This window comes from Saccostrea echinata, unplaced genomic scaffold, assembly GCF_033153115.1.
Source record: "Saccostrea echinata isolate AGI-Se365-2 ecotype Australia unplaced genomic scaffold, CSIRO_AGI_Sech_v1 ptg000022l, whole genome shotgun sequence".
NCBI lineage: Eukaryota > Metazoa > Mollusca > Bivalvia > Ostreida > Ostreidae > Saccostrea > Saccostrea echinata.
The window spans coordinates 15313693-15435855 of record NW_026889771.1 but is presented as its reverse complement, the minus strand read 5'-3'; the positions used below and the strand labels follow the sequence as shown (position 1 = coordinate 15435855).

General features: G+C 33.6%; 11 protein-coding genes across 12 annotated transcripts; 7 read left to right on the top strand and 4 right to left on the bottom strand.

The window, feature by feature from the left end:
• Positions 1–4541: 4541 nt before the first annotated feature.
• LOC133190528 (maltase-glucoamylase-like) lies at positions 4542–29459 on the bottom strand. The gene is made up of 31 exons (XM_061326205.1): positions 28744–29459; positions 28080–28228; positions 27482–27656; positions 23909–24005; positions 23400–23512; positions 22510–22635; positions 22182–22313; positions 20321–20455; positions 20073–20192; positions 19717–19840; positions 18626–18776; positions 18021–18154; positions 17893–17927; positions 17668–17784; positions 16930–17078; positions 16589–16673; positions 15680–15736; positions 15303–15430; positions 13821–13909; positions 13553–13602; positions 12831–12980; positions 12401–12465; positions 11816–12119; positions 11583–11734; positions 10641–10815; positions 10457–10553; positions 10185–10297; positions 9972–10097; positions 9681–9812; positions 9376–9510; positions 4542–9106 (listed from the first exon to the last, which is right to left on the bottom strand). Exons 1-31 carry the CDS (start codon positions 29203–29205, stop codon positions 4985–4987), a joined length of 8199 nt encoding a protein of 2732 aa, XP_061182189.1. The 5' UTR covers positions 29206–29459; the 3' UTR covers positions 4542–4984.
• Positions 29460–34262: 4803 nt separating this feature from the next.
• LOC133190989 (RING finger protein 207-like) lies at positions 34263–35120 on the top strand (the record flags this gene model as incomplete). Its single annotated transcript, XM_061326658.1, has 1 exon — positions 34263–35120. A coding segment is annotated over exon 1 (858 nt), but the record flags the coding sequence as incomplete, so codon positions are not given.
• On the top strand, positions 35086–36048 carry LOC133190527 (uncharacterized). Its single transcript, XM_061326203.1, has one exon. It carries the CDS (start codon positions 35133–35135, stop codon positions 35997–35999), a length of 867 nt encoding a protein of 288 aa, XP_061182187.1. The 5' UTR covers positions 35086–35132; the 3' UTR covers positions 36000–36048.
• A 15647-nt stretch (positions 36049–51695) lies between these two features.
• Positions 51696–67315, bottom strand: LOC133190525 (cell cycle checkpoint protein RAD17-like). Its single transcript, XM_061326201.1, has 17 exons — positions 67180–67315; positions 66662–66871; positions 66435–66512; positions 65428–65590; positions 64970–65103; positions 64469–64521; positions 64160–64285; positions 63827–63896; positions 63604–63715; positions 63133–63321; positions 62408–62496; positions 61698–61844; positions 61239–61388; positions 61009–61048; positions 59812–59892; positions 59104–59155; positions 51696–52076 (listed from the first exon to the last, which is right to left on the bottom strand). The coding sequence occupies exons 1-17, from the start codon at positions 67300–67302 to the stop codon at positions 51893–51895; spliced, it is 2001 nt and encodes a 666-aa protein (XP_061182185.1). The 5' UTR covers positions 67303–67315; the 3' UTR covers positions 51696–51892.
• LOC133190526 (tripartite motif-containing protein 2-like) lies at positions 54164–55957 on the top strand. The gene has a single exon (XM_061326202.1). The coding sequence runs from the start codon at positions 54164–54166 to the stop codon at positions 55877–55879; it is 1716 nt and encodes a 571-aa protein (XP_061182186.1). The 3' UTR covers positions 55880–55957.
• Positions 67316–72005: 4690 nt separating the features above from the next.
• Positions 72006–73282, top strand: LOC133190960 (transmembrane protein 69-like). 2 transcript variants are annotated; one of them, XM_061326638.1, is made up of 2 exons: positions 72006–72088; positions 72317–73282. In XM_061326638.1, exon 2 carries the CDS (start codon positions 72321–72323, stop codon positions 73128–73130), a length of 810 nt encoding a protein of 269 aa, XP_061182622.1. In that variant the 5' UTR covers positions 72006–72088; positions 72317–72320; the 3' UTR covers positions 73131–73282. The 2 variants fall into 2 exon arrangements, with proteins under 2 accessions (XP_061182622.1, XP_061182623.1); XM_061326639.1 differs by having other exon boundaries at positions 72049–72092.
• A 1369-nt stretch (positions 73283–74651) lies between these two features.
• LOC133190524 (sterol carrier protein 2-like) lies at positions 74652–79276 on the bottom strand. The gene is made up of 4 exons (XM_061326200.1): positions 79158–79276; positions 77709–77936; positions 76670–77446; positions 74652–76345 (listed from the first exon to the last, which is right to left on the bottom strand). The coding sequence occupies exons 1-4, from the start codon at positions 79273–79275 to the stop codon at positions 76179–76181; spliced, it is 1290 nt and encodes a 429-aa protein (XP_061182184.1). The 5' UTR covers position 79276; the 3' UTR covers positions 74652–76178.
• Positions 79277–85108: 5832 nt separating this feature from the next.
• Positions 85109–92161, top strand: LOC133190523 (hydroxysteroid dehydrogenase-like protein 2). The gene is made up of 8 exons (XM_061326199.1): positions 85109–85208; positions 88670–88833; positions 89623–89836; positions 90287–90390; positions 90589–90690; positions 91020–91220; positions 91365–91574; positions 91732–92161. Exons 1-8 carry the CDS (start codon positions 85192–85194, stop codon positions 91974–91976), a joined length of 1257 nt encoding a protein of 418 aa, XP_061182183.1. The 5' UTR covers positions 85109–85191; the 3' UTR covers positions 91977–92161.
• An 840-nt stretch (positions 92162–93001) lies between these two features.
• On the bottom strand, positions 93002–97403 carry LOC133190522 (phosphatidylinositol-glycan biosynthesis class W protein-like). Its single transcript, XM_061326198.1, has 6 exons — positions 96816–97403; positions 96389–96524; positions 95932–96182; positions 94445–94586; positions 94051–94147; positions 93002–93214 (listed from the first exon to the last, which is right to left on the bottom strand). The coding sequence occupies exons 1-6, from the start codon at positions 97379–97381 to the stop codon at positions 93006–93008; spliced, it is 1401 nt and encodes a 466-aa protein (XP_061182182.1). The 5' UTR covers positions 97382–97403; the 3' UTR covers positions 93002–93005.
• Positions 97404–97476: 73 nt separating this feature from the next.
• On the top strand, positions 97477–102464 carry LOC133190959 (required for excision 1-B domain-containing protein-like). Its single transcript, XM_061326637.1, has 4 exons — positions 97477–97587; positions 100493–100697; positions 101352–101440; positions 101975–102464. The coding sequence occupies exons 1-4, from the start codon at positions 97481–97483 to the stop codon at positions 102090–102092; spliced, it is 519 nt and encodes a 172-aa protein (XP_061182621.1). The 5' UTR covers positions 97477–97480; the 3' UTR covers positions 102093–102464.
• Positions 102465–103878: 1414 nt separating this feature from the next.
• LOC133190521 (probable histone deacetylase 1-B) lies at positions 103879–109865 on the top strand. The gene is made up of 16 exons (XM_061326196.1): positions 103879–103950; positions 104764–104876; positions 104961–105078; positions 105457–105531; positions 105869–106007; positions 106201–106342; positions 106697–106789; positions 107002–107110; positions 107517–107657; positions 107975–108083; positions 108204–108262; positions 108374–108448; positions 108926–109072; positions 109154–109229; positions 109349–109380; positions 109567–109865. Exons 1-16 carry the CDS (start codon positions 103902–103904, stop codon positions 109653–109655), a joined length of 1566 nt encoding a protein of 521 aa, XP_061182180.1. The 5' UTR covers positions 103879–103901; the 3' UTR covers positions 109656–109865.
• The last annotated feature ends 12298 nt before the right edge of the window (positions 109866–122163 follow it).

Here is a 122163-nt window from a genome sequence, read left to right as displayed (position 1 = left end):
AAGATATCAATTAATGAAAATTCTTGCATAATTCAAAGAAAAATATACAAAAATAAATAAATATAAATAAATATATATTGTAGATGTTTTGTTTATCTAAACTTGTTTTAGAAGAAGTGTACAACAGCATATATAGACATTAAAATGTAGCACACAGTTCCTTTAAGTATTGAAACTCTTAAACTCCAGGGAAAAAGACAATGAAGTTCAAACTACGTTGCGAATGTCCTTAAACAGAGAAAGAAAAACGCTTCACCACCCTTCGGGTTTTTTTTAAGTAGATGGTGAAAGCGCTATCCAATGATTTTGGATGATAAAAATATCCTCCAAAACGGAGGCCGCCTAGACCTGTTCATGGCAATATGGTTTAGATCTTTGAAAGCATTTCAGAAGTGCGTATAGAGTTGAACATTTAAAGACATGGATTTGCATGCAAACGTTGGTAAATGTCTCTCGTTTGGACTAGGAATTTTACTGTGATATACTAGTATTCAAGACATGCATATATATATTTTTTTTATTCTTAATATATCATTCACACGACCTTTGACGTTCAGAAGAGTTATTGTGCCGTTCGTGTGAGAAATCACGTGTGCACAAGTTATTTCGTTCGCACGATTTATTTAGTCGTTCGAACGAGATATTACATAACGACATATTTTCTCATTTGCATAATATAACATCTTGAATACAGAAAAATATTACGAGAATATAAATTGCGAAATTGAATGTCCTTTAATATCTATCTTGATGAAAAGTTTGAATACGAAATCATTAAAATAACAAACAAACAAACAAACAAAATCATAAGTGAAAGAAAAAATGAAAACGAGCAAATGAAGGAAAATAGACATAGAGAAAAACATAAATTGTTTTAAAAAACCCAAAAAGAAAACATGAAAGGGATTAAGTTCCTCCGAGAATTTTCCCCTCATATCTAAATGCCACCACTTGCCATTTAAGACGTGGACTCGGCACTTACGGCCTTTGAGCAGTGTGGGACCTTTTTTGTGCCAGTACTACTGCGACAAGGGACCTCAGTTTATAGGGTCTCATCCGAAGGATCGCTCTTCACGTCCCACAGTTAGATTCGAACCCGCGATGTAAGGATCATCTCCCTACCGCGTGACTAGAGCAAACGCTCTACCCAACTTGCGCCATGGGGGTGACTGTTTTAATGAAAAAAAAAGCTGTGCATAATATTCATTCTCACTTTCATGGAAACATTGCATGCAGATATGTACATCGTCGCAAGCCACGGGTTTTGTGTCCATTCTATTTCCTGTGGAAATAGAATGGACACAAAACCCGTGGCTTGCGACGATGTCAGATGTAAAGGACACGTACTATAAACAATAATATGAATTGTGTTATTTATTCATTTGCTTGTATGTCTTGAATAAAACAAACTGTTTTTGTGGTAATGCATGAATTTATGAAAGCAAATTGCCAGCTATAATAGAAAACAGAAGGTTACAAACACGACAAATTTTATTGTTCGCACGATATATATTTGTTTGCATATTTGCATAATTTTTTTGTCTAATTTTAATTTTTGGGCAGGTTGAAATAAAAATGAACAGAAATGAATAATTATTTCGTGCGATCGGCAAAATACATCGCGCTAACGAGATAATAAGTCGTACTAGCAACATTCTGTTTTCAGATTAAGAAGTAAATAAATTAATATTTGCATGTACTAAATATAGCACCGTAAAATTTGAACCAAAGCTGTTTTCTTATTTTTCTTTTTTTTGAATTAAAACTTGCATCACATTATTGCATCTCTTTCAAACGCACATTGTTCTGGTGTCCCGATAGGGCCATTTTAAAGTAAAGTTTTGATGGATTGATAATGAGTGATTAGGTCATAAATTCTGTAATTCTATTCTAAAATATTTCGCTAAAAAGAATAATTTTTACCCATTTTAATGAGTCCTAGTCGTTTGATTTATTTGACGAAACTTCGGAGGCGAGCCAAGTTAAGAAAGTCTTTTTATATTGACGCTAATAAGATCACCACCGGAACCATTGGTGTTGTGATGTGGAAGTCTTCCAGTTTTTTTGTGAGGTTGGACCCTCGATCCACAATTTAACAAGTTTGGAAAAAGATGTTTTATTAATTATTATTATCGTTATTGTTTAAATGTTACTTTTTAATGAAAATCATGCACAGAAATTGAAGGAAGGAACCGATAAAATTACGACAGAAGTACATATGTAGAGAAACGGTGTTTTGATCATAGAATAACGCCTTAATCGCTTGATTTAATCTAATTTCTTGTTCGATTCAAACTCAATTTCGTAAAACTACAACTTGATTTTTTTTGCGCCTAACACAGTTAAAGTAATGTCAAGGTCAAAGGGTCAAAGTGGTTGGTATCCAAAGGAAGGTCTTGTCACAAGGATTACATATGTGAGGTATGAAAGCCCTAGCACCAACCATTCAAAAGTTATGGCCAAGGTTAAAGTTTTTCAAAAGAAGGTCAAACTCCTATGTCAAAGTCAAAGGGGTTGATATCCAAAGGAAGGTGATGTCACAAGGATAACATATGTGAGGTATGAAAGCCCTAGCATCAACCATTCAAAAGTTATGGCCAAGGTTAAAGTTTTTCCAAGGTAGGTCAAACTCGGAGGTCAAGGTCAACAGGTCAAAGTGGTTGGTATCCAAAGGAAGGTCTTGTCACAAAAATTACATACGTGAAGTATGAAAGCCCTAGCTCCAACCATTTAAAAGTTATGCCAAGGTTAAAGTTTTTCAAAAGTAGGTCAAACTCCTAGGTCAAGGTCAAAGGGTCAAAGAGATTGATATCCAGAGGAAGGTCTTATCACAAGGGATACACATGTGAAGTTTGAAACCCCAAGCACCAACTGTGCAAAAGTTATGGCCAAGGTTAAAGATTTATTTTCAAAAGTAGGTCAAAATCCAAGGTCAAGGTCAAAAGGTCAAAGTTGTTGATATCCAAAGGAAGGCCTTGTCACAAAGAATACACATGTGAAGTTTGAAACCCCAAGCATCAACTGTTCAGAAGTTATGGCCAAGGTTAAAGTCTCATAAAATTTTGCAAAAGTGGGTCAAACTCCAAGGTCAAAAGGTCAAATATGATGGTACCCAAAGAAAGGTCTTGTCACAAGGAATACACATGTGAAATATGAAAGTCATAGCTCCAACCAATCAAAAGTTATGGGCAAGGTTAAAGTTGACAACAGACAGACAGACAAACAGATAAACAGACAGACAGGACAAAAACAATATACCCCCAGGATCTTTCGATCCAGGGGCATAAAAACACACCATATGTAAATTGAGAGGAGGGGGGGGCTCCTTTTTATTTTTAGCTACAGCAATTAAATCTTTATTTAGTGAAGAAAGGCATTAAGTAGCATTCCTCTTCTCTGTTTAGTAAACATAAATATATATGGATGGATACCTTGTCATTTTTGAAGTTTATGTGTCAACAAATTCCTGAGCTAGCGATTAATTTTTCAGTGGGTATAGGTTCCTTTTATTAGGAATATTTCTTGATCCACCGTGAGTATACATTTATATTGTCAGTAAATAAAATACCTATTCACTCAGCCGCTACCGCATGTAGTTTTAGAATAAAGATACACTCTAGGTTCATGTATGTCTACACTGCTACATTTATATTGTCAGTAAATAAAATACCTATTCACTCAGCCGCTACCGCATGTAGTTTTAGAATAAACATACACTCTAGGTTCATGTATGTCTACACTGCATGGACTTGTAATAAGATGTTCATGAAAAACTCAAGGCAAAGTAAACTGTCCAGAAGGGGACGACGAGAATGTGGTCTGTTGGGACTCTTCCACCAACCATATGCATACATTTGTATGTTATGCATAGGAAAGACTGCAATTTGACAGCCACCTTGTGGATGGACAGTTAACCCTTGACTGCATTTACCACCTCTACTTTACCTTTGGTTTTGAGTACACATCCTCGACCAACTGCTATTTAAAAAGGAGGGCTGAAAATTTATCCCAGGAATAATGCCCAGCATTTCTGAAATTTTAAAAAAAATCATTTTGTCTAACGTGGCCTATAGGTCAAATGGGACAGGTGCAAAATGATATGCAGACAATAATCAACCTTTTATTTCAATTAGGGACAACTTATTTTTAAAAATGCTGTCTACACTCTAAGTTCTTTTAAAAGAAGAAAAAAAAAGTTTTTTGAATGTGAAATACTATTAATGAGTCGCGTTTTCTACAGTTTTAAATGTATACATGTACATTTAAGCATTGTTTCTAATTTGACATATAGGTCAAATGGGACATGTGCAGAATGATTGATTAGTGTATGCTTGATTATTCATTATCATAAATGCATATCTCGCTGAAAGTGGAACCTACATGTCTTAAAAGTTACTGTAGCTTTGCTCTCAGAAAAGTGAAGACTTTTGAAGATTACATATGTAGGTATAGTCTTAGTCTGTTTTGGACGACGGAGCGGAAAAAGAGATGGTAGCATTTAATTTAATATTTTAAAAATATTTATTGTACCCATATTTTGATTGGTTGGTTACAATTAATTGTACAGTGTGTATTATAAATTAACAATCAGCTGTTTTCATATGTCCAATGCTATACTCAATCAGCCATGACACTAGAAATCAAATTGAGTACTCCACAGTCAAATTATAAATTTTTCGAGAATAAAAATTAGCTAATAATTTTCCGGATAGTAAATGAATTTAATATTCCTTTGAATTTTAAGCACAACTAGAGCGGCTGACAGATAAAATGTGACATCTACTGCTAAGAAAATATACATTCATTAAAGATTAATATACATGTACTAACTAACATGCATCAAAGATTAATTTCGACACTCCACAAGAATTTACATCCTTTGGAGGGAAGGAAACAACTGTAATGTTTTGAATACATGAAATCTTAAAAAGCTTTAAAAAGCCTGTGTATACAGTACGTACAGTATAATGGAAATATCTAACAATCATGATAGTTGAATATATATATCGTCTTTTATACTTATTGATGAATTGATATGTAAAGTATTGTGTGGTTTCCTAAATTCAAAATCTGTGTCTGTATTGTTAATTTTGACACTATATATCTGACGTTTCATTCCATAAACAACAATACTGCCAATTTTTATATTAGACACTGTATCGTTGTGGCTTTGGACTTTCAAGGTAAAATATGTGTTATTAAACGTAAACGTAGAAAGGTAAATTTGACCTCTCTCCACAGTATTTATTGACTCTCCATCGTCAAGGAAAAGCGATCCTTCAGCATCCCCATTTTTGTCCGGAACTACGATTATTTCCATCAGATTGAGTCTGCTGACTTTTGTATTTACGCCTGGATGCTGTGTTGGTATGATGCTGCCTCCGAGTACAAAGACAGGAATTTCATCTCGTGGGGCGGATACGGTCAAGATTTCTTTGCCTTGCTGACTAACAAGTTCACCGGTTTTAAAGTCAAACCACCGACCCTCTGGAAAATACACTTCCACTTCGATTTTACCTGTACTAAGTACAGGAGATACCATTATTGCTGATCCCCACATGAACTGTGTATCGATGCTGCGTGATTTTAGATCTTGTGGGAAATTCTGCATCAGGGATCGAATGACTGTACCGCCATTGGTGTGCACCTCGTAAAATAAAGTATATAGATAAGGCAGAAGCGAATACCTTAAATTTAAAACTCTTCTCGAGGAATCAGCAATTGCCGGACCAAATATTGCAGGATCTTGATCTTTCATATTAATTGTATTGTGATTTCTAGAAAAGGTGTAAAATGCTCCTAGCTGCATCCATCTTTCACAGAGTTCTGCCGAAGGATGTCCAAAAAATCCACAAATGTCAGAGCCAATGTATGGAATGCCGAAAAGGTTGAACTCCAGTATTCCAATAATAGAATCGTGAACATCAGGCCACTTGCTATCATTGTCCCCTAACCAGTGACCAGCATATTTTCCACTTGACGGATAAGTAGACCGAGAGATAACAATTCCTCTTTTCGTTTGATTTTTAGATTCTCGGAGTCCATACAGGGTAGGCTCAGTTTCGCTCCAACCGTATAAACTATGAACATCGTAATGGTTGTAAGCACCGTCATTTTGTAAAGCTACCATGCACAGTGTTTTGTCTGACAAACGTGGTCCAAAGACCCCTCTTGGTTTGTAAGGTGGGTCATCTAAGGCCGAATGGGGACACTTCAGTGACCAATATGGTTTATCTTTTTCTGGCCAGTTGAACGGCCTTTCTTCGTTTGTTCCAAAGTTTGCCGGCTCATTCATGTCAATCCATAACCCATCAAAAGGTAATTTATTGTGGTGCTCAACTATTAATTTTTTCCAATATTCCCTTGTTTCGTTCTTAAGAAAATCTGGGAAGACAACTTTACCTTTCGGCCACACATATCCAAGCATATCGGTTCCATTTCGTGAATCATTAAAATAAGGCCATTTTATGAATAAGCTTCCATTCTTGCCCAGTTCATAAGGATTGTAATTGGTTTCGTTACTAATAAGAGCAGGATCAAGAATGATGATAAAATGTATGTCCTTACTATCTAACTCTTTGACATACCCAGAAAGATTTTTAAAATTCACTTCATCCACTGTAAAGTCTTTTCTCTCGTCCATATGGTCTATGTCTGCATACTGTACATCCAAGGGAATTCTGTTATCAATCATTCTTTTAGTGGCTGCCTTCAAATTGTCCAAATTGTTATAGCCATATCGGCTTAACTGAAATCCTAATGCCCAGTAAGGTGGCAGATATGGTCGACCTATGAGTTCAGTGTACTGCTGTATGACATTTTCTGGTGTTGGGCCCATAAAGATATAAAAATCAAGAATACCACCGACTGTCCTGTAGGTTATTGACGGGCGAGGACTAAACACTACCTCCATGGCGTTGCTGTTCAGTAGAAGTACTCCATTTGAATTTCCTTGGTCATCTTCAACGCACATATAAAATGGATGAACTCCATATAAATTCGCATAATCCCCCCAGTTTACACCATTATCGCGGGAAAACATGGGCCACTTTTTGAAATTCATATTGTGCTTGAAAGTGAAATGACGATTTTCGCCAAAGCCGTACACATATTCAGAGGGAAGTATTGTTACTAGCTGGAGGAACTGGTCTGCAAAGGTAAACCCTCCAATTGAGGTATCGAATATTGTCTTGTTTGTGTCTTGTCTTATCACTTTGAAGTAAAACATAGAACTGTTAGTATTTGCATACTCTATTCTATATTTTTTATTTTTTTTAGGCGATTCATTTAATTTATTTAAGTGAACGGGCACTTCGTATCTACTGGATGATGGATCGTCGAATTTTAACTGTACAATGCTTTCCGATATTTCATGAATACTTAATTTAATTTTATGTAAGTCGCCCTCAAACATAGAAGATTGACTTCTCCATCGCAGATTTATAGTTTTGTTACCTTCGATACTTTCGAAAGCATAACCATACTTATTGTTATCTATAAAACATGCAGGAACAGAGATTTTATTTTCTGCTTTTTGCCATATGCAGCCCCTTTTTTCACACGTTAACTTATTTAGATTTTCGTCACCAGATACATCAGGCAAACAATCAACACGAGACGCTTCATCTTCAGTCGGTTTAAGTTCCTCTCTAAACTCAATGACAAAATCTTCTTTAAGAGTTCTTCGCAAGTTTTTTACAATTTTCATGGTATCCCCTTCGACGTTAAAGTGCGAATTTATCCCTTGTACGTAAGCATACTTAATTTTCTCGTTTAATCCCAAAATTATCACAGTCTCTACAGTCAAGTTTTGAACAAGTGCATTATTCTTTTTTTGAACAGTCATGCCCAAAATATCGTTACTGTATTGAAATTTAGTATGATAGTAACTGGAACTTTTCAAAGTATCAATACTTTCTCCGTCATCCCAGAACAGTTCACCATTTGCCGTTTGACGTCTTCCATCGTCGTCCAAGGCTACTACAAGTGTAAAAGGTGTCAGGCGACTGTCTTTGGTTGTCAGTGCCGGATCTTGTCGTGGAATGATACATCCACCCCTAACATGAAGAGAAATTTTAGAATCTCCATCAACATCCAGACTGAGCCTCTGTCCTCCTAAATAATGTTTACCTGTGTAAAAATCATACCAAGTGCCAGGAGGTAAATAAAGAGACAGAGTCGTTTGATCTTCATAAAGAATGGGAGAAATTAGAAGTCCTGGACCCCAGAGAAATTGCGAATCTATGTCGTATGTCATCTTGTCTCTTGGAAACTCATGATGAAGAGGCCTCATAACAGTTCCGCCTTTAGTATGTGATTTGTAAAACAAAGTATACAAATAAGGAAGAAGGGAATACCGAGTTTCGAGTGCTACTCGCGATGCTTCAGCGACGTCTTCACCCAAGTAGGCCGGATCTTGTGGTATGTATCCAATTCCATTATGGTTTCTGCTAAAAGTATAAAATGCCCCCAACTGCATCCATCTTTTGCAAAGCTGTGAAGTAGAATTACCAAAAAATCCACATATGTCTGCCCCAATGTAAGGTATACCAAATAAATTAAATTCCAAACTTCCAATAATGGACAGATGCACGTCTGGCCATACTGCAGAATTATCACCAAGCCAATGACCTGCGTACTTTCCACTACCGGGAAATGTAGAACGCGATATAACGATTCCTCGTTTATTGGTAGCTTGTCTGAGACCCCTTAAAGTTGTGGGTGTCTGACTCCATCCATACAAACTGTGAACGTCATAGTGATTGTACTCTTCTGCATTGCCCTGTTTAGCTACCATACATATTGTTTTGTCTGATATTCTGATTTTCTTATCAACTTTATCATATACAAATGCCGCCATAGTTCTGTAAGGGGGATCCTCTAAATCTTCTCCTTCTTTACACTTTAAACTCCAATACGGTCGAGCTCCATCTGGCCAGTTCCAGGGTTTTTCCTCATTGGTCCCAAAGTTGGCTGGCTCATTCATATCGATCCAAAGACCATCAAATGTCAAATTGTTGTGATGGTTCTTTACGAGTTCTTCCCAAACCCGTTGTGTTTCATTCTTGAAGAAATCTGGAAATATGACTTTTCCTTCTGGCCAAACCTTAATCAAAGAAACATATATCATTTATTCTGGCCAAAATTATATTATATCATTAATTGCCAAATCGATGTCATTAGTATAGTATTAGAGGGTATAAAATCGTTCAAAAAAGATGTATTTATTGTTATCAGATATTTGTGTAAAGTCATGAGTGTTTTTTAAAGATTGGTATTTATATCCAAAACTGAGATGACCTACTAAGATTTACTCTCAAAATTATACATATATGAATTCCATCACATGACAGTTTAATAAGCATATGTACGTACGTATCCTAGTAATGCTCCTGAATCACTGCTGTCAAGAGGAATGCTGTAATTTTTAGGCCACATAATGCTTCCCCTGGCAGCTTTCATTTTTTCGTATGGTTCGTAACCAGAAACATTGCTTATCAACGTAGGATCCTATTGAATATAAAATATACGAGAGAAATAAATCCATTTTTAAACAGGTTTCACTTTTAGTTTTAGTAGTACTTAAAATGTAATTTCCATACTTAAAAATATTTAATGCTCCCTAACAAATAGTGAAATTTGTTTAACCTTAAATTGGTCTTTTAAAGAAATAAGATTACCAAAATAATAATGGTTTTCATTCCTTGTTGTTGAAGATTTTTGAAGTAGGCATTAAGTCCGGGGAATCGTTTGTGATCTATTGTAAAGTCCATCTGCTTGTACATATGGTCAATATCTGCATATTGTACATCCTAGATAAAAGTTAACACCATTAGTGCAAAATATCTTTCCATTGCTTGAGTTTTCATTAACTTACGGATAAAGAAAGCTAACGAGATTTCGGATGAAGGGACACACCCTATTAAAAAAACAACAACAACAAAAATACAAAAAAACCGATGACGTCATACATGTGGTATATTGGCCTTTCTTGTTCTGTTTACAGCCTCTTGCATTTTTTCTATTGTGTTGTAACCATAACGACACAACTGAAAACCAAGGGACCAGTATGGTGGTAAATACGGCTTTCCGATTGCCTGAAATTGTACATGTAATGATTACTTTACAATTCAATACAACTCAAACATACATGTGTATCACAATTAACCAGTTTTTTTCAGTACCGTATGATATTGCTGAACAACATTTTCTGGTTCTGGTCCCATGAAAACGTAAAAATCAAGAATCCCTCCAATTGTTCTGTAGATCAACATAGGAAGAGGTGTAAAGGCGTAATCTAAAATAAAATAATAAGAATGTTGGAAAGAAAAAATAATACAGAGAAGTTTTTTGTTGTTTGCAATTTATGTCAGAAGAATGTTAAGTTAGAAAGAAAGTAGCAAAAATATGATTAAAAAAATTGCTTCTAATTACTGGTACATATTTTGTGTCTGACCTTGTGCGTTACTGTTAAGTAGAAGAACTCCGTGAGCTTGGCCATCTTCCTCCATACACATGTAGAATGGATGGACGCCATAGTGATTATTAAAATTCTGTATTTTAAACAATTATCATGTTAGAATGCTTTATTTTTAGATGGGTTGGAACAGTCAAGATGATATAAAAAATGAATTCCGAACCTGGTTCCCAGTTCCCTCGTCTCTGGAAAACATTGGCCACTGTTTCCAGTTTACGTCATGGCGAAATTTCCCATGAACATTTTCACCAAATCCGTACACATTCCTTGAGGGTAGTTTTGTTGCAATTTGAAGGAACTGATTTTCAAATGTTAATCCACCTACACCCGTATCCCAGCTGAAATGTCAAATTATCTTTAAACTCTATCATAGAAAAGAAGGCGTTGGAATATACAATAGGACTGCAATACCTAATTTCATGTAAATTAGTTGAATCTGATTCGTCAATGAACAAGTGTTTGAAAACTATTACCAAAACCACGCCCCCAGCATGATAGAAATTAGCAACAGTCAACATTCTTTGTATGTCACTCTTTCTTTTCATCATATATAAAATATTGACCAAATTACTTCAATGAACTTTTTCTCCAAGGTCATAAAATTGAATCACAATTTCTGCTTTATCTGCGGAAAGAAAATTACGCAAATTTTCTGGATTGTCATTGCATATCCTCGATATTTGTGTAAAATTATGAGTGTTTTTTATAGATTGTAACCGCGCACATAGCGTAAAGTAATCCCATGTGGAAAACCGAATCTCATCAAAGTTACATCGTTTTCGCAAACTTGAAATTCAAAAAAAGTTTTTGGGTCAGCTCTTGTGCGATGAGTCAATCTGACCTTTGCAATGAATTGCAAGGTAAGGGGAACTGTGGTTATGGCATCATCAGGTTTTTACCGGAACAATGGTGCAAATGGGGTTTAAAGCAAGCACCTTAAAGCATTTTTCCTTTCAGTTCGATTTTTGTCCCAATATTCAACTGAAGATATATCTCTGGAAATTACTTACAATTTCAAACCCACACTTAACATTCTGTTACTCTAAAACGACCTTAAGCACAAAGAAAATGAAATGCTATTAACCGATTTCTGTAACATACTTACATGACTGCTCGCGAACTTCGTCGTATTATTTGAAAAGCGAAGGTGTCATTATTTGTTATTATCAATTCGTATCTTGGTTCGTCACTGTGTTTATGAGGAAATATCTCCATATTTAATGGAACTGTGTATCTATCCTTTGACGGAACATCAAGCTAACAAAAAAGACGTATGCTTGTGTTAGTATACATAAAGTCAACATGCTGAAATTGTACAAGGATGATAAAAGCATGTACCTTAAAACGGAACACTGAGTCTCCATAATGCTCTATCTCAAAGACAAGGTCGTCTATAGGGTCCTTGAATGGGGGACTTCCTTTCCTTTTTAAGGGTACATGCCATCCGTAATCTGTCTTATTGACAGGCCCTGAGATGCTATATCCATAGTCAGCCATGGGAAAGAAACAGTCAGGGGCCTCCGAAGGGGTGGTGCTATAAGTACAGTTTCTTTGCTCACATTTCTCCTTGGTTAACTTTTCATGCTTTCCTAGACGCTCTGGGAAGCAGTCTATTCTAAGGAGATCATCATAGCTTCCACTCCTGAAACGGAATCAGATTCACCACATTCATAGCAAAATCAAATGAATTATCAATACATCAAAATCAATTTACAGAAGAACTTACTCACAAGAACTCGGACATTAGGCATAAAAACAAATTTTACTACATATATATGATTTTAAACTTCATCTTATTTGAAGAAAATCCTCGTCTACAAGTTTTCCACCCAAAACTCTTTAAAGCATGAACCAATGCACTGGTCAAATCAATTAGTAATTTTTTCTTAAGTTTGCTATTGGTTTATTAGAATTATTACTTACATCCATTTTATGTCAAATTCCTCTGAAAGTGGATGAGACAAGTTATATATAGTAAGGATGTGTCCCTGAAAGTTGAACGCATTATTAAATCATTGCAAAATCAGTTGTGGTCGATTACTGTATCATAAATATTAGGACACTTGATGTTTGCTTAAGTTCTTTTGCTTTCTTTATGTCATTCTTTGTCTATAAATACTTTTCTGTAAATCGTCTTTATGTCATTGTGAATGCATTATTTGTTAGTGTCCTACTTGAAGAGAAGAATATCAACGTTTGTTTTCCAGGTGTGTTTTTTTTAATTGCAAATTGAGATATTGAAATATTGAGATTGAGATATTGTCATGCTTATTAAAGTTTATTGCTATCAAAGAAAGGTATGAAATTTCTGAGAGAATATGCACAAAATTTCCATTTAAACAATGTACTATACCATTTTGGTGAAGTTTGTCAACTGTTGTGTGCTATCCTTTAGAACCAGAGTAACGTCCCCTTGAACTCCCCAGATTTCTATTTTGTCAATAATTACACCGTCCTCAATGGCTTTGGGATTCCCTTCTTCCACCCTATACTTCAGTTCTGACTATAAAAAAAACAAAATAGAAAAAAAAATTGGATACTTATAAATCAATTCACTTTTTCTCTGATACTCTGTAAAAAATTAACACAGACAAAATGTACGAAACGAATAATACGTACATTAATTTCATTTTTAAACCCCTCCCCCCCCCAAAAAAATTTTATGAATGAAATTACCGTTTGACTGAAGTTTTCAGAGATGAAAGCGGACCTGATAAGAATCTTGATTGACTTGTGTATTAATATGCTTATTAGATCTGTAGAGGTAGCTGCAAACACATCCTCTATAGTAATTATTTTTATTTAATTTTCATACCTTCAATCCTCATTTAAAAAAAAATTAAATATTGCAAGAAAAGTCACTGTGTGCATTTGTAACACACACGTTTTCGCCATATATAAACTTTATCTTATGCCCATTTTTACAGATAAGATAAACATTCCGGAGCCAATATAAGGGTGACAGCATGGCAAATTTTAAGTTTGTTTAAGCCATTGGAAGTGGGAATAGGTAGTGATATTTACTTTTAAGGAGATAGTGTTTCCTTTATACTAGTATATATCGCGCGTTTTTACCTGTTCAACAGCCATCGAAGCCAGCAAGAAGTTGTTGTTTTCAATAGTTTCTGGAAAAAAAAATCCAACTTGATATTTTCAGCACTTCAAACACTCCATTAAACTATGTTCTGTGCCAAAAAGTAAACGAATTCTGAACCTTTAAGCAGAAAATGTTTAAACCAAGCTTAAGATTCGTTAACAAAGGATTAGCAAAATTTCTTTTATGATAATTTTTTTATCGATTAAATATATTTTAAATTTAATTTGAGGACAACATTGTATATACCTATGGAGACACCGTCATCCCAAAATAAGCTCCCTCTTGTCCTCCCCTCTTCATCCAGCGCTACTAATAATGTCAAGGGATTCTTTCGACTGAAATTGAAATATTTTGTAAATGTTTTGAATAATGTAATTGTCTTCATATTTGAATATAAAATGCTTTATAACATTTTGAAAATGGCGGGTGGATGGGCGGCTGTCAAAAGGGTACAATATTTTTTTCCCGGATTACTCCTATAGTTTTCGAAAGGAACTTTTTTGTTTTGCAGATCAATTGTACATATATCAGAGAAAGGCATAGTACTTGGATTTTGATTTTTGATTATTTAATATCAGAAATTACCAGCTGTTGAACTTACTCATATTTGGTTGCAAAATATTGCTTATAGGATACATCATTTTCCCGGATATCTCCTCCACAGTTTTCAAGATCAAAACTTATATATATATATATATATATATATATATATATATATATATATATATATATATATATATATATATCAGAGATGTGCTTATTGCTTGGAGTTTGATTTTTGATTATTTATGAGAAAAATACCAACTGTTAAACTTTTTTGCAAAATATTGCATAAACGATACATCTTTTGTCCAGATAACTCTTCATACAGTCTTCAAGATGGGAACTTTATTTATTTTGCAGTTCAATGGTCCATATATCAGAGATGTGCATGTTACTTGGAGTTTGAATTTTGATTATATTTGAGAAAAACACCAGCTGTTGAACTTAGTCATTTCTATGCAAAATATGCTAATAGTATAACTGACTTTGTTGGGATGTCACCTCCTGCAGTTTTCAGAATTGAAAGTTTTCATAATTAATGTAAGAAATACACTACTATTCACATAAAAGAAAACCCGGTTTGCTATCACAATGACATTTCCACTTGTTATATATCAAACTGCTTCTAGGAAAATTCTTAAGAATTTTATTTAAAGAATTTTTTCAATCTTAATGGATTTGATATCACATGTTTAAAAGTTGAAATTGTAATAAAACCACCGCTCTTCTTCCTTTTCATATTGCTTTTACATGCACAGTACATCTCAGTTCAAGCTGCGACATGCTTAATGTTACTTCGAAAAAAAGGACAAGAAAAAAAAACAAAAGACTTCATTACTAAATGATTCTTGAGTTTATTAATCTGAGATCCATCTTTTCCTTTCTTTTGATTGTACTTTCAAATAGATAATCAGTTTTACTGATTGACTACACTCTTTCTTTTTTCTTAAAGGGTTTTCATCACACTTAAAAATTAAATAGAGTTATATTTTAATTATATATTATCATTGTTTTACCGTTTATTAGGTTGAAAACAGTTGTAATAAGGTGACAATATTCTTTCTATGATGACAATCTATCTAGACAACCATGATACCTGATTCCTTCACTAAGCATCTATAGTTTCCACACCTTTAAAGGGTACATAGAGATTCATGATATCGAGATTTTGTTATAATAGTTTACCTTTCTGTAGTAGTTGTTGAAGGAGTTTGTTGAGGAATTATGGATCCACCCCTTACATTCAACAGGATTTTAGAGTCCAGCTGTATATTTTGCGTGAAATTTCTACCAGTACTCTGGGTGGGATTTCCCTGAATAAAAATGGTAAACAGAAAGAAAATATCAACATTGCGTACCACAGCACTCATTCTTTCTTTTTCGAACATTAAAATCTACAAATGATTTTGAATTGGATATAATTATGTTTAATATATAATCATTTTGCATATCTTTTTTTGACAAAAGGCACAGTTTTTAGTTTCTGTCAATGGAAAATATCTATTACCTAGGAATCTGACCAAGAAATCATTGGAAAGTTTATTTTCAGAACAGTTACTTACAGAGTAATAGTCGTACCATTTTCCATCAGGAAGGTAATACGTGATTGTAGAGGTATTCTGGTGAAACGAAATACAGTTAATTAAAGAGAAAAATCTTTTTAATATCTCTCTTCAATCCAATGAAAAGGGCGAAGATAATGAACAGTGATCGATTTAAAAACATATAAACAATACATTCTGTGAATAGGACATAAACCACGGACCCCTGGAAATTCAAGAGGTTGCATCAGGTGCCTATGAGGAGTTAACATCCCCTGTCAACCGGTCACACCTGTCGTGAGCCCAATGTATTGATCAGGTAGACGGAAAAATCATTAGTAAAATTTAGTACAAGAACAAAAGCCCAACAATTGAAATATGTCAGTCAAAATGCTACCCAATGATAGGCTGAACTTGTTAATAAGGTCATTATAACAACCATAGAATTTACGAAATGCTGACTTTAAACGAGGTCAAATAAAGTGGAAAACGTTACCACCATATGCAGGTGATGGTGGAATATTACTACATAAATAAGGGGTTATCTAAGTTGTCATACAGTTTACAGTTTGTTAGTTGTCCCTTATCATCTATAGTCAGTAAAACATCCAAATATGAATCAGACTTTATGGTGTCTTTTATTTCGAGTTCACTGGGATATACCAAGATGACGAATGAAAGTAACTGTTGTTAATAGATAAAACGTCGTCGATATTTTTGAATGTCGAGTTGAAGACCACAGCAAGTGTTTTCTTCTTCTCATGAAGTTTTATAAAGTAAATTTTGCTTCATAGGAATAAAAAAAAAGGTCGGCTAATAAAGGAGCACAATTAGTACCCATATGGATTCCAACAGATTGTTAAAAGATCTGGTCTCCAACTAATACATAGATGTCAATGAATAGCCGATTCTAACTAAAAGTGACTGTACCTGATAGAGTATAGGAGATATCAAAAGAGAGCTACCCCATAGGAACTGCTCTGAGATTTCCAAGGTATATTTATCATTTGTAAATCTGTAAAAGGAAATTAAGTTTATTTTTTTTTGTTCAGAAGTAAAGTTTACAAATTGCATGCAAAGTTAAGACAGGTCAAGTAGTGGTTTTTGCTATATAGGATGTGGTGGAAATTTAGTTTCTAATGATGGATATTTTATGAATATAGATTCATCGTGACATAGTTAAATATTTAAAAATCAAAAGAATAAAAGTGTCTTAAAATTAAAATCAAGGAAATTTTTAGAAAAAATCGTCCAAGTCATTTCTAACATACTCGTGATGAAGAGGCCGCACAACTGTATTTCCATGCGCATGAGCAAAGTAGAATAATGTGTACAGGTATGGTAGGAGATGATAGCGAGTCTCCAGGGCCTCGCGAGAAGCTTTAGTCACGTGCTCACCTAGGACAGCCGGATCTTGCTCCTAAAGTAAAATTATTAATGGTATGACATTTTCAAAGGAATCAAAATAATTGAAAATTCAGTTATTGAACAACATAGATTAGTCTTTGTTTGAAACATTTGTTTAAGTACTAGAATATATCTATAAAAGCATTTAAAATTGTCTCTTGAATATATTGAAGCTAAGGAAAAAAGTAAACTCAACTGGTCTTTTTGAAGAAAAAAAAACTCAACGAAAGAAAAGTAATATCAAAGAACGCTTCAATGCTTTCTTATTTTTTTCTTGTTTATTAAAATTTAAATGAAATATAAATAGTGTTCAGATCATATACAAAATAATACCGGCATTTTTTTTCAGTGGTCATGTGTATATGAAGAGAGGAATAGAAAAGGAAAAAGGAACTGTGAATTTTAGTATTTTTATACAATGAACAGGTTATTCGGTCGGAACGGCTTGCGGTTAACCAACTGACAATTAAGTATTCAATTGCCATCCCTATAATAAACATAACTTTAATCAAATAGATTAGGATTGTTCTAACTTTGTAACTACAAATGGCATTTCCTATTTGCATGAAGATTGCAGGGTTTATAAATGATATTTCACATACAATGTTGTCTTTTCCATTGTGGTTGCGAGAAAAAGGATAAAAAGCACCAAGCTGCATCCATCTGAGACAGAGTTCTCCCGTTGTGTTACCAAAGAAGCCACAAATATCTGCTCCAATCTGTAAACAACAATATAGAGTTTACAATAAATGTAATTACGCAACACGCTTGCAAGTGTGCAGGGATTTTTGTAAATGTGTACGAGAGAGAGAGAGAGAGAGACTTACATATGGTATTCCAAACAAATTGAATTCCAACATTCCTACAAAATAAAAAAAGAAAGGAAATGAAGGCAAATAAAAGTACAAAACTAATTTTGTTGTTTGATATTGTCATGAGATTAGGAGTTGAATACCTATAATTGAGTTCCGCATAGACAGCCAGGAGCTATCATTATCCCCTAACCAATGCCCCCCGTATTTGCCGCTACCCGGATAAGTGGACCTAGTAATCACCACACTACGCTCACCCGTGGCCTCACGGATAGCACTGGAATAGGATCATTTCATAATGAATACATGTAAATAAATCTAGAGAACAAATGTATCTCATACAACTGTAAACATGATGATCAAAATTACTTGAAATATATAATTTAATTTCCACTTCTGAAACCATTGTAAAAAGATGTTTATCCAGAAGCCTACGGTTGGCTTTTAAAGTTGTTTACAAAAACAAATTGTATGTTATAATTGTTGGAAGTCAACAACGATGAAATCTCTTTTAAGTTACTTTTAATAATCACATTATTGATTCCTTTAAAATTATTGTTGTTGTTTAGAAATAATTGAACCGAATTATTTTTTTTCCCTATATACATGTACATTGATGATTCTAGTAACTAAATAAACAAATCGTGTACAAACTGAGTGCAATGCAAAATTGACAATTTTCTTCCCTATATAATTGATGGTGATGATGATGTAAAAGAGAAGAATGAAGTTTTTGAGGGATTCTTACTCCAGAGTGGGTTTAGTTTGGCTCCACCCATACAAACTGTGCACGTTGTAGTGCAGAAGTTCATTATGTTCGCCCTGTCTTGAAGTCATACAGATAGTCTTGTCAGAAAGACGAATTTCCTTGTCATCGCGGTCATGTACAAAAGCTGCCTCTACAAAAAGTACGAAATGGGAATTCTCACATTGGCAAAAAGTATGACTGATGGAATACAGCTTTTTAAAAAGCCTTCCTTTTTATTATTGTTATTTATACATATATAAATACCCACAAAAATTGTTTGCCTTTAAATGTATCCTTCTTCATTTCTGGGTAAGTAGTAACTAACGAATAAGCTAGTTTTTAAATAGTTATTCTTTAATTTACATAAATATACGAGTACATTTTCAAATTGAACATAAAATTCTCAGGGAAATGAATGACTAATGGACCTCTTATGTTAGTATTTCATACAATGATTACCAATCTGCAATTAAAATAAAATGAATCATGGATTCTATTCAAAAAGGGTTTGGGAAACAAGATTTTCGTGTTTTAAAAAATATTTTAAATCGTAGGCCCTCCTTGATAAAAATGAAATTCAAAAAGCTTATTGCACATCTTCAGGACACCATTAATCATATTCTAAAAGATGATTTGGCTACTGCGTGTAAAGTAAGAGGATTTCTGGGAAACGGACTTTTGTAGGAAGACGCCCTTTTCGGTCCCCATCTATTGCACATTCAAAGGACACCACAAATCATATTCCAAAAAAGATGATTTGGTTACCGCGAAAAATGAAGTAGAACGTCAGAGAAAGAGGAAAATGAGAATTCCTAAACCTCATTGTACATTTATAGGACACCAACAATCATTATCTAAAAGATGAATTGGTTACTGCTTAAAATGTAAGAGTAGTTTGAGGAAGAAGATTTATAATAGTGTGTCAGCAGAATTATAACAAGCTATTTAGACTTTCTTTAAAAAGTGCAGTTTAATAATTAATGTTTACAGCTTTCGGTTCTGCACATTCAACAAAAGTTATGAATAAACTTCAGTATTCTAAGACGCATCACAATGCCGGTATGTTGTCGATAAAAACATAAATCACTCACTGGTTCGGTAGGGCGGATCCTCCAGGGGCGAGTCTGGACAATGAAGACTCCAGGGTGTTGTGTTAGGAGGATAGTTCCATGGTTTTTCTTCATTGGTTCCAAAATTAGCGGGTTCATTCATATCCTAAAATAGGAAGATAAAACTTTGGTTTTGCCAAGTCCTCAGAATCCAAATCGTCACATCATACAAATTAATTTGTCTTTAAAAAAAATCTGCTATTTATATAAAATGATAACTATGGTTCAGATGAAAAGTCTACTACTAGTATTTTGGGAAAACAAACATAGGAAAAATTATGCCTCTATAAGTGTTTGTGTTTTTCCCCGATTCAAAGTAAAATACCAGTATGTCTTACAATCCATAAGCCATCCATAACTAGTTTATTTTGCCGGTGACCCTGTATGAGTTCTTTCCACACATTCTGAGTAGCAGGCTTAAAAAAATCGGGGAACACAGCTTTTCCATTTGGCCACACCTAAATATCATTTACAAGATTATTTGGATAATCGAATGGAAAAAAAAATTACAACGAACAATAAATATATATAATGAATTGTCTTTTTCCTGCTTTTAGGATTTTGCTTGAGAGGATAGAATACTTACGTAGCCCAATAACGCCCCTGTAGGATCCTTGTATTTTTCGTCTCCAGGCGCGTCACGCCACATTACCCCGCCACTTACGTCACTCAGTTTTTTGTATGGTTCATATAGAGGATCCGTACTTAATAAGGCCGGGTCCTTATTGAGAAAACACATTTATAAAACAAACTTTTTAATGTTTACTGCAGACATATAAAATCAATGTCGAAGGAAATGTTATGGTCATCGTTGGAAGTCTAATCAATTACAATGATCATTTACAAGCTTAAAGGACTTATCGCATGTTTCTGAATTATTTAACATTAAAAGCGTAAAACGTTCCTTAGGACCACATTTTATAAATTTTGTGTTTTTACTGAGGATAAACCGCAGTAATTAACCAATTATTGACTCAAATGAAAACCCCTGAATTAAAAATCTAAGTTAATTAGATACCGATCACGTGACCCTGTGACGTCAAAGGCGACAATGGCTGAACATCTCCTAACGTTAATCTTACTAAAATATACGCGATACAACCTGAATTTTCTGCGTTATGGACGACCAAATTACCGATTTTATCGATATGATATTTGATATCCGACCTTATATTTTAGAATTGTCAGCAACAAATAATCTGAAAAATCCGTTAACAGTGTAAAAATAACAGCGACGATAGCGAGGGAGACGCGGCAAAGACGAAGAACTCGCCATCACAATACAACTTGATTTGTCATCATGTCACGTATAAACTTATTTGATTCACAAATTTAGTATTATATAACTTTGTTATTCTACGTTTTTAACATATATTTAATTTATGCAAGTATGCCTTCATATGTTTTGTAAAGATCGATGGCAGTCTTGAAAAATAATTTTCCGATCACGAAACATTGCCGTAATCAGACCTACAGATTCTAAATGCTTGGAATAAAAAACGAAAATATCTCAAACGCTTTATACCTTAGAACTAGTTAATGTTTCTATAGTAATTGAAAATCACGTTAGGAATCAATTTTTTCAGCATTTTTCGTAATTAAGCTGAATTTGTCGTTGATAACTCCGTAAATAGTGTGCAACTTCTCATCTCATGATCACTGAATTGTCGCCTATGACGTCAGAGCAGTATTTCGCCGAAATCCGACTGAAATATGCATATTGCCGTATTTGAATTTCAACTCTCAATATCTCTTAAAATACGCTTTCAACAACGTATTGTGTATTCAGAATTTTAATAAACAAGGTTGTAGATACTATTTTTCATAAAATTAAGATTTTTGAAAAATCATGCGATAATTCCTTTAATGTACAATACTCATTCAAAGACCTCTCTAAATTCATGGCCTTGTTGTTAGAATTGCTTTTGATAAAATAATAAATTTCAGACTCTTGTCATAAAAAAATACAATTTGACCCAGTTCACATATACCTGCTTTGCGCAAAGTGTTTTCGGCTTGTTTCGAAGACAAAAAAATAGATTTACCTTTAGAAAGTAGTGGATCTCTTACATGTGTCCTAGATCATGCTTTATCTTGAAACTTTTTTTAGATACGTAGTAAATGTCGTATTTTGTAAATATTTAGAACGAACTTTTACTTTCAAGTCTCTTAAGACTGAAGGCTTTTTATTAGTTTATTTTGATTTTTCTCGGCGCCACTAAAGAATCAATTATAAATGTACAGTTTTGCATCAAAGCAATATTACAATAATTACATTGTTTTAAAATAAAATGAAAAATTTATGTGAAGACCATTTTTTTAGTTAAAACATAAAAGGGAAACTCTCTACCTTGCATTTTTTATGTACATATTATATACAATGTTAACTTCAAGGTGGTTGATGAATCCTGTATTCGCTTCTGTGAATATTTAAATGTTTTACTCACTAATATGATTATCGTTCGCATTCCTTCACTCCTTAATTCATCAAAATACTCCTTTAGTCCCTTGAAGTTTACCGGGTCAATTGTGAAATCTTTTTGTTCATCCATGTGGTCTATATCAGCATACTGCACATCCTGTGAAATCAAACTTACCATTTTATAAAATTTCACTGCACTTTTATGTGTGCAAGATTTGCATCACTGGAATGATATATTCCTCAAAACTGAATTTTAGACTGAAATCTCATTGTTTGTTTTCGTCATTTTTTTTTTTACAATATCAGCGGTTGTATTACAGAAAAGTACAAACATCTAACGATGCAAACCTTACCAAAGGAATACTAGCATTCCTAGTTCTCTCAACCGCCTTCTTCATGGTTTCCAAGTTATTATATCCGTACCTACAGAGCTGGAAACCCAAGGACCAATAGGGAGGGAGGAACGGACGCCCTATTGCCTACAATACAGAAAATCATGAAGAATCTTCACTGCAGAATCTTATTTAAAGATTTTGTAGTTGACAATTTAATTTATTTGAAAGTTTTTACATGTAATTGCAGCTATCCTCCCCTCTAATTGTTTAATTTCATGCATATACATGTAAACATTAATGGAGTGCACGGTGATGTGTAAATAAATCTTGTGTTGTATTATACTATTTGATAAAACTTGTGATTAATATGCAAAATCTTATTATTCATATTCGTAAACTTGGGATTCGTTTGCTAAATATTGTGATTTATATTTGATAGTTGTCATTCATATTCAATAACTTGTGATTTAGATGCGAAATCTTGTGATTTAGATGCTATTTATATTTGAAAACTTGTTATTTTGTACGTTATGCAAAAACTTGTTATTCATCATTATAGGAATAACAAGATCAGGGCAAATAAATCACAAGACTATCAATATGAATCAAGTTTTTGCATATAAATAACAAGTTGTTTTTTTTTAAAACAAATATCAACTTTTCGTATATAACTCACATTTCGCATATAAATAAATTTACGAACGTGAATAACAGTCATTGAATATAAATCAAAGATTCAGAATCTGAATCAGAAGTTTTCAAACATGAATATCAATTTTTCGAATACGAATAACAAGTTTTATCAAATATATAATACAAGATTTGCATAGTATTATTTTACACGCCAAAGTGTACTGTGTCGATAATTTATTGAATTCCACGTTAAAAAAAAGATGACAAGTTCTAACCTTTGTATACTGTTGAATGACATTTTCAGGTTTAGGTCCCAGAAAGACATAGAAATCTAGAACTCCTCCAATAGTTCTGTATGTCAGCATCGGTAAAGGTGTAAATGCATAATCTGAAAATTTATTCAATAAAAAAAAAACACTTAGAAGGGTGACCCTTAGAAGCACTGATAATAATCTTACAATGCTCCAATACAAACATTTGATTTGTGATTTTGTTTCAGAAAATACAAACATTTGATTTATGGTTTGTTTCAGAAAATACAAACATTTTATTTATGGTTTTTATTTTTCAGAAAATTCAAACTTTTCTGTTATAGTTTTTTTTTTGTTGTTGCAGTAAACACAAACAATTCATGTTTTTTTTGTTTTTTGTTTTTTTTTTGTTTTGTTTTTTTTTTAAATTTGTTTAATAATGATGAGGCTGCAGAAAAGAATGTTGCTGAATATTGTAATTAACGTTTACATGAGTATTAAAGGGAAATCATTTATATATATATTAATTATACCCTGAGCATTGCTGTTAAGCAGTAAGACTCCGTGTGTATTTCCATCTTCCTCCACGCAGGTGTAGAAAGGGTGGACCCCGTATAAATTAAAATGATGCTAAAATTATATGAAATGTATTAATATTTCATTTGACCACAAAGAATTTTTATTATCCCTAAACTTGGGGGAAAAAACAATGTTAGTAAATGGTCCCGATGATTATAATTTTGATAATCGATTAATGAAAATATTATTAAAAGCAAATTATTCCTATGATTTCTTGATTAATTTTTCTCTTAATGTACGTAAATTCTTAATAATAATTTAATGACACAGATACATCAAAAGTTCATTTTAGAAATCACTATAGAATTTTTTACCAATTTATTCTTCATTAAAGAATGAAAAAAATATAAGATACTTGAAATTAATCGATTATAGTGTATCCGATTATTCCGATAATCGATTATGGGGAAAAATCTCCGATTGCCCATCACTAATAATAACTGATTTTCTCCCTTTAATATCTATTCTGTTTTTTTTTCTTTTACATTTGTAATTCCGTTCGTAAAATGCTTGTTTGTGTGCGCTTTTCTTGAAAATGACTATCAGATATTGAAAAGGAGCTGAACATGAATTTAAAATCTGAAACACCTCCTGGAATTTTTTCAAGTTTGGATAAAGTGAAAATAAGTTATTATCAAATGATTCACATGTAATGCCTTGATATATCCTTTAAGCATATATGGGTTGTTGCTTTTTAAACTATTTCTGTCCTCTGGGTCAATTGTCGTTGGCTACTTCTGATATTTCTATCCTGAATGCTGCAACACTTATACTCAGTGACCAGTGCCAAAATTATAGCATAATATGCCTGCTGTTAAAAGTTTATACGATTTTTCTATTCATTTGTCTTCCCAGATGAAAATAATTCATGATGTACCTATGCTATAATATCAGTAAGAACAGAAACTTGGTGATAGTCCATATTCAAAATTTCTTTTTTGTAAAATCGTAGTTTTGTTTTATAAAGGTGGTTATTAATGTAAATTTGATAATAGGGTTTCCCTTTGTTTACACATTTTAGAATGTACATGTACTGCCCGAAGAGATGTCAGTGTGTGTCATGTGCTATTTTTCGTGGTTACTTTTATTAGCGATTGAATAATTTAAAAATTTAAATTTCTTCCACGATTATTAATTTTCGAGACTGAAGAAACATGCTGTATGAAATAAAATAATTAAAGGATTTGCTGCAAGAAATTTTTGCCATTTCAAGTAAGAGAAGGTCGCAAACTCGCGGATGTTTCCCGCATGAGAATAAGATTTATTATACAGTATTTTTATTTGACACTATATGTCCAAAAGAACACCAGGAACGTTTATTTTGTGTTCATGGCGTTTGGTTACAAAATCGTTAACTGACTGTCATCATGTGTCACGACAGAAGAAATTTTGCTGTCCGATTTGGAACAATTTGTTTCAAGTTTTTTCCCCCTAAATAATTTCAAGGCAAAATTTAACAGTGACAAAGCTAATACTCTGCACTTTATGATTCTGGACTTTGACTTTGATAACAGTGTTAAGAAAAGTTTTTCTTCAAAACTTTTATATTGTTTCCTTTCCTGATTTATTTCTTATCGCAGTGTGTCTGAATGCAATCAGATAACACTTGTGAAAAAAATATCCAGGTAACTATCCTGGACCACTTTATGGCACTTAGTCTGAGTGCACGCAAACTACATAAGTCTTATATAAATATTGCATGTAGTTGAGTGTAACATTGAAAATGTTCACCCCAATCAAGAAAACTATTGTCAACCGAGGCGCAGCAATGGTTTTCTTGGGGTGAAAATTTTCAACGTTACACTCAACTACTAGTGCATGAAATATTTATTATATTATACTGAATGTATCATACAAATACAAATTACAGTGAACCTTGCGCGCAAAATTTCTGTGCAGTCAATTTTTTTTGGGGGGGGGGGGGATATCACCCGTCGTCGAGCAATGTTGACTGTTGCTACACTGGAGGGCGTGGCTTCATTATTCAGCGGGTAATAGTATACAGTTAAAGTATATCATTGAGGGAGTTAGCAAGATTCCAGTTCCCCAAGGCCAGGACTATTTCCCGAGGCGAAGCCGAGGGAAATAGTCCTGGTCGAGGGGAACTGGAATCTTGCTAACTCCCGCAGTGATATACTTTTAACTGTTTTATTATACCGATACAAACATAAAATTTAGAGGATTCAGATAGCGTGATTTCATAGCAGGATTTAGCTCACTGAACTAACACACGGGGATTAGTCCATTCACAAATCATACCTATGTAAAAGTAAAACCTAGAGGATTACGGATAACCAGGAATTAGCTTTTTAGGCAGGGATTAGCTCACTTGACTAACGCACGGGGATTAGTCCACTCATAACGATTTCTAGGGAATTAGTCACATCTAACGATCTAATGTTATATAGGGAAAATATCAGTAGAGGTATAATTGCTTTTTAACAAATGTTTCTCGACGAATCTGATTCAACTAATTTACATGAAAGTATAATATTATAAAATACACAGGTAAAATCTTTGATAAGATCAAAGACTTGATAGTCGTTAACTTGTAAGAATACCTTTGGTAATATATTGATTATATCCTTATAATCAATATATATATATATATATATATATTTTGATTTACACGAGGTGAAAAGACGGAGAAAAAAGCGGTTTGGTTCAAATTTCTTTGACTTTGAAATAATTTAATATTAAAAATTATTGTGCATTACTTTAAGTAAGTATTTGCCTCTAAATGTACCATCCTTCGTATCTGGGTAATAAGCGAAGAAACCACGTACAATGTACAAAAATATATATATGTATCAAATTAACATAAAATGCTCAGGTGAGCATGTGGCCCATGGGCATTTAATGTAAGTATTCATAAAATAATTTCATTACTAGTCTGAGATTAAAAAAAAATTAATGAGGCATAAATTCTATCTAAAAAGGGGTTTTGGAAAGAATGTTTTATGTAAAAAAAAGTTTTGAGAATCAGGTTTTTGTAGAGTAACGTCGTTTCAATCCCAATTTGCCCTTAGGATAAAAATGAAAACTACATATCATCAATCACATTTCGAGGAGGAAAATTGTAAGACAGAGACAGACAGTGATAACAAAAATATACACAAATCCTCTATTAAAAATGCGGGTATAACCAAATGTTCTCCACTGTTACTGTCTTGTATTGTAAGTATTGTGATTTTTTTCCGCGGTGATGTTGATACACTATTATAGAAATACATCATATTATTGAAAGCACCAAAATAAAGATGGCATTTTTTAAAAATACGGTTATATGTTTTTTTTTCTCTCTCCAAAGATTCTATAGTACTTGGAATACCGAGAAAAAAATGCATTAATTAAAAAATGTAATGTAATCAGTAATGAGATTTTAGTTTCTGAGGATTATATTTGATTTCTTAGGGATTATTGTTAATATTCTTTTGAAAAAATGAAAATCAGAGAGAGAGAGAGAGAGAGAGAGAGAGAGAGAGAGAGAGAGAAGAAAGGGTGGGGAAGAGAAAGAGGGAGCTTACTATTCCTGGTGTTCCTTGGTCACGTGAAAACATTGGCCACTGTTGGTTGCTCATGTTATGTTTAAATGACTGATGGACATTCTCTCCAAATCCGTACACGTTAAAGCTGGGAAGACGTGTAGAGAATTGAAGGAACTGGTCAGTTAGACTTAAGCCGCCAACCGATGTGTCTAATCTGCAACAAAGAATCATAGAATTTACGTACAATTGCACGTGTACTTCGATATACATTGAGAGCATCTATATGTCTGTTCCCGATTGAATTTTTACAGCTTCTGCCGCCCGGATTTTATTTTGCGAGATGGACTGAGGGGAATTCCTAAAAATAACAAAAATTTAAAGTCTGTAAATTAGGAGTTGCATCTCTTTCACTTGTTGAAAAGTGCTGAGCTTATAGTTACGTCTGTTATTATTATGAACATTAATCTACCTTGGTACACTTACCTATACGTTTTTGATAGATTGAAATGTTTCCATCTGCGATGTATTACATTGAAATTTAAATGAAATTTATTGACCACTACATGTATATGGTTTTACCTAGTAAATATCACAATATCTATTGTTCATGATAAAATACTACTATGTAAATACATACAGCACTGCGCCTGTGGACTTTCTGATCAACTTGAAAGCAAATTTTTCTTTGTCCACAATTTTGAATTCGTATTTGGGATTCTTGGCTCTCTTCGGTGGGGTACTGATGTGGAGGGGGACTTCGTACCGGTTTGTTTTGGCATCATCAAACTAGAAAATAAAAAAGTTTCAATCTGTACTTTTACTTCTTTCAATAAATAAGTTGGGATGATGAGCTTTTATCATGCAAATATAAAAACAAATTTTTGATTTTATAAACTTATAGGTATTCATTTCTTTATTTATTAATGGGCGGTAATAGTTTTCAGATCTATTCCTTGTTAATTTTTATAAAGGTTAAATTAACCGTGTCCAAATTATCACTGATTTCCTATAGATTTTCAAATTGAATTGGGATGAGTTGTGAAGATAAGGAACAAATTCATTATCCAAATATATTTCTTTCATAAATTGATTATGAAAAAAGCAAATAGCAATAAAATTATCTTGGAGATCATAAACATATTTTTCAATTGATCGGCAAAATCAACAGAGCAATCCACTTTAGTAAATATTATCTAAAATTTTTACTAACACTTTTTGAAAAATTAAAAAATGCATAAATGTCTTAAAAAATCTTATTTTGTTTTCAAATATATATGAAAGAACATATAGAAATATGATACCTTTATTCTCAATAAATCGTCTCCATGCTCTTCTACCTCGACAATAGGCTCCACAAAATCGAGACTTCTTCCATTAAATGGACTTTTCCCTCTTTTCCTTAAATAAAAAATGGACTTGTATGCAGTCACCGACTCCTGCACAATAGAATAACCATAATCCGAATTAGCAGGATACACGCAACTCGTAGTCGACTGTTCTTGTACAAAAACACAATTCCTCTGTTCGCATTTTTCCTTAGTAAGCTTAACAAAGTTTCCTTGAGCTTCTGGTAAGCAGTCGATTCGTTGATGCAGTTCGGAGGGAATGGCGGGTACCGGTGCCTGAGTAGGGGATATGATGGGTCCATCCTTTCGTTTATCCGGTTTCTGGATGAGGTAGACGATAGGCGTGATGATACAGGCGAGGACAACGATAATAAGGAACGTTATCCCCACCCTTTCCTTGCTGCATCGTTTTGCCATTCGCCGGCAGGAAATAGGCACCCCTATCTATCTTGATCTGCCCCAGTATTTGTAAATGCACGAGTGTGTCCTTACCCTAAGGTTTATTTGTTTAACTGATATAATACCAACACAGGAATTTGTAGCCTTATCAATCGCTTGACACCTCTTCTACTGTTATCCGCTCATCGTTGTATTATATTTGATATCACAAAAGAACTACGCTGCAAAATTCATACAAATAATTTATTTTTATCATATCACACAATGGATACGTGCATGCATATGCGTCTAAATCCGTGAATGAAACTCCTATCTACGAAGTAAACATGCATTTTTCTAAAGTCGGTCGAGCATAAAATAGTAAACAGAATCCGGAATATTAAATAAGACATTCCCCTTCCGACGTCCGGTTTCACAAAGTCTTATGGTTTTATAGAAGTTACTAGAACACTTTCCTTGGATCTGCTAATAGTGGAGATCGAAGAAATACAAATCAGATATGATTGAATATTACAGTATTACATGTACCTTTATCCAGAGACATGCATTTTAATGGGTCTACCCTTGTCTGCATTTTTTTTTTGGGGGGGGGGGTCTATAATTCACATATGATAAAGAAAATAAGTTCAAATTTTCATCTTCTTTCATATTAGGAATTTCAAATTTCACTATTATGGCGAAAAAAAATTTTCAACAGGGTTTTAATTTGCAGAACCGGTTCATTTTATAATCATTTGAGTGTCATCATTCTAGCTGCCCCGATACAACCCGTCAAAGAGGCTGGTGGTTGGACACAATGGTAGAAGACAACTATGCAATAACTCCTGTTGAGATTATACAATGCAACATTTAGTTCAATTTTACGTAAGATTTATTATCATTTTGAAACAAAAATTACATTAATTGTAATTTTTTATGTTGAATTAATAAGCACACGAAAGGCGAGATATTTCCATTTTACTCATGCATTCATGAATGTCACCAAGGGTACACTTTTTTCTTGAATTACCATAGACTTTTACTGTTATTTTCATGTTACGACACGGTGGTAGATAATACAATGTCTGTATTTAGTTTTTTTTTACTCTAATCACTATAGGTTCCGGAATTAGTATTGAATTGTATTTTGTTTGATAAGAAACAAATTTATTAGATTCTGGTGCCAAAATATTTTTAAGGTAAAAAATCTGTTACATCACAACGTTGAAACTCAGAAAAAAAGTTTAAACCCCACAAGGAGTATCGAACTAGAAAACACGACCATGAATAATAAATCACATTAAGGTAACATGTGCACAGGTGTCAGGAAGTCAAACCTCATATTTACCGGCAATACCATTTTATTACCATGTTTGCTCGATATTGCATGGTTTCCCCCAAATATGCCTCTTGTGTAAATATCTTTGTTGTGTTGACAAAATTCTGTCTGTTCAAACTGTCTGATGACTGGATAAAGTTCTCTAGATTTTACTGTTTGTAATACAAAATCGATTTTAACATAACAATACGAATACCGCTCATAATGTAAGTTGCAAGATATCTATTACGTAATGAACGATAAGTTTATTCTTTTATATACGTCCTTCTCTTTTTCTTTAAATTTCTATCAGGTTATCGTGCAGTCGGCATTCAAGAAGTAATCCTAGCATTCATCTAAAAATGACAGGAAGTTTGATAGAATTATAAATATTCATTAAAAGGAGGTGAATTATTATAGCATATCTAAAAAGAAAATCAGCTTCTAGACAGTCTCCATATGCAATACGTGTATTTTATATGCAAAAAAATAAATACAAAAAGCAAAAAAGGAGCAAAAAGGAAAACAAAACAAAACAAAAAACAAACAAACAAACAAACAAAACAAAAGACAAACAAACAAACAAACAAAACAGAAAAACAAAACAACCAACCAAAAAAAAAAAAAAACAACAAACAAATAAACAAACAAAACAACCCCACCCCCAAATCAAATAGACTAACAAACAAACAGAACACAGTTAAGAAAACAAAACAAAAACCGATCCATGACAGTTACTAATTGTGTTTAAAAGAAGGTTTATTTGGACTTAGGAGAATATATAATAAATATATATATATCATATTGGATGCAGCAAAAATGTACTGGGACTGTCACTAGTTCAAAGACCACCTTTTAATTTTTAAATAGATGTTATACATATCTATATGATTTGGGATCTACATTTTTTTCTTTGTTATTTTTTTTTTGTTTGATTTATGCTATCTCAAGTATTAAACATTTCACTTCATGAAGAAGTCATGTGGCATTGCAACTATTACAACATTTTTTTTAATGTCGGTTATCTTTCGACTGACAGGTAGAGCAACAAGGTTAAGTACATAACTAAATTCAATTATTGTACGTAAGACTGCAGAACAAAGATCTGATAAAAAGCAATGTTTACACTAATAAAGAAAATTACAACTCTGGTGGCACGAATTTTTAGATTTGTTTCATCCTTATGAAACATATATACATAGAAATTAAACCTACTAAATTAAATTAGGGTTATGTAAAGAAAACGAGAATTACTAAAAACGAAAATAATGTATCTATTATGAGAACCGGGGATTGTTGATTGATAATGTTACCTGCAAAATTGAATCTAAGTACATGTGGAACACTATGCTCCAGAGATGAAAGGTATGCGAGTCATTCATTTAAGGTATTTAGAACAACCCTTTCAAACTAGTCAAGCCCAGCTACAGAGAAAGGAATTTGGTGTTTAGGTCACTTGATGTAAACAAACCTTTTTTTGCAAAAATCCCGAAAATTAATGTTTGTGTAAGTAAAATGAATAAGTATATTATAAGTTTATTTTTATGATTTTTCAGTAATGTGATAAAATTTGTACAGATTTATCAGGGGAACGACAAAACATGAGAATGTTGAGAACAGAAAATATACAATTTTTTAATATTACAAGGAATTTGATATTCGCATCATTTACAACCAAGCTCAAAAATTTATATCAATTCAGGGGTCCATTTTTTAAAAAGTTTACAGCAAATTTAATGAAATTAAGTGAACAAAAATTATCCAAATTCAACATTGCACTTGTGGTAATTAAATTTTGTCATTCTGGACTCCGTTTTATAAAAGAAATTACGACAACTATAAAATTTTTTAGCCGGTTTCAACATCTTACTTCTAGATATCCAACAACTTTCTCGTCCAAAAATATCTTTAAAAATAAGATTTGATACCTTTTTAAATCAAATTAAGGTGCTGGAGGAGATAAATCGCAAAATATAGTTGTTTTGGTGCTAGTTGTAATTCCATTTTAATAAACAGAACTTCGACTTATCGGTATAATCAATAGCAAGGCTTCTGAAAATGAAATTATCTGCCTTAACAAAAGTTAAAGAATAAAATGTGAAGATAGCGAACAGTACTAGTTATCAAACACAAAAGTACAACCTATGAGCGGAGCAAACAAGGGCCCTTTAAAACATCAGGGGAGGGATTAGGTGCCATGCAGGAGTAAGCATCTGTCGACTGGTCACACCCGCAATGTGCGTTTGTCATGATCAGGTAAACGGAGGAGTCCGTAAACAATTAAGTATGAAAATGATGGCCTAGACGCCAGTCAACAATCGACCCATAGATTGTCATTGTATCGATCAAAGAATTTGCGAAATGTTTATTTTTTTTAATAAAGTTTAGCTGTTAGTGTGACATCAATGACTTTTTCTAATAAAAAATCCAAATGTGGTAGATTAGTTGTGTCTTTCATTTTGAGTTCAATGGGCTATGTTGTGAAAGCTTCAGACACTCGCAGCGATTGTTCAATTTTGTATTGTACCTTTGCTTCTCTAATACATGTATATATGTACCTTTGTTTATTAACTTGCATATATTTAAGAGGGAGAAAAATGCACTGCAATTTATACTCTACAATATCTCTAATACAAGAAAACCATTTGTAAATCTACTTCCCCGCTGAAGGATACAACGCATTGCAGAGAATCATACAGCGATCTTAATTCAAAGTAAATTCTGGATATTCCCAGGAAATTCGACATGAAAATATCTATCATGGGATAGGATTACATGTAAAACGAGAAAAATCACTGAACCCTATTTAAAACTAGTGGTATACTGTGAGCACTGAGCTCACAAAATGATACCCCGCCTCCCATATGTTAATAATAGCAAAGTCCATGTTTTTGCTATGGGATATCCGAAATAAGTTTCAGATCAAAAAGTAAAATAGGAAGTGCACAAAGTATCATTTAATGTTATTCAGTGGTATAGGAGATAGGTACCCCTCAATGTTATAGACAAAATGGCAGTGTCTATGTTTTGCTATTTGAAACCCAAAATATGTGTCCGATTAAAAAGTAAAATAGGAGGTGCACAATGGCACTATGTAACAAAGATTCTGTGAAAGTATCATTAAATTTTACTCAGTGGTATAAGAGGAGTTGCGGATGTGTACCCCAAAGCATAAAAGGCGGACGGACTATATATCCCCGGTTTTTTAAGCGAGGGGTATTACAAGACTAGTGTTAATGAACATAATGTTCTTATTGTTTCAAATACTTTTCGAATTCTTTTAGGAATGATATTTTCAAATTTAGATATTTTATGGAGTTCCTTTATGTCTCTTAAAATTTACTTTTACATTTTATGAAACGTTAAGTTAGTTTCACATTTTGCAATTCCTTGATTCACCAGAACACATTTTGTAAAACAATATCCGTAGACATATATTAAAGATATAACCAGTTTTCACCTTGATACATGTACATCTGCTCAGTTTCCTATTGTACTACACCATACAAATACTCAACACTTCATCAAGGAAGAGGGTTGTTGTACAAACCCATTAATTCTGTTGAATCATATCCCTTTTCCAATTATGTTTTCCAGTCCTAGTTTTTGATGACCGGATGACATAAATACTTTATAAACAGGTCCTGGATAGAGAAAAAAGCATTATATGACCTACTTAGAATTTTATATTGTATAAAAAATCGGGAACAGGAATTATTTGCATCATATAAATCTATGATTTAGACAAATTTGTTTTCGATGATGATTGTTTCAGATGATGGCTCTTTTACAACGAAATGAACTAGGCACTGCGCAGCATTTTCTAGAATGTGACAAAAAAGACTGCGAAAAGAACTGTGAATACTACTGCAACCATTGCTGTCAACGGCTGTGTAGGCCATGCAGAGATGAACATAAGAAGACTTCGAAATATAAGAAGCATGAGGTAGTTCTTTATCAACAACGAATACGATCATTTCGTGTGGAGAAATGTAGGATCCATCCCACAAAAGATAAAGACATGCTCTGCGAGGAATGCCAAGTCCAACTGTGTTCCAAATGTGCAACACAAAAAGATCACCGAGGACATACCTTTATTGATTTGGAGACAATGTATACCACGACATACGCTCGTTGCCGAGAAGAAATTTCAAAAATTCAGCAGTACTTTCTGCCAACGTCAAGAGAAATTCAGAGAGACATAAATGAAGATTCGAGAAAAATAAAGAAGATTATGGACAGTATAAGAACTTCGGTAAAGGTTGATTCTGACGGTCTTAAAAGCCTGGTAGATAGATTGGCGTCCAAAAATATTCAGCGAGTAAACAACAGAGAAAAATCACTGATGGAAAATTTAAAATCCCAAGAAAAGAAGATCACTGGATATATCTCTTATCTTACAGATCTTGACAAAGAGCTCCAAAAATATTTGTCCCAAACAAAACCTCCAACATTTACATCCTCAATATCTGAGAAGCTAAAAATCCAATCCATATCTGAAATACCACGACTAGCAACACCAGTTTTTACTGCTGCCCAATACAACAAAGATAATGTCGCTCAATTACTTGGTAAAATAGACATATCCAATTCTGAGGCAGAAAACAGACATATTAAGCCCTCAGAGACTACCACTTCAACACTTACAATGGCTACAATGAACCTGAGGAGTGAAGACCAACTTAATAAGTACGATAATAAACACATAATGTCTCTCTCCTCCTCAGTGAGCAAGATTAGGAAGTTTGAAGTGCCATGCATTGTCAGTTCATTTCACATGTCGCTGGATAAATCCGGCAGACTCTGGGTCAGTGACAATGAAGGCTTTATTATCCAAACAGATTTACAGGGGAATCGGCTGAAGAAAATACCAGCTGGTGTAGGATACCCAGGGTTCCACACCGTCTCGGAGGAAGAGGATCTTATTTTTACAGTCAAAGACAAAACTGTCATTAACAAGGTAACAGTGGATGATACTATCAGTCAATTTTTCATTAAAACAGGAGACTGGAAACCAGTCAGCATATACTCCTCCCACATTAATGGAGACTTACTAGTAGGGATGCTGAAAGACAGAGAAACTAAAATCACCAGGTATAGTAAAACAGGTAAAGAAATACAAAACATTAAAAAGGATAAAGATGGACAAAACATGTATAGTGAACCACACTACATAACGGAGAACATCAATGGAGATATCTGTGTATCGGACTACGATAAAAAGGCAGTAGTGGTGGTGAATAAATCAGGGCAACACAGGTTCTCCTACAGGGGCCAGAAGGCTAGGATCTGGCCTGCTGGAATCTGTACAGATGTTCTCAGTCACATCTTGGTGTGTGATAGTATGAGTAACACTGTTCACCTCCTTAGTCAGGACGGTCAATTCTTGTCTCTCCTACTTACACCACAACAAGCGATAACGAATCCACGCAGTGTGTGTGTTGATGACGAGAACAATTTTTATGTTGGACAATGGAACACGAACACAGTGACAGTATTCAAGTATCTCCAGTAAATCTAATTCTGTCAGTTCAAAACTTTCTAAGATTCGGAATAAGCATGTATGAAAGGAAATTTCAAGATTGGATATGATATGATATATATTATTTAATAATCGTATGTTTAGTAATAGACGTGACTGAATTATAAAAGGCATCCAGTGTGATCTCATTATTTAAATGAATACAAATTGTTTAAAATATGCTAAGCAAATTTGTCCAACCTTGATCAACATGTAACTTTCGTAATACAATGTTTGTTTCTCCCAAATCTAATTCAAGGTTCGATTATTTGGATTTGCTATTATCGAAGCCTTCAGGATAATTTTCAAACATTGTTTTTTTTTCATCTAACTTTAAAAAAAATCATTCTTCAGCATATCTTTGGAAGAGAAGTGCCATGAAGGAGTAAGCATCGACTTATCACACCGACTGTGTGCCATTCGTCATTATCAGGCAAATGGAGAAATCTTTGGACAATCAGTATGAAAATAATGGCCTAACATTTGTATGAAAGATTGTCAACATTTGACCTACGACAGGTTGTATTTGCAAACAAGGTCATTTTATCGAACATAGTTGATGTTACCATTGCATCATCAACTTATTTCTCAAAGCCTGACCCTTTAAAAAAGAATTTATACATACTGAAAACAGCGTCAACTTATTTGTTAGTGACTTACCTCTTTTTTTTTCTTTTTTTACAAATTGTTCATACATACTTTAAACGTAAAAATATTGAAGACGATGAAATTTTGTCTTGATAACTGTATACAGGTAAATTATCGCCCCTTTCGCCCGTCTCACAGGTGGGCGAATTTTAAACGGGGCGAATTCAAAGAACACAGTATAATTTCTTAAACAGAACTGTGACTGGGCGAATTTAAAACGGGGCAAAATTGTTTGCAAGGGTAAAAGGGCGAAAATAACACGGGGCGAAAATAACCCTAAATACAGTATATTGACGATTTAGTTATTAGAATAATTATACTCTTCAGTATCAAATTAACTTGGAGATATAAACCCCTAATACAGGTGATAATGGTATATTGCTACATAAATAAGGTAAGTTTAAAAAAAAATGACGTCATATCTATCAAATATTTTAGTTGTTAGTCGCCATCATTGCCTTTCTCTAGTAAACATCCAAATATGACACTGTAAGACTCTGTGGTGTCTTATTTCGAGTATGGAATGTATAGAGTCGTCGATCTTATCAATGGAAATGAATTGTCGATATACCAATATCTAAATGTCGAATGCATATTTATTTGGCTGAAATAAAAAAAAACAAGAGAAAAAGATGTTTTTATTTCAAAATTTTTGTCCTTGTTTCATAAACATGTACATCGCAGTTGATTGTTTGTTTATTTACTAGTAACTAACTTCGCTTTCGAGAATTTTTCATTCATATTGAGACGCCACCACTTGCCGCTGGAAATTTAGACCTTACTCGGCACCCAGGGTCATTAAACAGTGACGGATTTTTTTTTGCCAGCACCTACAGCGACACGGGACCTCTGTTTGTACGGCCTCATCCAAAGTACCGGTCTCTACGTCCCTCAGTTGGATTCGAACCTGCAACATAAGGATCAACTGCTAACACAGCGATTCTAAAGCAGACGTTTTATAAACCACTGCCATCCTTACGTCGCAGGTTCGAATCCCACTGCAGGACGTGGAAACCAGTCCTTTGGATGAGTCCGTATAAAACGAGGTCCCGTGTCGCAGTAGGTGCTGGCACGAAAAAAGATCCCCCACTACCCAATGGCCTTGAGTGCCGAGTAAAGGTCTAAAGAGCTAAGCCCAAGAAGGGTAAAAAAACGGCCTCATGACATTTTGATAACAGATAGTGTAGACTTTATGGAACTTTTTGTCTTTTTCTTCTTGATATCTATTTACTTTTTCTTGAAAAAGTTGCAGTATGGCATTGTTTCACTAGAAAATTGCTACAGGGAATTTCAAAGGGCTTTAAAAATTACCATTACCTATACTAAAGTGTTAGAAAACAACTAAAAGATCTTATAATGATAGTTTATATGAGAAATGTTTTATTTTAATGAAAATATATAATTATATTAATTACAATGGGCAAAAGGGTTAAAAATGAGGTAATTCGGATGTTTTTAGGGTATTAGCACACATTTACCCCACAAAAATTTTATCAAAATTAGGAACTTCTTGATGTTATTTTTAATCTGAACCCTTAATAAATTTGGGACAGGGCTGTGCTCTATATAAAATTTGATAAAAAAAAAATGTGATATATTTAAACAAATTCCTGTATCTCATCTACATGTAGTTTGGAGTCCTAGATCTCAAGAATACAAGTTCAGAACTCCAAGACTTTTTTCCACTTTGATAAACTACAATACTTAGACTTTTAAGCAAAAAATATTTAGTCAAAACTTCAGTTTAATTTTGACCATTTTACAGGGCATATTTAGACCCTTTGTGGACTTAGCTCTTTGCATTCCTCCACCGGCAAGTGGTGGCATCTCCATATAAGTGAAAAGAGGGACTTTAAACAAAAAGCAAACAAATATAACCAATGCGCCACGCGGGCGACCATCGGAGTTGAGTAGGGTGTTATTGAGCTGTATTTCTCGATTTGTGACATTAATTTCTCCTTGAACTTCCTAAATACAGATATATTCAGTATAGTAACTATAATTTATAAATAATTAATGAAGTTTTAAAGATTAAACAAGCATAATGTAATGATAATATGATTTTATCAAGCAAATTAATACAATTACAATTGACCATTCCCGTTTGTTGGTTCAAAAATAAAGTACACATGTCCACTTAACAGGCGGAAACACATAAGTGCTTATTTTATCAATTATAAATTTACATTAATTTTATTTTAAAGTATGTCTTTGATAAATAAGTTCTTATTTCCTATTTGTGTGAATGTTGTTTTGTTCCGTTTTTAAATGTAGAATAAGTTAATATTCTAAACCTCATAAAGAGAATTTCATTACTTCCTTACATTTGACCCTCTCTAAAAAGCAAGGCATTCTATTACCGAATAAGGATCACCATATTTTAATTACAAAATCAAAATTCTCTACATGATTTTAAAAATGTTTCTTGTAATTATGTAATACAACCGTAAAAATAAAATTAGTACACATTTTAATTTTTTTTTTTCAAGAAGAAAGAAAATAGGGGCTAGGAAAAGAGAAAATGCAAAGAGACAACACAATTGCTGGATTATTCATCATAATAATAGTACAGTTCTGAACATCGCCACAGCATCTCTGTAATTTCGTCCTAACTTTAGGAGGATAAAAATCTTGTCCTGAGATCGTCATTAGTTTGTTGTGATGCTTATTATTATCATTCTTATTATTATTTTTTTTTTGAGTATGTCTGCATATGTATATTTTTTATCTTAAAATTTTGTCACAGATGAAAATGTACCATTGGACATTTAGACAATGACTGAATATTTTCACTACCAAACCCTACATTTCTGTTCTCAATTGATGAGTTGTCATAATTGCTTCAATCTGTCAGATCTATTTATTAAAAATAGTGCTTTGAGTGACTTAATTATTGATTATTTAGAAATATAATCTTTAACTCTACTTGCAAATCAAATAACTCATGTCATATGTTACTCAAGTTTGTCAATTTTCAGTCAAGACTATATAAATACAAAGGTGGCTTTATTTTATTACCGATAGTCCACCCCAGTGGATGCACAAGCATCTAGCGGGGATGTGATAATATTGATCAATTTTCAATCAAATATGTAAAGCTGGTGCTTTTTATTTGCGTTTCCTGACAATATATTTGAGATTTGAAAAATTTTCCTACATAATATGAATAACTATATTAATGATGAACTTTGATTTGTAGGAAAGTAGTACTAACTACATATTACTTTGTAAATTCAGAATAATATTTTGATCATTTTCAATTATACTTAACTGTTGATTTTCAGAACACAAGGAACGGATTATCTTAAATCTTTCACATCGATCGTAAATTCGCTTGTTTTGCCGCGATTTACGATCGATATTAAATATTTTATAATTTTAAGATTAAAACATAAAAATATACTGATGTCATCATTTAAATAAATAACTTTTTTCATTTAATGTTAAAAGACTTTTTAGCTGCAGAAATCTCCTAAAGGATAATAACTCCTCGTATATGTGTATAAAGTTTAAACAATATTTTATTATAAATTACAGTGGTTAGAGCGTCTGCTCTAGAGTCGCGAAGTAAGGAGTTGATCCTTACGTCGCGGGTTCGAATCCCACTGTGGGACGTGGAGACCGATCCTTCGGATGAGACCATATAAACCGAGGTCCCGTGTCGCAATAAGTGCTGGCACGAAAAAGATCCCTCACTGCTCAATGGCCGTAAGTACCGAGTATACTGTATAGGACAAAATTTGCAGCTCTCCACTGGCAAGTGGTGGCGTCTCCATATGAGTGAAAAATTCTCGAGAGGGACGTTAAACAACATACAAACAAACAAACAAACAAAAACATAAAAGGATTGGACAACAGGCATTGCCTATATTTAAGTCCTCGTACATGTATATATGTTGCTTGACCATTAAAAGTCTATCTCCCCGCAATAGGTTGTTTTACGTTTGGACCCTTTATAAAAAAAAATTGAGTCAGGGTTCCTTCCTAGGAAAAATTCCTAGATCCACCCCAGTAATCAATAACAATCCTGCAATTTTCATCTTTCTTTATCAGTAATTCATCTCATTCAAAATTGTACGAGGAATTAGGGTGGGGTCTTTTACAAACAATTGGAGGAAGGTTCAAAATTTAATATTATTTCATTAAATTATAAATGGCTATTCGCTTCAATATCATGCTTTATTTGAACCTTATCGCCCATCAAATCATTCCTATAGCCTTAGAATCAATGTTGCACAGTTCGGAATTCCTCACCTTAAAACTACATGTACATATTATATGGAAAGTTTTCTTCCATCAACAGTTAAACAGTAATTAAAAATAACTTGCCAGATTATTTTATAGAAATGCATATATTGGGCATATTTTTCCCTTCATCGAAACTATAAAATTTTAGACGAACTTAAATACATCAATAATTGTCATTTGACCGGCGAATTGATATACAAGTAAACATTTTTAAAGTCACCATGAAATTAAAATCGTCGTGAACACTTGCCATTAACCTTTTACAGTGCTTTATAAATATAGAAAAGACTAATAACCAAAAGATTAGAAGTATATTTGGATTTATATTTCGGATATACATAGGGCTCATGGCGGGTGTGACAGGTCAACAGGGGATACTTACTCCTCCTAGGCACCTGATATCACCTCTGGAATTTCCAGGGGTCCGTGTTTTATGCCCTCTTCACATATTTGTATTGTTTATAGATTTTTTTTTTAGATCAATCACTGTTCGTTATCTTCACCTTTTACAATGTGCATGTAATCGAGTTTTTAATCATGTGACAGAATTACATTTTCTAGTTTTTTGAAATAGTCTAAAATACTTCATGACATTTCATTTTCACCTTCAATGACTAAATAAATTTGGATAAGTATAAAATGCGGATTGCTAAGAACACTTTTTAGTTTCGACGTCTAAACGATGTGAAGGCTACAACCTATTTGCCTACATGGAATATACGCCACTACCTGCAATGTTTATCAGAAACGCCAGTGAGTGAACACGAGTTGTATTGTTGAATTTGCTTACCATTATTTTTCGCTTGTTCAAAATATACTTGTTCTAGAGATGGTCCTTTTTAAACAATCCAAAATATAATTGATTGTTACCATATCTCTGAACTTGAATTATTACTACATGTAAAATGGTATTCCGGATCATGGACTTAATATTAATATTTAAATATTTAATGTAGTACAGCAACAAAACGTTCTATTTAAACACTGTCACATACATGTTCAGGAGTAGCCAGAATGGAAGTGAAGTGTACTCAGAGAACGGCGGGGGTGGGGGTTAGGTTCCAACTTTCACAATCAAAATTTATTAATACATTACCAAATTACATGACTTAACTACGTTACAACAAAAAGTGGGGTGGGGTGGGGGTGGGAATCACCCTTTCAATCAACATTTTCAACAGTAAAATAAGAGGGGGGACCACTTGACCCTCCTAAACTACGTGCCTGAGTTTTACCAAATGTTTCATTCATTTTCTTGCAAAATAAAAACCATGCCATTTACCTTTTGTTTGGTTCAAGTTTGGTTCATGTTCAAGTTCAATTTATTCACCCAAACCAAAATATTGGTACATGGGGTTCATTAATAACATATATACATTATATACAATCTGGTCAGAGGTACATATACAAAACAAAAAACATAACAGATGATTGAAAAAGAAAATAAATAAATAAGAGAGGGGAAAATATATCAAGGAGACAGCATCATAAATTTTTAAGATAAAAAAGGACATAGTAATATTTATTGTTTTCACACAAAGTTAATATTTCTATGGAAACTTATTGTACATATAGTTTAGGCTAAGTATTTAAACGATAAATTGGTATCATATGCTCTTTTTTCAACGTCCAAGAACACGCATACTAAATGTTAATTATTAACAAAAATATCGTATTATAAATCAAATACTAGTAGATCATAACATTCAACGATGTGTTTGAATTTTAATTTCTCAAATATCCTTTTTAAAAAAAATTTCTAAGTATTAAAGAACAATTACAAATTATGAATGATTTATTGGAATTTGACAATGATTTCATAAAGGATTTCAAATTTTATTATACAGTCATAATATAAAATTCAAATCGAAACAGTATGGCCCAAAAATAATTCGAAACACGAATATTTGTTGAATGGTAATAAAATTTCGTTCTTCGAATCTCTCCCTCTCTCTCTCCTAGTTGTTTGTATGTTTTTGTTTTTTTGAAAAGTGATGTGAACGCAGCTACGCGCCTGATGTTTGCAACTTTTGTCAATATATTTCCAAACTGGTACTTCTCTGTATTTCCTCCTCTTTTCTTGTTAATTTTTCTTCAGTGATTGTTTAATGCCTCGACCTTAATGTAGGGCCTGCAAACCAATCTCATTCACTTTTGTGAATAGAATTATGTATGAATAAACTTTTTTGATTAATGGTTTTTTAATATATTTTTTGTTTTCCAAAAATGCGTAAACGTGAAAGAAAAACATTTCTCTGAACGAAAGTTATAATGCAAAAACCAAGTAATTTGCGGGAAATACATTCTTAAGAAAAATATATAATGCATGCACTCCCTGGCTTTACTGTTAAAAAAAATATAAAATATCTATATACTACTTATATATACTGCTATGTTTATTGTTTAGTGGATATATATAAAATTTTATACAATTTGCTAATATCATAAGCAAAAACATCAAACTCGGCATCAAGGTCAGGACGATATGTAACTGGAATCGGAACTTTCACTTTCGAACAGAAATTTGAAAGTCCCTGTTACTATTTTTAGATAGTCAGTGGCCGAGCGAACTATTTTTAGATTGTGTATTTTCCAAGAATAGTTGTATAAGTCAATGTTGTGAATTGCTGTAAGGGCCATTCGGAGGTGAATCTGCTCAAAGTAAGTATAATTTAGAATACTTGTACTTAGTATTACAGTTATACTTCAACAAATTTTGAACACGTTGAATGTAAATGAACAACTACGGTATTATAAACCATTAATGTGTTATAAAAGTAATGGATTTTATGTTTCTTAGTAAGGACAAATTCAAAGTTTAAATAAACAACTACAAGTAGTTTCATTATGTCATAAATCATGTGTTAATGAAGTGTGTTAATGAAAGTAATAAAAACAACATTTGTGTATATATTTACTTATCTTCAATCTTATATAAAAATATCTTTATTGTAAAGTAGAGGTGTTTTATATAAGGCTGAGCTGGGAGCATACACCATGTAGCAAAATATGATATGTGGGATCTTCCGATTATATTTTGAAAATGGTTTCTTTTAATATTAAAAAGTTGAATAAATTTAATTTACTAGGTACACACAGGTAACTACAAATTTAATATTAGACTGTGTCAGGTACAGGTTTATAAGTTCCTGATTGTGCATATACAGCCCCAAGTCATTAAATATGACAGATGTATATGCATAATCAAGATTTATGTCTGCTCTTAGTAAGAGTGCATTCTCATTAAGAAGTGGACAGCCCACGTCCAGTTGTAGGCCATTCCTGCATATTCATTTAGCCTGTGATCTTTTGTCATGTAGCGTATACTGTATGTACTAGCCAAAAAATATAGCAACTTTCTGATGTTAAATAATTTTGTTGGATTAATTTCTCCCAGACATGATAGTAACAAAATAGAATCCAAACCAAACTTAATTATACGTCTATAGTTAGTAGATTACTAAAATGTTTTATTTATGTTATGACTAAATTGTGATATGTTTTTATATTTATCTTTTCTTTTATTTCAGTAAAAAAAATAATGCAACATCATAAATATTGTGACGAAAAATCAGGGGAAATGAAATACACCTCCCCTGATCAAAAAACGTTTATGGAAGAAGTTCTTGAAGGCGTTGACCTCAAATTCGATTTGATGTGTTTTGGTTGCTGTGTAGCCTTTTTGCAAAACGATCGGGGATACATTTGTCGAGAAAAACAGTTTGAAAATGTTTCCTACCAGGGAGCATCTAAGGACGATGAAATAATAACCGAAGCTGAATTAAAAATGCCCTCTAAACCAAGAAAACACCCGCAGATTCAAATTGAATCTTTGGAAGAAGACAAAATTGGTCTTAAGAAAGCAGCCCGAGCTGTCGAGAATGGTAGAACCTATCAGGCTTATCACAATGGTACGGGGGGTATGGGCGTCTGTCAAAGTGGAATTTCACGCATGGAGAGTGTTGATATACGCAAAGCAACTTCCGAGGAAGTGGCCAATCTAATGCTGAGCTACGAGGACGCAACTCTAGTTGAAATTCATAGAAGGCAAAACAGCATCGATTCACTTAGTGGAGGAGTTGTAAAAGGTTATTTGGGAATAAAAAATTACACAAGCAAGCCATTGGGTAAAGGAGACATAAGACACTATTTCCCGCCTAAACAAGAACCATCAGGACAGGAAGGAACGAACGAGCAATAAAACAGAGAACCAATACCGGATATGAAGCTAATGGACGTAAGGCTGAGCATACCCTCGCAAGACAGCACAATACTGTTACGAACAATTAGCCAGCAAATGACGTCACATTACTTCCGTTAAGCACAAACTCACCAACGCACTCACTAACGCGTTACTATACCTCCCTTCAATCATGCCAACTTCGTTGCGAGGAGATAACGAAACTGCATGTTTGATTCTAGAATATTATTTGTACTTTAATTAATTGAATAATAACGAATTTACTTACCTTATCTTGGTAATTTGCAAATTATTTTCTTTAAAAACATTCTGATTGTACACAAAAGTACTCTGAAGGTCATCTTAAAAAGATGCTTAAGTTTCTGATTGACAATATCTATGTAGTGTTTGGAGATAAGGTCTTCCAACAATCTATCGGAATTTCCATGTGTACCAATTGCACCCCGCTATTTGCAGACCTGTTTTTGTATTCATATGAAGCAAAATTTATTCAAGAACTTATACAAGAGAAGGAAAAAAAAACACTTGCTGTGGAACTTGACATTAAGATATAATAATTTCGACGATGTATTATCAATTAAGAATAGTTACTTCCATTCATATGTCGACTCGATATATATATATTTGTAGATACCACATAGTCTGACACATCTGTTTCATATTTGGATATGTTACTAGAAAAAAGACGCCATGCAGTGGTAACCTAACAACAAACTTTATGATAAACATGATGTCTAACTTTTCTATTGTCAACTTCCCTTACTTATGTAGCAATATACCCATATCACACCTGCATAGGGGGTTTATGACAGTCTCCCAGTTGATTCGATACGCAAAAGCATGCTCCACGTACAAAAAATTTCTAAAACAAGGCAAGCTATTGACAAACAAGTTGATGAAAGAAGAATATCAACAGTCTCGCTTAAAGTCATCATTTCACAAGTTCTATGGTCGATACAATGACCTTGTCAGCAAATACAATCTATCATTAAGTTGAATGCTGACTGACGTTTTTCATACTAATTGTTACGCCATTATTTACATACTGAATTGTCTACGGATTTTTCTGTTCCCCCGATTATGTCAAGAAGCACACGGTGGGTGTGACTGGTCGACAAGGGATGCTTACTCTTTCATAGCACTTGATCCCACTTCTGATGTTTTTTTGAGGTCCGTGGTTGCTCTGCACCCGATTTGTATTGTTTCAATCGACTTTTGAGCTTGATTACTGTTCGTAATCACCATACAAGTATATCATTGACTCTATGCTAGCGTATTTCAGTTATTGTATAATTGAGTATGTATTGTACTAGCATAGCTCAATCATCATCTGAGTTGTACATATGTCAATAAATCAGAAACACAACTGAAATTGTTAGTTTTTTTTTAAATAAGAAAATAATCACGAAGGACTGAGACATATAGGTACTGTAATAGACATGGAAACTCTCCCTCTCTCTCTCTCTCTGGGGCTGGATAATTTTTCTTTTCAAACCAATTCATTCTGTTTATTTTGACACCGATTTACACCTCTTTTGATCAAAAACTGTTTCTGGATCAGAGGCATTAATCTATTGAATGTGATTTGGTTGCTGTGTCGCCTTTTGGAAAAAGATCGGGCATATATTTGCCAAAAAAAGGGTTTGAGATTGATTCCTACCAGAGTGCATCTATGGGAGACATAACCGAGGTGGAACTTTAAATGCCTTCTAAGACAGGCAAACATTATCAGATCTAAACAGACCCACTAGGAGAAGATCAATGTGGTCTTAAATAAGTAGCAAATCAGTTGAAAATGGTAGAACCTACCAGGCTTATCACAGTAGTACGGTTAGTCATGGGTGTTAGTCATAATGCAATTTTACGCAGGGGAAGTGTTGATATACGCAAAGCAACATCCGAGGAAGTAATAAATCTAATGCTGAGCTACGAAGACGCAACCGTTTTTGGAATTGATAGAAGGCAAAACAGCATCAATTTACTAAGTGGTGGAGTTGTAAAAGGTTAATTGGGAATAAAAAAAATTACTAGGGATGGCAATACCCGGTTAACTGATTAATCGGTCGGAACGATGGTAATCGGTTAGAAAATTCGTACTCGTTTAGTCGGAAAAAATAAATATAGGTAACTTTGAGAGCAATTTAAAAAAAAATCATTTTAAAAAGGAAACGTCTGCCTAAAAAGTTGATAACTTTACAAATCTTATTACCAAGCTAAATTGGGGGTAATTATGGCTCTCCGGATTGAGAGGGTAATTGGTCAGTTTGGGAAGTCTGTATACTGTTTTTAAAATCATCATGCCGTTACCCCGACTGTCCCGTAATTCTTTGATGATAATGAATAACTCACCGTTGAGTACTGTGAATTAGTATAATGTCTATCTTTTGCCGTTATCTATTAAATTATATTAGAGGCATTGTTTTGTTTGTTTGTTTATTGTTCAACGTCCCTCTCGAGAATTTTTCACTCATATGGAGATGCCACCACTTGCCGGCGGAGAGCTACAAAATTTTGACCAATACTCGGCACTCAAGGCCATTGAGCAGTGAGGGATCTTTTTCGTGCCAGCACCTACTGCGACACGGGACCTCGGTTTATACGGTCTCATCCGAAGGACCTGTCTCCACGTCCCACAGTGGGATTCGAACCCGCGACATAAGGATCAACTCCTTACTCCGCGACTCTAGAGCCAACGCTCTAATCACTGCGCCACGCGGGCGACAGAAGTATTGTAAATTAAGTGGAAGTTCAAGCATAGTTTTGATTATGGTGACAATGCAGAATGATCTTGTGTGACATCTATACTGGAAAATCTTTGTCTGATTTCTGAGGCAAGGTTCATGGTTTTCTTATTTTTTCTTGTCTTTTGAAATTGAAGAAAAATACATGTACATGTAGTTTCCTAATGAAGAAAATAAACAGAAAGTTTCGAACTTCTAACTTCCTTTTTAGTCTTCTTGTGTATACCCTTACCAAAAATATTGCCTTCCTGCAAACATTTGCTGAAAGTCTGCAGCAAACATTGCTGCAAGCTTGCTGCAATGAAGCTTAAGAAACAATGACAGCCTATACAAAGCATTTTTGTTTGCAGCAAGTATGCAGCAACTTGCAGCAAACCATTTTACCATGCATATGAGGTTTGCTGCAAGTCAGCAGCAAATTGGATTTTCCAAATATGGAAACCTTGCTGCATACTCGCCGCAAACATTGCTGCAAGCTTGCAGCAGACATTGCTGCAAGCTTGCGGCAAACATTGCTGCAAGCTTGCAGCAAACATTGCTGCAAACATACCTGCTAACTTGCGGCAAGCAATATAGTTATTGTTTTTGGCACATTTCTGTGTACAAGCAGCAAGTTCGCAGAAAGCCTTTGTCCTGACCTTAATCTGTTAAGAGAAAATCCACCACATGTGTCATGCCAAGAAATCTCGTCCATTTTTCCACAGCGATGGAGTCAATAAAAGTGTAATTGATGCAACTCACTCATATTCCCCTAACGCTGGCGAGACAATTAACGGCAGCAGATTTGAGGGGGTGGATCCTAAGTTTTCCGTTTTCTTAGTCAAAGAAAAATAAACTTCTACCCTAGGAAGTAGCCTCCTATGCCCTGAAAAAAAAATAGTTCCTGTCAAAAACCTTTATTTATTTACAAAATATGTAAAATGCACTAGACACAGGTACCAAAATTGTAAAAATAGACTGGAAGGAAATTAAAAAAAAAATTCAAAAGGAAAAAATAATAATTTTATATGTATGGAACTACAATTGACTAAGTTCATTTTCATTGGTCAATTACCGCTATGATACCTTAATAAGGCGCGAGACTTCCACAACAACCAAGTTCATCGTGCCCGATGTTAATTTATACTAGGAAAAAAATATTTTGATATATAAACACTGAAAAATTTGAAAGGCGTCTATTTTTTATTGAACAATTAATTAGTTCACTACAATTTATTTCACTTTCTTTTTCTTCTTTTTTTTTTTTTTTTTTTTACTTTTTTAACCGCATATGATTTGCATGGAAAATCGCCCCCCCCCCCTTTAAAAAAAAAACAACAGGAAAAAAGGTGCAAAGGCTTCTAAATAGTAAGTATTCTAGCTTTAATTTCAAACCAGTAAAACTTAAGATCCTTCCCTCAAAACTGCTGACATTAATTGCCGCGCACACATCTCCCATTGGGAAAATTCACAGATTAACGCTAATTCCGCTTTTATTGAGTTCGCTCTAAAACTAGAATGCGTACCTTTTCTTGGCATGCTGAAATAATGCAAGTTTCTGAAGTGTTGATAGTCTCTCTTTTTGTTCCTAGACAATGTTCATGCACAAACTATTCTTAATTTTAACGTAATATAATTTTATTGACACGTTTTTGACATTTAAGAACCTTTGCACATGACTTTATAATTAAAATTTTACAGTTAATACCAATTTATTTGAAAACATAAAAACATTTATAATAGTTGATTTACAACCTTTAATACATTAAAGAAACATACAAATGTGATATTAAAATAAGGATTAAAATTCATAAATAGATTAAGATTTGACCTAGCATGTACATCAGTTACTTAAACCCGCTTTAAAGAGATAATTATTTCATATTAAAATAAAACAAAATCAGATCTTACCACTTAGATGTTGTTTATGCCAATGTACACCTATATCCAGAATTATGCTTTTGTAATCGTTCAAAATGGTATATATTCCTAACAAAATGAAACATCTACAACTTCAATTCAAACATTTCAAAATGGCGAATTCTGTGTTGACCCCAGTACAGTCTGCATTTCATTGGCTGAATTGACTTGTTTACTGTTCTTGCGAACTTCCTGCAAACATTCAATTTATTAAATATTTTCTGCGAACTTGCTGTGAACAATTAACAGACTGGCGTGTATGTTTCTTACAATGTTCCTGCAAACATGTCGAGTTTCTGCGAATTTGCTGCAAGCTTACAGCAATTGCTGCAATGTTTGCCGCAAGATCGCAGCTAGTGGCAATCATCTGCAAACAAGAAAATTTTCTTCCTGCGAACAATTTTGTTTGCTGCAGACTTGCTGCAGGTCTGCAGCATAACAGTTTGGTAAGGGTATGAATAGATTTACTTGGGAAAAAATGTGTATTTGGATACAACTAACCTATTATAATAGGTCGTAACGTCTTGCGATTAACTGATTAGCAATTCTGTCATCCCTAAAAATTACACAAGCAAACCACTGGGTAAAGGAGACATTAGACACTATTTCCCATCTAAACAAGAACCAACAGGACAGGAAGAAGTGAACGAGCAATAGAAGAGAGAACCAATATCAGATATGAAGCTAATGGACATGGAGGTAAACAAGGGAACCTCAACACTGAGTATACCCTCGCAAGACAGCACAATACTGTTAGAAAAAAGTCAGCAAATGATGTCACATTACTTCTGTTAATCACAAACTCACTCTCAAGCGAGTAACTTTCCCCCTCCAACCATGCCAACTTCATTGCAAGTAGATACATTGTAATGAAATTGCATATCTGATATTTTATATGTATTTTTAAAAATTTAAAAATAAATTGAATAAAAACGAATTTGATAATGTATTGAAGATACGCTATTGTTTTAGTTGTTCTACATTTGAGTATGCACTATACTGACAAAGACTATACATCATCAGCCGAGTGTTGTACGTATGTCAATAAATTAGATACACAACTCACCAATAAAATTCTCTATATTTTGATGCCTATGCAAACCTCTCCTATCAAAAACTATTTCTGGAAAAAATCACAGAGGTATAAATCTTCAATTCGATTTGAAGTGCTTTGGTTGCTGTGTCGCCTTTTTGGGAAAAGGTCTAGGATACATTTGTCAAGAAAAAAGAGTTTGAGAACGATTCCTACCATAGTGCATTCAAGGGAGACATGACCGAGGCAGATCTTAAAATGCCTTTTAAGCCATACAAACATCCTCAGATCCAAATAGAGCAATTTGGAGAAGATAAATTTGGTCTTACAAAAGTTGCAAGAGCAGTTCAATATGGAAGAACTTATCGATCAGGCTTATCACAATGGTACGAGAGGTATGGGCGTAAGTCACAATGCAATCTTACGCATGTTGTTTTATATTTGATGTGGCTTTGGGTATGTATTGTACTAGCATAAAGAAAACATCATCAAATGAGTATTGTGCATATATCTATAACACAACTGCAATTGTTCTTTTTTTAGAATTAAAACTTAATTACAAAGAAAGATTAATAAACTTACAAGTACTAAATTAGAGATGGGAAAACTCTATTTCTCTTTCGGATACGGACTAGTTCTATTTTTGTTTTCAATCCAGTTTATTTTGGTAGGTGAACTACAGTATTAAGTTTTTACTAAGGAAAATGATCTAAAAACGGTCTCCTCTGAAACTCATTGAAAGAAATCTGCAGGAGAGGACTGCACATTCATCCATGTTTGAAATAGTAATTTTAAGAACAACTTATGAAGCCTTGTTGCTAGTTTCTGGGAATTTAAAAAACTACTTAACCTTTTTTTCCAAAAGTATATATTCTGTAACCATAAATCTTACTTATAACATTTAATTTCAACAAGATGAAAATGTTACTTTCTGCTTTATTTCAAAATGTACAAAAAATCTAATAATCCTAACTGATTTGTTCAATCTGAGTTTAATTAATGCAAACAACTTGAATAACACATTGCATGTACTGAAAGATTGTATGTGATGTCTCACATGCAAAATTTCAACCCATATAACTGAAAAAGTTTGAAAAATTGTTTATTAGAATGCTAATTAATCATCAAACTCTGTAATTTCATAATCCTCCTCCTCTTCCTCAGGTTCTGTAACAACTTTTGATTGGCTGCTAGTAATCTTGTCATCTTCTTCCCTCATAGACCATGTGTTCCCTACAGAAGCCTCATTCTCTTGCGAGTTGTTATCTAACCCTAGGTCTTTCTCATCTAGCTTCTCTGACCTGTAAAATTTGGAATAATTTGTCAGACAACTCAAACTTAACTTTATGAACAGGTTGGATGAAGCAAATTCATCCATTTATTTACTCTGCCCGTGTATGAGTAAAGATATAATTAATCATCCAAAAACTTTTTAATAAATGCATACAATACAGGATAATGGCACAAGGCCAAACACAAAAACACACAGGCGCAAACAAAAATGTTAAAGGACCCCCACCTCTTTTCCAACAAGAAGGAGGTTTTTTTTCCTATTTGTGTATGTAATTTTTTTGCACTTTCTTTTAATGAGGAAAACTGTTTCTACAAGAAATATACAGCAAGAAAACCTTCACAAAACAACCATCAAAGAATTACTTTTGCACATTTTTACTGTTTATAAAAGCACAAATAACAAGAAGTCCATGAGCCATGAAGCTCACTTGAGTCAATCAAAAAGCAAATTTTTTTTTTATAATCATGCACACAATAATCTAACATGTTTAACAACTCTGTAATTTCTGAGTATAGAATTTTTTGACAGGATCATATTTTATGTCAATTATTAAACACACTTTGTGGAATACTTCTGTATTCAGAATATATACAGATTCCATCTGAGAAAAAGAAAAATTAAACAACTAGAAGCTTCCTCATAAGGAATACCACAAGGAAGAAGATACATGTATGTCAAAAACACCTCATGTCAATTTCATTTTCCTTAATTTTCTCAAGTTTGAAATATGAAAGGGAAACCAATTTGAACAAATTACAATAACTTTTACCATAGGTTGCAACTGGCTTAATCATTCTACAGAAGAAATTGAGAAGTGGAAGTGTGGAAGTTTACAGGCAACAGAACAATAATACTGACCAATATTTACAGTTGCTATGTTTTTCTACTAAGCCAACTGTAAAATTGATTTGAAAGCCATTTTTGTGTATACTCATGAGTAGAAATATACACGGTGAAACTAGCGCCAAAGTGACGTCACAATGAGGCTACAGAGACGTTAATAAAATGTAACAATATAGGGCAGAAAGAAATTCAAATAAATATTGAGTATATCATTGGTTCTTTTAAACTTGTAAAATGTAAATATAAGGAATGTTTTTAAGTTATGTGTGAATTATTGGTGTGTAAATCACACAGACTTGCACATAGGCATATTTTTCATGAAGCGCTAGCGCGCTTCATGAAATATGCCTACATGACAAGTCTGTGTGATTTACACACCAATAACTCACACAAGACTTAAAAACATTTCTTAAATAAACTGCAAACAAATCCAAACATAGGAACCTAATAGGAAAACAGTGATAAATGAATTGAAGTGAAAGGCGATTTAGACAGCAAGATTAATAGAAACAAGAGTATAAAATTCAAATCATCTTTGCTTTCTGAACTCAAAATAAATTGTGATATATTTTTTTTTTGAATTTTCAGTACCTCTTTAAGCCTATTATATTTATATAATAGGATTATTGCCAGAAATACAAACATTGTCTGCCTTGTGGGAAAAACAGTTATCGCTCTTTTTTTCAAATTTTGTAGTAAATCTGAAACTGATTATTTCAATTTTAATCTTGAATTGATTATCATTTATAATGTCTAGAAATATTATCACCCTTAACTATAAAAAAACTTGTATAAAGACAAACTTAAGGTTTAAAATATAAATCAACAAATACTTTTGATTTCCAAACCTTTCATGAATACAATGGACAGTATACCGACTGATTACCTGTGCGAGATTTAATTCAGTTATCTACAACCAGGAAGTAAATTACAGATCTCGTTATAGTCTCACGAGAGTTCCTTGACATTCCAAAGCTTGGTGGTGTGTTAAAATGCCTATCTAGATCAATCATAGATACTGTAAGTATATAAACCAGCTCATTCTTGTGAATTCAAGCTAAGAAAAGATTTTCAAATCTTTTTTACTTATCATACATAGCTCATTATTGTCTGGGATTTCTTTACAATAATTTTCATGTGTGCATATTGAACAGTAAAAATAAATCAGATCCTGTTATCAATGGTATCATTGTTCTTCATGTATTACTGTAGCAGTGCTTCACCCACATACACAAACCTCTTACATTTTAGATGGCACTATCCGCAATGAACATGCCTGGCACTGCCCAGCATTTTCTAGAATGTGGAATTGAAGACTGTGAGAGAAATTGTCAACATTACTGCAATCCTTGCCACTTGGAATTGTGCGAGCAATGCAGAAATGAACATCTGAAAAGTCCAGAAAACAAAGATCATGAGGTGGTCCTTTATCAACAACGAAAGTGGCAACTTCCTATTGAAAAATGCAAAATTCACAGAAATAAGGAAGTTGATTTGCTCTGTAAAGAATGCCAGGTTCCACTTTGTTCTAAATGCACCACACTAAGGCATCATCAGGGACATACATTTCTTGATCTAGAGGCAATATATTCAGAAAAGTTTTCACTTTGCCAAGAGGAAATCAACAAAATCCAGGAATACTTTCTTCCTACATCACAGGATTTAAAGAAAGAAATTCAAGAAGATGCCACAGAAATCAAGAAGATCATGAACATCTTAAGAGCATTTATGAAGGCTGATGCCGATTCCCTTAAAAGTCTGGTGGATGAAGTGGTCTCTGAGAACATGAAGCAGCTAGACCAGATAGAGAACTCACTGCTAAGGGATTTAAAAACCCAAGATAAGGCTTTCAGTGATTACATCACTTATCTCCAAGATCTTGTCAAAGAGTTCCATGGCCATTTGTCATCTACAAAACCACAGAAATTAATTTCAATAACTTCTGAGAGGTTGAAAATCCAACCCATACCAGAGACAACAAAACCAGTTACACCAGAATTTACTGCTGGGCAGTACAGCAAAGAGGATGTCACAAAATTACTTGGCAGAATAAATGTTCCCATTGTTAAAAGAGAAGGCAGAAAAATAAAGGAAATAAATTCTTCAACAATAATGAAAGATTCCACGAAACAAACAAAACAAAATGCACAGAAATCTAACGTGAAACAAACACTGTCTCTTTCTTCCTCTGTCACCAAGGTCAGGGAATTCAAAGTACCAGGTGTTAACATAGTGTGCCATATATCACTAGATCAGCCAGGCAGACTCTGGGTCAGCAACCTGCTTAGTAACCTTGTACAAACAGATCTACAGGGGAATCAGCTACAGAAGATAGAAACCAGTGGTGGAAATGGTTACCACACAGTGACACAGGACGGGGATCTGATCTTTACAGTCGGTAACAAGAAAGTCATCAATAGGATAACACAGGATAGCAACATCACTGAATTCATTAAAACAGAAGACTGGAATCCACTCAGCATACACTCCTCCCACATCAACGGGGACTTACTGGTGGGGATGGTGAAGGATAGAGAGGGTAAAGTCACCAGGTACAACAAGACAGGGAAAGAACTACAGAATATACATAGGGATAACAAAGGACAGGGACTGTATAGTTATCCATTCTACATAACAGAAAACATCAATGGAGATATCTGTACATCAGAGTATGAAAAGGCAGTAGTGGTGGTGAATAAATCAGGACAACACAGATTCTCCTACAAAGGTCAGGGGTCAGTGTTCCGTCCCTATGGAATCTGTACTGATGTCCTCGGTCACATACTGGTGTGTGATCTGTACAATGTTCACCTCCTTGATCAGGATGGTGAGTTCTTATCTCTATTACTCACACCACATCAAGTATCTAGTCCAGTTAGTGTGTGTGTGGATGATGAGAACAATCTTTATGTGGGACAAAGTGGCAACAACACAGTGAAAGTATCTTCATTGACTTTTTGCCCATGAATGCAGTGCACACATATGGAGTTAACAATAACAAAAGTAAAATTTTCAAATATGTTGTGTGTGTGTTATTTAAATAACTTTCTGTTTGATAAAACATGTACTCATTACAAAGAATTAATTGAATTAACTCTTCCTGTAATGTTTAGCAATATTAGAACTTGCATTGATAATTAATGAAATCAATGGAATTCATTCAAGAAATACACATGAAGTTTTAAACAATTTAAATACAGGTTACTAATTGACACTATCATAATGAAATGATGTATAATATTTCTCAATCTAAAATCCTGATAAGTTTAATCATAAAGCTTTCTTATAAGCATTGTTGTTTGAAATAATTATTGATGAAAATTGTAACATACATGTATTTCTTTATCACCATTGAATTTTCTAATTCATGTGACTGAGTTGAGCACTGGCTATGGTCATTATTCCAAACATTGAGCTGTTGAAAAATTATTTTAACCAATCTCATAACTTTAAAGCAACTTTAACAAGAGGTTCAAGGGCCTTAAGAGTCACCTGTAGTGAGTACAATACAACCCTGTAGACGATCCATAGAACAGCAATTGTTTGATTAATAAAGCAAACTTTAACTGATAGAAGAAGAAATGTTGCTCAAAAACAAGAAAAGTAAGGTGATTAAGAATCAACAAAATAGTTAGGCCTGATCATCTCACTAATCTAAAAGGTTCTCAATATATTTTAATCCACTGAAGATTGGAAGGGGGGGGGGGGGGGTAATGACACACAGGGTACTGTCTAATGCTCTACTGTGAAATCATTTTAATTTGGGGGGGGGGGGTGTCAATATTCATGGGTATGCAAAAATTAACAGGTTCACGGGGATGTAATTTTGTGGGTAAAATGTAGATTCAATGAATCAATATTTCGACTAAATACTTATTTGTTGAGACATAAAATGACCTACGAAATCTATGAACATGGTCCCACCAAAACGATGATGATTCCACAGTATTAAATTGATCAGGACACATGGTTAAACTAGATATTTAAGTATGACATGAAAATCTTGCCAGCAACAACTTTCAAAATTTTTTATCTCCACTCACTGTTCTCTTTTGGCTCTCTTCCTTCATTGTAAACTCTTTGAATGCTTACTATTTTCTAACTGCTCAACTCTGTTTGTTTACCAATTGCTCAAGGTTTAAGTTTTAATATATTTGATTTATATAATTTATAAACCGAATTAATGTGCTTGATACAAATTTTACCAATACTAGTGTTGTCAAATCAGATGAATTAGTAACAGGTTTCTTTTCTCTCTTATTTTTCTGATCGAGTAAATGGTTTCTCATATTGGTTTTTCTATAGACCTCCTTGTTTGCAGTACATATACTCAATATAACTGTAATATATGTAATGTTGTTACAATTTCTACATCTATTTTATCATTTGTATACCAGTCTATATGTAAAACACAAATGTACTGCATATGAACTATATAATAACAAACACACATCTTCTAAATACTCAAACACCCATAATATTTGGTTGTTAATAACACAAAATTCAATCCATAACTTATTTCCTCTTCTTAAACCTAAGCTTGTATTTTCCATTCTAACACAGAGTCAGAGAGATGTTTTATGCCCTGTTCACAGGGAGAGTTTAATTTGAATTAAACGTAAGTTACTGCAAATTAAACTTGATCCGAGTTCACTGTAGAATTTAATGCGAATTAGTTTAATTCAAATTAGTTTACTGCACATTAAATTACTTCGCATTAGCTCCGTGTGAACGCTAAGCGAAGCTAATTCGGATTAAATTTTGACACATGCGTAAGGGCAGAATTAAGTCACAGGCCACATGTCGATGGTCAAATATAAGTACTTGTGTTATTTTTGAGTGGAAAACAAAGGAAAATCATGTTGATCACTAAAATGTGTACAGATACTTTTACATTATGTTTAAAAATGTATATCTCCTCTGCACAATATGAAGTGATTTGTAAATGACGTCATAATAGCCTCACTGAATAGCCTTTTTGTAGAGATAAAATTATAATTTGCATTCGCATTAGCTGTTGTGTGAATGCAATTTAATTGGCATTAATTTAATTCGCATCATTTTACTTCACATTAATTTACTGCGAATTAAACTCTCCCTTTGAACAGGGCAATAGTATCATGCTATGTATGCAGACTGATTGAAGACAGTGATCTACATTCTCTTATGGTACACTGTACATGGATTGTTTGTGAAAAATTCAACATTGCTGACATTATTTCAATATATGTAAAAAAAAATTCTGCAAAAAGTAATAGCACTTCATGTTATTGTAGATTTAAAATTTAGATATAAATATAACCCTTTTACATTGATTTTTTTGGTTGATATTTTGTACAGATCTTTGATGAGCAGTGTACAGTTTTTTCACTTACACTGCAGCATTTTTAAGGCCCTATTTTTGGGTCTGAAACTTATCACAAAGATGGTAGTTTGAAACAAGAGGCCCATGGGCCACAATGCTCACCTGAGTCACTTTCGCCCTGCTGCTCTACATCAGATTTTTTTCACAATATAGATGTATTCCTATGTTGAATTTTGATCATTTTTGTGGCCCCACCCTATACAAAGGGGCTTTGGTTTGAGCAAAAAGAATTCAACACTAACAGAGGATGCTTCTACATTGATACGAGTTTTAAGACATTACCTATTTATTCCCATGTAAAAACTTCGACCCCCTCTTGTGGCCCTGCCGTACCCCCAGGGGTTATGATATGAACAAATTTGAATCTAGAGTATGTAATGAAGCTTTCACTTAAGTTTCATCTTCTCTTGCCCAGTGGTTCTTAAGAAGAAGATTTTTAAAAAAGCCACCAAATTTTCACAAATTTTTAATTATCTCCCCTTCAAAGAGGGCACAGCTCTTCCTGTGAACAAACTTAAATCTCTTTCACCCAAGGATGCTTTGTGACAAGTTTGGTTGAAATTGGCCAAGTGGTTCTTGAGAAGAAGTCGAAAATGTGAAAAGTTTATAGACGACAGACACCGGACGACAGTCGGACACCGGAAAATTTTTGATCAGAAAAGCTCATTTGAGCTTTCAGCTTAGGTGAGAAAGCTCAATTGAGCTAAAAATTCTTTAAAACGGAAATATTTTTCTGATTCTTTAACACTCTTTGTTAATCAAATAAAATTAATCCATAACATTAATACAAGAAAATAAATTTATTCTAAAGTAGAAGACCTCTTACCGTAGCTTTGCACTGGAGAATTTGGTTATTTCATTTATAAATGATATTTGGCCTAAAAAAAAATAGAGAAAAAAATTAATAGCACAGACTTAAATGAGTAAAAGACTCGATGATATCATATTTAGACTGTGGCACTTTTAACACAAAAAGTGATAAATATCACATACAACAGCAGACAAGTTTTCTTTTTAAAAAAAAAAAAAGATCTTTAAGTGTAATACTCAAATGTCACTACTCCCTTTCAAACTTTTTAGGGTAAGAAATGGCACTGAATGTACAAAACAGAAAATAATCTCAGAAAATCAATGACCTTCCCACCAAGCATTAAAGAATGAGTTAGTTTTACTCAAAACATTAATGAAAGAATTCCCTAAAAGGAAAAGATGTGATTTCATTTTAGTTGGAATTTTGCACACATACTGACATAGTGAAAACATAAATTTATAAAACCATGAACACATAACTGAATAAATCTTTGCCTCTCTAAGTAAATGCATAGAAAAAAAAGCTCTTTAGTGCATAGCATGTCATGAAAAATTTGCAGAAGTTGGTAGTCCATAACAAACAAGGTAGCACTTGACATAATGTGCTGCTGAATGGTTACATTCATTAAATGCCTCTGGTGGCATTAAATGTAATCTGCTTCAGCAACAACAAAAAATTCAGATTGGTACATGCTTGTAATAAGAAAATCAAACATGAACAAACCTGGATCATGAAGTGTGACATCAATGAGAGAAAGAAAGGGAATTAACTCTGTCTGTAGAACATCTGGTGGACAAGCGTAACCTTTTGGAGAGAAAAAAAACATATACTTATATCAGGTCAGACACCAGAACATCTTATGTTCATAAAAATTCTATTAAGAGTGTACGCTGCTTTGGCCTATATCCATAATTATGTATCACATATGCATTTTGGATTATAATTCCTACAGAATTCCACCTGTAGATATGTTAAGGTTCATTGATCCTCTGATAAGAGAGATAACTCTTAATGAGATATTATTCCTTTCTAAATTTGTCAAGTTGAAGTGTCTTTTTTGTTTAATTTTGCCCCGCAAGCTATGATACTATCTTTTGTATTTTACTTAAAGATACAATTATTTTGGAAAATCATACGAGTTAAAATAATATTTTATATGAGTGAGCCGAGGGTTTATATACCTTAAGCAAGGTACTCAATTAAAATATCCGACAGAAAGATAGTACTTGAAGTACACTGTAACATATAAGAAAAGCAACGGAGATAAAAAGCAGGTTATTCTAACAAACTGTCAAATCAGAGACGTATATAATGGAATAGGCAACTCCTTCACCACCATGTTTATTTGCCCAAAACATCCCAAACAACAATACAAGTTTTTCAAATTACAATTATTTTCAGTAAAAAAGTTTGTTTTCTGATAAAAATTAATCAGTTCCTGTTGCTTATATGGATTTTTAATAAATTTCAAAGCAATTGTTGCAAAATAATTTATATATAAAGCAACCTACATGTACCACCAAAGTCAGTGAATTCTTGGAGGAGCATGTGTTGATTTTGAATATACAATGTACTGTAATTATTCTAAGATAAGGAGTATATACAGTGCAAAATCAAATCTAAAAAAAAAATTTTAATAGATAAAGGTTTTGTTCATTAAAAATTCATATCATTAGAGATATATGATTTTTAGAATTGACTTAAGCAATCCCACAACTTACGAGATATCGCAAGACTAGTGAAAGTTGCCTATCCCTTTAGCATGTACATGTATGTCCTTGGTCAAACCAAGTTTCATTAACACACATACATGTAACTTTCAAAGAAATAATCTTGACAGAAATTGGCCATAATAGAAATTTGAAATATTGGATTATTGCAATATTTTGTTTTTAATTGCAAACCAGTTACTAATCTTACTTTTGAATAAGTGTCTTGCAACATCACAATTCTGTCTATTCTGAAAGGGTGAAGAGAAAATACAATTACCAGTCCATTTTCACAGTCTTACACCAGAAAATTCACAGATTTAAGCATTCATCTCTGCAAAGGTAATTAAATGTATGAACACCAAATAATAGTGCATTACATGTACTACAGTACATTAAATACATTATAGTACATATAGTACATTAAATAAAAACACCTACAGTCTTACTAATGGAGTACCACTGAGGCTTGTGAAGAGGTTTCCACCCCAGCCCGGATCCACCTGTTGAATACTTGGATCGACTAGAATTTGAATGAAGCAGTCCTCTTGTGGCTATAGAGGCTGCATATTCCTGTAATACTGATCTTGTCTGGAAAAAAGGGTTTTAAATTGCTAAGTAATATATTACTTTTGGAAAATATTCATTAGATACATGTAGCTTCCATTAATAATATACATTGTTCATATTTGCCTTCTTTTAAAGATATATCTTGTTTAGTGAAATATTTAGAGGTGTTTTTCTCTTCTTTTTCTAAAGAGAATCCTTGACATAATTTATATTAAGAAGCAATTCTTATATTTATATAGAACCACACAGCCTGAATTTGATAGTGGATTTCTACAAACATGTTTTAGTCAGTCTTGAGAGGAATTAAAATTTTGCGTAAAAATGACTTACAGACCACTCAAAAGTTAGGAAGTCTGAGTCGCTGAGATATTCTGATGCCCTGACAACGTCAGTTATTTCTGAGAAGAATTCAAGGTAATTCTGGTGCAGGTAGGCACTGAAGTAGTCTCCTGATAAATTACATTTCTCTATTATATCCTGAAAATGATCATAAAGGTCATTAGTATTGGTAAAACTGTGATTGATTGCATTTGAAAGATAAATTCTTCATTTCCCCACACATGTAACCTTGAGTTACCTTTGTGTAACTACATTGCATATTAACATGCATGCTGGCTGAGCATGAAATTCCTCAATTCATTCTCAACTTACATGTTTGAGTCTTAATCAAAAATCAAAAAATATTGTTAAGCTCTCAAATGTCAGAAAATATAGAGTCTAAGATCTAGTAATTAAAACTTTCTTAAGCTTTTGTATTAAATTTCATGGTATACTGGCAATCAAGCAGAACACTTTGAAATGTTTCCATGTAACAAGAATGGTACACATAGATTTCCTATCCTTGATTCTTGTCTAATCGATAAAAAGTGTCTGTAAATTTCAGGTACAGTAATTTTTCACTGAAATTAGTCACTACCTTGTTTAGTTCCTAATAAATAGCAAAAGGTTTATACAGAAAAGACCCTCCACCCCCACCCCCTCCACACACATAAACCAAACAAACAATTTGTACTGGTAAAGACACTATATTCAGCATGTACCTCTGGTACAAGAGCAAGTGGATCTCTCTCATGTTCTGCTAAATGTGGAGGTAACTTGGGTAAGTCTGGGTAGTTAAGAGGGTCATCCCCTGTAATCAAAATAGGAAAAACAAACATAAATTAGGAAACTTTTACTTTTGTTGTTAAGTTCTGAAAAATAGAATAGAGACAAATTGAAAATTTTCATTGTTTTTTTTTTCACTTCAGTAAATGCAGAAAATTTTGATCATTAATGGAGTGATGAATACAGTGTATTTCATAACATGACTTGGGTTCTACATTTAATGAAATGCAGTCTGCATACAGGACAATCTTTGGAATAAATTTGATATATATTGGTAGGTTTGTCTCTAAGACCCAGGGGCCGGGGAATTAACCCACCTATAATGACATAATCCCACGGTTATTCTGGTATTCCCCCTCATCTCTCTGTTAAAGAAGGAACCCTAGAACCCCTTCTACTTTTTTAATGTACCCTGCTATTTTAAATCTTAGGAACAACCCTGCAATGGTCATACTAAATTTTTACCCAATATATTCGTCATTGAAGAATTTTGTAACTTTTTTATTCTCAAAAAAAAAAAAAATCTAGTAAATTAAATGAATTCAAAGCAGGTTGAGCAAAGCTTATAACTTACAAATGCATCTGACAAACTTTTTCCCCCCAGATTTGTACATATACTGAAATAAGTCACATAACTGTGTTATATTAATAGTGAACTCACTTTTACAATACAGGATTTTGCCCAGAGCTCTAAACAAGAAGAGGGATGTATCCCTGCCACCAATGGCTGCCAGAGTGGAATCTGGATCAGTTGAACTCTTGTTTTCCGTTTTCCTGTGAGATTTCTTTGTTGTTTTACTCTTGGGTTGTTTTCCTTTAGATGTGGTAGGGAGAACCAGATCATGTGTATCTATATATGGGAGATTAGGATGGTTAGAGTTTTACACAAAGTCAAATTAATAATGTTAAAGGTTTTAAATATAAAATCCTACAAAAAAAATTAATAAAGCAGATGTTGCTTCCTTTAACAAACAAGTCAGCCCACCCTTTTGACAATGGTTCATTACTCTGGCCATCACTTTGTCAAGGTGTGCTTTATATTAAATTTTATATTCATTGCTAGTTGACCAAGGATAAAGTTCATAAATTTTAATTCAATCTTTTAAAAATGTAAATGACTATAAATAATAACCTTTAAGACAAGCAAACTGTAGGGCATTGATGGCTCCCCTGATGTCTCCTGCACTGGACATGGAAATGGATTCTATCACAGCCTTAGATGGGATGGAAAATTTATGCATACCCTGCAACGTAAATTTAATCTCATTTTACACTAAATTTGCTAAATCATTTTATACAAAAAATGGTGTCATCAAGAGTGAAACTTGAATTTTTGAGTCAGAAATAATAATTACATGATCAGCTTCTTCTGTTGCTATTTTGGTCAAAACTTTTAGCATTGTTGTTGCCGCTATGGGGTTGAAGCTACAAATTGAAATTTGAACAAAATGATAAATAATTCATTACTAAAACCATTTCAAATTAAACATTGGTTTTCTCCACTTACATAACATAATAAATATCTAATATTTTCTTATCACTTTCCATGCATGACACAATAAATATATTTGAATAAATGAATATGTCCATTAATAAAGATTAAATGTAATACATGTACTGTCAATTGCAAACAATTTGATCCATTAATGCAATTAAATAAATGCACAAATACTTCACTGTAAATTGACCTGATATTTTCTATGTGAAGTTCTTCCTGTAAATGCTTAGGAAACAAAAGTCTTTCATTAGATTCACCATTGCTGGAATCACTTATGATAAATATGAGAGGGCATTTTCCAATTTTGGAGTATTTTCTGTAAAATAAGCAAAAAAATATATTTTCAGTTATATTAATACAATTTGCACATAACTTGTTAATATCACAAACACCAGGATAGGAGACACACTAACATTGTGGTATGCACAAGTATTACCATCAAAAGCAGTATTTACATATCATTGACTCTTTCTCTCAATCTTTTCAAATCTAATTTTACCTCAAAATGTCATGAAAAGATGCAGCATCTTTGTAAACAATGTTTGGGAATTCCTGAAAATTAGAGGGAAATTATATTTATTATCATTAATAAACAAATAGAATGGGTTTATTCAAAGCCTTATAATTTCCACACATTTCTCCTTTAATCTTTCTAATCTCTCTCTCTCTCTCTCTCTCTCTCTCTCTCTCTCTCTCTCTCTCTCTCTCTCTCTTATACTCATTTTCTAAGTTTTCTTTGCATTCACAGTAAAACTTGGTTATTCAGAACTCCCATATAAGGAAATATTTTAAAATTATAAAGAACTTCATATGTATCCTGTAGAACAATTTTCACTATGTTTCTTGTATGGATATAAAGAATCTCTGTTATAAGGAAGCAAAATTCAAAGTCCCAGTGACTTCCTAATGCCTGTAATACTTTATATATAACATTTATAGATTTTAATAGTGAAATCAAGGCAACATACAATGTGAAGTACTGATTAAAAAAGTTATTTACTTCTACAAGGATAATTTTCTTCTGGGATACACTTCCAAATATATCCAGGGAATTATATTTGTCTGCCCTCAGTAGAAACTGTTGGAATTTTGAGAGCTGAGAACCAGAATAGCTGCCTTCTACTTTAGAGTAATCTGGATTAATAAAAGTAATTTTCATTTTGTTTAAAGCATATCATTTGTCACTTCTACAACTACTTATAATAGTAATAAAATATTCATGAAAGGAAACCTCATGCAGTTGAACTTCGTTATCTTGAACACCTATATCTCAAACACCATGGATATGTTGAAGTGAGTTGGCTGTCTCAACCACTTTTTCCTTAATCTCAAATCCTCAGATATCTCGGTTTAATCTTGATCCCCTTGTGTCTGAGATAACAAGGCTTGACTGTATTTGTTTTTAATGATAAACAGTAATTGCTTTGGATTATGTGCAGCATTTTTTTTAAATCATACCTGACCAGTTATTTCTCTGGTCAACAAAGACTGACTCTTCATATGAGCCAGCCACAGGATTGGTCCACTCTTTCAGTTCACAATTCAGTTCCTTGGCCAGAACTTGCACCAGAGCTGTTTTTCCAGCACCAGCAGGGCCGGTCAAAAGTACCATTGGAGATCTCTGGAAAATAATGCAAATTCACTGGACTGAAAAATTTGACAATCACATGTACATGTACATATATATTACTAGTGCACAATAATAGTTTTACTATTTAATAAACTTTCTAATTATGATCACAGTATTTAAAAAATGAAAAATACACAAACAATCTTTCATGACTGTACACATCAAAAAAACTAACAAGTCACCAAGGATCGTTAAGTGTGTTTATTGTGACAAACTTAAGTTTTAGTGACAGTTTAAGTTTTTAAGTGACATTTTTTGGCCACTACAATGAAAAGAGTAATCTCTTGCAGGCCTCTATGTGACCTCTAAACTTCAGGCGCCAACTGACACCTTATCAAAAAAAATTAGTCGCCAGGTAAATTTTTCTTAGGCACCAATTAAAAATCTGATATTAGTCAATATATAGAGACATGTCCATTGCTAACTTTTAAACTTCTTTTCTGCTCCTTATTAAAAAAAATTTGAAAATGTTTATAGTTCAGTAATTTGACGATCACCAAGCCAATTTAATGTGGTCACCAATTTTGCGACTTATAGAAAAATTTTAGGCGCCAAGCATAATTTTTAGGCGCCAATTAGAGCCCTGCCTTGGTATATATATAATACAAGTATATGAAGTCTATATAGGATAAATTACTGAGTTTTGTGTAATTTAAATGTGGATGGGTCAATTCAACAAAATATAGACCTGTTGAACTTCATATTTGATTGGTTGAGCTAAAAATTTAAGAAATATTTTGATCAACATCCTTCTGGAAATAGATGGACACAAAGAATTAAGAGGTGTAAATTCTATACAGTAATTCCCATTTTGATGTGTAGTAATAATTAATACCACTGAGTCTGTTTTCAAATGTCTTTGGAGCCAAGTCTGCAGTTCTTCTATCTTCTTTTTATGCACAGCTAAATCTAACTAAATATATAAATCAGATCAATCTTTTTAAAACACAAAAAAAATGTTAATTTCTAATAGCTAGAGTACACTTGCATAATTATGCAAATAAGTAAAGAGTTAAAAAAAAAACAGACCTTAAAAAACTTTTTAAAAATTATTTCAATTACCAGATTTTTTGGACTGTGTTTGTCAGACCATAATTCATCTTCGTAAGCTGGTCTTTTGTTTACCACATTTGACCTTGATGGACACTGAGAAAGAGGTTTGGTGACCAGTTTGGCTTGTTTTGTCTTTGCTTGCTTTGTAGATGAAGTCAAGTTTCCAAAATCCTCAAAGTCTCCAAAAGATGAAGTCACCCACTGGGAGGAACTAGCTTTCTATAAAATAGTGTCAAACATATTAAAGTTCCTTCTACAATTTTTTTTTCTTTCATCTTTCGCTGACCAGAAATTGCAAATCACGACAGTTAAATTAGATATCTAATGAGATACATAACAAAAGAACCTTTTCATTAAAGTTCTCTTCTTTAAAATAAAAATATGAATTAAAAACTTGTGTTTTTTCTGTTTAATTTATCAAGGTACCTTAAAACATTAAAACTAACTGAAGTAAGTTCTAAAATCAAATCAAAAGATCTCTTTGGTACTAGCCACTAGAAAATTTACGCAGTGTATACCATACTTACTTTTGTTAAGCCTATTGATTTTGTGGGTACTATGTCCCTTTTCCTCTTTTTGGTTTGAAGAGGTGGGGAATCTGTAAGATCTACAACTGAGTCCCTACTACTTCCATCCTCATCTGACCACATATCTTCACTTTCGCTTTCTAAGTATTAATAAAACAGAGGGGAAAAAATTATTTTTCCAGCCAGAGGTATGATTCAAGGTATCATGATGATTATCAGTCTTCACAACATTTTTTTTCAACACATGCTTGTTCGGCATGTTCATCTACTACTTTTACCAAACCCCTACCAATTTTTACATGCCCTACTTGAAATTTGACTTCGGTTTTATGAAGAAAAAAAATTGCCTCCTTTTTGACTATGCCATCAGTGTTAGTGAGACACATGAACAACTCTTTTTACAAGACTGCCACCCAAAATTTTTCAAGAATTAAAAAAGAAAAAAATCAATTTCTTTCAGGTTAATTGTCATGCTCATAGCCACAAACCTAATGCCTGCCTACCTATACATAGCCATAAATTCATGTTTTGCAGTTTATAAACATACTGAATTTTGGATTCTGTGTAGAAATCCTATTTACAGTTTCTATACACAATGTGGCATGAATGACGTTTATTTCGTGAATTACAACAACAGTAGAAAGACGATGGGATTAGTTAGTTACGGTCCATTGAATATGACACCTGTGAAATTGATTTCAACTCTGTATGCACTTCTTTGGTCAACTTATTAAGTACATTCTTGTACTTGTCTGGTTTAATTACAATGTATAGTTAGCTATATAGAAAATAAATTTTACCCCCTCACTTGACCAGCTATTGACTATTGCATGTATGGCACTATGTAACAACAATGTAAAAACAGAGATGTTAAAGAAAGATCAATAAATCTTCAAAACAATTTTGTAATCAATGGTATTTTTATAAGAAATTTGAATTTAGTACATGATTATTGAACATTTGAACATGTTGAAAGAGGAGTGGGGGAAAGGGGGGGGGGGGTAATGATAAATTCTGATATAAATATTTTCTTTTGATTTGATTTATTTCACTATTAAAGCTCCTTTCCTACTTTATACCATGTTTAAACACATAACAAAAAACCAAACAGAAATTATCAAAAATAGAAAAAGGGTAGTCTTGAAGAAAATAAAGATACGTACACATTTATTGTCGATCAGAACTCAAAGTATAGACAATCCACTGTATAAAAATATTTATGCAAAAGCCAGTCTACAATAGAGAAAACATTACACATGCCCCACAGGCATGCAAATCTTCATTTTTTTTAGATGTCAGTCCACAACTTTACCAGATCCCCAGCATAGGACTCCCGGGTTATTTCAAAGACTGGATAATTTAAGAAATTAACTTTAAAAAAAAATAAAATATACATTACCTATAATACATATGCATTATAGGGTAGAAAATCATGATGCTGTTGAATTGTTCCTACAATTTGTAACATTGTTTGAGTAAATCATAAAGTGAAGTTCAAAGTCACAAGAAAGGTAAGAAAACTGCTTTCACCAATTCTTATCAGTGCATACAGAGTTTGATGAAGATGTCTTGATTAGTAGGCTAATTAATTAAAGAACTAAGCAAGATGAGGAATATTGAGGACAGAGTCATAGAATGGGTCAAGGTCACAAAGTTATGAGCAGTTGAATATGCTCCCATCCATATATATCTGCATGTGAATTAATTTTGAAGGGGAAAAATATAGTTTCTTTGACACTGAGCTAAACACAAAGTGTAAAGGACAGATAGAAGGAGAGAAGATCATTGGTTCTTGGATGGAAGGACAGGAGCAGTCTGGTCGAACCCTCAAACGGGGGTATACCCTCAAACGAGGGTTTTCCATCCCGTCATGCAACGCGCAAGAACAGTAACTCTTGCCGTATCCAGTATAAACAAACTTGCTCATATCATCTACCGTATATACTCGCCTATAAGTCGTTTTTTTGGGAGTTAAATTTTCATCCAAAACTCTATGTCCGACTTATAGGCAAGTCATAAAGAGATTAGTATTTTACTGGACGGCGAAATATAGTTATTTTATAAACATTTCCCATGATTATCATTGAACAAAGTCTGTATATATTATATCATTTATGTATTCTAAGATTATACATAAAGTATAAGTATTTACATAATTTGATAACTTTATTTTTATGTGAAGTGTGCATTATGTATTAATGATTTAAAATTAAATATCGGCGTCATTTCTGAAAATATTAATCAAAACCAGGTTAAAACATTAGACCATAGATTTGAAATTGTCAACTGATTCTGGCAAAAAGTTGTCCCGACTTATAAGTGGGTCAAAAGCAAATCCCTCCAAAATAACCTCAAAAAATACAACCGACTTATAGGCAGATTGACTTATTGGCAAGTATATACGGTACCTTAGGAAAAAAGATCGATAATATTGTTATTTCTGCTATGAACTTGGTAAAATGTCAACAGAAGAAAAATCAAGTTAATTTTGAATTTATACTGTAGGAATAACGTAATATCTCCCGTCATTTCATGAAATAATTTATTATTTTGTGTGACGTCTCAAATCAGATTTTTTAATTAAATTATGGAATTTAAAACACAAGGACAAATATTTTAAGAATGAGGAAAATATGAATTTAGAATCTAGTTTTAAATAAAATAAAATATAATCGTGTTTTCCCCTCAAACAATCGTATTTATTTTCCAAAAAATGCTTAATTAACTTTTTATTTAATTCTTATAAGATATAAAAGACAATGAATACGATAAATTGCATTTGAATTTTATTTTTAACTGTATTTTTGTTACACTTCCTTGGCATGATTATCGAGAATAAAGACCGTCGATTGCTAGTCAGAGGAAACGCGGACTGAAACCCATGATCATAACTAAATCAATATTAACACCACTTTTTCATGCATTTTATTATAGAAATAAAAGATATAAGGCAGAATAATATATATTTTTTTATAATTTCAATTTAATATTTGTTGCTTATATCTATTTATCGCATATTTTATCTTAAATACCTCGATGTCAACAAGTAAAAGATCGCCAACTTTGCCAGTGAATAAATCCCGATTTGTACAATAAAGTTGTATTTTTGTAAAATACAAACTCTTGAAACACCTTTAATCTATCATTTCCAAGTGGTTTTACATTTAAAAAATGATCTGTTACTTTGCAACGGCGTTTTTTGTAAACCCCTACTTTTTGCGTGAAATATGCACATTTTAAAGCATCTGTGCATGCTCGTACCTAGTTAGAATAAACTAACTGTGTCTCGGGACAAGCCCTCACCACATTTAGAATACGTCCCATACACTTGCAATGTACAGACCTGTTTACCCTAACTGTTGTCTCTCAGTATTTTTTATTACATTTGTCAGTGAGATTTGGCATTTGCCCGTAAGATTTCACTTTTCATCGAATTACATATATTACTAGAAAACAACTACATTTCTGATTACCAAAACATGCTTTAATAACAAAGCAAAACATCATACCCTGCTTTCTTTTGAGTTATTTCTGTCATTTTTTTTTAAACCACCGTGTTTTGGCAACTTCAATGTTTGAAATTTTTCTCTTTTTTAGCGATTAAAAAGCTTCAAACTGAGACAGATAACGAAAACTAATTGCTAAAATCCATATGAACGGATTTCCGTATTTTCATTATAGCAAAACGTGAGACGTATTTTGGACTGAAAATCCGTACAAAATACGGCGAAATCGTAAGAGTAAACAGGTCTGAATGTAGCAAATCGGAGTGGATCCACTCCAAAATAATTTCGAAGAATACAAAATGAGTTGCACTGAAAATAACTATCATATTAATAATAACAAACCTTTTTGAGATTGTATATGCCTTTTAACCTAAAAAATAATTCATATAAATACGAAAATTCAACTCATTTTCTCAACGTTTTTTCCTCGCTTCAAATTTAACACCATGTTGACATTCGGAACTCTCTGGATTGTTCATAGAAAACGCACAGAGTTTGAGTTATGGCCCGTGTTTATTTTGCAAACATTGCCAATACACGGAACGAATTCTATCATTAAACTTGGTCTGTAGGAAATATCATTTTAACGATAGAACATTCTATCTAGCTCGTACCCCCGTTTGGGGGTATGGTTTTCTTATTTCCGTTTACACCCATTTAGGGGTCCGACCAGACTGAGGAGATGGGCATGTAAAGGGTGATAGTAATAAACAAATAAAAATGATGTCCAAGCCATATTTATGGTGGGGTCATGCATAAAAGTGCTACATGTAAAAGCTCTTAAAAGAATATACAAAATATATATATTTCCCTTGTTTGGTAACTGTAAACCTTGTGTGAAATGAGGCATGAATAAGATTCACCATGTCTCACCAGTCGCCATACAACAGTAAACAGTGTTCACTGTTTACTGTTTAGCTCTCAATCAGTCAATGTTTATGCTAGAGTGAATAAGTTGCTTAATGTGCTCTTTGCGGAGATTGTAACAATATAAAGATAATCAAATAGCACATTTATTACTGAAAATTTAGTAGATACATACTGTAACTCACTGAGACACTGAGAAATCACATTTTACATGGACTACTGTCATTCAGCATGTTTTCGTAAAAGCCGCCATGTTAGAAATTATATGCCACTTACAGCAACAACGTATGTTTAATTTGGATTTCTCTAAATGTGATAAAACTCTTATACTAAAAACAGAATTTGTTTTTTATGATTAGTTACGCCCAAGTGCACGGAGAGTTGTCTATAGCTACGTCATTCGTTTCTTCCGATCTTGTCTTTTAACGTAAGCGGTCTTTGTCATTGCAAAAGTGAAAGTAGGATCATCATCTTTCCAGAGCCAGAGGCAGTCGGAAGCTGCAGGCTGCATTGAGGTTCAACTTTTGACTTATCACGTAGGTGAAAAAAATAATAATAGATTTTTACTGTAGTACAGTAGTATGGACACTTCTTGTCACATGCCTATTCTAAAGAGGAATTCAGTTGAACACTTGAACTTACATTTCTTTCTTAAAAAAAAAAATGCTCTTTTAAATAATAACAAGGATCCAGGATGAAAATCTGTAAGTCAGTTATATTTCTGGGTCATGGTATATAATGCTAATTATTTTATGTTCAAAAAGGTTGATGTATGGAAGCATGGCTATTCTTGGAGGACATTCAGTAATAAATAGACAAGCAGCCAGTCTTCTTCTCAGTAGAACCAGACTGATTTCCCTGGGAATAGCCTCAAATGGCAGCAGTATTCATAGGAAAGTATCCAAACCCCAGCAAGTAGCTCAACATGATGTTATATTACAGAGCAGAAGAGGTTTCAGAACACTGATTAACAATGTATCAAGTAAAATTGCAAGTGTAACCAGTGGTTTCCGAAAAGGTAATACAGGACTTGTGTTAGAAGGAGTGACAGGTCTACGACACTGCCCGTACCCAGCATTGGTTTTGGGGGTTTCAGGACTTATTCCTTTTGTAGGAGCCCCAGGATTAATGATGATCTTTGGACAGTCATCTGTGGCATTCTTAGCAAATGCCCAGATGGTATATGGAGCTTGCATTTTGTCTTTCCTGGGTGGAGTGAGATGGGGATTTGGTGTTTGTGAAGGAAAGACAACTCCAAAAGAATGGGACAACATGAAGAATATGACAATCAGTATTGTCCCTTCTCTGGTGGCTTTTAGTGCTCTCTTGTGTCCTGAGCCTGTCTCACAAATCATTGTCATGTTGGGGCTGACTGGAGTTGGATGTCATGATGCCTTGACAGAGTCTTATCCCGCCTGGTTTAGGGGTTTACGCATGCTCTTGACATTTGTGGCGGTCAGCAGTTTTATTCTTACGTTTTCCTGCAAATCAAGACTAAAATCAAAAGACTCTCTCAAAGACTCAGAAACTTTAGCAGATAGTGAACAACCACAACAGATCTCTGGAAAGGTGGAATAAAAATTCATATTTAAAATGTATTTTGTGAGTAATATTTGATTAAATCAATTGCCTATGAATTTGTTGACTGTATGCAGTAAGTAAAGTTACTTGTATTTTATACATGTATTTAAAAATTTGTGTTTGAATAAACATAGTTTAGAATAATGATAGTAGATATGCACATTTTTCTATAATTTGAAGTATTTTTAAAACTGGATTTTTTTTTTATCCTAAAACATCTAGATGTCCTTCCTTCCCCAAATTCACGGTATAACATGCTCAAAGTTGAATGCATTAAAGTTTTCAAAGAGTTCCATTTTAATTAATGCTTTGTACACAATTACATGACTACATTTGCTCCATTTCCAGTTGCCTTGACTTTGATGTATGATATTGATTCTACCTCATAAATGACCTCTGGGTCACCCAGAGCAACAAATAATATAAATGAAAGTTTCAAGAGATATGGCCTAAGTAATTTTTTTTATTTCATTGAAGTGACCTTGACCTTTGAAATAATGTTGAATCTGGTTCATTTCAAACTCCTAGATCCTGAGCAACATCATATAGTAAAACTTGTCTAATCCTGGCTATAGTGGTTCCAAAGATATTGACTGGACTAGAAAAGCTCTGTGTTAGACAACATTTAAACACTTGATTTAATTGAAAGGGACTAGAACTTTCAATCGTATTTTAAAAACAAGATTTGTGAAAGACAATATCTGGATTAGGCAAATTTTACTGTACCAAGATGTGATGAACCAGTCAAGGTCCAGAAAGGTTTTTCATGATTCAAAGATGATTAATAGCCTTCCATGAACAGTATGTCTCCTCCCATTGTCAGAGATAAATATCAAATAGGAAATTAACCAATCAACAAAGGTCCTGCAGAGGGATGCGACTACTGTAATTAAGAAATACCGGTATGTGAAGATGTTTCTGAACGACAGTGTAATTATCCAACTATCTGTCAAAATGAATAATATCCTTGTATTTGCATAAGGGAACAATCAAAATATAATAAATTATAAACATTTCTATTTTCTCAGAATAACGTGTATTTTCAACTCAAATGAAGTATCCATTTTATAAAAATTCACGCCTTCAGTGAATGGGGACTTCACCCATGTTTAATTCAAAAACAATCATCACTTGCAGATAAAGACACTGATTAACCTTCATGTGACAAAAATTAGACTCTGGTTCTTCTGCTGCAGGCGATAAAACATTCCTCCATTTGGGAACATTTGTCAATGAGTTATTCATCCATTTAGGAACGTTTTTATAGAGTTATCTCTCTTTGTCCATTGATTTGATCTTCATTCCTATCAACTTGGTAACAAGATATGTCTTACTGCCTAAACAAATGAACATCTGACTTTATGGCACCCACAGATCCATCTTGGACTCCACATAGTAATTTATTCTGTATTCTTTAAGTGGCTACTCATCAGTATGGAGTATGTTAAAGTATTCCTAAAAGTAACAGAAAATTTTTTGGCTGTAATGCTGCTACAAAGTGATAAAGAATTACAAAGCCATAATAAATTACCATTTTATCTGAATAAAATTAAACCGGGATAATTGTAGCAACTCTTACAAATAAGAGGATTATCCACATTGACAGATTTTCATTTCAGTATATATGCATGAACAAATATATTTCATTCAAATTTTTTTTTTCAATGATTGTCACAGGTCATTAATAATTATTTATGTAAAAATATAACACTCAAATATATCCTTTTTAAATCAATCAATGATTACTGTGAGGTACTGTGGAATCATCATTCTTAGTGGGGGATCAATGTTCGTGGATTTCGTGGGTGACCCTTACCCACGAATTTACATCCCCACGAACAATTATTTTGCCAACGTACTAATTAATTAAATCTACCAAATAAATGAGCTGCCCACGAAATTACATCCCCATGAACCAATAAAATTTTGCATGCCCACGAACATTGTCCCCCACGAATTTAAATGATTCCACAGTAATTAAAGTTCCATTTCTAATTACAGAAAACAAAATTATGATTGACATCCTTATATATGCAAAATCATAATTGTATGTATTTTTTAAATACTATATAGTACATGTATCATAGCCCTATTAAATTTGTGCATTTTTAAATTTTAGCACTGTTTAAATGTTAACAATATACATGTATTAGCACATATATTACATGAATGAGTGGAAGAGGTCTTGCAAATGATTACTGTACTATAAAATATCAAAAGAATTAAATATTTATAGGACTTGGAATTAAGAAATAAAAGGCTGATTTACTATGAACAATTTTTCATAACCTTGGAATTTTAAAATTAAACCTTCAAAAAAAAAAATAAATAAATAAAATAAAATAATACTTCTTAACATTAAACAGTGATGTACTAAACAAATAAATAATTTTACCTGCCAATGGAAACTTTTACAGATATAGTTAAGAGTTTAACAATGAAAACTTAGTAATATCACATTAAAAAAAAATACTGTTTCAATTCAAATATGACTCTCTGATAAATATTTGTACAACTGAGAAAAAGTACTCTTTCTCTGCAGCAGTTAACAAATCATCTCCCCAAAGTAAAGTATGAGTGATACTTTGATTTATAAACAAGCAAAATAGCATATAACAATTTCAGCATTCTCCAATAATATATTGATTGTAAACTATTATACCAACAAATATGCTGAAGAAAATAATACAATGTAGCATGTATTGCTCAAAATTAATATTTGGTCAATGGTGTTTAAATACTACACTAGGTTACATGTATTTCATTAAAAAATTACCCAAACTGCACATTACAATTTTAAAATTATATTTAAATCTGTTAGTTTATGAAATGCATGACATGTACCAGCTAGGTAATTTTAATGTTTTACCTTTATTATGCAAAAAAATTATGCTATATATAGCAACAAAAACAATGAAATCTATTGAAAATCACAGCCATTTCTTAATTTATGTTCATTAAGATTAGAACATACAAATTGAACTTAAAAGCATAGCAAATTCTCTGTTCATATTGAGGCAAGAGTTGTTTTCTGCTTTGATATTTTCACAGTTTGGCAGACATTGGAAGTGGCTGGTATTTCTTGTACATGGTTACAACTGCAGCACCCCCTATACCAAAGTTATGCTGCATGGCTATTTTGGCCCCATCCACTTGTTTCTTATCAGCCAGTCCTCTGAGCTGGTTAACAAGTTCAACACATTGTGCTATGCCTGAACCAAAAAAAAAGTTAACTTTATTAAACACAATAAAATTTTTGCTCTGTGCATATAGAAAGAGGTATGGCATGAAAATACATTATCTCCAGTGCCATTAAGTTATGCTGTCAAATTATTATCTGTAATGTCAAAAGATATATTGGGTACATATTCCAAAAACTTATGCAGTGTTCTCATTAACTTATTATTTTTAGTACATTATAACGTCAGCATATATAGACAAGAGTAAAAGGAAATTTTAAAATCTTAGCTAGTGCTTTTTTTTGTAAATTTTTGTTCTGCATGGTTATGAATATTGTCCTAGTTCATCTAACTCACCTGTTGCACCGATTGGATGACCTTTGGACTCCAGTCCCCCAGAAGGATTCACAACCCATTTATTGTTTAAAACACATATCTGTCCATTGTTGCGGTTTGTCACCCATTTACCATTTCTTATAAGCTCTGCTCCTTTACCCTCTGGGGCTAACTGCAAGGCTTCATACATGAACAGCTCATTACATGAGAAACAGTCGTGTACTTCTAAAACATCCACATCTGTGGGAGACAATCCAGTATCTCTGTAGCACCTGGTGGCTGCCTCTCTAGCCATGTGGTAGCCAGACAAATCCATGAAACTCTCCTGAAAAGACGCACTGGTATCAGTTACCATGTGCTGAGAAAGGATTTCCACTGCTTGTCGCTGTAAGTTGTTTCTGACCATGAATTCCTCGCTGCAGACGATAGCTGCAGCTCCACCGTCTGCTGTTGGAGCAGACATCCAGAATGTGATGGGAAAACACAGCATTAGCTTGGACTTAATGTCTTCCTTAGAGATCTCTTTCTGTATGGTAGCCCAGGGGTTGTTGACACTCTGTTTGTGATTTTTATAAGCAATGTTTACAAAGTCATCCACTGTAGTATCGGGATATTTCTTTAAGTATTCCCTGGCTGCGTATGCATAGAGTTTGACAACATCTGAGGTCATGTTGTTCATCCTTGGTTGAATCAGACCTGGTTCCGCACCGATGCTGACCATGTGGTCCATATGTCGTTTTACAGGAGAAGTTCGATCTGTGTATTTTTCTGATAAACCTCTCTCCATTTTTTCAAAGCCTGGAAATTACAAAAATAATTCTTTTAGTAAATGAACAATCCTACAAGAGAAAATATACATACAATTGGTCGACATATCACTGTTTCAGTTGTTAGTTCCTTTTGTGTCTTTTAAAGAGTAAAAAACAGTGCTATTTGTTTTTTTCCCCCAAAATGAAATACCAGTTGTTACCTTTTTGCAAAATATTTAAAGGAAAAAGTTGTAGTTTAAGCTCTATATAAAGTATCTAAATTATACAAAAACTGAGTTTTGACCATTTACCTAAGGCTAGAACACAGTCTTCAGTTCCACTCTGAACTAGCCTACGTGCCAGCATGAGGGCACTGGATCCTGAGGAGCAGTTGTTGTTGACATTGAAGACAGGCACACCAGTGAGGCCCAGCTCATACACAGCTCGCTGTCCAGATGTGGGCTCGCCATAACAGTAACTGGCCACAACAGCCTGGATCTGGTGGTAGTCTATCTCAGCATCTGTCAAGGCTGCAAGACCTGGAATTAGTCAAATGTAAGTAGATAAAGTTTCAGTGTATCACAACACTAATTATATTTTCAACCAATTTTAAACAAGGGACTCATAAAATTATCACTGCAATTTCTCTTGGCTTCAGGGGATAAGATATAAACAGCTTTAGACTTTAATCAATACCAGCATAACTTCAAAACAAATTTACAATGACCATGGTTAAAACAGACAATTAAATCTATTCATAGTAAGTGGCTCATCCATATGTATATTGTGTGTGTAATATAAACGCAAAAAAATCAAAATGTTCACTGTAAATTACACAAGATTACACAAACTAGGTACCCCTCTTCAGCAAGTAAATGTTAGACCATATGACTTGTGTTATGTTTGAGCATCATTGTAATACTGACTGAAGACTACATAACACAGACTAAGACCTTTGAAGTTGACAAAGAGCAAGAGCCACTTAGGGCCTTTTTCGGCAGTGAGAATTTCTGAAAAATCGAAACTGCTCAGATTTGGTGGAAAATGCAGTATTTATAACTTGGACCCTTTGTGACCATGTATCTATTGAAAATGACGTAATTTTCTCTCTAGTCAATGCATTATGACGTCATAAATGCGTCATTCTTCCCATATCCTGTAAATTCCCTTGAAATTGGCCAAAATTTGAGGTATTTTTTCAATATTTCATATAGAGCACAACCTCTGATCCAAAATATGCAATTACATAATAAAAGATCTTTTTCTGAAGATCACAAAACATGTTTTAGTTTTTGGATCGTGGGCTGTGCTCATATTTTAATTCTTTGCTGAAGGTAGTCAAATTATGCATGTTTTCTGCAAAATTCAAGAACATTGCATTTTCTCAAAGCCTGTTTTCCAATATCTGGATTCTCAAAAAGAAATTTTGTTATAGGAAATGAAAGCACTATGTCTCTACTTTATTTTGATATATAAAATGGGACAGAGGGTGATAACCAATTAATTGATATAAGGACAGGGCCATTTTATGCATAAAGTGAACCTAGCTCTTTAACATAAATTTTAAAGGATCCATAGAGTTACAAAATACATAATCTAGGACCCATGCATTGTTTCTGGTGACAGACAGACAAGTCTCACAGATTAAAAGGATTGAGGGGGAGACTACTTGATGTGACAAATGTAACTATGTGAATTTATCTGAGCATAATCCATCTTTCACAGTATGACAAGAATCAAGCTTGCAAGTGCATCAATACCTGCTTCCCTCCCCATATCTGGGTAGTCCCAGTCCTTGGTGAGGGGTTTCTCAAATTTGGTGGTTCCCACTCCCACAACAAAGGTCCTCCTCTGAGGTGCTGCTCCTCTCTGACTCATGCTGAAAAAGAACTGAAAATTCAACTAACTTTTTCTACATTAACCCTTTCGACGCCGAATATAGTTGCGTCTATAACGTCATGGATGCCGTACTATGACGTCAACTGAGACGTAAAATAATTTGCTTCAGAAAAAAGCGTCAAATTGATAGTGAAACAAGCACCTGTTTAACCAGTGTAATAGGATGTTTATAGTTTTCAAGGAAAATTCGTATAATAAAGTCATATTCATTCCAGTAGTTTTTAATCGCCATAAAGTAAATTTAGCCAATATTTATCCTGTAGCTAGCATATGCAAGGAAAGTCTTTAAATATAACAAAAGAGAGTTTAATCTTAAGCTTTTTCAAAAAATAAATTAAATGTTATATAAATATATGACTGCCGTCACGAGTAAAGGGTCCTTAAATAGCCTGGCCCTTTCTGAATGCAAATACATGCATAAATAACTTTTTTTAAAATATCTGATTTTTTTCAGTATTTTATAAGCATTTTAGTAAGGCACTTCAAAATTACGTTGACGTTACTGACTAAAAACCTAATTATGTCGCGTGCGTCAAATTCAGTTTCTAAATATTCTTAGAATTATTTAAATAATTTTAATCGTTTTAACACACAAAAACTTGAGAAATATTTTATTTTTTTCTTCTAAGCTACTAGTATGCCCTAAGAAAAAGACGCCTTAGTTCATACTTCTAGAGGCAGATGCAGTTATTTCGTAAGGGAGGGGGGGGGGGGGAGTCTAGAAATTTAGGATCTGGAATCGGTTTATTTTCAGTCGAAAAAATATAATAGAATTCAACAGAAGGTTTTTTTTATATTTAATACTCTAGCTCAAATAATAAAGTATATAAAGCACCCCCCCCCCCCCCCCACACACACACACAAAAAGAATACACGGATGGCCCTTAGAGAAATAAGAAATCCAACCCAAACAAGGGCACCGCGCATAAAGCGGGCCATCCCCTCGCAAAAAAGCAAATTGATTCCGATATAAAAAAAAATATTACTTTCAGTTATAAGCATGCATCCCCCCCCCCCACCACAAGCGTGTTTCTTTTTCCCCTCTAGCTTTGTTAAGAGAAGATAACAACACCCAAGTATCTCTGTATCACCGATTGATTCTAACGGAAAAAAATAATTCAGATGAATTTATGATGCATGAATTTTTTTTTCTTAAAGTTTATTCTGTTCATAAAAAGTCATAAATAAAAAAAAAAAATCTTTTTCTACTTCCAAGCGGATATATTTTTTAAATACGTTGATAAAATATTTTAAATAAGTTTCCATTGTTCATACAATTCAACTTCTTCGCCTGTTCTAGATATGGAATAAAAACATAAAAAAGAGGCGCATATTGATGTCAAGACATTGTTTTGTGCAAGGTTATTCCATTCATGAAAATAGAAACTTTTAGTCAATTTCTTAGCTTTTTCCAAGTAAATCAAACTCTATCAAAAGTGGTCTTCTTTTCCTTTTACCTGTGCTCTCGACGCTTATCACTTGGACACAACAATCGTACATCATTTCTTAAAAGGGCCGAAACTGAAATCTCAAAAAGAAAACATTCAAATTGGTTTCTGTAAAATAGATTCCCTAGACCGCGGAACAGTTTCTGGAAAGATTGGAAATATATATCTTAAGCCATTTCCATCTTATTTGATGATCGACAATGATACAATTCGACACGGACGTCTGAGAAAACAGTGGATTGAAATTCAAGTTTGAGGTTGGTTTTCAATCCACTCATTGACAAGCTGATTTCATAGACAAAGTATTAATGTATGCTTCAAAAGTCAAATAGGTTCAATTCCCGAATAGTTTGAAAATTATGTAGATAAGAATTTTCAATCCAATTTCAAACTTATAGATGTATTCTTTCATGGGGCGGCCATTTGATTATAAGGGGGGGGGGGGGGTTAAATTTATTTATGTCCATGCCTTCAGAATACATCGTTTATTTATTTCAAGGATGTCAAGAGATTTTATCTTATTTCAGTCTTCTTCACAGAAAAACGGTTGACAAGCAAAAACGGGAAAAGGAGGAGGGGGCTTTTCAAAAACTTTTTGCTTATTTTTAAGGACTACCCCCCCCCCCCCCTTCGAAATCAAATGGTCGTCCTCTTGTTATTTCTTAAATCAATTTCGAAATATTTGAAATTTACATAAATTAGAGTTCTCTGTCCAATGTTTTTTTTTTACGATTGATTGATTATTATCGGCTTTAAACAATAATAATCAATCAATCATAAAACAAAAACATTGGACAGAAAACTCTACCTGATTTATATAAATGTCAAACTATTCCGAAATTGACATTATATGTCTTCTGGATCTATCATTAACACAGTGCGTACAAGAGTAGCTGAGGTGGATTGAAAATGAATTTCAATCCCATGTTTTCTCAGACCCATTCTCTATCATCAGAATGAATGTTTTGACTCTAACAGATGGAAATGACGTAAGCTGCATATTTTCAATCTTGCCATTTAATGATGTCGGAATGATTTGACCTTCGTGATCTAACTTCACCTGCTGGACATAGAAATATAGCCGTCAGTCACGTGTCATATTCAAGCTTATTAAAGCTCGTCATTTCAATCCTATGAGAAAAGGAATTCCTTGTAGCATTGCGCTTGATCCGATATTGACCTTTCTGCATGAATTCCTGGAATTAAAAAAATCTCGCGAGAGATTAATTACTAATATGTTTACAGCGATTGCCTGGTTTCCAACTCAGATTTTCGAAAAGTTCTTAAATAAAAAAAAATTGATCAAAGAGATACTTGTACTGCTCTTGGCTCTTTTCTATATAATTATGCACATTTAACGGAGCTGGGCTTTTTTGAGCAAAGTGAATTAAATCTGAAATTGAAACTGAATATCTTGAACTTGAGACTTGAATTTATGTTTACGCTATTATGGTCACCTATTCATCTTCCTCCGTGACATCAGCTAACCTGAAATCTTAGCTTTTCATATTTCGATACAATAAAATGGACATATAATTAAATAATACGTCCAACACACGTTTATTTTTTTTGTATATGGCAATGCAGTTAAGCAATATCCATTTAATGTTTGAAACCCCATCGGTGTACTCGACTCTCTTCATAGGCGACTTAGCCATTTTCATAGTTATTATTTTAAAAATATCACTTCCTCGGAATCTTGAAATTACAGAACATGAGTTGTATTTTTGGTTGTTACCACACGATTGGATTAGAAACTTTTTTTTTCTCTAAAAGCAGAAAGGTGTGTGTGTAAGGGTGTGCGTGTGTACTTTTTCCTAAAGGTCATGTACAAGTCAACGGAACTTTCAGAAAATGTCGAGATATCCGGGGTGTCGAGATATCAGAGCTGAAACTCGACGTCCAAGCAGGGCTAATTTATTACAATAATCAGTTAAAAAAAAAAAAAAAAAAAAAACCGCTCTCTTACATATTATACGGTCATCAAAGTTTTGCACGAGTCTGGTTTTTTTTTCCCTTTTTTTTTTCTTTTGCTAAAATCATCACTGTTGCTTTAATTTTCATCTTTCCCATAATGTATAGATTTCTTGACTGACTTTGTGCCTTCCGAGTGGTGTGACTTGGTTGATGATTTTGAACATTTTTTTTTTTATAATATCTGAATGACACCCATAACCACTTGTTACATGTAAAAGTTTTTTTTTTTCCTTTTAGATCAGTGATTCATTCTCAAAAGATGTCGCATATGAACTTTTATCAGAAGTTCAATCATACTTTCTTTACAGCGTAATCTATTGTTTCTTCTTTTTCATACATATTTTCAAGAATAATTAAAATCACTGACGATGTAAATGTTATTTTCTTATGCACACAGTATAATGCTCTTGAAGATCCATTATTCAAATTCTTTTATAGCAAAATTTGTTTACTTATTTATTCATTTTGCAAAAATTTGTGCCCCAATCCTCCGTTTAATTGTGTGTTAATTTAGTATAGAATTATTTATATAGGGGCTGTTTGTCCCATCCCCTCCTCATTTGTTGTTGTAGTAGCTTCAAATATCCCATGTTATCAGTATTAATATCCGAACAAAGCTGGGGTCTCTTTTTCAGGTTGAACTTTTCACGGTTGCTTTTTTATTCGAATTTTTTTTTTTGCTTGTCAATTATCTCTGCCCCCCCCCCTCCCAATCATTTGGAAATCGACGCTACACCTGAGCCTGTGTAATCGTGTATATCAATATGATTAACTAGGGAATAAAATGGCTCAATACATTTTATAAGTTGTTATTCAAAATAAAGAACCACTTATAATATAAAGAACACGTATCCCCCCCCTCTCTCTCTCTCAAAAATATGTATGCATGTAGGCACGGAGAAAATAAGTGTAAAACTTTCCGGCAACAATGAAACATAAAATTGCTAATTGAAAGTGCGCCATACTTTATTTACAATACTAGCGTACTCCAAAACTGACGTCATTATTTAACGTCAACGTAAGAAATATGACGTCATATTTAGACCAGTACCTATGTAAAAATAAAGACCTATACTTGTGTCAAAATATAAATATCATTGTGTTTAATTACACGTAAGTATATGGTTAATAAAAGAAAATGTAAAACATCTATTAAAAACGACATTTTTGTCGGTTTGGCGTTGACACAGTAAACGACATTTATGTCGCTTTGGCGTCGAAAGGGTTAAACAATAAAACTATAACTATCCTGAGATTGATACACCCAACTTACAAAAGGCCATACTTGAAAATAGCTTTAAAAGGAACTTTGCCATCTTTCAAAAAAAGAAAAAGAAAAAAAAAAATACTGCAGATTTCCAAGGCCTGAATCTTTTTTGAATCTTATAACACCTCTGCTTGGGAGCAACATTTGTGTCAAGTATTAAAATATGACAATCCAGAGTCAGGTGGCACTAAAATTTCATTGCAAAGATCATTTATTAAGGTCTCATTCATGTGACTTTGATCTTATAAAAATATTCATTTTTTCATCACCATATAGGTCATTTGGTAGAGCACCTGTCTAGTGAATCAGGGGGGCCAGGGTCCAAATCCTGGTGTGGTCTGTTGCATCTTTCCCCCTGATGGTTACAAATTGTGCCATATGATATGCAGTAGAAGTGATAGGTGAAGGACCAGCAAGGGAAGAGTCTGGGTTGGTTTTTTTCGGGGGGGGGGGGGAGACCTTTAAGGAGGGAGAAATGAGGTGAAGAGGGTAGTGCCTTAGCTGATAGCTTATAGTTGATAGAGCACCTGACTATAGTATTATTCAGGGATCCTGCTCTGGTTCATCGCATTCTTTCCCTCGCCAGTTACATATTCATATCATGGACGTATATACTATGTAAAATGTACATATAGGTCCCTGTTCATACTATCATTACCACATTACATGTCCAGTACTAGCCTATATTAATTATAGTCCAAGTTTCTGACAAGCCAAGAAAAAATGCATGTATTATCGAATATCCTCATTTACAGAGGTCTTTTGGGAGCCAAATTATAATATAATAAATTGATATAACATAAAATATTTGCATAATGAATTGACTTCTAGATGATTTGGAAGAGGCTATAGTTTTACCTGACGTCCTATATATCAAAAGTAACTGTAAACATCATTGAATGATTTTTTTTAAGAATTTAGAAATGCTACTCGAGATAATTACGCATTTTTACGTTAATTTCATCAAATATTATTATTAACCATTCTATTGAACTTAAAATTTCAATTTTTATAAAAGAGTTTTAATTGCACATTCTTGAAAACCGATTCTTTTCTTTAAAAGAAATATAAATTAAATATTCGTTTTGTATAATTCCTCTTCTTGAATTTCAGTGGGTCAACAACCGGCACTGGAAGGTGTCAAAGTCCAAAGATTCGAGGGACAGGACAAGTTAAACACCTATAAACACAGTAACTTCCAGAATGGCTGCAAATTCAGGGTAGCGTATGCATATATCTATGGTTAAGAATAACATACCGACATCTCGAGACATTGTGTATAATGAAGAAAGCACTCATCGCACTGCAAGTCTTACAGCTCGAATTATCTCAGTTTTCACTGCATATGTTTGTAATGTTACCCACCCCCCCTCCCTCCAAAAATGCGACAAACTTTGCATAAATCCAGCGTATTTTAGCTTGTCTGAGCCAAAGGCATAAGTGGACTTTGCGTCCATTGGTCTTGTCCATTGTCGTTTGTATAAAATTTTCACATTTGATCAGGTCCGGCACATTCTCCTGATTTAGCTATATAGCTTGATTTAGATATATAGCTTTATTATTAGCTATTCAGAATAGCTTGATTTAGCTATTTTATCACACCTTTTTCTTAAATGTGTTTTTTTTCGCAGCATGCACAAAAAGTCACACCTTGGTGCAGTGATAATATTCAACCTTGAACTTTTCTGAAAATAATGCATGTAAAAATCAGTCATCAAATTGTGTCAGGTCTCCTTAAGAGACTTTGCACTCAAAGTTCTAAAAGTTTTGGGGCTATATAAAGCAATTGATACAGTTACTTCTTCAATGAAATTATAAAGGGGGCCAATTATGGTCGGCAAGATAATTGATTGGTAATAATTCAGTACAATGAGAAGCAATCATACTTATCCACGCCTCAACTCACACAAGGTAGTGTACAGTTAGCCAAACAATAAAAATTCATCTTTTGCTCAAAAGTATTTAAATGCTGCAGTATTAAAACTATCTTTGATTTTGCTTGTTGTCTTGATAGCCCATAATACATATATGAATAGTCAAATACATGCGACTTTTTGTCTGTTTCTTACAAAAATATTTTTCTGAAAAACTGCATATAAATAGCTTTATCAAGCTATTTTGAATAGCTTAATAAAGCTATATGATTATTTCAAGCTATATAGCTAAATCAAGAGATTGTGCTGGGCCTGTTGATCTTTTGTATCACCGACACAGGTCAATTTTAATCCAAACAAGCTACAAAGTACTTTAATTGCCAATAAAACATAAATAGATTATTATGAGTTTGCGCAATGTTTATTATCAACTGTTTAGATTTAGCATAATCATTATTATATGCATTATAAGTGCTAAATTTATGTACTTCTATATGGTTTCCACTAAAGTAGAACATGTTTAGGCCATCTTTAAAATAATGTTTGTTTGCCTTACTGTTTCAGGGTAAAAAAATTGGGTCGGTAGGTAGGTAGGAAATTTTTTTTCCTGGAAAATTTCAACATACATATTGACAGGATGAGAAAATCCAGGTATAGAAAGGGGGAAAAAAACCCGTTTCCAGGAAGTTACAAAAAAGTTTTGAGTCGGGCCACTTTTAGGCAGTCTGCCAGAAGAGGGCTAACAAACAATTTTTAAAGATGGCCTTATAGTATCTTCGATTAAAGGGGGGAGGGGGGGGCATGTTTGTTTATGCAGAAGACCATTGCTTTTATCAAGGGAAGATGATTAAAACATACAGAAAATAGGGTGAGGTATATAATAATATAGTAATATTCTTCTCAAAAACCACATTGACAGAAAAGATGAAGTTAAATGGCAGCTTCTATATTGAGTAGAATCAACATGTTCAGGTTTGTTCAAATCATGGCCCCTGAGATTAAGATAGATTTATATATGGGGTCACAAGACACATAAGGAGAAATTGAAAAGGAAATTCAAATATCTAAGTTTAAGAGACCATTTTGTTTACCGGTATGATGAATGAATAATAATAATCCATTGCTATGTTGTTCCTTAGAAAAGTAAAATGAATCACTATTCATTCAAATCGTAATCTCTTGGGACAGATTCAGGTAATAAATGGGCCCAAAGTAAATGAGATTAATCTAAGATTCCTTAAATATTACTGGCAATGAGCAGAGAAACTTGATAAATTGACATTTACCATATTTTGATGAAATAAAGGGTTCATAGTTTAATATCGGGCAAAAATAAAAGAATATTTTATGAAAACTGAATCCATGCAAGAAATACTGGATGCAGTGATCAGGAAATTTAGCCTCTAGCTGTTATTGATCAAAATTAGTTAGTTTCTAGTGTTCGATTAAAAAAAATTACATAACAGTATTTGAATTTCATGTACAAGTTTCATAATATAAGTTGCTTCCTGGATTATTTTACAGGATACCAAATACAGGGTAATGTAGTTTTCTGATTATCCCTTTTACCCATGCCCCAGGCAGTTTAGTTATAAATGCAAATTCAATGTTCAAATGTGAAGATTATCTCTGAGGGGAAATATATATTTGATGATAAAAAAAAACTCACTTGAGCCTTTGGCTCAGGTAAGCTAAAAAGTATCTATATATGCTTAATAGATAGAAAACAATTTGTAGACCCATTAATTTTTCTTTGAATTTTTAGACCATAATACTGAATTTTTTAACATAATGTTTTATCTGTTTTGAACATATTTTATTGACAATATGATAATGGAGTTGGACACAAATTCCAAAAACTTAGGTAACCCTATTTGTCCCCAACTTAAAGCTTGGTTATGACATTTAGACTGTTTACGATAAAGACTTTATTTTAATGATTGCTAAGGACACTGACTCCAGACTAGAAAGGTCAAGATCAGACTTGGGATACATAGCCATGATAGAGGCCAAAGGTCAAAAATAAGTTTGCCACTTTAGAAGTTTGTGCCTGTCTGTGATTAGTGATTAAAAAAAAACATATTGATAAACCTTGTGCACATTAACAAGGCACATTTTAAAACTGTATAAGACTTGTTTCCCCTGGGATACTGTAGATTCTTAATATATATAATACACAAGGATTAATTATCACATAATTTCGCTAGAAACACCTTTTGCGAAATAAAATTACTTGCTTTTATTTTTATGGTGCTAAAATCCATGCAAAATCCCTTGATCAACCGTCCACTCGCAAATTATTGTTCTCCCGATTTTACATCAAAAAGCCATTTTGCAATAATAAGTACTTCTGAAAAATATGGAATCTACAGTATACATTTTAAGATATGACAAGCTTTTTTTAATTCTTGGTATGTGTATGGAAGGGTGGGAATCTCTCAGAATTTAGTACTTGCTGTACAGTAGTTAATTTTACTGAACTTGCTATTAAAGCTTTAGCCACATTCCAATAGTACCATTCCCTTCACTATAAAATTTTAATGGCAACCAGGTTTGTTAATGTGCTTTAAGATTAATAGTGGTACAATTCTAAGTTGTGGGATTGAATCAATGATTCCAGATGCACAACTTCTCTTTTGTATTTAATGTTTTCTTTAAAAAACATTTGCAAGCAGAATTTATATTCAAGATATTAGCACTAACCAGATTTTGAGTATTATTTACAAATAATCTAACCAAAGTGTAGTTTGTATATACATATATCAACAAATATGTACATTTGTATATAATTATATATTTTTTTTTAGGTTGTTGGCTGGAAAGACTCTCTTCATTACGGGAGCAAGCAGAGGTATAGGGAAGGCTATTGCTCTGAAGGCAGCACAAGATGGTGCCAACATTGTTATAGTAGCAAAGACCACCAAACCTCACCCCAAACTTCCAGGAACCATTTACACAGCTGCAAAAGAAGGTGGGTAACAGATCTACTTTTGATTTTTATCATGATTCTAACAGTTTGAATTGTCACAAAGATGTAGTATTATTTGGGTTTTACAATTATATATGTTCCTGAAATTCTCTGTTTTAACTCTTATCAATATTTTGAATACACAGTTTTGATTTTATATAATACATGTATCATATATTTCATACTATTCATTGAAATAAAGCAGGGTTGGCAAAAAAAACTGGGAAATACTCATGTTTCCCAGAACGGTGGGAAATACTGGTAATTACCAGGAAATACTGGTATTTCCCGGGAAATACTGGGAAATAAGAAATAGCTACACATTTCATTCATATTGACATGTAGAACACCTTATTGGCTAAGATATGCACCTGGTTATCACTGTCCCTGATTTAAAAAACTGGTTTCCAAGTAATTCATTTTATATAATCATAACACAGCATACTCATATAGCAGTCATGAGTGTTATTTGTTTCATGCTTGAGCCAGATGTAGTTTATAAAGGTCCATGAAATGAACCCAAAGATCCCAATTGTGTTTTTTATGTAACTAAAGAAGGAGCTAAGAAAATTCTTGAATGTAGAGTATGGTGTAAATATCAAACCTAAGAAGAAGCCTTTCAGTTTGACTTGAGGTATTATTTAATAAAGATGCTAAATAAAATCATGAAGGTGAAAAATGGATAGAAATTGCTTACAGAATGTTCAGAGCATGCTTCACAGAGTTGACTTGGACTGTATTGGGTGACTTATATAACTAATTAATCATTAATTAATTAATTATAAATAATAGTGGAAGATGCTGGAGGAAAGTGCCTTCCATGTGCCGTGGACATCAGAAATGAAAATGACATTCAGTCAGCCATGAAGGAGGCTGCAGACAAGTTTGGGGGAATTGATATCCTGGTCAACAACGCCAGTGCCATTAGTCTGACAGGAACTGCTGCTACCGACCCCAAGAGATACGATCTCATGAATGGCATCAATGCAAGAGGAACCTATATGTGGTGAGTACAAACATCATATTTCATGGATTTGCTTTTAGCATTGTCGGGAGTCTCATTTGTTAGCATTGTTGTTGCATTGTCTGGAGCTTCATTTTGAAAAAAAAAAAATTGTTAGTATTGTATGGAGCCTCATTTGTTAGCATTGTTGTTAGATTGTTAGGAGCATCATATCTTAGCATTTCTTAGCACTGTCTGGAGCCTTATTTCTTAGCATTGTCTGGAGCTTCATTTGTTATTCTAATGACTTAATATTTAAAAAGTGTGCTGTAAATTACTTATCCTTTGACACAGTTTTATTTTTATGTTGTAATCCCATTCTTATCGAAGTGAACTATATATTTTTGCATAGTATCAAAATCATTACATTATTTGTAAATAAAATCATGATAATAAACAAATTTATTTACTTTTGAACTTGAAAATTACTTGGGTGTGATATTTTACTTGCAGTTCTAAGTTTGCCCTGCCTTACCTACAGAAGTCTAGCAATCCACATATCCTTAACATTAGTCCACCACTCAACTTGAACCCACGGTGGTTCAAGGACCATGTAGGTTGGTAAACCAAATTTGATTTCTTTTGATTAAATTTTTTAATATATTATCATTTACGCATGCAGGCAATAAAAAATTTAATGCACTTAAATGAATGTTTCAATGAAGCAGAATAGAATAAGATCTTGGAACTTTATATATACGTTTGTATAATATTTTAATGATGTGTAAATGCATGTATTTTAACACTTTTTCTAGCTTACACAATGGCCAAATATGGTATGTCCATGTGTGTTTTGGGAATGGCCGAAGAATTTAAACCACTTTCTATAGCAGTTAATGCTCTCTGGCCTCGTACAGGTAATCTTTAGACATTGCATAGTAATTGATGCCAGCATTTTCATGTGTCATCTTTAATCTGAACTATAAAGCCTTTTCTTGTGAAGCATTGCAAGGAATTATTGGTGCATGTCAGTGGACAAACAAAATGTAGATGGCATTAGTATTATCAGAGTAAGCTCATTTGTTTGAATGTAGGCTCCTTCCAGCCTCCTGAAAGTTGACAAATTATAGATGTATTGAATTTCATTGTACTCACCAATTGGTTTACAATTTAATGGCACAGCTGACTGTTAGATTTATATAATGTGTCAACCAAAAAAAAAGGAAATTCTATTACATAATTACAGCTATTTATACTGCTGCCATGGAAATGTTGGGGGGAGGATCTGGTGTGGCAGATCAATGTAGAAAACCGGAGATCATGAGTGATGCAGCTTACGTCATCTTAACCAAGAAAAGCTCAGAATACACAGGACACTTTGCCATTGATGATGAGGTGCTGATAAATGCAGGAGTTACTGACCTTGATCATTACTCATGTGTTCCAGGTAGAACTTTCTTACCCTTAGTTTTCACTTAAGTATACTTAATGTACTTTTTTTACTCCATTTTACAGAAAATTTTAAATTACTGGTATGCAAATGTTTATTAATACTCATGCAGGCTTTTTACTTTCAACATATCTTTTGTAGGCAGCACATTACTTCCCGATTTCTTCCTTGATGGTGAAGACCCTAATGAAATTCAAAAGCAGTTGGAAGAAAAAGGTGGCAAGGCAGCATTTGTTGGTGGATCCCCATCTTCAGGGAGTGGACCAGAACAAACATTCAGTGCCATCCAGCCTCTTCTTGGTGAAGACCTTGTGTCGTCAATGAATGGAGTCTTCCAATTCAATTTAACCGGTAAATTTCCATTCGTAGAAATTCCAAACCCCTGAGGTTTATTGTAAACTCATGTTTGTGTGCAATATAAGAACATTGCTCTAAAATACTTAGTATGTAAATTGAATTTTATTTTTATACACTTAAAACTTATTCCCCTATATTCTTTGTCATGTAGGTAACGATCAAGGAGTATGGTTCATTGACCTTAAAACAGGATCAGGTAACATCGGTAAAGGAGAGGCACCAGGGGGCGCTAACTGCACAATGACACTAGACAGCGAAGATTTTGTCAAGATGTTCAAAGGAGAATTAAAGGCTGTGACTGCATTTATGTCAGGGAAATTGAAAATCCAAGGTGACATGGGACTGGCCATGAAACTAGAGAAACTGATGAACAAGATGGACAGATCAAAATTATAGGGCATTTTCATAGCTTAAAGTGTCAGATGTAAAATTCATCTGTACTGTGTTGAAATTATGACGTTATTCATTCATCTTCCTTCAATAATAATCATTTAAAGACTGTAATAAAAGATAAGATTTTTCTGTTTGAAAGGAACTTTAAGAATATGACCATGAATGTCAATAAACATATTTGTCTTCAACTTCTTTTTTTGTGATGTATACCTTACTCTTTCTATTGATATGCTTAATTATATGTACAATTCACACAGATGCTTTGATGTGTGTTTCATCAGAACTAAAATCTGTATTATTAATCACATATCCCAATTATGATCATCTTACCATAGTCACAACAGCTATACATACACACTGTAGAAGTACTTATTTAAGTGGACTGGCACAATCCCATCAAAGTAAGATTTCATACAATAACTACTGTTATGTGGGGAAATTTTTGCCTTATTTTAGTTGTTTTTAATAGGAAAATTTAAAATGGGGATGAATTCAAAGAAGACAGTATTATCTCTTTCACATAACTGTGTCTTGGTGAATTTAAAATGGGGCAAAATGTTGTCAAATGTGAAATGGTGAAAATAACCCCGTGATGATTGGGAAAAAAAATGCCTGACAATCGATAACCACCAAAAGCACTGAATTTACAATATGCAAAAACAAGTACATGTATTGTCATAATCTGATTAGTAGTTTTTCCAATGCATAGATGAATAACATAGGTTTTTAAGCCGCCATTCAACAAAAATTTCTGACAGAAATTGTAGCTCATATTACATTAATATTCATAGGGCTCTTAAATTTAAGAGAAATGGCTGTATCTTGTTAATTGTATACTGAGATGTCCTATCAAAAATTTCATATCTAACAAGAGGCTCATGGGCCACATTGCTTACCTTAACCAACTGTTCACCATCATATTTTAAATGGATAGGTTAAAAACAATCAGTACACAATAAAATATGGCTGAAATTTGACGAATTCCATGTTCAATATTGAAAAAAAAAATGCAATCAATTAACCATACCAGTGCTACCAGAATTTTAATTGTATTTTCCATTTGTAAAACACAATTGATATAAAACTCAAAATGCCCATGTAAATGACAAGTATTGCCATGCTTTTTGTTGGTGAAGATTGTATAGTGTCTATGCACAAATTTACAAGTCCAGTGAAAACATTTGCCAACAGGAAATATAACAGTGCATTATAATTTACAGCAGACAACAGGCAAACATCACCTGAAAAAAAGGAAAAAACACTGAAATCTTAAAGATAGGAATACAGTTTTCATTGAATTAAACAGATGCTAACACCGTATGTTACCATATACAGTTAAATCTTTTTTAAATTTTCTGAATATTAGTAAAATTGAGAAATCTTAACAATTTGAACAGTGCTATTAGAATTTAAATTGTATTTTCTAATTGTATAGAAGAATTGACACCATGGAAATGACTTAAGTATTTGTATGCTTTTTGTTGGTAGAGATTGAAGTTAACAAAGTTGAAATGAAGCTAGGATCATGATCTCACTTGTTATTCAACAAGTTTCAGTGCTACATGAATTGAAAAATGTACAGACTATCTGTGAAATTTGATTGATAAATACTGTTATGTCATTTCTGAATAAAATTATTTGAACTAAATGTTATTGGATATAATCATATACTTCAAGCAATGCATAACAGAGAAGAGAAATATGTGACGGACTAGACTGGTATTCTGACCCAGCCCCCTGAATCTCCAGTCAGGTGCTCTACCAACTGAGCTATCTGGCCACCGGCGATCGAACCCGTCTGACCGCCACATTCCTCCCTCCTTAAAGGTCTTCCGCCCCTGAAGACACCAACCCAGGCTCTTCCCTGTAGGTCCTTCACCTGTCACTTCCTGGGCATTGCACCAAATGTAATGGGAGAGGAGAAATATGTGATGGCCGAGGCCAGAATTAGAACCTGGGCCCCCTGAATCTCCAGTCAGGTGCTCTACCAACTGAGCTATCTGGCCAAAGGTGATCAAACCCGTCTGACTGCCACAAATGGTTTAGAATTTTAAAAATAGCAAAAACTGTTAAGTACCTTCCTTGTTCTTGATTTCAGAAAATGTGAATGACTGAAAATAGCTGAACAAATCTGTCATCAACAACAGAAAGAGGAGGAATACTGACAAGGCCATCTGAAAAAAAGAATTATTCAATGCATTATTCATATCAAAGGAAAATCCAATGATAAAGAGCAACAAAATACTGTAAATGTACTTTTTTCCCACTGGGTCATATTTCTTTGAAATCACAATTTCTGTTCAATCAGCGGTAGAAAATTATGCAGATTTCTTGGATTGCTCTATGTCTTAAATGCACTTTAAGTATGCCCTGACAATTTTCTACAAAAAAATTGTGACAATGTACTTTGCAAAAATAAATGTATGTCTACAGTAGATAAATAAAGCCTGATATCAATACAATGTACTTACAATCCAGGTAACATATGCAAAGTTGGCAAAACGTCTGGAGACTTCCTGAATATGAATTTCAGACCAGATCATCACACACCAGAATACAGCCTGGAGAAAGCATAGAACTAGGGCAAACTGCATCCAGTCTCTAATTGTTTTTCTGGAAATCACAGAATGTCTTCATTGTAAGTCTTGACTCTATTATATACACATGTATTACCAGTAATCAAGCTAGATTTGTATTTTCTCAAGAGAGTCATGCCCATCCCATTATACAAAGTACAGTTAAACTTTATCTTGAATACCATTGATTTGTTGAAATGAGCCTCAACTCTCTAGCACTTTTTCTATAACCTTGTTATCTTGAATACTCAGATATCTTGAAGTTGAGTTTGAGATAATGAGGACTGACTGTATGTACATGTCTGTGTACGTTAATTGATAGTTTTCATATCTGATCCTCTTCTTTAACAAACATGTTTGAGAAACATATATGTCCCCTGTGTGGCAATATTAAAAGGGAACAACTTTAAATTTACAATGTCTGTAATGATATTGAAAACAATTGGTCATCTACTAGTCAGGGCAAACATGATACTAAGTTTGAACTCTATCAGACCTCAATATTATTAGGGGTAATTTTCTTTTTAGAGGGTGTACCAAATTTGATGTCTGTAAAGCAAATCTCTCTAAAAATATTGGGCTGACAATATCTTCTTAAGTCTAGTGTCTGTGCTCTTTGACCTTTGACCTTGTCACTGCAAAATCACTCCCTAGGGAGAACCAGTGCACCAAGTTTCATGTCACTCTACCAAGCAAGGGTTTCTTGAGATATTGAGTGGTCAATATCTTCCCATGTCTAGTTTGACACTTGATCTTTGACCTTGTGACCTCAAAATCAATACGGGTCATCTATTCCTTAAGGGAAACTTATGTACATGTACAAAGTTTGATAATTTGTCAAGCAAATGGTTCTCAAGATTTTGAATGGACAATATTTTTCTATGTTTAGAGTAGTTTGACCCTTGATCTTTGACCTTGTGACCTCAAAATCAATATGGGTCATCTACTCTTCAGGGGGTACAGTGTATCAAGTTTGATATCTGTCAAGCAAAGGTTCTCAAAGGTATTGAGCAGACAACACTTGGTCTAATGACCTTCATACCAACCAACCAACAGGTGGAAAGCAATATGCCCTCTTTTTCAAGGGGGACATACAAATCACTGCTAAATTTATATAAATTTGTAATGATAATAACATATAAATCTGGATTTATTTGATTTAAAATTTGCTTTTGCTAGGTCATGCATTACATTTAGCATTTTGCTCTGAGTAAATTATAAAATCATGTAAACATCAGTATATATGGCAGTCCTATTTAAAATTGCATGTATATCATGGCCAGACTGAACTCATGAATTTTCATCATGCCAGTCTCACAAATCTTAATATATGATAAAGATCTTTGATATAAACATGTATGTGACAGTTCTGAAATGTGTACCTTTCTTTATTAAATATATGCTTCCCCAGCTCCACTGCTAGGAAGTACAGAGACAGGTAGCCTACACAGGACACAATGCCCTCTCTGTTGGAGTCAAACCAGCCTTGTCTACCACCTTTACCATCAGCTCCCAGGTCTAAGTACTCAGTCATACCAAATTTAGTGAGGAACAGTTGATAGATTAGAATCACAAAAACTGCAGGCCCTGAGAGATTGAATGGAAGGAATGTCAAAATAAGACTTGAACAAATCTGTCAAAAATAAAAAAATAAAAAAAAGTATTAGTGATTATAATGGCCAATCAATGTATATACTTGTAAATTCTGTACTTAGATTACATTACATATACAATGATATAGCCATATAGGAGAATTAACTATTACATCAAATCCTTAACTATACATTGTAGAAATTATGCTGATATTAACTATTACTGTTTAAAATCCTGTTTACTTACCTTAACTGCAGATACTGTGAAGAAAAAATTCCAATGCACTCCATATTCTGTTACATGCTCTTGGTAATTTACACCTTTAGTTGAGAGGACTCTACCCAATCCAATAATAATTAGAGGAACAGATGATAAAACAGAGCTGCAAAACATTTATTTAGAATCTTAAAGATTATATTCCAAAATAATTTCTCTAGAAATTAGGTGCATGCAAATTATTAATTTAAACTTTATATTTCTTATCTATAAAATGTTTCAACCTTGGTGCTATATGCTGAGTTTTACATATATGTTGATCAAGTACTTCAGAATAATTTGTGTCTCAGGACAGGCTCTTAAACTGGGTCTGTAGGACAACACTTCATTTACACTGTCGGTTCTATATAAACAAATACATGCTAAGAAAATCTTCAAAATTCAGTACAAATGATACCTTTTGAGACTTGAAACATTTGATTTGTTGCGAGATTCTGGCGACACAATACCATTGGCTACAATGAATAGACCAACACCTGTATCCATCAAGCCTGTACCAAATGTTTCAGCTTTACAGAATCTTCTTGGGAACACTTTGAAGTCCACAGCTAAGATACATATAGATGTACAAATTAAGGCAAAAGTTCTAAAATTACTAACAAAATCAAGTTTCTGTTTGAATTCTTGTTGAAGAAAAGGAACGGTGGATTTATTGCTTGTCTTGCTTTCCTTCTGAGTAATGAATGAAACAGCTGCCATAAATAGGAGAGTCACTACAATCAGAATCTTTGATTCGTTGAGGATTGTGACCGAGAGGAGTCCGGGGAGTACAAGAACAAGGAAGTCAACAATCCCATGGGGCCATCGATTTCTCCACTTTGGGACGCAAACATTGTGAAGAAAAACACAACAAGCTATGCCTAGATAAATTAAAGTTATTTCTGCGGCAGACGACCCCTGATGCCCACTCACAAACTGTTCTTTTAGTTCTTTATACGAGGACTTGTTCGTCGGCGTTGACATGTTTTCAAAACATACCGGATCATAGTCTTTGAGACGCTTAACAGGCAGTTCCAGCAAGTGATAAGCGTTTACAAGATTTTGTGACAAAGTGAAAGCAGCATGGCAGAAGAAAACAATACAGTGGAGGGGCTGCCCGCTAAAGATTTATTAAAAAGATTTCATTGTCTGCAAGGAGAAAGAGTGGAGACGTACAGTTTATTTGAAGAGTAAGATTTTTTTTCCATCAAATTTTATATTATGAATCCAAAAGGCAAAATGATCAAGGAACATTTTTGTAAACAATAGAGACAGAGAGATATATGTATAGAAATTTTTCAGTCAGTTAAAAGTAAATTTCCAAATTTCTCGGCATTAGATGATGAACAAAAACTTTTTGGGTTACTCAATACTGAAGACAAAGAAACTCTTAATTCTGTGGGCAAATTCATAAATGATAACATGTTGTAGTAGTATGGCACGCCAAATTCACAAAAATTAGATATAAACATAGTTTAACAGTTGATAAACTAGGTTTATCGATTGTAAACTATAGTTTACGAACTGTAAACTATAGTTAATGATTCGTTAACTGTAGTTTGCATTTGTAAAACTATATTTAACGGTTGTATAGTGTAGTTTACGAATGCTAATCTATGTTTATCTGCCTGTAAATAAACGTTAACAATAGATTTTGCTGATAAATATAGATTCTCATATGTAAACTATAATTTGCATTCGTTAACCATAGTTAAGAGTTGTTAATCAAAGTTTTACAAATCGTGAAACTATATTTATCAGATAAAATATGTTTTACATTCGTTAACCATAGATTTCGGTCGTAAACTATAGTTAACTGTCATTTATACTCACAAACTATATTTAACAGACGTAAACTATACTTATCGATCGTAAACTATAGTTTTGAGAGCTAAACTATGATTCACATTTGCCAATCATAGTTTATCGTCATAAACTATAATTCACACTCGTAAACTATAGTTATGAGTTGTTAAATATAGTTTATGAATCTAAACACCTGTTAACGATAGTTTTTAATTCAAAATTTTGCGGCACCAATCGCGAGAAGGAATAATGGGATCAGTGCAGAGAATATTAAGGACACGTGTTGAGCATTATCTAAAGCAAGGACCGAGTTATATATAATCAATATTACTTTCTCTATTTAAACAAGATTAATTGTATTTGTTTTAAAATGTCGTGTATATATACATTTCCTATGGGAAATTTTTAAAAATATGATAAAATTTTAATTTTTTAAAAGACAGAATATTACGAGATTTTTGCTCAAGCAGAGGAGGGTGAAGCGCGTTTTACAATGTGCCAAGCATTTTCCCGCCACATCTCATCACCAAAACAAAGAAACAGAAAGAGAGGAAATGCAGTGGGGGATATAGATAGGGTTGTGGGGGTTTCAACGTCCTCCTTTGAATTTAAGAGAGAGAGAATGAGAGAGAAGTCCCAGTTTGTTGTGTTTGTTCCATAAAAGGCCACTTTTATTTATGTATGAAGAAAATTCGGTTGTTGAAAAATAAATTCCGCGCCTGCAATGTTACATGTACTGTGTTATGTCTTTATTTACAGATGAATATAAGATATACATGTATTTTATTAATGACAGATCACGCATTTTGGTCTCTATTTTTCTCTTTTAAATAAAAAAAAATAAATAAAATTTTAATCAATAATTTTCCTGTCATTTTTGTTTTTATTTCCAACTAGATTTGCTTTAAAATAATAGAACATTTACTTTTAATGCCAACAAGAAATACCATGCATATATATTTAACAACAATTGTCGTTACATAGCAAAATCTTATAATGCTGTAACTATAGGATTAGCCGATCTTTAATTTACAAAAAAACTATTGTTAACTATAGTTTGGATCGTAAACTATGGTTTAGAGTCGTGAAATCTAGTTTCACAGAAAATTGTGCATCTCCCATACAAAATAAGAGATTCTGTTTCTCAAGTGTAAAACTATGTTTATCGCATTTTTGTGACATTGGCGCTTTGTATGTCTGTAAAGTATATTTTACAAAGCCTAAACTATAATTTACATTTGTTAAGTATAGTTTAGAGTTGTAAATCATAGTTTACAAATCGTGAAACTATATTTATCAGATAAACTATATTTTGCAGTAGCAAATGATTGTTTTCCTTGATAATTATAGTTTACGCTTGTGAAACATAGATTATCGTGTAAACTACAGTTTACAGATGTGAAATATAGATTATCATCGTTAACTATAGTTTACGGTCTGTAAACTATAGTTTACAATCGATAAACCTAGTTTATCAACTGTGGAACTATGATTAGCTCATTTTTGTGAATTTGGCGTGCCATATAGTAGCCATACACTTTTATATATAGTATTCCCATTAACTGAAATAGTACACTATTATTGTTGAAATGAGCAATATAGTCATTTACAAATTGTTATACTATCCATTGGCATATCTTTTCTTTATTATTGTAATAATTTCATACTTGTCTGTTATGGGCTCTAAATTAGAAAATAAATGTTCTGTTCTGTTCTGTATATAATTATGCTTCCTGCATTATTATTTGTTTCTCTCAAAACACTACTTTTTTAGCCAGTCCAGATATATCGGCAGTATATAAAGTTAACTTTCAATCTGTGCAAGAAGATGTCTTTATTTTGTATATCCCTCTTTATTCACAAAAGTTGATATCTTTTATGTCATGCACAAGTTGACTTCCCTTTCAATATTAGGATAATGCTTGTTGATTAATACATAATCAATATGTTGTATAAGTTTGGGTTCATGAAAGTAAAGGTGATATCTTTGCTATAGAATGTACTATAATGATTTATGAAAAACATCATGCATCTTCACTAGCCATTAATGGAGAAGCAGAGCAGACACTTGGCTTGTGAAGATTAGACAACACTAGTTAGAATAATCTAACTGTGTCTCGGGACAAGCCCTCACCACAATATCATTTTTAACGATAGAACATTCTATCTAAAACAACACTTACTTATCATCTTTGCATATTGAAATCTTGAGCTGACTAAAATTTGATTGAAAACAATACTCATTGATATCATTAATATTTTCAAAAGAGGAAATTATTTTGATTTTAGGGGATTCCAGGCATACTTGAATGGAGCTCCAAACTATAATTTCCCAATGTACAGACAACTTGTTCATGAAATAACCCAAACATTCTCCAAAATATCTCAAGATATCATATTAATTGTTAAGCAGTTAGAGGATATCCACAATCTGACCAGTATAGCTTCCATTGTCTCTGGAATTCAAAATAACGAAAAGGAGAAACTTGAAAAGGTAATGATTAATAAACATAAATTTACATGTATTACATTGATAATATTAGCATGTCATGTTGATAAACATATTTTCTCTACACTGAAAAAAGCTGTTTAATGAAAAAAAAAATTGTCATACAGGCTACTTATTTTAAAGTCATATATGGCGTATTTTTCATAAGTTCAGACTAACTAAAATTAAAAAGATCTTTCGATTTTTTTTATTAATTTATATAAAGATAGGACTTTCCTGTAAATTACACAATTTAAATAAATAATGTTTCAAAGATATTAGAAATTTAAAACAATAACCGAATTATTTAAAGACTCTGCATTTAAATAACAGACACAGTTTAAAGTCAATCTAACTATGGAAACATGAGGTTATTCAAGTTCAAAATCAATGAAAATTTTAATTTAGATGTAAATAACATATATCATGTTTATCTACATCCAATTTCATATTTTTTTTATTTTTTAGCTCAGATATGCCATATATAGCTTTAAACTGAATATTTTGGTTAAAAAAAATTAGATAAGACCAGTTAACACATTACTTGGATACTTGTTAAAAACTTTAAAGATTCAGAGTATCGGTAATGGTATTCTGTGTAGTCTATACACAATTTTGCTGCACATTTCTCAAGTCAATTTTTGTTTCAATACCCTTCAGACTGTTAAGTTACAACTAGCAAGACAAAATGCTACAGACCATCCCAATGATTCTAGTTTCAAAGAAGAAGAAGCAGATTTGAAAGAAAGGTAATGGTACATGTTCAAATTAGCCTTGCTATGTGGCTCTTTGTTGCAAAAATCTCAAGAAAATATCCCCATGGTACTTGAATGCCCTATGAGTGATCTGCCTTTAGATTTAAAATGAACTGAAATTTACTGTGTAATTGCACAGTTTGTATTAAATCCAAGTATTCTAAACACTACATTGTACTAAAATGAAGTCATTAAATCCTTTTTTTGCATGTTTTTCCCAGTTTAAGTTTTAAAGCAACAGTGATATCTTTCATCAATACATTGACTGTAGTATTGTATACATATTTAAACAATTTTCTTAGGGGTGAATTACAGACACTCTGTGTATGGATCAACTAACTAAATATGTTCACCTTTGTACAACTAAATTTTCTCACAGTCCAAAAAATAATTTTCTTTAATGTACAAATTGTCACTAAACAATATTGTAGCATAATGGTCTTTGAAATCTGAAATACTTCATATGAGATAGGAAAGGATGAACTACAGGTCTACTGTGTGAAACTTAAACTTCAGTTTTGATTTAAGTATTCAAGATGTTATACGGGACATCAACGAAAGGATGGAGGAGCTGAAGTTTGAATCGGAAGATCTCTATGCTGATGATTTGGAGGAGGATAAAGATGAAGATGCAGCAGATAGATGACATTTTGGGAGAATGAGGAAGATTTAACTGAGCATCATCAAATTATGTGGTCTAGTTATATTGTACAGTTTAATTATTCCCTTCAGTTTACCAATAAACAAGAAATTCTGGTGTGTGAAAATATTGAAGAAATACTAATTCATGCAAAAGTTATCAATATAACCAGTTCAAGAGGGCAAATATATAACAGATGTGGCATAAGTATAGTTTGATGTGCAAATGCTGTTTTGATATACCCTATCAGAAGTTAATAATTTGAATTGATATGTGATTTTAAATTGTTATTAAAAAAATTGTATGTTTGTTATTTAATGTATGTTTGGTTTACATCTATGTTATTTTGTTTTTAAAGTATTAAAATATATTATGTTATTACTTGTCCCTGCATTCTGTTAGCTCTCACAAATTGATACAGACATAAGGAACCCATTAATGACAATCCTACTGATTATTCTGTTAAATAAATGTCAAGAGGGACATTAAACAACAAAAAAAAAAAAAAAAACGGACATTAACAATTACTCTTTCAGTATTGATATAAGCTTATTAATATTATAGAGTTCATTACCAATAGCACTGAATAAATATATGAATTAACCGCAATTTTTTATGTGCTTTGCCAGGCAGGGGGTATTCTGAAAATTATTGCAGACTTAAAATATACTTTCTCATTCATGGAATCTGATCTCTGTGTGAAATGTTAAAATGATATTGCGTAGATTGGCAACAATTTTTTTTTTTAATTTTAGTTTTCGAGTTTTCTTTGAGGATTTAAAAGCATAATTTAAGTCCACGTTTCCTTCGCGCAAGTATTCTTTATTACCCGCGAAAAATCATATACCTAACGTATTTCACTCAGTTAGTCTCAACTGTATTATCCATGTAGGCTATGTCTGTCCATGCACTTATCTAAAGAGAGTATGATTTTCTTTGTAATATGATGCATGAAAATAACATTTGAGGAAAAAAAAACCCACTCTTCCCAGTTGCGGGATTTTTCCTCATGGAATAAATATTCGCACAATCAATGTTCAAATAATCAAAGGGAAAAAAAAAAACTTTACTCCCTTTCAAAACCAGAGATTTGCATACTTTGGAAATTTAAATGATCTTTCATACATTACGAATGAATTTATTTCTAACTGCATTTTCCACAAAATTAAACAAAATGTCCGATGTCACCTTTGAAGGGTTTTGCCACCCCCCACCCCCCTCTATTGTACGATTGCTATTTTAGATCATATTGAAGTAAATGACAGTCCATAGGACGCGGGGGAGGAGGAGCAAGGGGGGCACCCTCGTTGTTTTCTGAGTATAACGGGTAAGTTTCTAATTATCGTTTTCTGTATTCACAAAATTCATAATTTAAGAGAAGGTACCTGCTACATGCATAGATACCTCTCCCCTTTTCGTGCTTTATGCAGGTTTTTTTTTATCGATAGAAAAATCGATCTTATTAGTATATGTTGATAGACTATATACAAAACAATGATGAAGTATTTATTTCCAACTTGTTCATGAAATTATTTTTACCAAAAAATTCAGGGGGGGGGGGGAGAACAACAATCTCTGCGTTTTTTGTGGATTTTATGCAATTATGGAGTGAAAATAACATTTTATGGATATAATTGTACCACATTTATTTATTTCTATTTTTCCAAAATGAAAATTAGCTAAATTAATGTAAAAAGAGGAGCTTTAAATATTATTGTAATGCATGGGTTGCTTGCCCTTCAATTACATGTTGACAGGTGTCGCTCTCTTGCTGGTGCGCTTCCGGGTCATTTACTCAAGCTTCACAGGAGGAGAATGGCAACCCAACCGCACAATAAGAAGAAAATTTGTTACTACTACGATGGTAAGTCTGTTCATGTTTTTATATATTTCACAAAAACTGTATATTTTCATAAATAATTTTATTCAAATTGTATTATGGCCTTGATTGTTTTTATTTGGGCGAAACATCGTGCGCCCGTAGGAGCCCCAGGAAACAAAAGAAGAAGCCGAAATAAGAATTTATGTTTTTCGTAAAGGAAAATATTTTTAAAAATTTAATTTTCACAGTTAACAGTTTAAAATGGTAATTTTTAACTTTTAAAGTCGTTTTCTTTGCATTCAATGCAAAATATAAGTTTAAAAATTGGAAAGCGCGTTTCAACGTCTGAATAAAACTATGGAAGCCCAACCCACATTGAAACTTGCGTACGGATTTTCAAAGTAACATTGCTGCTTATTATGTCAACAAAACCCAATTTATGCGACTTAAGTGAACCTTACAATAATAATACAGATATTTTGAAATGTAATATGCAATTTTTCTCGAATAATTTTGAAAAATAACAGATTTACAGGGAATTTTATATGTATGGAAGCCCTGCCCAACTTGTTTTTGAGAAGAAAAATTATTCTTATTACTCAAAATTATCCAGAGCTGGGATAATTTTCCTGGTTTTAGTATGCATCAGATCACCTAACAACTTCCAAAAATACTTAGAACCCCAAATTTAGGCAAATGAATTGGAAAGAAAGGTAGATTGATTTTGACCTAGTAACATGTACAGAAGTACACATTTCTCCAGATATCAACAATGAGAAGTCTCTGTTTAAGTTTTTATGAAGCATTTATTATATCTATATTATTGCTATTTTAAAAGATTTATCTAATTTTAAGGTGACATTGGCAATTATTACTATGGACAAGGGCATCCCATGAAACCTCACAGGATACGCATGACACACAACCTTATTTTAAACTATGGACTCTACAGGAAAATGGAAATATATGTAAGTGTGGAAACATTTTCAAATATTTTATCTAGTTATTGTAATTTGTTTTTGGTTACATTTACAAATTTATTTCCTATTTAGAGACCACACAAAGCCACACAAGAGGAAATGACAAAGTTTCACAGTGATGACTACATTAAATTTTTACGCAGCATTCGACCAGACAACATGTCTGATTATAACAAACAGATGCAAAGATGTAAGTTTATAAATAATTAATATATTTTTGTACCTTAAAGAGTGATAGTTTTATTTGTAACATTATACTTGATATATTAAAGATTTCATGGAAAGTTGCACATGCAAATAAAGGATGATACTGATACAATTATAAAAGATTTTGAGGAATATCCTGACATTGTAATGTTTAATTAAGATTTCAAGTTATATACAGTAAAACTTAGTTACCCCAGTATAAGGAAGGGGCATAGTAGATATTTTTCAGGATTTTTAATAGTTTCTTTTAACTCAGATAATATACTTATTAGTGAACTCTTTATAACCACCTTGGCTGTACATCTTAATCTTCTGTATCTTTGGACGGTTTGATGTTATTTTTATCCCCACATAATTTCAGTCAATGTAGGAGAGGACTGTCCCGTCTTTGATGGGATGTATGAATTTTGTCAGCTTTCAACAGGTGGATCAGTTGGTAAGTTAGAGAAGATGTTTTTAGTGAATCAAGTCAGAATTGTAGCATCAGAATGAAACCGTGAAACAGGGAAAAGAAATTTAGTATAAATCTAAGCAGTCAAATGCTGAAGTGTTGAGGAAAATATGTACACTAGTGCTCACTTCTATTGTTCCTATTTGAATAACTGGAAAATTTATAAATGTATTGGAAAATCTTGGTTTAGCTATACTCTCACAAAACTATAAACAATGATTCATATTTTCATAAATACAAATAAAATATTTGAAATCAGAATTGAATGATGACAAGAAAGACAACCAGATTTGATAAAATGTATCAAATTCTTTTGAAAAAGCTGGAGCTGTGAAGCTGAACAAACAGGCTGCAGACATTGCCATTAACTGGGCAGGAGGACTTCACCATGCTAAAAAATCTGAGGCTTCAGGATTCTGTTATGTCAATGACATTGTTCTGGCTATTCTGGAGCTTCTCAAGTAAGATTTATAACAGTTGACCAAACATTTTTTACTTTTACATAATGTTTAGTTGAAATAGCTAATAATTACCGTAATATGTAAATTTTTATTGAAAGAAACATTATTTTAAAATATTTTTCTTGTTTGTTTTTTTTTCTCTTTCTAACCAAGTGATCACATTAAGACTTAATTTTTTATGCCTACTCTTCAGGTACCATCAGCGTGTGTTGTATGTGGACATTGATATTCACCATGGTGATGGAGTGGAGGAAGCCTTTTACACCACAGATCGTGTCATGACTGTCTCTTTTCACAAGTATGGGGAATACTTTCCTGGCACAGGAGATCTCAGGGTAGGAATCCAGCAACAAATAATAGAATATGTATAAAGAACTCAGCAGAGTGGATTTAAAAAAATCATTGAAGTAAAATTAAAAATCTTATTTTCCAACACAAAGAGTTGAGCAGGGGAGGAGAGTATAAGAGAAATATCATGAAAGGCATGTCAGAATTCTGATTGTTTACTTCTCTTTGGTAAAAGTTTTACAAAGCCCATCTATGCCTAATAATAGGCAGAGAAATCTGGGCCTTTCAGGGTCTAATCCTTGCAACCCCCCCCCCCCCCCCCACCCCCACCCCCCCACCATGTACACTACAATTAATAAGTGTCATCGTGGGTACTTATGAAATTTATGTTTTTTGCACAGGACATTGGAGCAGGGAAGGGTAAATACTATGCTGTCAACTTTCCACTAAGAGACGGAATTGATGATGAATCATATGAGTCCATATTTAAACCAGTAAGTTATTGATTAGATTAATGTGTCTGTAATTATTATTTTCAAAATGACACTTTACAATGTCTTATATTGACCTTTTTACCGGTATCCAAATATCAAGTATTCCAATAAATCCAAGAAAAGAGAAGTTCCCTTAATTAAATAGACTCTTTAAGAACAGAGTATTTTTGCTATAAATATAGAGGATTGTTTTTATGCTTTATTAATAATAGGTAATGACTAAAGTTATGGAGATGTACCAACCTAGTGCCATTGTTCTACAATGTGGAGCTGATTCTTTGTCAGGAGACAGGCTGGGCTGTTTCAACCTTACTCTAAAAGGTAAAGGGGTCACGTTGTAAATGTCAGAAAACTGGGCAACATGTAAAATGAAAATATCGAGAAATTAAGATCAGAAGTTTTTTTTCCCCTCTGTTGTTCCCAATACAGTGGTTAAATGCTTGAGGAAATGAAGTACTTGTAAAGTAATTTAAGCTTCAACTGCCCAGTTTATGTCATAATGTTTGATTTCTCAGACAAGTATCTTTAATTTGTTGCAATCCTTTAATTTTGATTGCTGAAAGGAAGACTTATTTTTCATGTTCAGTATATATCTTATTCATGTTCAGCATATATATTAATGAAATTATATTAAATAACATTTCAAACATGTTGTCATAGCAATTAAATTGAAAGATGAATTAATACATGGTATTAGATATTTAATGAGAGGTTATTTTTGTTGCAGGACATGGTAAATGTGTAGAGTACATGAAGAAATGGAACCTGCCACTGCTTCTACTTGGAGGGGGAGGATACACAATCAGAAATGTGGCCAGATGTTGGACTTATGAGACCTCTATAGCACTGGGGGTGGAAATTGCTAATGGTAGGCATTTCTGGGACTTATTTCTGTGTATTGCAGACAAAATTTTTATACCCTACAGAGAAAAAATCTGCAAGAGTCTGCAATTTTCAACAAATATAATACATGTATTTAGATATTTGTCACTGAGAATAAGTCATCATGTCTATTGGTGAAATGAAAGATCTGATGGTTTACATTGTCCAAACTGAACAATTATGTTATTTCAAACTCTGTCAAAAATAGAAAAAAAAATTCTCTTTTATGACATTTATATTCTGAATTTTTTGAATTATTTTTTAGATCTGTTGATGCTGAAAAGATTTTTTTCTTCTTTTCAGAGCTGCCATACAATGATTACTTTGAGTATTATGGACCTGACTTTAAGTTACACATCAGTCCCTCAAACATGGCAAATCAGAACACAGGAGAGTACATGGACAAAATCAAGTAAGCATAGGGTTTTATTTAGTGTTGAACAAATAAAGTTTAAGATTGAACATTATATCAAACTATATACTATTACATGTACCTATAGATATGAAGTAATTTTATCTGTTTATCCCCTAGAACACGTCTCTTTGAGAATCTGAGAATGCTGCCTCATGCTCCAGGTGTTCAAATGACAGGTGAGTTTGAAAAGCAATTTGTGATCAATTTAGATGTCACTTTTGACATCACCACTTTGTATTATTGTGCTCTTTCAGCAGAGTATATATTTGCTCCTTTCTTTTATTCAGCTATTCCTGAAGATGCTTTGAATGATGAAAGTGGAGAAGATGAAGACAAAGAAAATCCAGATGAAAGGATTTCTAGTATGTTTATCAGTAAAAATCTTAAGACATACATTTATTTTATAGACTCGGAATGGACGTAAAAATATTTTGGTCTTGAAGTCAGAGGTTAGGAACATGTTGATTTAGGTGTCTTTGTTTGATTACAAACTTTGACTACCTGGTAGACTTTTTAACAGAGTAAGTTAATAAGACTGTTAATCCACCTTTAATCTTACAACATCTGAAGCTTATGAGACTTCCTATTTCATTTCTGGACAAGTTTATACCTCAAGGTGACATGAAGTTGGATTTTCCTACAATCAGAGTTACAGCATATTTCATGACACATGGGGGGTTGGGAGGGGGGTTTACATTTCTAAGTTTTTATGTTCAGGATATTCCCTTAGTTCCTTGGGTTCTGATCTGTAAATGAATATCTGTATGCTAAATGAGGCCTTTTGTATTGAAGTCTTTTTTTATCAGACAGTGAGTTTTATTTGTTTACAATTATTCCAGTTCGTGCCAGTGACAAACGTGTGACAGGAGAGGGGGAATACTCTGATAGTGAGGATGAGGGGGAGAGGAAAGACCGGGCCAGCTATAAACCTAAAGCTAAGAGGATGAAGACCGAGAATGAGGAAAAGAAAGAGGCAACAGACAAAGGTAGGAGACTGGAGTTGTCTAATCTTCATTCAGGATTCAAAATACATGTATCTGTTGATAAATTTATATTATATATTTCAGGTGCAAAGAAAGAAGACAAAGAGGTGAAGAAAGAGACAGAAAATAATAAAGAGGAAACAAAAGCTGTCGAGAAAAGGTAAAGGACAGAACTAAATGATGTATAAAAAGTATGCTTCAAGGGAAGTAACTCCCGTTCTCACCCCTTTCCAATGGTCTTGGCCTTTTATCATTAATTTCTTTTGTCATTTTTTTCAGCGAGGAGAAATCAGATACAGCTGAGAAAAAAGGTAAGGAAAAATGATATTTAATAGTTACATGTCTATTGTAATTGCACAAGATAGCCTTTGCCATGTATTTATTGTTTTAATGAGAATAAGTTTCACTCTGGTTATGCATGACCAACCACTTTTTAAGCATTTGAAATGACATTAAATAGATGTGAAAACTCTGATCTTTATACTCTGTAATTTCAGAGTCTTCACCAGCTAGTGTTAAAGAGCCAGCAGCAGAACCTAAGGAATCCAGTGACTCAAGCAGTACGCCACAGAAAATGGAACTCTGATATATGGGACTTTTTATCAATATCAACAATTTTGTCATTTTCACCAAGTCTAGGGACGTTTGTGCAGCTGTAACATCTTTGAATCTCACCATCAACATTGTGTGTCACCAAGGATATGATATCAAATTCATAAGGATTTTATGCTTTATACAGAAATTGCATCTCTTGAATGTACAGATCATTTAATAAATATTATGAACCATCATTAAATGTTTCAAGTTATTGAAGTTAATTTCTTTTGTGTAGAACAATTTTTGTGTTATCAAAATCATTGATACTTGGAGGGATTTTTTGGGTATTTTTCACTATGTTTTGCATGAAAAGAGTAGGGAGCAGTATTCCTCTTAGAACCAAATTTAATAGTCCTTAGCTCTCCTGATCAGTAAGCATTAGAGTATAAAAAATCTCTGATGATAAATGTTACTAAAATTTGTTAATTTTACCTTGCTTCATACTTGTCATCAATACATATTTCAAATTATGAATGGGGTACTACGAAAAATATCAGAAGAGTATAGGGATCAAGTTTTTTGTAGAAAAAAAAATCGCATTTTTTTTAACACCTCACTCCCCCCCACCCCTCGTGTCAAAATGAAAATTTCAACACCTTAGTGCACATCTACAGACACCACATATTCCAAAAAATGAATAGGCTACTGCAAAAAATGTAAGAGGAGTTCAGGAGAAAAATGTATTTTGTTCCGCAACCCACCCCCCTTTTCGGGTGAAAATGAATTAAATTCCAAAACCTTATTGCACATCTAGAGGACATTTGAAATAATATTCCAAAATGTGAATATATTTCCAAGGGTGAACATGAAAATTTCCTCATCCTTTTGCACCTGTACAGGGCAACACAAATCATTCCAAAGGATGGGTTGGTTACTGCTTAAAACATGTCAAATGTAGGAGTAGTTTGAGGAAGGGGGTAGTGTGGCGGACGAACGGAACAGGATAACAACAATACACCGGAATTTTCTTTGGAAAATATGGAAATATAAAAATATAAACAACGTGCCCAAACCTAAAACAACTAAATTGGGGGTGGAGATGGGAGTGTAGGACAAGCCACTTTCCGAGTCAATTTTCTTCAGATATAACTCCAAAATTCCATGGGGGTCTGGACCTCTTTCTGGATCAGCGCATGTTTTGTTTTGTTTTGTTTCATTTCGGGATAATTATAGGACAAGTCGTTTTCCTTCATATCTGTGACTTTCCATACCAATTTACTACACTGTATGTGTCCTTGTTTTCTATGGAGGTTTAAGGTCATTCTTTGGCTATAAATTTTGTAATTTTTAGTGTAGGCCTATTTTAAAGTAATTTATTAAAATACCTGGAAGATTCGTTTACGTATACATACTACTACCGCGTAAATACCGACAAATTAAACATAATAATACGAGGGTAAATCTGAATTTCAGTTGAAATTCACTATATAAAACAAAATATTTGTTTGTGTACTCTTTATTTTACTATTTTACACTCTAATGACCACAGTGGATAATGAATAGTACTTCAATCACGTGAGCTCAGTCAAGGTCTTTGACCATTATTCAGTACTGAATTCGCAATTAACTGATTAAAGCAGTAACAAACAATACCAGGCAACTTAACGCTGCAGATATACAATTTTGTATGGAAAATGTTTCACAGGAGCCTCCAGATAAACAAACATTAAGGTAAACGTTTTAATGAATAATACTTGCGAATTGGTTAAGTTTCTTAAAAGAAAATCGTTAACAATCTGATCCTTTTAGAAAAAAAAAACGATTTTTGAGACTAAATAGACTAATCATTTTTCTGTTTTAATTAAGGTATACTGCTATATTTCATTAATTTAAAATGTAAAAAAAATGTCTAAAAATGCACCAGAATCCATCAAAATGGTACCCATTCAAAAAAAAAAGTCTAGCTCAGATACTCCCCGCACCTCATCCCAGAAACTTAGTGACGGCCCTTATATAGCAAGACGGACTTGAGGCATGAATATTTGTATCCTGTTTAGACGCAGAACATATTCTAGGTTATTGCAGAAATTTTCTATAATTGGAGGGGCAAAGGAATTAATATTTTTTATTTGTTTATATTCCGTCAAATTTGCATCGGGATCGAAATTATGAGTTTGAAATTCTGACATGTGGCGCGAACAGCAAATTCGATCACAGGAGATTGTTGAATTTTCTGATAAAGTCTTCTACGAAAAATTATTTGTTGGAGTCAGATGCATGAATTGATAGTGTTTAAGACAAAGTATTTTTCAGCTGTGGAAAAAGACTGCTTATCGCCAATGGGTGAATCGGGTAACATAAATAGATTTACTCTGTTACTTTTCTATTGTAGTGAAAATGCATATATGTTATACATTGAAAATATTTAATAATCTACTTTACCGCTTGACTTCAATGTGGAAATTTGTTGGCATGGTTATATTATGCAGTGAATCCTTTACCAGTGTTTACAGGAATTGTTAATTTAATGACACAAGGGTAGAGACACCAGATCCATAGTGAGGCTAATGAAATGCAAAATATTTTTTCTGCTGGAAACCAAGCAGTCAAACTGTTGGCAAGATTAGTTCTGCTACCAAAATGATAAAATTCATGACTCCTAGGCCAATGGTTTTGGCTTCAGTGTTGGCTTAAGATGGTCATTTACCAGTATGGAAAGCATGTATTACTGGGAGATGGGGGGGGGGGGGGGGAAGGGTTAGGCCTTTTAAAATTGTCTTTTCACTTGGCGTGAAGCGTTTAACAGGTCTAGGCACCTCCATGTTTGGAAGATAGGGTTTACCCTCAGAAAACGGAGGATAGGGGTCTTGCTACCTACCAGACTTTTCAAAACAAAGGGCAGTTAACCCTTAATCAAACAAATAACAATCCTTGCATTTTTTTAAAATGATTTATAAACCATACAGTGATATCTCAACCAAAGAAAATAAAAGATAACTACATAACATTGATAAAGTAAAGTAATCTCCGACCAATATTACAGGGTGAAAAAATGATAATAAAGCAAAAGAAATTTACTGTAATAAGAGAGTGCAAAAAGTGCCAACTTAAAAAAAAAATTGTAAAAGATCTAGACATAGAATCTCAGATCTACACATACAATCGATACTTTATGAACTTTTATTTAAATGTACTCTGGTGCATGCACTTTTCCACTGAAGGTTGGCACAAGGAGTTTGAAAATTACCTTTGTTATCCTTCAAAATCGGAGGATAAGCTATCGCACATTGCATTTCAATTTTCCATACATGGGGATTCCGATAATTTGTCCGCCATTTGGAATTTTGCCTATCCTCTAAAAACGTACCCCCCTAGACCTGTTTAAATTGTTTGCATAATAAACCTATCCTTTACCAACACTGTACTCTAAAATTCACTGCCTCTTGGTTCAGGGTTCAGATCCATTTTCATTATGGAAACTTTGAAGGTAAATCGATAAATTTTATAATTATAATGAAGAGCTAATCCTCTACCAAAGTTGTAAAATTCTTCAGACCCCAGGGTTAACTGAAGCTCAGCTGCCCTGATGAATTCCAGGGTGGGATTAATCATGAAAAACTCTTGATACTCAGTGACAGACACCCTCTGTCTCCTAAGCGTCACAAAATATTTTGTCAAAAATGTATAGCTAGGCATTTAACTTGCATAAATTTATGTAAGTTATGACAAATCAGTGCTGATATGCAATGTGCATTTTAACCATTTCTTTTAGATGCGGAATCACTGGAAACAGAAGCAATTATAGTTGCAGAGAGATTTACCAAGACACAGGTAAAATACAATGATGCAGTGAAAAAAAACCCTGACAGATTGTGCTTTGTTTATACATTTCCCTTGAACCAAGAAACTGAGGTTTTGTACAAATTAAATATAACCGTGTCTGTATCATTGATATTTTCATTCCTCACCATGAATATGGCCCAGACATATAGTATTTGTCATATCCAACTTCTGTCCTTCCATTTGTCCTTCCATCTCACTTTGCAATTAACTCAATTTCAAAGAAACTATTCAGGTTATTTTTATCAAATTCATATGCTGATACATATACAAATATGGATGCGTTATTCAACTGCATCAACATTTTTTTGACCTTGACCTTTCCTTTTACCTTGACCTCACATAAAAAATGTATGTTAGCTTAGTTTCAGAAAAAAAACTATCAAAGATATTTTTATTAAACCCATATATTCTGATACACACTGATGAGAGCTATTCAACTATTCCAACATTTTTTTTATCTTGAACTTTCCATTGACCTTGATTTCAGCTTTCTAAAATTTGTTTTTAGCTAAGCTTCAAAGAACTTTTAAGATATTTTTATAAAATTTCATATGCTGATACATGTTGATAAATATTTTTGACTTAATCAATATTTTTTGATGAAATTTGACCTTTGACCCTAACTTTTCTCAAGTTTTCAAAAAATTTTAGCAAAGATTCAAAGAAACAAGTCTAGATATTTTAATCAAACTTCATACACTAAAACATTTTGGTGAATGCTTTTGAATTGCATCAAAAATTAGCCTTGGCCTTCCCTTTGACCTTGACCTCACTTTATTTTTTTTTTACCCTGACCTTCCCAATGACCTTTGACTTTACTATTTATCGAATATTAAGTTCAGTTAAAAAAAAACAACTTTTTTTTAGGTATTCTACTCAAACTTCATACACTAATGCATATTTTTGTGTTGCACTAACAAACCCTGGTTGGGACATTCATTCCTATGGAAATATTTCTAGTTTTTCACTTCTATAAATTGCACACTACACTGTATAGAGTTCTAATACTGTGATATAAATATATTCAGTTACTGTGATCTGCCTTAGATCTAAGATAAAATAAATTCATGTCTACAATGTATTACTTAATTTGTAATCATTGCAAGTATTTGTAACATTTTATGTCAAAATGAATTATTTGAACTCTTTATTTGCATGTATTTTCAACATTTTATAGGTAAACAAGTACTGTACCGTAGTTTCTGTTCATAAATACTTTACTGTATCTGATTTTTTTACGAGGTGGGGGGTCTACCTTGCTAATACCTTATATATGAATTTAATATTTGGAAGCATGCCTCACCTGAGTTCCAGTTCATTTGAACATTGTATAGTGAACATCTATGCATATATACAAACTATTTTGGTCCTGTTTTAAAAGTAAGCCCTGATATGATATAGTTTTTATAAAGACCTGAAAAGTTTTCATTTGCTGTGCCCTTTGCTATACTCTGGTATTTATTGAGCAGAGCATTTCCATCCTATTTAAGAAATTTTCTGTCTCCACATTGTAATTTGTGAGTATGACAAATGAATTGAAATGAGACAGGGATGTGATTTGTTTATGCACTGGAATTTTCTTCGATGCAAAAGGGGTGTGCGCCTATTTTAAATTTTTGTAGAATTGCCTTTGTGTTCCTCAGCACTGTATGATTCCAACTTTCTTGCATCTTTTCGTGATATTTTGCTTGCCAGTTGATGTTGGCTGTATCAGGTCTTGACTTCTTGACCTTCAATTGACAGGACGCAGAGATGCTGAGGCAGTTCAGAAGGAATATCACCAGGAGCCACATCAACAGCCATGGAAGCTTATATGGAAGTATTTTTTGATTTTTTTCCTTCTCTCTCTTTTCTTTGTCCTCTCCCCCTGCATATTCTAACATAACTAACCACCCTCCTCCCCTTTCCCCCACATTCCTCTTCCTGACTTAACTGTCATTGTTTGCTAACTGATTTTTCAACTTATTTTGTTGTAATAATATTTTTCCTTGAATTTCTGTCATTTAGCTGCATTGTTTTGAATTTCTACTAATCGTCTATCAGTTGTATATTTTCAGGGGCTCAGAAGAGGAACAAGGAAGAAAGATCAAGGCCGGTCAACATCCTGAAGTGAGGAATAGTCCCTCTCCCATTCAACTGCAGACATGAAGCAGAATGTACGGTAAGATTCTGACTTGTTGCATGTTTTCCTGAGCATTTGTTTGCTTTACCAGGCTTTGACCTCTTGACTTTCAATTGACAGGATGCAGAGATGCTGATGCAGTTCAGAAGGAACATCTCCAGGAGCCACATCAAAAGCCATGGAAGCTTATATGGAAGTATTTTTTGATTTTCTCCCTTCTCTCTCTTTTCTTTGTCCTCTCCCCCTCCCTATCCTAACATAGCTAGCCACCCTCCTCCCCTTTCCCCCACATTCCTCCTCCTGACTTAACTGTCATTGTTTGCTAACTGATTTTTCAACTTATTTTGTTGTAATAATATTTTTCCTTGAATTTCTGTCATTTAGCTGCATTGTTTTGAATTTCTACTAATCTTCTATCAGTTGTATATTTTCAGGGGCTTAGAAGAGGAACAAGGAAGGATTACCAGGGCCAACCAACATCCTGAAGTGAGGAATTAGTCCCTCTCCCATTCAACCGCAGACATGAAGCAGAATGTACGGTAAGATTCAGACTTATTGCATGTTTTCCTGAGCATTTGTTTGGCAATTGATGTTTGCTTTACCAGGCTTTGACCTCTTGACTTTCAATTGACAGGATGCAGAGATGCTGATGCAGTTCAGAAGGAACATCACCAGGAGCCACATCAACAGCCATGGAAGCTAATATGGAAGTATTTTTTGACTTTTTCCCTTCTCTCTCTTTTCTTTGTCCCCTCCCCCTCCCTATTCTAACATAACTAACCACCCTCCTCCCCTTTCCCCTACATTCCTCTTCCTGACTTAACTGTCATTGTTTGCTAACTGATTTTTTCAACTTATTTAGTTGTAATAATATTTTTACTTGAATTTCTGTCATTTAGCTGCATTGTTTTGAATTTCTACTAATCTTCTATCAGTTTTATGTTTTCAGGGGCTCAGAAGAGGAACAAGGAAGAAAGATCAAGGCCGGTCAACATCCGGAAGTGAGGAATAGTCCCTCTCCCATTCAACTGCAGACATGAAGCAGAATGTACGGTAAGATTCAGACTTATTGCATGTTTTCCTGAGCATTTGTTTGGCAATTGATGTTGGCTGTATCAGGCTTTGACCTCTTGACTTTCAATTGACATGATGCAGAGATGTTGATGCAGTTCAGAAGGAACATCACCAGGAGCCACATCAACAGCCATGGAAGCTTATATGGAAGTATTTTTTGATTTTTTCCCTTCTCTCTCTTTTCTTTGTCCTCTCCCCCTCCCTATTCTAACATAGCTAACCACCCTCCTCCCCTTTCCCCCACATTCCTCCTCCTGACTTAACTGTCATTGTTTGCTAACTGATTTTTCAACTTATTTAGTTGTAATAATATTTTTCCTTGAATTTCTGTCATTTAGCTGCATTGTTTTGAATTTCTACTAATCTTCTATCAGTTGTATATTTTCAGGGGCTTAGAAGAGGAACAAGGAAGGATTACCAGGGCCAACCAACATCCTGAAGTGAGGAATAGTCCCTCTCCCATTCAACCGCAGACATGAAGCAGAATGTACGGTAAGATTCAGACTTATTGCATGTTTTCCTGAGCATTTGTTTGGCAATTGATGTTTGCTTTACCAGGCTTTGACCTCTTGACTTTCAATTGACAGGATGTAGAGATGCTGATGCAGTTCAGAAGGAACATCACCAGGAGCCACATCAACAGCCATGGAAGCTAATATGGAAGTATTTTTTGACTTTTTCCCTTTTCTCTCTTTTCTTTGTCCCCTCCCCCTCCCTATTCTAACGTAACTAACCACCCTCCTCCCCTTTCCCCTACATTCCTCTTCCTGACTTAACTGTCATTGTTTGCTAACTGATTTTTTCAACTTATTTAGTTGTAATAATATTTTTCCTTGAATTTCTGTCATTTAGCTGCATTGTTTTGAATTTCTACTAATCTTCTATCAGTTGTATATTTTCAGGGGCTTAGAAGAGGAACAAGGAAGGATTACCAGGGCCAACCAACATCCTGAAGTGAGGAATAGTCCCTCTCCCATTCAACCGCAGACATGAAGCAGAATGTACGGTAAGATTCAGACTTATTGCATGTTTTCCTGAGCATTTGTTTGGCAATTGATGTTTGCTTTACCAGGCTTTGACCTCTTGACTTTCAATTGACAGGATGTAGAGATGCTGATGCAGTTCAGAAGGAACATCACCAGGAGCCACATCAACAGCCATGGAAGCTAATATGGAAGTATTTTTTGACTTTTTCCCTTCTCTCTCTTTTCTTTGTCCCCTCCCCCTCCCTATTCTAACATAACTAACCACCCTCCTCCCCTTTCCCCTACATTCCTCTTCCTGACTTAACTGTCATTGTTTGCTAACTGATTTTTTCAACTTATTTAGTTGTAATAATATTTTTACTTGAATTTCTGTCATTTAGCTGCATTGTTTTGAATTTCTACTAATCTTCTATCAGTTTTATGTTTTCAGGGGCTCAGAAGAGGAACAAGGAAGAAAGATCAAGGCCGGTCAGCATCCGGAAGTGAGGAATAGTCCCTCTCCCATTCAACTGCAGACATGAAGCAGAATGTACGGTAAGATTCAGACTTATTGCATGTTTTCCTGAGCATTTGTTTGGCAATTGATGTTGGCTGTATCAGGCTTTGACCTCTTGACTTCCAATTGACAGGATGCAGAGATGCTGATGCAGTTCAGAAGGAACATCACCAGGAGCCACATCAACAGCCATGGAAGCTTATATGGAAGTATTTTTTGACTTTTTCCCTTCTCTCTCTTTTCTTTGTCCCCTCCCCCTCCCTATTCTAACATAACTAACCACCCTCCTCCCCTTTCCCCTACATTCCTCTTCCTGACTTAACTGTCATTGTTTGCTAACTGATTTTTTCAACTTATTTAGTTGTAATAATATTTTTCCTTGAATTTTTGTCATTTAGCTGCATTGTTTTGAATTTCTACTAATCTTCTATCAGTTGTATATTTTCAGGGGCTTAGAAGAGGAACAAGGAAGGATTACCAGGGCCAACCAACATCCTGAAGTGAGGAATAGTCCCTCTCCCATTCAACCGCAGACATGAAGCAGAATGTACGGTAAGATTCAGACTTATTGCATGTTTTCCTGAGCATTTGTTTGGCAATTGATGTTTGCTTTACCAGGCTTTGACCTCTTGACTTTCAATTGACAGGATGTAGAGATGCTGATGCAGTTCAGAAGGAACATCACCAGGAGCCACATCAACAGCCATGGAAGCTAATATGGAAGTATTTTTTGACTTTTTCCCTTTTCTCTCTTTTCTTTGTCCCCTCCCCCTCCCTATTCTAACGTAACTAACCACCCTCCTCCCCTTTCCCCTACATTCCTCTTCCTGACTTAACTGTCATTGTTTGCTAACTGATTTTTTCAACTTATTTAGTTGTAATAATATTTTTCCTTGAATTTCTGTCATTTAGCTGCATTGTTTTGAATTTCTACTAATCTTCTATCAGTTGTATATTTTCAGGGGCTTAGAAGAGGAACAAGGAAGGATTACCAGGGCCAACCAACATCCTGAAGTGAGGAATAGTCCCTCTCCCATTCAACCGCAGACATGAAGCAGAATGTACGGTAAGATTCAGACTTATTGCATGTTTTCCTGAGCATTTGTTTGGCAATTGATGTTTGCTTTACCAGGCTTTGACCTCTTGACTTTCAATTGACAGGATGTAGAGATGCTGATGCAGTTCAGAAGGAACATCACCAGGAGCCACATCAACAGCCATGGAAGCTAATATGGAAGTATTTTTTGACTTTTTCCCTTCTCTCTCTTTTCTTTGTCCCCTCCCCCTCCCTATTCTAACATAACTAACCACCCTCCTCCCCTTTCCCCTACATTCCTCTTCCTGACTTAACTGTCATTGTTTGCTAACTGATTTTTTCAACTTATTTAGTTGTAATAATATTTTTACTTGAATTTCTGTCATTTAGCTGCATTGTTTTGAATTTCTACTAATCTTCTATCAGTTTTATGTTTTCAGGGGCTCAGAAGAGGAACAAGGAAGAAAGATCAAGGCCGGTCAACATCCGGAAGTGAGGAATAGTCCCTCTCCCATTCAACTGCAGACATGAAGCAGAATGTACGGTAAGATTCAGACTTATTGCATGTTTTCCTGAGCATTTGTTTGGCAATTGATGTTGGCTGTATCAGGCTTTGACCTCTTGACTTTCAATTGACAGGATGCAGAGATGCTGATGCAGTTCAGAAGGAACATCACCAGGAGCCACATCAACAGCCATGGAAGCTTATATGGAAGTATTTTTTGATTTTTTCCCTTTTCTCTCTTTTCTTTGTCCTCTCCCCCTCCCTATTCTAACATAGCTAACCACCCTCCTCCCCTTTCCCCCACATTCCTCCTCCTGACTTAACTGTCATTGTTTGCTAACTGATTTTTCAACTTATTTAGTTGTAATAATATTTTTCCTTGAATTTCTGTCATTTAGCTGCATTGTTTTGAATTTCTACTAATCTTCTATCAGTTGTATATTTTCAGGGGCTTAGAAGAGGAACAAGGAAGGATTACCAGGGCCAACCAACATCCTGAAGTGAGGAATAGTCCCTCTCCCATTCAACCGCAGACATGAAGCAGAATGTACGGTAAGATTCAGACTTATTGCATGTTTTCCTGAGCATTTGTTTGGCAATTAATGTTTGCTTTACCAGGCTTTGACCTCTTGACTTTCAATTGACAGGATGAAGAGATGCTGATGCAGTTCAGAAGGAACATCACCAGGAGCCACATCAACAGCCATGGAAGCTAATATGGAAGTATTTTTTGACTTTTTCCCTTCTCTCTCTTTTCTTTGTCCCCTCCCCCTCCCTATTCTAACATAACTAACCACCCTCCTCCCCTTTCCCCCACATTCCTCTTCCTGACTTAACTGTCATTGTTTGCTAACTGATTTTTTCAACTTATTTAGTTGTAATAATATTTTTACTTGAATTTCTGTCATTTAGCTGCATTGTTTTGAATTTCTACTAATCTTCTATCAGTTTTATGTTTTCAGGGGCTCTGAAGAGGAACAAGGAAGAAAGATCAAGGCCGGTCAACATCCGGAAGTGAGGAATAGTCCCTCTCCCATTCAACTGCAGACATGAAGCAGAATGTACGGTAAGATTCAGACTTATTGCATGTTTTCCTGAGCATTTGTTTGGCAATTGATGTTGGCTGTATCAGGCTTTGACCTCTTGACTTTCAATTGACAGGATGCAGAGATGCTGATGCAGTTCAGAAGGAACATCACCAGGAGCCACATCAACAGCCATGGAAGCTTATATGGAAGTATTTTTTGATTTTTTCCCTTCTCTCTCTTTTCTTTGTCCTCTCCCCCTCCCTATTCTAACATAGCTAACCACCCTCCTCCCCTTTCCCCCACATTCCTCCTCCTGACTTAACTGTCATTGTTTGCTAACTGATTTTTCAACTTATTTTGTTGTAATAATATTTTTCCTTGAATTTCTGTCATTTAGCTGCATTGTTTTGAATTTCTACTAATCTTCTATCAGTTGTATATTTTCAGGGGCTTAGAAGAGGAACAAGGAAGGATTACCAGGGCCAACCAACATCCTGAAGTGAGGAATAGTCCCTCTCCCATTCAACCGCAGACATGAAGCAGAATGTACGGTAAGATTCAGACTTATTGCATGTTTTCCTGAGCATTTGTTTGGCAATTGATGTTTGCTTTACCAGGCTTTGACCTCTTGACTTTCAATTGACAGGATGTAGAGATGCTGATGCAGTTCAGAAGGAACATCACCAGGAGCCACATCAACAGCCATGGAAGCTAATATGGAAGTATTTTTTGACTTTTTCCCTTTTCTCTCTTTTCTTTGTCCCCTCCCCCTCCCTATTCTAACGTAACTAACCACCCTCCTCCCCTTTCCCCTACATTCCTCTTCCTGACTTAACTGTCATTGTTTGCTAACTGATTTTTTCAACTTATTTAGTTGTAATAATATTTTTCCTTGAATTTCTGTCATTTAGCTGCATTGTTTTGAATTTCTACTAATCTTCTATCAGTTTTATGTTTTCAGGGGCTCAGAAGAGGAACAAGGAAGAAAGATCAAGGCCGGTCAACATCCGGAAGTGAGGAATAGTCCCTCTCCCATTCAACTGCAGACATGAAGCAGAATGTACGGTAAGATTCAGACTTATTGCATGTTTTCCTGAGCATTTGTTTGGCAATTGATGTTGGCTGTATCAGGCTTTGACCTCTTGACTTTCAATTGACAGGATGCAGAGATGCTGATGCAGTTCAGAAGGAACATCACCAGGAGCCACATCAACAGCCATGGAAGCTTATATGGAAGTATTTTTTGATTTTTTCCCTTCTCTCTCTTTTCTTTGTCCTCTCCCCCTCCCTATTCTAACATAGCTAACCACCCTCCTCCCCTTTCCCCCACATTCCTCCTCCTGACTTAACTGTCATTGTTTGCTAACTGATTTTTCAACTTATTTTGTTGTAATAATATTTTTCCTTGAATTTCTGTCATTTAGCTGCATTGTTTTGAATTTCTACTAATCTTCTATCAGTTGTATA

Bases quoted from the DNA above. Each gene is read 5' to 3' on its own strand.
- LOC133190524 (XM_061326200.1), bottom strand. From the start codon at position 79,275: ATGAGTCAGAGAGGAGCAGCACCTCAGAGGAGGACCTTTGTTGTGGGA. The intron at 77,937-79,157 runs GTATTGATGCAC...GACTAATTCCAG, and splicing joins AGATATGGGGAGGGAAGCAG to GTCTTGCAGCCTTGACAGAT. The intron at 76,346-76,669 runs GTGAGTTAGATG...TTTTTGGTTCAG, and splicing joins TCATCCAATCGGTGCAACAG to GCATAGCACAATGTGTTGAA.
- LOC133190522 (XM_061326198.1), bottom strand. From the start codon at position 97,381: ATGTCAACGCCGACGAACAAGTCCTCGTATAAAGAACTAAAAGAACAG. The intron at 96,183-96,388 runs GTAAGTAAACAG...TATTTTTGACAG, and splicing joins TCACAGTATCTGCAGTTAAG to ATTTGTTCAAGTCTTATTTT. The intron at 94,587-95,931 runs GTACACATTTCA...TGTGATTTCCAG, and splicing joins CATATATTTAATAAAGAAAG to AAAAACAATTAGAGACTGGA.
- LOC133190527 (XM_061326203.1), top strand. From the start codon at position 35,133: ATGGCTACAATGAACCTGAGGAGTGAAGACCAACTTAATAAGTACGAT.
- LOC133190960 (XM_061326638.1), top strand. From the start codon at position 72,321: ATGTATGGAAGCATGGCTATTCTTGGAGGACATTCAGTAATAAATAGA.
- LOC133190526 (XM_061326202.1), top strand. From the start codon at position 54,164: ATGGCACTATCCGCAATGAACATGCCTGGCACTGCCCAGCATTTTCTA.
- LOC133190525 (XM_061326201.1), bottom strand. From the start codon at position 67,302: ATGTGGTCAGATGAGGATGGAAGTAGTAGGGACTCAGTTGTAGATCTT. The intron at 62,497-63,132 runs GTGAGTTCACTA...TTTTGATTACAG, and splicing joins CAAAATCCTGTATTGTAAAA to GGGATGACCCTCTTAACTAC. The intron at 61,389-61,697 runs GTAAGTCATTTT...CCTTTTTTCCAG, and splicing joins TCCTAACTTTTGAGTGGTCT to ACAAGATCAGTATTACAGGA.
- LOC133190528 (XM_061326205.1), bottom strand. From the start codon at position 29,205: ATGGCAAAACGATGCAGCAAGGAAAGGGTGGGGATAACGTTCCTTATT. The intron at 15,737-16,588 runs GTACAGTCACTT...TCGTTTCACCAG, and splicing joins TATCTCCTATACTCTATCAG to AATACCTCTACAATCACGTA. The intron at 13,603-13,820 runs GTATATACAATG...TTTTTTTTCCAG, and splicing joins GGATGACGGTGTCTCCATAG to AAACTATTGAAAACAACAAC.
- LOC133190959 (XM_061326637.1), top strand. From the start codon at position 97,481: ATGGCAGAAGAAAACAATACAGTGGAGGGGCTGCCCGCTAAAGATTTA. The intron at 97,588-100,492 runs GTAAGATTTTTT...TTTTGATTTTAG, and splicing joins ACGTACAGTTTATTTGAAGA to GGGATTCCAGGCATACTTGA. The intron at 101,441-101,974 runs GTAATGGTACAT...TTTTGATTTAAG, and splicing joins GAAGCAGATTTGAAAGAAAG to TATTCAAGATGTTATACGGG.
- LOC133190521 (XM_061326196.1), top strand. From the start codon at position 103,902: ATGGCAACCCAACCGCACAATAAGAAGAAAATTTGTTACTACTACGAT. The intron at 106,008-106,200 runs GTAAGATTTATA...CCTACTCTTCAG, and splicing joins GCTATTCTGGAGCTTCTCAA to GTACCATCAGCGTGTGTTGT. The intron at 109,381-109,566 runs GTAAGGAAAAAT...CTGTAATTTCAG, and splicing joins AGATACAGCTGAGAAAAAAG to AGTCTTCACCAGCTAGTGTT.
- LOC133190523 (XM_061326199.1), top strand. The intron at 89,837-90,286 runs GTGAGTACAAAC...TTTTACTTGCAG, and splicing joins GCAAGAGGAACCTATATGTG to TTCTAAGTTTGCCCTGCCTT. The intron at 90,391-90,588 runs GTTGGTAAACCA...CACTTTTTCTAG, and splicing joins GTGGTTCAAGGACCATGTAG to CTTACACAATGGCCAAATAT.